Source organism: Arachis hypogaea, chromosome 11 (genome assembly GCF_003086295.3).
Source record: "Arachis hypogaea cultivar Tifrunner chromosome 11, arahy.Tifrunner.gnm2.J5K5, whole genome shotgun sequence".
NCBI lineage: Eukaryota > Viridiplantae > Streptophyta > Magnoliopsida > Fabales > Fabaceae > Arachis > Arachis hypogaea.
In genome coordinates, this window is record NC_092046.1 from 9,398,596 (window position 1) to 9,501,545 (window position 102,950).

At 34.7% G+C, this 102,950-nt stretch overlaps 8 protein-coding genes and 1 long non-coding RNA gene across 15 annotated transcripts; 3 read left to right on the top strand and 6 right to left on the bottom strand.

Annotated features, from left to right (window-relative positions):
- The first annotated feature begins 21,703 nt into the window (after positions 1-21,703).
- Positions 21,704-29,562, top strand: LOC112720176 (vacuolar cation/proton exchanger 3). Of its 2 annotated transcripts, none has more exons than XM_025771023.3 (12): positions 21,704-22,201; positions 22,309-22,665; positions 22,747-22,814; positions 22,891-22,919; positions 23,283-23,479; positions 23,583-23,795; positions 25,832-25,963; positions 26,668-26,784; positions 26,860-26,913; positions 27,226-27,342; positions 28,218-28,311; positions 28,954-29,562. In XM_025771023.3, exons 2-12 carry the CDS (start codon positions 22,315-22,317, stop codon positions 28,962-28,964), a joined length of 1,383 nt encoding a protein of 460 aa, XP_025626808.1. In that variant the 5' UTR covers positions 21,704-22,201; positions 22,309-22,314; the 3' UTR covers positions 28,965-29,562. The 2 variants fall into 2 exon arrangements, with proteins under 2 accessions (XP_025626808.1, XP_025626809.1); XM_025771024.3 differs by having other exon boundaries at positions 21,710-22,201; positions 22,313-22,665.
- An 87-nt stretch (positions 29,563-29,649) lies between these two features.
- Positions 29,650-35,170, bottom strand: LOC112720177 (ribulose bisphosphate carboxylase/oxygenase activase, chloroplastic). 2 transcript variants are annotated; one of them, XR_003162070.3, is made up of 11 exons: positions 34,655-35,170; positions 33,949-33,958; positions 33,514-33,576; positions 33,025-33,138; positions 32,767-32,828; positions 32,272-32,326; positions 31,958-32,159; positions 31,631-31,759; positions 31,479-31,534; positions 30,537-30,629; positions 29,650-30,026 (listed from the first exon to the last, which is right to left on the bottom strand). XR_003162070.3 is itself a non-coding variant. In XM_025771025.3 (11 exons), the coding sequence occupies exons 1-11, from the start codon at positions 35,072-35,074 to the stop codon at positions 29,919-29,921; spliced, it is 1,290 nt and encodes a 429-aa protein (XP_025626810.1). In that variant the 5' UTR covers positions 35,075-35,166; the 3' UTR covers positions 29,650-29,918. The 2 variants fall into 2 exon arrangements, 1 of the variants encoding a protein (XP_025626810.1); XM_025771025.3 differs by having other exon boundaries at positions 31,653-31,759; positions 34,655-35,166.
- Positions 35,171-38,822: 3,652 nt separating this feature from the next.
- Positions 38,823-40,369, top strand: LOC140176486 (uncharacterized). Its single transcript, XM_072208029.1, has 2 exons — positions 38,823-39,775; positions 39,866-40,369. Exons 1-2 carry the CDS (start codon positions 38,926-38,928, stop codon positions 39,907-39,909), a joined length of 894 nt encoding a protein of 297 aa, XP_072064130.1. The 5' UTR covers positions 38,823-38,925; the 3' UTR covers positions 39,910-40,369.
- A 9,912-nt stretch (positions 40,370-50,281) lies between these two features.
- On the bottom strand, positions 50,282-55,441 carry LOC140176015 (uncharacterized). Its single transcript, XM_072205857.1, has 5 exons — positions 53,819-55,441; positions 52,995-53,752; positions 51,976-52,886; positions 51,743-51,855; positions 50,282-50,962 (listed from the first exon to the last, which is right to left on the bottom strand). The coding sequence occupies exons 1-5, from the start codon at positions 55,439-55,441 to the stop codon at positions 50,282-50,284; spliced, it is 4,086 nt and encodes a 1,361-aa protein (XP_072061958.1).
- Positions 55,442-56,130: 689 nt separating this feature from the next.
- On the bottom strand, positions 56,131-60,390 carry LOC112720178 (pectinesterase). Its single transcript, XM_025771026.3, has 2 exons — positions 59,967-60,390; positions 56,131-57,037 (listed from the first exon to the last, which is right to left on the bottom strand). The coding sequence occupies exons 1-2, from the start codon at positions 60,271-60,273 to the stop codon at positions 56,349-56,351; spliced, it is 996 nt and encodes a 331-aa protein (XP_025626811.1). The 5' UTR covers positions 60,274-60,390; the 3' UTR covers positions 56,131-56,348.
- A 2,220-nt stretch (positions 60,391-62,610) lies between these two features.
- LOC112720180 (uncharacterized) lies at positions 62,611-63,837 on the bottom strand. The gene is made up of 2 exons (XR_003162071.2): positions 63,416-63,837; positions 62,611-62,833 (listed from the first exon to the last, which is right to left on the bottom strand). It is a non-coding gene; the product is annotated as an uncharacterized lncRNA (long non-coding RNA).
- A 2,214-nt stretch (positions 63,838-66,051) lies between these two features.
- LOC140173020 (uncharacterized) lies at positions 66,052-74,620 on the bottom strand. Its single transcript, XM_072205858.1, has 9 exons — positions 74,042-74,620; positions 73,143-73,289; positions 72,468-72,626; positions 71,512-72,249; positions 70,475-70,909; positions 69,732-69,842; positions 69,108-69,164; positions 68,058-68,888; positions 66,052-66,066 (listed from the first exon to the last, which is right to left on the bottom strand). Exons 1-9 carry the CDS (start codon positions 74,618-74,620, stop codon positions 66,052-66,054), a joined length of 3,072 nt encoding a protein of 1,023 aa, XP_072061959.1.
- Positions 66,430-97,639, bottom strand: LOC112720181 (disease resistance protein At4g27190). Of its 5 annotated transcripts, XM_072206448.1 has the most exons (15): positions 96,995-97,639; positions 96,739-96,894; positions 91,121-91,185; positions 90,910-91,001; positions 84,426-84,564; positions 78,913-78,995; positions 76,037-78,813; positions 74,955-75,209; positions 74,042-74,759; positions 72,468-73,289; positions 71,512-72,249; positions 70,079-70,909; positions 69,108-69,842; positions 68,058-68,888; positions 67,079-67,699 (listed from the first exon to the last, which is right to left on the bottom strand). In XM_072206448.1, the coding sequence occupies exons 7-9, from the start codon at positions 78,785-78,787 to the stop codon at positions 74,688-74,690; spliced, it is 3,078 nt and encodes a 1,025-aa protein (XP_072062549.1). In that variant the 5' UTR covers positions 78,788-78,813; positions 78,913-78,995; positions 84,426-84,564; positions 90,910-91,001; positions 91,121-91,185; positions 96,739-96,894; positions 96,995-97,639; the 3' UTR covers positions 67,079-67,699; positions 68,058-68,888; positions 69,108-69,842; positions 70,079-70,909; positions 71,512-72,249; positions 72,468-73,289; positions 74,042-74,687. The 5 variants fall into 5 exon arrangements, with proteins under 5 accessions (XP_029145940.2, XP_072062548.1, XP_072062549.1 ...); XM_029290107.2 differs by lacking the exons at positions 90,910-91,001; positions 91,121-91,185; positions 96,739-96,894; positions 96,995-97,639 and adding exons at positions 85,033-85,112; positions 85,187-85,518 and having other exon boundaries at positions 66,430-67,154; positions 67,585-67,699; XM_072206447.1 differs by lacking the exons at positions 90,910-91,001; positions 91,121-91,185; positions 96,739-96,894; positions 96,995-97,639 and adding exons at positions 85,033-85,112; positions 85,187-85,518 and having other exon boundaries at positions 66,430-67,154; positions 67,435-67,699.
- On the top strand, positions 80,718-81,119 carry LOC140176016 (serine/arginine-rich splicing factor SC35-like). Its single transcript, XM_072205859.1, has one exon. The coding sequence runs from the start codon at positions 80,718-80,720 to the stop codon at positions 81,117-81,119; it is 402 nt and encodes a 133-aa protein (XP_072061960.1).
- Positions 97,640-102,950: the final 5,311 nt, after the last annotated feature.

The window sequence follows — 102,950 nt, forward strand, 5'->3', positions numbered from 1 at the left end:
CTAAAAAAGTATATATTGTGGATCGACAATTAAATATCTTAATTTTTATGCATGCATGACAGTATTGGTAGTCTTGGAAAAGAAAAAAGAGAAATAGAGGTGAAAGGTGCCAATGTTAGGAATTGCAAACTTGTTAAGACAAAGAATGGCCTAAGACTCAAAGCATGACCAGGTCACAAATTTCCTGGTGCAGCTTCAGATGTATTTTTTGGTAATATCACCATGGAAGATGTTAAGAATACTATCATCATTGACCAAGAGTATTTGTACCCTAAACATTGCACAAAACAGGTTAATTGGTTTAATTTTGCATAATATTTTTCTTCTCTTTCAATTTTGAAAGATTTATACTAAATATACTCATTTTACAAAGAAAAAGCCTTCGGAGCCAAGCCAACATCTATCGCAGGCAACTTTAATATAAAGAAAAAATAATTTGAAACTCTTAAAAATAAGAATATTTAAAACTCAACTAAAAGGAAATATCCAGAAACCAAATTCAAGAAAAAGTGAAAAACTCATCTTTAATAGGTTTTGTACTAAATTTGTTTGACAGTTTATTATAATGTTTGATGAAATTGACTGTTATAACATTAGTTTTCTACCGTTATTCTGTTATGACAAATCATATCAACTCATTCCTTATCTACTATAGGATTGACTTTAATAAGGTTTATATTTTATTTAAAGATTAATATATATATGAATTAGCATATTGTTACAACAAACATTTTTTCTTGTATCATAGCATAGTTTAATCTGTATTATGTGTGTATATGTGTGTGTGCAGCCATCACTTGTAAAAATAAAGAATGTGCACTTTACAAATATAATGGGAACTACAATTTCAGTCTTCACTTGAGACATAAACATAAAATATTTGTGTTTGTGTATAGTGTTTGGAAATAATAGACATGACACTAGTGTAGTGTCTAATATTATGTTTGGTTGTAAAACACAAGAACACTACATAACTAAAAATGACTATTTTATCTCATAAATTAAATTAAAAATTAATTAATATTTGAAAAAAAAAACTGAAATGAGAACCCTTCTCTTCAGCGTTTCTCTTCACTTATACCTACCCCAAAAAACTTCCTTCTCCTTAGTTGCTCTCCTCCTTTGTGGATGGCCATCGGCCACCTTAGAGAGAATGGTGATGAGCTTTTGCACCAGAGTGGGAGCTTCCACGACATATGCATAGACGACTTTGTCATCGGATAATATGGATGATGTGAGGGTTATGATGAGGAAGAGCATGGATGACCTTGGCATTGTCATCTGGTTGTGGAAGGTAGACGTCTTCATCTTGCACGCCGGCCGCATCTACCCTAAACCCTCTACTCTATCTCCGTATCTAGTGCTTGTTTCCTCGTGTGGCTCTGTCTCTGTTTTTGTTTGTCGCAAATTTCTCTTCTCTGCTGTGCATGTCTTCAGTTTTCATGGAGGCCAGGTATAATGTCCTTCTTCCCATCAATTTTTTGCTCTTTCAAGTTTCAATTGAGAATCAGTTGAGGAAAGTTGCTTAACTTTTTTGGTTATGTCGAGAAAATCAAGAATTGGTGACATTGAATGAATGTTGATTGTGTTATATGTATGTATGGATGTATTTCTTATATGTGAAAAAGATGATTTCCTTCAAAGAAAGGAATAACGTTGTAATTTCATTTCTTTGAGAGTTAATTATGAAGTTTCCTTGTTAAAAGACACTATCAAAATGGGGGTGAAGAGGCGTAGGATGTTTGGACTTGGGACCATTGGAGTGCTTTGGTAGTTTAGACTTGAGCTTTTATCCCTTCCCTACCCCCTTCCCATTTTTCATACAATGCAATTAAATTCCAATTGAGTTTGTTATGTTATTGTATCAAAGAATTGAATTCTAGTACTCCAATTGAAGTTTGAACATTAGTTGAGTAATTGGAGTTGACCTCTGTTTAGTACAGTTCTCATATTTTAAACACATTGTCCAATTGCTCAAGGAAAAGAATCAAACTTTAGTTGAGTAATTGGAGTTAACATTTGCTTGGTACTGTATAATATACATGAGATGCGAATTTGGTGCAGGCCATTTTACCTCTAAGAGGTAAGATTTTGAATATTGAAAGGAGGGATGAAGCTACAATGTACAAAAATGATATTATCCAATTTCTAATTCTTGGCCTTGGAGTAAAGGTTAAAACTTGTCTTGTTTCATTCATTCATTATTGAATTTGGACAACTTGTGAGCCAAAGTTTTTATTGTTATATCAAATTTCTGCCATTTCAGATTAACATGACTCCAATAATACATAAGAAGCAAACATAAGGAGCAAGCTTGGAAGAAGCAAATAATAAAGCTACAAGTTGTGAGGACAAAGTGCTAGTATTTGTTGATGGCTCTTGGGATATCATAGAGCCCATATACTAGCACTTTTTCCTCACAACTTGTAACTTTATTATTTGCTTCTTCCAAGCTTGCTCCTTATGTTTGCTCCTTATGTATTCTTGGAGTCATGCTCATCTAAAATGGCAGAAATTTGATATAATAATAAAATACTTTGACTCACAAGTTGTCCAAATTCAATAATGAATGAATGAAACTAGACAAGTTTTAACCTTTACTCCAAGGCCAAGAATTAGAAATTGGATAATGTCATTTTTGTACATTGTAGCTTCATCCCTCCTTTCAATATTCAGAATCTTACCTCTTAGAGGTAAAATGGCCTGCACCAAATTCGCATCTCATGTATATTATACAGTACCAAGCAAATGTCAACTCCAATTACTCAACTAAAGTTTGATTCTTTTCCTTGAGCAATTGGACAACGTGTTTAAAATATGAGAACTGTACTAAACAGAGGTCAACTCCAATTACTCAACTAATGTTCAAACTTCAATTGGAGTACTAGAATTCAATTCTTTGATTCAATAACATAACAAACTCAATTGGAATTTAATTGCATTGTATAAAAATGGGGGGTGGAGGAGGGATAAAAGCTCAAGTCTAAACTACCAAAGCACTCCAATGGTCCCAAGTCCAAACATCCTACACCTATTCACCCCATTTTGATAGTGTCTTTTAACAAGGAAAATTCATAAATAACTCAAAGGAATGAAATTACAATGTTATTCCTTTCTTTGAAGGAAATCATCTTTTTCACATACAAGACATACATCCATACATACATATATGTTTAGCAATCTAACACAATCAACATTCATTCAATGTCACCAATTCTTGATTTTCTCAGTATAACAAAAAAAGTTAAGCAACTTTCCTCAACTGATTCTCAATTGAAACTTGAAAGAGCAAGAAATTGATGGGAAAAATGACATTATACCTGGCCTCCATGGAAACTAAAGACATGCATAGCGGAGAAGAGGAATTCGCGACAAACAAAAACAGGGCCAAAGCCACACGAGGAAACAAGCACTAGATACGGAGATGGAGTAGAGGGTTTAGGGTAGATGCGGCTGGCGTGCAAGATGAAGACGTCTACCTTCCACAACCAGATGACAATGCCAGGGTCATCCATGCTCTTCCTCATCATAACCCTCACATCATCCATATTATCCGATGACAGATTCGTACATGCATGTGTCGTGGAAGCTCCCACTCTGGTGCAGAAGCTCATCACCATTCTCTCTAAGGTGGCCGATGGCCATCCACGAAGGAGGAGAGCAACTAAGGAGAAGGAAGTTTTTTGGGGTAGGGATAAGTGACGAGAAACTCTAAAAAGAAGGGTTCTCATTTTAGGTTTTTTTTCTTTCAAATATTAAATACTTTTTAATTTAATTTATGAGGATAAAATAGTCATTTTTAGTTATGTAGTATTCTTGTGTTTTGCAACCAAATATAATATTAGACATTACACTAGTGTCATGTCTATTATTTCCAAACATTATACACAAACACAAATATTTTATGTTTATATCTCAAGTGTATATGTCTTAATGTCTATGTCTCAATACATACACAAACCAAATGGAGCCTAAACAAACGCTTACATAGTAAACTTGAAGTGCAACAAATTGAACCCATGTGAAGGCATTATACTTCATGACATTAAATTCCAATTTGGAAATACGCTTAAAAGATTGTTATCCCAACATTTGAACTCATCATGTATTAGGGATGGCGAAAAAACCCGAATTCGCGGAGATCCGCGGGAAAAATCTGCAACGGAAAGCAAAATCGGGACCTGCGAAATTTCCACAAGGACGGGGGCAGGAATTGAGGAACCCGCTCCATGGGGACCGGCTAAATCTCTTCTAGTAAATTACTAAAATATCCTTTATACACACACACACACACACACACACACACACACACACACACACAAGTTAATGTGAAACCCTAAATCCCTATATGTTTGATTTTTTTTATTTAGAAATAAATTAATGATGTGCATAATATCTAAATTTACACCAACTAATTATTCAAATTTGTATTATTATAGGAAGGGAGTACTATCACCGAGCTATGATCATCGATCAAGAGTTGTTAATGTTTCTATTTCGTTTTATTTTAATTTGTATCTGGAAGATTTTGAGTTTATATTATTATGTTAAATGTGTTTGAATTGTCTTTAATTTGGTACATTTTAATTGAATTGTATGAAATTTTATTGTGGTTTTATTTTTTTTATTTTTAAAATTTAATATCCACATATACCTGCGGGTATTTGCCTTTCCCGTGGGAGAATAAATAGGGACCCGTGACGGAGATGAAGTGGGGACAGAAGACAATTTCCTAAATGAGGACAGAAAAGCAGGGGGAAGGACTCCACCCCCCATGGATACTCATTGCCATCCCTATCATGTATCAATGTTCAACCTACCTTTAATTTGAAGGAATTCAATTCCCACCACCTTACCTAAAAATACCACTTATGCCAACAATGTCAATGCCAACAAAGATACAATTACCAACAATGCAAATTGTAAAAGAGCTTAGTTGGGAAAATGGATGGCATGATCTCAAATATTTTGTGAAACATGTATTATTGTATGCCATACATCTTATGAGTTACGATGCTGTGTTGGGTGCAAATTTTTTTATAAAGCTATTGTTTGTGAACAACTTAGTTATAATCCCACACATCACAATATAATAAATGCCCAAATTGATCCTAAAAAATTATATGTTAGACACTTTGATCTTAACATATTTTTGTTTTTTATAAGGCTTTGAGAATTATTTTCATCGGATAGATTGCACTACAAGAAAAATGCTAAGTACTGTCGGAATTACCGTCAGATTTAGCGTCGACTTATACGGCGGATTTACCGTCGGATTTTCCGACGGAAAGGAGGAGAAATTTGTTGCCATAAAAGGTTACCATCGGAAAAGATTTTTCCCGCTAAAGGCGATGGTAATTATTGGCGCGAAAATATAAATCAACGACGCCAATGTTATCATCGATTTTTAGGGGGTATATTCCGCCGGTATAACTATTTAATGAAATGCGTCATTTTGGTGATTCATCGTCGGAAAAATCCGATGGTAAAATTGGGTTAAAATTTAAACGCAAAACTCTTCCCGCTCACTTATCCAAACGCTCTCTCTCTATTCTCTCTCTTCTCGTCTTCTCTCTCCATCGCCGTCAAATCGTCACCGTCGCCACTGCCGGGAGCTTGTCGAGACCTCGTCGTCATCGTCGCTACCGCCTAGAGTACCCACTGAAGCCACTGCTACATGTCATCGTCGATTCTGCTGTTGTTGAAGTCCCTGTCGCATCCTCCGCCGTGGGTGCGGTTCACGTCACTGTCACTGCTGCCTCTGTCACCACCACATTAAAGAGACCCTGCAGCCACTATCATCGGGTTTATTGTTGGTATGGTTATTTTATTTTTACATATTAATTTGTGACTTTAGCATTTTGTTAGGGTTTAGGTTAACTCAGTGGTTAAATTTGTTTAATAAAGTGTGTGATTAGGATTTGTTATGTTAATTTAATGGATGTAAAAATCAAATAATGTTAGAGTAGGTTAAGTATGGTGAGATTAAGAGTGCTTGAGTTGTTGGAAGATTTTAATTAATTGGAATAATGAGTTTTATTTATTCTTTCAAATTAGTTTCTGATTTAATTTCAGCTTATGAATTTAATACGTTGTCCTTTTTATTAGGACGGTGCTATTTTCTCTGAGATCAGTTGGAGTTTGCTTTTTTTTTTTTGTATATGCAGTAATATTTTAGGTGGGTTTTCTATCTCTGAATATAATAAATTGTTTAAATTTTATGTTTGACTTACTTTTCTTAGGATAGAGTTTTAAGACGGAAGTGGAAAAAGATCGCATAGTGGCGCCTTCTCGAAACCCTTGTTTGCTGGAAAATTGTGGAGTTATGAGGGGTTGCGCACTAGAACAGTTAGGATTTGATGTTTTATTGAATGCGTGTATGTTGTAATTTATGCCTGCAGCTGTTTTTTCTGTGAAAACTGTTATATTTTATTTGATGGATGTCTCTGAATTAAGGAGAATTTTTGCCGAATTAATGTTTAAATTGTGTAAAATATGTTTGGTTTGTCAGAAAATGATATTTATATTTGGCGAAAGATTCTAATTATAGGGTACACTCTGCCAACTTTTCTAAAAAATTTAATAATTTGTGTTATTCATTGAATTCTAGGGTGTGTATTTTAATATGATTCTAAGTCACCGTCTATGAATGTATGAGAGGGATAACAGTGGCCGGGGGTTTAAAACCTGAATTTTTTGAGGGGGTTGATGCGTTTGTCGCGCATGTCTTTAGCACAAAAGCGTTTAGATCTGAAGGAGCTTAGGTGTCCGTGTCAAACGTGTCAGCTGATTAAGTGGTTAGGATCTGCAGACATAACGTTTCACCTCTACCATAACGGGTTCATGGATGGGTATTGGATGTGGACGGAACACGGAAAAGTGGACAAGTAGGTAGTTAACCGGTTTGCCTCTAATTTGAATAGGTCCAATTGCCAATCAACGAGGGTTCGGGTGGTGAGAGATCTAAACATGGAAGAAATAACTTGAAAGGCTAACTGATGGGTGGAAAAATGTCGGTTAAGAATTTCTAATAAAAACAGCATTGTCAGTACAGTCTTAACCGACGAAATTTCCACTATCAATTTAATTTGTGTCACAATTAAAATTAAATAATTGGGAGTAGAATTCCCAGATCGTTTCCCAAAGAGTTGACACAAGGTGCAATTTATTGGTTAGGAATTTTCTGAGTAATTTTTGAGGTGGAGAACGGAAAAATAAATAGCGAGAAATTAAAGCAACGAACAATAGCAAGAGATGTTATGTATTTGAAATAAGAGATCTTGGTTAGGAGAGTTAATTGGAATTTCTATCCTTGTTGTCTTTCCCCAAGTGCAATAGTAAAGGTTTATTGCTTCCACTCAGTTATCCTTTTGCAGTTACAAAGGAAGGTTAAGTGGGTAGCACTAACTCTGATTCACAAGTTCTAGTCACTTCTTAGGGAAGGACTAAAGTCAGTAAAAATTGAGTTAGCCAGCAATTCTCAATTACATATTACACTTGAGTATTACAACTCAAGGGTTTCCAATTAATCAACTCCTAAGCCAAGTTGGGAGCTCTACTCCATTAACATGAATGCCATTTTCACAGACATATAAAAGGAGTAGATAGGAGACATGGTAATTAAAATAAATTAATAAAATCAAATTTGGCACTGATAATTAATTAAAAGAAATTAAACAAGTAATAGAATTAAATATAAAAGTAAATCATTGCATTAATAGAGTTCAAAATTAACAATATCCAAATATGAACACATGGCAACTAAATAGAAAAGAGTAATTGAGTTATTAGAAAAGCAAACTATAGAGATGACGACTTCAATCGAAGGTAGTAGCAGCTCTCTCAATATCCAATCCAAAGCAAAACTAAGAACGCTAAGAACCCTAGGAGAAGAAGTGTTTCTCTCTCCAAAAATCCAAACTAAAAACTAAAACTAAGTGAAAATTGAAAGTCTCTTCAGTCTCAGCTTGCCCCCTGCCTCTAGTCTGTATTTTTGGGCCGAAAACTGGGTCCAAATCAACCCAGAAATCGCCCCCAGCGAGCTCTGATAAGTGCAGCATGTGACGCTCTGTCATGCGTACGCATCATTGGACTTCTGTGCTTGTCACGCGTACACGTCGCTGTATGATGCGCCAATTCACGCGCACGCGTCAGCCATGCGTGCGCGTCGCTCCTCGCTTCTCAGCTCCTTAGTTTCTTGTGTTCCTTCCACTTTAACATGATTCATCTTCATCCTTTAAGCCATTCATGCCCTGTAAACCTGAAAATACTTAACAAACACATCACGGCATCGAATGGTAATAAATGAGAACTAAAAATTAACAATTTAAAGGCCTAGGAAGCAAGTTTTCAATCATAACACAAAATTAGAAAGGAAATGAAAAATATGCAATTTCAATGAATAAGTGTGAGATTAGTTGACACAAACTCACTCAATTTAGTCCAAAATATATCATAAAATAGTGGTGCATCACTAACCAAGAGAGATACAATAAGATTGAGGGCACCGTGAAGAACAAAATTCGGATTGAGGGCAGTATCTGTGAAGCATTCCTACCTTTAAAAACATCCACATTTTGCTCATTCTATTTTCAGCCTCATGTTGAGTCACGTAGAACAAAGGTTGTAAAGAACGATGAGAGTGAAGAATCCTCGTCAACTGGAACAACATACCCAATCTTTGCTCTGGAAGGAGCTACAATGGGTGTGGGCAGTGACTATTGATTAGAGTAGAAGGAAATCGATGCCGCACATCTGCATATGTTGCTTAACTGTGACCAAATTTTACCTACTTTATGTGAATTTTTAAGTCTTCGTAAATATTGCAATCAATAAGATACTAACTTCTTAATCTAATCAAAACTTCTTTATCCTATTCTATCATATAGGTTATTTCAAGAGGCAAATCCTAATACCTCATTGAACAATTTTTTACGTTGGTTTAGAAAATATGTCAGCGTGCATCTAACTGACACAACAGCTTCGGTACTAGTTGCACTTAGTTGGGGCCTAATGAATAAAGGCACCAGCTACCTGATATACAATGTTAATGAATATCAATTCCATTCTTTATAGTGGTCAATTGGAAAGAAAACAGATAATACTGGAGTTTGGATTCGTGGAAATTTAGACGGTGGTCATTTTGATTGGTTTAGTGTGTTGCACAACATAATTTAATTAGAGTATTTTTGTCGCACTACGTACAAGGTATGCGTGTATAAATATGAATAGTATGATCTAAGTTCGCAACAAAGAACACTAAAGCACAAGAATTACAATTAACATTGAAGTTAATGTAACCAAAAAATATAGGCACTACGATCTTTTTATTCTACCTCAAAATGCACGACAGGTATACTATTTGCCTTATCCGGGTTCATGCAAGTCTAGTTGGGTGGTTGTGGTCAAGACAAAGCTAAGAGGCCGCATCAAGTCTGATGATAGGACAGAGGATCAGGAAGCTTATTAGATTGATGACCTAACTCCTTCAAAAACGGTGGTTGATACCGGTGAGCTGATCACCCTTAGGTCTGCTGTTATGAATGATGACATCATTAACCTTGGAATAGATGCCGACGCACTTCCACCATAAGGCGACGATCTTAAAGAAGAAGACGAGGTCGATGGCGACGAAGTCGATGGCGACGAAGAAGAGGAAGACGAGTTCGATGATCAGGAAAACACCTTAGAAAAGGAGGATGGTAAACCAGAGGAAGAAGATGATGAATCTGAATAGGGTTAATGTAAACATAGTTCTGTGATATGTATTTCTTTACCAAAGTTTGCGAAGAATGTAATATAGTTAGCATTGTTTCAGATATTTCAATTACCTTCATTCTATATTTTTAATTTGTATGTTTTATATTTCACATCAGGTTTAAAGCACTGTTTCAATTATTAATTATCAGGGTACATTATAGATGGACGGGGAAAGATTATTAAAAAAAATAAAAAAGACTACCATCGGAATAATCCGATGGTAACAGCCTAGTCAATTTTTTTAAAAAACATTTTCATCGGTATTATCATCGAATTAATCCGTCAGTAAGATGGCGCGGAGACATATGCTATGGTGCCAACATTACCGTCGAAGAATTTTCGATGGTAACGTCCAACAGATTCCATTTTCTTGCTAACTATATTTCGTCGCTAAATCCAACGAAAATTACCATCGGAGGAAAAAAATCCAACGGTAAACATTTACCAACGATGTTTATACCGTCTAATTTCTTTCGACAGTAAATCCGATAACTTAATTACTCTCAAATTTTATTCGTTTTTCTGACGAAAAATCCAATGATATTTAATATTTTTTGTTGTTGTGTTGATCCTTCTGTTGTTTTAAAAGATGAGTAAATTGTTTTAAGAGTGTATTTTTTTAAACACTTAATTATCTTATAATAAAATTTGATTAAAAGTTACAAAGAGACTAATCTATTCGACAAAAGTAATTTTCAAAATTATCTAAATAATACAAATATGTTGAGGACTAAATTGTGTGTTTTGAAATTATTTAAGGATCACTTTTGGCTATTTACTCCATTAAAATATACTCTTTTAGTATTTTTTAGGGCAAGTTACTTAAATAAATTTATTGAACTCCAAATATTGAACTCCAAATTTACCAAATTATAATTTTCTAAAACAACAGACGTATTTACAATTTTTTTTATATTTATGTAAACGCTGTAGCGGTTTTTAACTTGCACGTGATTCGCGATAGAATAGTACAGATTATGTAAAAAAATGTGTAATTGCTGCTGGATATAGCGGTTTATGAGGAAATAATGCGTAGCATAATCCCTGGCACCCTGTAGCGGATTATATATACGTGAATTATTTGTATATTATTGTTATCTAAATCTTTCGAATATGTCAATGTGCAATTGTTAGTAGGGTCTTAAATTAATTTGTTATTAAAAAAAATTTAAAAATATGAAATTTAATAATTAGACATGTATCAATATTTTTTGGCAAGATTAAAGATAGTTATAATATAATTAACATTTGACTGCTGAAATAATAATATAATTATTTATCAAATAAAAAAAAATCATTAACTAAGAATCGAAGGTGGTGTTGTATGGTGGTGCATTATTTTACTTTTTTTTATTTTTTATTTATGGCTAATTATATGGAGCTTATGAATTGATGTCTAATTTTTGTCTAACTTATTTTTTATAGCAAATTTTAAAAATTTATTTATTTTTATTCTTTTAAATTAAATATTAATTTTTTATTTTTTAGCAAATTAGACACCATTTTTAAGCACAACAGGTCAATAGCAATCACCTTTATTTACTTGAAAAAATAGAGAGTATAATATTCTTTTATTCTAAACAATAATAAGAGTACAATATTTAATTTTTTGTTTTAAAAAAATTTAATTCATTTTTAAAAATTATCTTTGGAAATATGTTATTTTAAAATTTAATTTATCTAAATAATTTATTCTTATAAAAAATTATTGTGGTAAAATTTAAAAATTTTATTTTTATTCTAGAAACAACAATAAATATGTATAAAAAACATATTTAAAATTATTTTCATTATCTTTTGAGAATTCTTAAGGAAAGAATTAATTTTTATGTTATGTGAAGATAAAAAAAGATTACAACTATAATCAATTATAGATAGTCGTGTAAAAAAATGAATAAGTTTAATTGAATGATACATAATCTGTTACAGGGTACAGAGATTATGTTATCTATTGTTTTCTCATAAATTGTTGTACCCGATTTTTTACGTAATTTGTGCAATTTAAACGGACTAGTGAATTAACTACTGGACTCAATTTGGTTATTTTGTTAGTAACTTTACAATATACATAAGTAATATGCATGTAGAATCCAAGCAAAACAAATTATCATAAATCTCTTTTCTCCCGTGTTTTTTTGTTTTGTTTAGATTTTGACTTAGGTCTTGCAAATAAAGTACTCTGAAGTCTGAAAAATAAAAATGTGGTACATTTTTGTCAACATGGTAAACAATTTTGTTTTAGAAAAAAAAAAAAAAAGGTGTTGTGCTAGACGAATGATTAGCTTGCGGGATAATGGAGATATTCATATGATCCATCAATCTCAGTTCGTGGGCCTTAAAAGATTGGAAGTGAACGGATTGCTTATAAAAGTTTACAATTTTAGGACCAAATAAAAAAATTTCACAATTTTTGGTTTTCAAAAAAAAAAAAAAAACCTTAGAAAGAATATAATTTGGTAGATAGATAAATTACTAAAAATATATTCGAATTATTTTAGCACCAATAAAAATGTAGTTTAATTATTCTGCTGATCCTTATAGTTTCGTAAAATTTTTAATTAGGTCCCTATACTTTTTTTTTCTTTTAATTGAGTCCTTGTACTAAATTTTTTTTAATTGTGTCCCTAAACTTTTTTTTCCTTTTATTTAGGTCCCTGTACCAATTTTTTTTTTTAGTTAGATCCTTATAAAATTAAGCCAATTACTACTAAGAGGGACTTAATTGAAAAAAAAATTTGGTACAAGGACCCAATTAAAAAGAAAAAAAGTATAGGGACCTAATTGAAAATTTCACGAAACTATAGAGACCAACAGAATAATTAAACCTAAAAATGTTTCTAAATTTGGTTATGAATTAAAATATCCTCAAATAGTTTAAAAACATGTAAAAAATACTCAACTGTAAAGTTTCTATTATTGGGTTAACCACCAATTATACCCCCAGATTTTGTAAACGCTGACAATAATGCCCCTCACTTTTATTATCGACAAAAATATCGTTGGATAATTTAAAAATGTGCATCAAATGCCCGTCTGGCAAGTGATGCTTTCTCCGTTGACGGAAGTGTGTGATGTGGCAAACGGAAAAGCTTGTGTGGCAAAAGGAAAGCTTACCTGGACCCATTCCCAAATTTCCCAATTATAATAACCCTAATTCCCAATTGCAAAATGAGAATGTGATGCATCTGAAGAGCCGTTTAACCATGGATGCAGCAGGTATGAAGTGAAGGTCTGCGTCAATGGTAGAAGGCGGCAACGATAGGTGCGAAGACTCTGGTATGAAGCATTACGACGGTACGTGTCGCTGTTCTCTTGCTGTTGTTGCTCTGAGATCGAAGACGAATGCTAACCCAGGGAGGTGGTTCTTTCGGTGTCCACTATGGAAGGTAAGCATGACTGGGTTTTGCCCTCTAATGGGTTTTGCCCTTTAATATGTGTTTCGCACGTTATGATTGATTTGTTCTTCATGGATTTTCAATTTTTGTTCTTGACAGAATAAAAACCAGGATTGCAAATATTTTCAATGGATTGATGAATTGGAAGAGCAAGACATGGTTGAAGAGGAGGAATGTTCTTGGAACAACAAACCCAGGCTATCTTCAGGTGGAAAACTCAAACAGAAGAGCACTAGGAAGCTGTCCGAATCAGTGCAGTATGAGGACATTGACCCCATGGTGCTACCTGTTCTTACAAAAGAATTGAAGGAGAAATTGAGGAGGATTGAAATTCTTCTAATCATGATGTGCATTGGGGTTGCAATTGGTGTCTTCATCAATTTTTTTGCTCTGTTTAAGAACTGAGTTTGACTAATATTAAATAGTGGATGAAGAGTAAATGTGCATAATTAGTGTGTATTTTGATAACTGTGAATGTGCCAAATTTGGTTGAAATAGGGAATCATAACTCTTGTATTGTGTTTTCATGGAACCTGATGTGTATTAAGAGTGTACCAAATTATTGGACTATAAATTTGATGAGAACCTGATATGTGTTGTGTTTTGCAAAGTGCAGTAAAACCAAATAGAATACTTGTAGTACAAACTTGGTAATTAACATTTATATGTACTACTAAATCTGATCACATTGACCATAACAGGTTACATAACATTTATAGCAATCCCCAAAAAGTAAATAAACTGTTCTTGTAATTCAAGCATAACCTGTGATCAAGTGACAATAACTCTGAACACAACTTAAACAAGACAACAGAGTTCAATAACTCTGAAAACAAAAAGTACTAAATAGAGTCAAACACAACTTAGTTCAATAACTCTGAAAACAACTTAAACAAGTCAGCCAAAAAGCTCATTAACACTCAAAATAAAGGTTTCCTAAATCAGTTCTACAATGTCAACAGACCATAAAACAACACATTCATCATGGCTTCTTCTTTGGTTTTTGTGAAGGCTTTGAAGATGCAGGTGTGGGCATAAACTCCATGAATCTCTTTGTGGTAGCCTTGCTTGCTGCATTCATTGTTTGGTGAGAAACCAATGAGGGAGCACTGGAGCTAGAATTTGGCACATCCACTTGGGCTGAAGTATTGGGCTTCACAGGAATATTGGGCCTTCCAGCCACATTGGGCCTGACCTGTGGTGGTCTAAAAGGTACATTGGGCCTCATTGAGGTAGCCCTTGGAGTTGGAGCAGCAGCCACACCGGGCCTGACCTGTGGTGGCCTAATTGGATCATGTGCTAGTGCAGTAGTGCATGGTGGCCTCATAATGGGGATCTTTGCCCTAGCACTAGATGCACCCCTCCTCACGAGTCTTGGAGCAGCAGCTACAGCAGCAGCAACCTTTGGTGGAACTGACTTGTTGATAGCAATGGTTGAATCAGATGCTGCTGCAGGGTTTGATTCCAACCCTTGGGCTTGCTACAAAATCAAAACACAAATTCCAGAAGTCTGTGTATGTTGCAGAAAAAACAAGTACAAATGTGTAACTATGAAGCTAACCTCATTATCAGTTTGAGATTGGGGGTGCCCTTGTGTAACTTGTTGTTCATCTGCTGCCTCAAGAGTCTCCTCATAGTACATTTCTTGCTCTCTATCTGATAGATCAGCAGCATCTTCTTGTTCATTTGCTGCTCCTGATGCAGTTTCGGCTGCTTGACTAGTTTGTCCCCTAAGACTTTTTTTCTTTTCTTCACATGTCCTTGCATTGTGTCCTTGCTGCAGCATATACAACAGGTTAGTAGACATTTAGAATACAAATGTAACAAGTCTTCAATACACTGATTTAGATTACAAAACCAATGGGTTAATATCAAGTGAGGTGTTTACTTTTTTGCACCAATTACAAGTTGTTTGACCATACTTTCGCGGCATTTTGTATTGGCTATTACCCTGACGCTCAGATTCATGTCGTGCCCTCTTTTTTGTAGGTCTTCCGATTGGTCTTTTGTATGGAGGAGGTAGACAAAGATAACCTTCATAGTCAACCCAATACTCTTCACTGGGTACAGAGTTAATGTGGAACTTATATGCCCTATTGTAGTGCTCCATACACAACCAGTGATGCACATAGTCTTCAGGCCGGTGATTCTTCCTTTGGATAGCAGCCACTCCATGACAACAGGGCAATCCAGTCAGTTGCCACTTTCTGCAGGTACATGTTCTTTCTAGAGTGTTAACAATAACCCTGTGTCCATGTCTCCTCACCTCAAATATGTTATGCTCATCGTCCCCAACCCACTGGGCCTCCCAGTAATTACCCTCTTTTTTCTCCTTTTCCAACCTACTCATCTGAATAGGTGCCAGCTTTCCTGTGTATGATGATAAAGCATCTTTGTGCTGTGCCATAACCCTCATAATGTAGAACCTCATCTCTTCTAGCATTGTTAGGATACTTTTTCCCCTCATGCCCACTATTGTTGCATTAAATGATTCAGCATTGTTGTTGGTAACATTATCCACTTTAGGCCATTCAGAAAATCTTGATTTCGACCATGATGATTGTTGGCCATCTCCATTGCCCTATACATCATTCGCTCACCAACACGTATGTCATATTCTACCTTGAACCACTCTTCTGCTTCCCTTTGTATCAAATTAGGAGAAATTCTAAGCTTGTTAACTAATTCTCCAGCCACCCATTTATAGGTTACTGATCTAGATTTATTGCTCCTTGGACATGTGTGCTCATCAACTAGCGTCTTGATTTGAAAACTTGGTGGGAAATTTCTCCTTGAACAGTACACCTCCCACGGACAATCTTGATTATAACAAATAACTCTGCATCTTAAAGGCTCCACCTTTAAAAAGAACACTTCCCTCCCCATTTGGATGTTAAACTTCTTAACAGCATCCTTGAACTCTTGCATCGTTGCAAACTCCATGCCCAGCTCGAGTTTAACTTGGCCAAAGCGTGCTTCAGGATTGTGTTGTGGAAATACCGGAACCTCGTTTTCATCATCTGATTCAGGTAAACTGTGAAGATCCTCAGATTCATACTGGAACTCATTTTCCCCACCCTTATCAACTCCATTAGCATTACCCTCATGTACAGGCACAATCACTGTTGGGGCCTCATTGTCCCTGGGAGGAATAATTTTCTGACCTGATGGTTGTGGCCTTGAGTGTCTCTTCCTTCTCCCTGATTGTCTTAAATTACTGTCTCCCTCCTCATTATGATTCTCTTCTACAATAACATAAAATAAAATAATTCGTTGTTAACAACATCACAGTTTAGTATTTTTATGAAACCTAAATTGCATAATTTTTTAAATGAAATTACCTTCTACTGCAGGTTCAACATGTGGATTCACATGTTCATTTGACACATTCTGCGCAGATTCTGCTTCTCCTCTAGCTTCTTCAACTGGTGGTTCCCCTACTACTTTGGTGGTTCTCGATGGTGGTGGCCTTGCATGTTTCTTTCTAATTCTCTTTCTACCATATCTACCGACATCCTCGGTGGTTGAGTCACCAACTACTGCTGCTTGGCTCTCCCAATTTTGCTCCTCATTGGTTTCATGTGCAGCATTGGTCTTAACACTATTGTTGTTTTCATCATGCACCTCAGAATCAACATTATCCTTGTCTTGACCCACTTCTCCATTACCATTGTACTGATCTTCCATCACCTCATCTTCTCCCTGCCTATCTTCATCACGATACACACCCTCATCGTCTACCTCTACAACTTCTACCTCATCATCAGATACATCGACTTCATCTACATACTCAGGATTTTCTAGAACAGGATGCTCAAAATACAAGTGAACCCTGTTACCATTTTTCATAGCAGCATCACATATACTAACAACATCAGCATCCCTCTTAAGCGGCCTTAAACCATTTGATAAGTCAAAACCAGGCTCCAACCAATGAACGTCCTTAAACCCTGTGTAACCTAAATCGAGAAACAACCCTTCTACCAGAAATAAGTTACAAGTATCCACACATACCCTGTCAATGTTGCTAACAGTACCCCCAGAATATTGCATTCCACCCTTTTGATTGCTTTCTAACCTACCCATGTGGTGCATCACAAATGTTATGAGTACTGACATCTGAAATTTCAAACAGAAAAAAATACACATTTTAATACTAGTACAGCACCAATCAACTACTAAAATTGTTCATCCAAAACAGAAAAAAAAAACATGACTAAACCCTAAACAATTGCAATACAGCAACCAACGCATGCATCAAGTGGCAAAACTTTAAAGCCCGGAAATCCAAATTGTCACCTACTTAGTTGTCATTTTTTTCCCATCAAAGACCATATAGCCACAGCAACATGAACGAAGACAAAGTTTCTAATGGCAAAGAGGCAAAGAGGCAAAGATATTACATGTACCTTGTCAGATGAACAATCACCAACATGCAACAATGTCCCTCCAAACCAGCGTTGCGGCGACGATAGACTGACGATCGTCTTGGACGGTGACTTGAAGAGGAGAATATGGAGAGTCTACTATGACTCCAGTGTTAACTCTTTTACTCTTTTTGACCCTCTTTCACAGTGTTAAATCTTTTAACTTCTTAATACATTAGTTGAAATTAGGTTATTAATTGGAAATTAGGGTTATTATAATTGGGAAATTTGGGAATGGGTCCAGGTAAGTTTTCCTTTTGCCACACAAGCTTTTCCGTTTGCCACATCATACACTTCCGTCAACGGAGAAAGCATCACTTGCCGGACGGGCATTTGGTGCACATTTTTAAATTATCTAACGATATTTCTGTCGATAATAAAAGTGAGGGGCATTATTGTCAGAATTTACAAAATCCGAGGGTATAATTGGTGGTTAACCCTTCTGTTATTAAAAAAATGTGACATGATTCACTTGCAAATGTCAAGGTCTCATTTGTCACATAAAAAACTCCGTTTGCTGCATCGTTTTTTTTTTTTGTTAACGTAGAGTGCTTTAGTTCACATATATATATTTTTGTCATATTTTAAAATGATTTAACATTATTTTTGTCAATAACAAAATTTAAAGGCACTTTTACCAGAAAAAAATAATTCCAATGAATTTTTTTTATCTTGGTAGATAATATATTTTTTGGGCAACAATTTAACTTTAAACCTTCGCCATAAGCGTAGAATTCAATCCTTTCATGTCAACCTCCAAAATTAATTTTCTTAGAAGAAACATCAATCTTTGATGAGTTGATGATAAGACTAAAAATAGCGTAATAATGCGTCAATTTCTTTATATGCATGGATGATAAACATGCTCAGTGCAAGCTTTCCATTTGTATCAATACATTATTTGTACTAAAGTATTAGTTGTTTTTATCAAAATCAGAAATTCAAATAGACAAATATGCACAGCACGACACTATAGGTAGATTATGAGGGTGAATGAATTCTCTCCATTTTTTCTTTAAATGAGTTTGTGGTTTGTCAATTGCAATTTTAACATCCCTTCAAAAAAAAAAGAGAAATTTCTTTAATAGACTAAAACTCATATGAAACAATCAATGCATATAAAATAGTCAACCAAATTAGTATACATTAAAAATAAACTACTACATACATATATTAAAAAATATATGAATATAAAAATATATAAAATACATAATAATTAAATTTTAAGATTGTATTTAATTTTGAGGATAGAATAAAATAAAACATTAAAAATAAGATATACAAAATACAGATATAAAATTAATATTTTTATATTTTATTTTATGATAAACTGAATATAAATAAAACTAATAATAAATTGTATCTCTGTATTTTTTTTTATAAGAAAGACATAAAATATACAAATAGCCTATATTTTACCTAACAAACACAATTTTGTGTTTTTCTATTTATGTCTTACTATCTCGTCTTTGTAAACAAATATAGTTTAATATTCAATAATTAATATATTAATTATTCAAAAAATTATTTAATTTTTTTAAACAAAAATAACATCAATTTCATTGAGGGTATGTTATTAATATAGATTCATTGCTAAAAACAACAATAATAATAATAATAATACTTTTTCCTCAACAATAACCAATTCAAATTATTAAAATGATATTTTATTTTGGAAAGGCAAGAAAAGAACGTATTTTTATTTATTGCATAGAGAAAAGAATAAATAGGTCCCTGACCTTTTGTTTCGTAGACATTTTTGTTCCTGACCATTGAAAAATACTTTTAAGTCTTTGGCCTTCACAAAAAATAGACGGATCAGTCCCTCCGTCCAAATGCCTCCGTCAGACCCAGCAGAAAAGTCTGACGTAGCTCCCGTAATGCTTGTCACGCGTACGCGTCGCCTAGCAGACTTTCCTCTCACGTGTACGCGTACGCGTCGCCATGAATTCAGCAAATCCTTATTTCTTAATGAATTCTCCACTTTGCATGCTTTTTTTTTCCATTTCTTTTAAGCCATTCTTACCTTCAAAACTTTAAATCACTCAAAAAAACATATCTCGAATGGGAGAAAAGTAAATTAAATTTAGCTCTAACCCCATTACAACCATTGAAAAGACCTCTTGATATGTGTATCCATACATTGAATATATGTTGATTGGTAGAAGAAGAGTAAGTCTTAGAAAGCAATATTAGTAGAGAATTGAGAGAATCGACCCTCAAACACTAGAGAGATTAGAGTGCAAACACTTCCGATGAGAGTTCGATGCTTAATCCCTTGTTCCTTATTTTCACGAGCTTTCTTCTTACAAGTATATTTATATTTCATTTTGAGATTTGAATTAGTGGAATTCATAAATCATCATACTATCTTAACCCTACTTGTTCATATATGTTCTTGGAAAATGATTCATTTTTAACCAAGTAGGTAGACGCATTTTACATATTAGTTGATGAACCACAAGAGTTTAGCATGAGGACATGCTAATGTTTAAGTGTGAAAAAGTTGATGAACCACAATTTTATGGTTTTTATTGTATTGAATTTAGTGGATTTTATCAACTTTTTCCACATTTATTTACTAAAATAGTATGGTTTTGTGAATTTTTCCTAAGTGTGCTTAATGATCGAAAACATGCTTTCTAGGCTATTAAATTGCTAGATTTAATTTATTTTTCTCCCATTCGATGCCTTGATATGTTTGTTTGAGTGATTTAAAATTTTGAAGGCAAGAATGACTTGAAAGAAATAGAAAAAAAAGCATGCAAAGTGGAGAATTTATAAAGAAATGAGAATTTGCTGAATTCATGGCAACGAGTACGCATGACCCATGCGTATGCATGAGAAGGAAGTCTGTCAGGCGACGCGTACGCGTGTATTATGGGAGCCACGTCAGACTTTTACGTTGGATCTGACGGAGACATTTAGATGGAGAAATTGATCTATTCAAATTTTATGAAGGTCAAGAACTTAAAAGCATTTTTCAATAGTCAAAGATAAGAATTTTTGCAGGCAAAAGATTAGAGACCTATTTACCTTTTTTCCTATTGTATATTATGACCTCTGGAATGACACGGTAATAAACAAATTTAGCAAAAGACATGCTGCGAGCTAGGGGTGCACAGACCCGGCCCGGCCCGAAGGCCCGGTCCGGTCCCGAACACTTTAGGGGCTAATTTGGTGTGATTTCATCGGGTTTAGGGCCGGGTAAGGGTCTAAAAAATAGACCCGGTCATTATTTCGGGTCGGGTCCGGGTCATAGCTCGGGTCACCCGAAGTCGGCCCGGTGGCCCGGTCATCATACACAATTAATATTTTGTGTTATTAGTGATGGATAATGACTATTCTTATGTGAAATTTAAGTATTATAAACCTTAATATTTTGTGTTATTAGTCATTATAAGACTATAAGTTAATGTTTTATGTTTAGAATGCATAAGACTTTAGACTAATACATAATATTGCATTATTTATATTGATTTAAATATTTGGTATTATTAGACAATATTAGTATTGATTGTGGTTTTGCTTTAGTATTGATTGTGGTTATGCTTTTATTTTAAAGAAGGGTTGGTTCTTATTATATTTTTCTAAGTAAATTTTACCATGTTAAATAATAGTTGGATTCTTAGAAATTTGGATATTTTTACATGCTAGCTTACAAGAAGGTATCAACGTAATGTAATGTTAACGGCCCGGTTTTCACCCGATTTTTACTCGGTATAATTGTGGCCCGAAAGTGTATTAGTTTCATCGGGTTTAGGGTCGGATTCGGGTCTAATAAATAAATCCGATATATATTTCGAATCGGATCTGAGTCACATCAAATCCGGCTTCACCCGGTCCATGTGCACCCTACTGCGAGCCAGCGAGCGGTATGCAAATTAGATAGATTTAGACATTAGACATTTAGTTGTGGGGATGGGATATTAATTAAATTGAAAAGACAAATGCGGAAAGAAGGAAGATGTAAAGTACTCGCGTGAGAGATGTGTTTTGGTAATTTAGCATTACAAATTTATCATCTACATCCACATGTATTGTATTAAATCCAAATGAATTAATAATAATAATATAGTGCATTAATTATAGGATTATAGATATACGAGGGGATCGAAAAAAAGATGAAGTAAGAACAAAGAAAGAGGTTTGGTAGCTTCGAAGAAGCTTCCTAGTCGTGACTCTCCATTCGCCAACTCGCCGGCCATCGAACGCCAAGCCAAGCCACAACAACAATAGTGGCAAAGAAATTTCAAACAAAACAATTACCCAAAATTAACCACTAGTATCTATCAAGCAAATAAAATCTACTCTCTTTCTCTTTATTTTCCTTTTCTTTTCTCCTCCTCCTCCACTTCTTCCTCTTCCATTTCTTCTTCTAGTCCCCTCCTCCCCAAAATCGCAACACATAATAATAATAATAATAAATAAATAAATACAAATATTTTCTTGCTCCCCTTTGAGTGAGCTGTATCTGCTACAACAGTCCACTGCCCTTCCTCCCTCCCTTGCCGCGGTGTGGGCTCCACCGACACCGATTCGACTTCGCCGGAGCTGGATCTTTAGCTGGCGCTGCTAGCTGCTATATATCTTCAATCGGTTATACTCACACAAGTGGAAGTAATTTGCAATTCGCACTTTCTTGCTGCTTCTTTTTCATTTTGTTTTTGGATCTACGATGTTGGTTGGAACAGGCAGGTTTATTTAACTTTCCAACTTTGATGCAGATAGGTATGCGGATGGGGTCTCCAGATTTCGACGAAGAAGAGGAGATTCCGTTGAAGGAGGAAACTTCCTTTACCTCTTCTTCGTCTTCGCCGACGAAAGGAGGACTAACTCATCACAGTCACGGTCACAGTCATGGTAATAATCACAATCACAGTAATCGCAACAGTCATGCTTTCAGTTTCGAGACCACCACGGCGGCCGTGCTCTCTCCAGATTTACCCAAATCTTCTGTATTCAGGCTTTTGCGGATCACACGAATCAGGAGTCTTTATGTAGTCTTAATCAAAGCCAAGATCAACCTACTCCTCCCCTTTGGTCCGCTTGCCATTGCCCTCCATTACCTCACCGGAAAACATGTATGCTTAATTTCCTTCCTTTTTCGTTACACTCTTTATATTCCATTGCCATTCACATCAATTTTTGTAATCTCTTAATAGGGATGGGTGTTCTTCTTCAGCTTGTTGGGTATTGCTCCTTTGGCAGAACGTTTGGGTTATGTTACTGAGTACGTTTCTTCCTTTGATCTTGTATTACCTTACTATAACTATAACTAACGCTCGCGCCTATTTACTCTTACGTAGGCAACTTGCATTCTACACGGGACCAACAGGTATATTACTTCAAATCTTTTCCTTTGTTCCATTCCGAAATATTTATTATTTTGAAAAATTGGTACATCAACCATTCGATGTATCAAAATGCATCCAGTTATGAATGTACCAGATATTTTGGAATTGAGGGAGTATAATCTAAGGCTGAATATTGTAGATCAATTTAATCGGGAGATGGTTTTGGTCAATAACTATGTTGTACATATTTTGTTTAATAAATCTCTGCATTTTTTTCTTTTCTCATTTGTCCTGTTCTAGTTATTGCTTCATTTGTTGATAAAAAAATGTTATTGCTTAATTCCTTTATTTTTATTTTTTTTTTGTGTGTCAATTGAACTGAATTTTTGTTGGTGCGTGTGCAGTTGGGGGTCTGCTCAATGCCACATTTGGCAATGCAACCGAAATGATTATATCAATCTTTGCATTGAAAAACGACATGATTAGGGTTGTTCAACAATCGTTACTCGGCTCAATCTTGTCGAATATGCTCCTAGTTCTTGGATGTGCATTCTTTACCGGTGGGATTGTCCACTACAAAAAGGTGCAGGTTTTCAATAAGGTACATATCGTCTGACTGAAATTATTGCTTGCAGCAATTGTTTCTTTGTGTTTGTGTCCTCCTGATGTCACAGAGTTCACGTTGTAGTTGGCCTTTGGAACAGGCCGCTGCTGTTGTCAATTCCGGGTTGCTGTTGATGGCTGTGATGGGCATACTTTTCCCGGCGGTGCTTCACTTTACTCATTCGGAGGTTCACCTTGGGAAGTCGGTGTTATCTCTATCAAGATTTAGCAGCTGTGTAATGCTAGTCGCGTATGCGAGCTACCTTTTTTTTCAACTTAAGAGCCAGCCCAATCTTTATAGTCCTGTGGATGAGGTATGTTCTTTTGTGGCCGGTTTAGTTTTTCTTTTTTGTTTCTTTGTATCTCTTGGTTAGTGGTTATAGAAACAGCCACTGATGTAATTATCAGGTTAAGCTGCGTATATTATGCCCTTTGGGTTTATCCTTTTCCCGTACCCTGCGTTAACGCGGGATACTTGTGCACCGGGATGCCCTCTTAGGTTAGTGGTGTATGATTATTCATTATTTTGTCATCCCTTAAGTTTCCTCCGCATAGCGAACATTAGATGTTTGAATCTCTGATATCTCACATTTTTGGAGGAGATGAATGGATTTTTACTGTGTGTGTTAACTAGCACCTAGCGGTGCTGGATCCAGGGCCCTCCCACCTCTCCCCTTCCTCTCCTTCTCTCTCTAATCTCGGTCTCTATACAAGATTTAGTTTGACAGTATATTGTTTTCATTGATTATGTTTAGTTTATCTAACATATATGTTTTTCTTATCTACAGTTTTTAGATAAACAAGAAATTAGATAGACAAAAATCCTTTATATAGAGCAATGCTAACTTTTTAGCAACCTTCACTCTTTTTGTTGGACTCAAATGTTGCTTCAATTTGTTTATTTTTTAATCATGTTAATGAAGATATCCATTGTAGTACTTCAATCCATTGTACTAAATAAATTTCTCTCTCCTAGTAATTGCTAACTTTATTAATTATTTTTTCAAATACTAATTCCATTATAAAAAGTTATTATGTTAGTTTTTTCCCCATAAAAAACTGAAAACACTTAAAGGAATGTGTGTTTCTAAAATTAGATTATTATATTATTATTTTTTCAATTTTGTTTTCTGTAAGTGGATTATTATCATTTTAACTTTTTATAAAAATATATTTGTAGAAAAATCTAAATTTGTCTAGATACTAGTAATATAAGATTTTGGTATATAATTTTTACTAAGCAGTTAAATAAATAATATATGATATAATTAAATAATTTAATTTCACCACAAATAATTAATAGGAGAGAGAAATATCCATAACCCTATATATCAATATCATCAATTCATCATCATCATCATTAACATGGAGAGAAGATGAAAGGGATATTATAGTAAAACAAAATGAGTGAGTGGTGCAAATGTTCACCCAATGAGGTTAAGATTAGCATTTCTCATACCTCATATATGTGCAAATACAATTAGTTCCATTCGAATTTATATACCTATACATAAAGAGGACTGGAGAGAAGATTGGAGTATGCTTTATTTTTCTTTAATAAAACAAAAGAATTTAGCCACTCCTACTTTTGATGAACCCAAGATGATAGATTAAAGAAGTTGTCATCTTGACTAATCTCACATTTTGATTACTATTCCACACATTAACGATAAACTATATTTTTATTCTAATTTTTTTTTAATGTTCACATTATTTAACGTAACCAAGAATTGGTGGTATATGACTATTTTTTAATTGAAAAAATGCCACCATTCTACCAGCAATGTACAAGTGTAGCAATGCTACATGACCAACAAATTTATCATTTTTGGCCAATATTTGGCCAATTCTAAACTCTAAATACGAAATTCTAAACCCTAAACTCTAAATCTTAAATCCTAATAGTATAAAAATAAGGTGTTGGCTCAAAGTGTTTGCTAATATTAATAAAAAATGTTGTCCCCTTTGTCACAGAGGATTAGATATAGACAATAATGGTTCTGGTCTCTTTCATAAAATCACGTTTATCACTTAAGATGTGCATAGTTGAGTTATCTAGCTTTGCGTGTTGGTTGATTTCAGTGTAACTGTGTAAGCGGATTATTTCTTTTGCAGCATTCATTATAAGAAAAACCATTCTTTCTCTGCTTTCTTTGTTTTTTCATTTTTTGCGCAGGGGATTAATTGTTGCTTTTAGGTGATTAGAATTTTATATTTTGACATTAGAAAGAAAATAAGTGAATGTGGTTATAAAGTTTTCCTGTATGTTCAATGGCCCTTTTGCTGTTTTACACGTTTTTCTTGCATAAAATTGACCCTTCTATGTCTAATCTCCATAATTTGTGATTAGGAAGGAGTTAGTGGTGAAAATTCAGATGAGGAGGAAGAACTTGAATTAACTCAAGCGGAAGCAATAGTCTGGCTTGCTATCTTGACGGCATGGGTATCTTTATTGTCCGGGTACCTTGTAGACGCCATAGAGGTATAGCTTTAAAATCTTCTCGAATTTCTTGTCATTATGCTTCAGCTATCCATATACCCTTGAAGCTTCTTTTCTCTTCTAATGTTGAAATGGGATCTTTATAGTTTCTTCTTAATTTATATTTCATTTTATTCTTTAATGTTGAAATTCAGATGATACAGCATATCCTTGTTCTTAACCTTGTCAATGCAACTCTTGGTTTAACCTGAATCGAATTATTAAATTCCTGGTGATAATATGAACAGGTAGAAGGAGGTTTATTTTTCTCATCAATAAGTCTTTATATAATCATGATATAAAACGGAGACTTTATGCTCTTATTTATAAAGACAAAAGTTCAAAGTTGGGATAAGGTCACTATTTGTAGGGCCTAGTTTCAATTGTATCTGGGAAATTACTTTTACATAGCAATGCAAGTGAAGATACCCTGATTCGTTTTTAAACATAGGTCAAGTGCAAATGTAGTACATGACCAGCACCACATCACTGAACAATGAACACCAGAATTTATAACAAGAATGATTTGAAAACATAACGGGAATTGAAACAGACACCGAGTTTGAAGTAGAAGAAAAATTGACTTGATTCTCTGAAGAACAGTGTCCTACCTGTGTTTGTTGACAAATAAATAACTTCGGTTTGTTCTTGTCCACAACCATTGCATCATCAATTGTGTTTGATATATCGTCTTTTGTCTCTTTCAGGGAGCATCTGAGTCATTAAATATGTCGATGGCATTTATCAGTGTCATCTTGCTCCCAATTGTTGGCAATGCTGCAGAACATGCAAGTGCTATCATGTTTGCCATGAAGGACAAACTTGTAAGTGGCTTTTGGAGCCCCTACTCTTTATCTGAGGGTACTGTTTAATTGCTAATGTATTCAATCTCTCTGCAGGATATCACCATTGGAGTTGCTGTTGGATCATCTACACAGATATCTATGTTTGTGGTATGGCCCTGTACTTTTAAAAAATGTGTATTTATTTATTCTTTTATAAACCAAAGATAGTAAAGTTAGGAGTTACTCTTGGTTCAAGAAGGTATTTAGGGGAGGGATATGGGAGTCGAAGCTCAAATGAGTCATCCTGGAGACTAACCACTAAGTTGTGGCTCAGACACGGTCCTGTTATTAAATGGCTCAGACTAACCTAGATTACTTCATCTCATAGGAACATGTTTTTTCAGTTATTAACATTTTCCCAACATGCATGATCATCATAGGAGAAAAGGTTGATGATTCTTATTCTCTTAAAAATTGTAGATCCCATTCTGTGTGGTTGTTGGATGGTGTATGGGAAAAGAAATGGACTTGAATTTTCAACTGTTCGAGACTGCCACTCTTTTTATCACGGTGCTGGTAGTTGCATTTATGATGCAGGTATGCACCTCCTTATTTTCCCTTATGAATTGTGCTGTTTTGTTTCCGTATTTTATAGCCATCAATAATTGGAGATTAATTTTCTCGTGTTGTTTAGTTATGACAGGATTCAGTGTCTAAATTACTGAAGTTGAGTGAAAAACCAATATGCCTGGATAGAGATAGATTGGTTTTGGGAAAATTCTGAACCAATTCAATAATTTGTTATTTGTATATAGAAAATTACGAAATTGGAAATCTTCTTAAGTGATAATGTTTGTAAGGGATGGGATGACCTCTTTTGGATCATTTAGTGAGACCACAAATGCTAATGCGCTCTAGAAAAAGTAAATGACAATTAACTTTCTATTAAAGTTAAAAAGAGAGAAACAAAAAATAAATCACCCTAAATCCTATACTCTAAACTCTAAATCATAAATATGAACCATTGATATAAAATATAATGAATAGAGAGCTAATATTTGTTTAATTAGCAAGGAGTACAACACTCCTTAGTAAGAACGTTTAAGGATTCCTCATTTTAGAGAATCCAAATCCAAAATATACATATGAAGCTTCTGACATAATTGTTCCATGGTAAACCTAAATCAAGAATTAGTCAACACCACAAAAGTAATACCTAAAAAAATCTATGTTGTTTTGTGCAACGGAATTTCACAACCGCTTTGACATTTTTGTTTTGTGCCCTGTAACTAAATAAAACAAGAACAAGTTTAATTGCATAAATCATAACTATTTTGTTAGTAAATTGTGGAACATCAACAAATTGCCCTTGGAGTATGAACTGAGGTTTCAGTATGTGGTGCACTGCAAGTGTCTCTATTATTCATATTTTATGCAAATAATTCATATTTTACTACTTTTACCTTTTGCAGGAAGGAACCTCAAACTATTTTAAAGGCTTAATGCTTATATTATGCTATCTTATTGTCGCTGCCAGTTTCTTCGTACATGTAGACCCTAAAACTGGTGAGTTTACTGAAAGATATATTCATAATTCATAGTAGTTAGTTATATAATGGAGCTGAAAGCTTGTACAAGCTCTACTTTGTTGCTACTGCCAAGTTGGCACTATTGTTTCTTCCTCGTCTATCAACTAACTGTCAAGTTTTAAGCAAAGAAAATGATCGGAAAGTATTTTGCAAAATTGGTGTTGATTCTCATTTTTGTCCTTGATAGGTACAAAGTGGGTTATTTTTGGTTTCCGGAGGTTTTGATAGGTCAAAACAGTCTTCGAAGGTAACAAATGTGATTGAAATGAGTCCTAGTGTTTAGAATTCAACACACATTTGTTACCTACGGTATTATTTTGACCTATCAAAACTTACACCAACGTGTATTAACCCATAATCTTTTGCATTATTCTCTCCGTTTCAAAACAATTGTTGTTTTGGATTCATTGAAAAACTAATGTATTTACACAATCCCATTATCTAGATACATTTATTTTTCAGTGAACTTAAAATGTGAAAGCGACAGTTATTTTTAAAATGAGTTGCATTGAACAAGGGTATAATTGCTAAAACAATAAAATTCCGAACACAATTATTTATAGAAGCGAAAAAAAATCTTAATGTTGCTTCTGAGGTTTTGTTGTGGAATCTGTTACAGGTGATGACTAGATACCATAACGATGGACAAGTGTGTAGGGACTACAGTCCACGTTATCTTTGTTTTCCACTTCCTTAACACGCAGCAATGTATTCAAATGGGTTCTGAAGCTTCATTCATTCACCATCACCATGGCGTGGGGAAAAAGAATAACTTTAGTGACGGCGATCATTGTTGTCCTGAGCTGAAAATTTTTCAGCCGTGTATTATATTGATTTTGAAAAAGATGGATTACTGTACTGGTTTTTTTTTTCCCTTTTAATGTCCCCCATATCTGTCATTCATTTACCAGGGAAAAGAAAAAAAAAATTCTTCAAACTAGTGTAGTCTCGTTTTTGCTTGGTTGCTCACGGTATTTCTAAGTCCAACATGTCAAAGACTAATTCGTTGCGGATCTGAACTCTATTAAGAGTCTGCTGCTGGCTAATAAGTTACTGCATGTACAAAGCAGAATTCAAACTCTCGATACTTGTTTAAGTGGACAAGTGAATTGACCACTTGACTAATTCAAGTTGGTTGTGTAGTCTTGTTTAATCACGATGAAAATTATGAATTGTTTAATCACGATGAAAATTATGAATTACAGCAGAATATTTAATCATTTTACAACATGTTTGGTATTAGTAATCCAAGATGGCTAGTTAAATCATTAAATAAAAAAAAATGTTTCTTGAAGAACTTGAAATACATACTGTGTTTTTCTCCCAAAAAGAAATAGTTACTTATTTATTTACCAAAGATAGGTAACCAGGAGAGAAAGTCAGAAGATGAACAGATTTCATCCATCTCTTTATATAAACTAAACATTTATCATTGTTATACTAGTTACAAAAACAGAATTTGGTAGAGATAAATACACTGATCAGATCAGAGTTATTATCATTGCAACTTCAGAAGGGTTTCAGACAGATCCATTCATAATTCTTGATGAGTTGCACTGTTGCACCACATCGGCATCCTCTATATTATTCTTGTATATTCTTCATGTATTCCTTTGAAAGTTTAGTTTCCATTATTAACTGTTGTTCTTTGATCAGAGAATAACCTGAATCAACTAAAGCCTCCATTGTTTGCTATTCCATCCAAATACCAAAAACCTGTCAGTTTCCCTTTGCATTCGTTTGCATTAAGCAAAACAATGTCTAGAGAGAGGAATATAATGCTAAGTATTCAAGCAGATAACTCCTGTATGACTCCAAAAACATTATCCACTTTTTTCCCTTTTTGAAGAATAATATTGTCTATGTGGAACTCTATTTAACAAACGATAGGAATAGCAAGGAGATGTTGTCAGTGAAAGAATTGATCTCACTTAACTGAGTAATAAAAGAGATAGTCACAAAAAAGAAAAAAAAAAGAAAAAAAGAGTAATAGCAAGAGATACAATATTATATATAAAATCATTAGATCCCAGAAAATCCATTAACCTACTTCATTTTGGCTATATTTTATCATTTTTAACAGAAAAATGAACACAGTCAATATTTCATCAAATGCTTATCTGATAAAAGAAAACAAATATCCATCAGCCTTAAAAGCATAAGCACGACATTTCATGAGGTTCAAGGGTCTTATTAATTTACCTCTGGAGGAATAAATACAGGAAGACTCTGGTCCTTTTTTCTCTTGAGAAATTTCTTTCCAAAATTTTCAATGCCTCCAATATCTTCAATCCACTACAATTCCACCACAAATATGTGTCTGTAAATTAATAGTGATTTTGTGGGGACAAAGAAAAAAGAACCAAGGAGGAGGAGGAAAGTGAAAAGAGCATGGACATCTCTAATTTACTGCTATTTGCTGCATATGAGCTTAGGATTCATAAACACAAGGTTTATGACCAAAATGGTCAGGACTCTAATAGTTGGTACTCCCAGTGTTCAGTTCACAACTAAAGTTCAATCCAAGGTTATATGGACATAGCATTGTCATGTACTCATGTTTTTAGATGAAAATATTTCAATAAAGGGTTCCATTGTTTAGAAGCTGTCTCCAGACACATAGAAACAATGAGACAAAGAAAATAGATTCTTGTACTCGTTGTTTCTGTATTTGCATCCTGTTAATACAAACATTGAACTCCTCTTTGGATGGAGGAACTAGTATCAAACCAGCAAAGTCTGAGAGACTTGATGATGACTTGATGATGCCTTTAAGCAACATGGAACTTAAAATAAAAAGTAGATGTGAGATGCTAAATAGTTATGCATTCACACAAGTTAAGGGTTCTAAATTCAGATCTTTATCCATATTCGTAACACAGATTGGGGAACCAAGGATTGTTTAACTCATCATAAGTTACCAAAAGGAGGGAACTGACAAATTTTGCTGTATTAATTTTGTCAATGTAGGAAACTTCAACTAATCATTTGTTTCATTGCATCTAAAGCCTATACCACTAACATTTAATGGAATAATAAAGAGGATAGTGGGATGAGACTTCGTTCGTTGTAGTAAAGGAGAAAGGTAATTGAATTTTTAGATGGAAAGTCAGTATCTTAATACAAATTTGGGAATCTGAATACCTTTAAAATAGATCTGTCATATGTACGTGATCTTAAAGCTCCATAGAAGTCCAATGCTGTCAATTACCATATCGTTTGAAAAAAAACAATGTCAAAGTGAGTTATCAGAAATGGAGTTGTCAACAGAAATGTCAAAACGTTTTAGGACCTACATGAGATGCAGATAAATTTCACCTTGATTAGGAAATGTGTTCACAATCTTTATTACTTCATCCTTAGGTATGCCATCTTTTTCGTACATTCTATGAACGATATTCACAATATCTTCATGGTTAGGTTGCCTGTTCCACATTCACATAGAACATCTTAGGGAGCATTACATGGTTAAAATATGTAGCTTTAACAATCATGTCAAACATCAAAATATCTACCAGGAAAACCAATATAAAACTTAATACTAACCCTCAAAAATCAGAACTTTAATGAAATTCATGAATGATAAGTACAATAACCCTAGAATACGAAGGATGAAAACTTACCAATAAAACTTATCCATCCTGCCATCACGTATCAGTGGAGCATAAATAGTTGAAAAATCATTCCCTGTCACAATGATTGGAATTCTGTTGGTGACGTCCGATTCTCGCCAATCTTGGCCAATACTTACTCTTGTAGGATTGTCTGATAGATTCATAAGTGTCCCAACAACGATTTGATTATTGACTGTCATTTGAGTATTCCCTGTATGAAAACAAGAAAATTATGTTCACTAGCTAACAATTCTGCCAAACAACTGCAACACTATGGAAACCAACAAAGTGTAATGAACAAAAATGAAAGAATATTATATTACCAAATCTACCAAGGCCAGCATCAATATCGTTGATCATCAAGCAGCTCATTTTTCCCTGTATCAGGCACAAACACAATAGTAGATTGCATTAGCAGATTAAAGAATTGCAACAACTTTTTTCTTACTTCATAGTGCAGCTAGAGCTGAGGTAAAACTGGAATAAACAATTTAAGACTATTTTAGCCAAATTAGCAAAACATTGGACTGGACATATCAGACTTCAGTGAGTCATGTTCAGCTTCCTTTCTTTGTTATTTACATTCAATTGATTGTGCATAACATCAGCATATGTTAAACATGAAGGCTTAATGCAACAATTCCACATTACCTCGGAAGATACAATCATAGCGTTCAACTTCTTTTGAAAGAAAATAGAACATTATCTTTCCAATGCCAAATGTTCCATAATCGATCACATAAAGTATAAAGTATAATTTATAAAGAAAAATTTATCATAAAAAACCAAGACATACTGAAAACTTTAAAACTCCTAACTTGATTCTGGACCACTTGAGATGCTGTTCTATAGCGTTCACGAATCAGCTTTCCTGGCTCTCCTGTTAAGAAAAGTAGGATGGTGAATTCAAGGAAACTGTACATGTATATGTATTCATAATTATACATATTCTACGAAAGGTAAGAAATAATGAAAAATAAATATTATCTAGAATTTTCAGGTAGTTCTTCAAATATGTAGTGTTTGGAATAAGAAATTATTAATGAATGAAAAACTGTGTAAAAGAAACAACTTACCAGCTCTCTCTGATTCTAGTTCCCCAGCAGACATAATTACAGGTTCAATTCCCATGGCCTGAAATATAAGTTCTGTTTGGAATGATTTCCCTTGCCCTTTTCCTCCCCAGATACCTGAAAGAATGTGAAAAAAAATGCAGGTGAATTTAAAATAGGATGAGGAAATAACTCTCTTGTATACATATGTTTTACCTTTTCACCCTGATTCAGTTTGAGTTGAGTAGTGTGAACTAATACTAGACTAAATAATCAAGCTAGGGAATATCAATATCGCATTCCCAAGAAAAGGAAGTTTTTCTTTTTTAAGGAAAAGATAATAATCTTTGTTCCAAATTATCTGCCAGTTTAAAATTTGGTACCTTCACTAGCAGCACAAACTGACTACAAATCCCGAAAAAGAAACTGTGTAGCCAATATTATTTTACTTTATTTCGCATTTTACATAAATTAACAGGAAGATTGATTTGTATTTTTTAGTTTGTTATATACCTAAAATCAAAGGAACTTTAGTATTGAGGAGATGAGCAAGGTAGTTCTTCACAATGTGACATACTGCACACATAGGAAAAACAAATGTTACAATAATGTCCATCTTTGGGTACAATTATCACTTCAAAATTAGAAAAATTTAATAGTGGAGGAGCAATCATCATAAAGTCATAAACACTTGAGTTATTGCAAGCAACTAAGTGTAAATTTCCTTTAAACAAAATATACACTTATCTCACGGATTCCAGTATGGAGAAGAGCATATTCATATAAATCATAATAGTAATAGTACTATTGAGTATTGACTATTTTCAAGTCTGAATCACTTGTAGAAAAGAGAAAAATAAATGAAGGTGTACCAATCTGTCTTATATTGCTTCAAAATGAATGAGTAATTAGAGTTTGTTGATGAAGACCCAGTTTCAGAGAACTTACCAACTTTGTCCTGTCAAAAGAAAGTCAAGAGAACCTGAAAAAATTAAATACCATCCAATATATAAAAAAGGAAACCAATCAACGATGAAGTGAAAGGATGACAATTTGGCTCGTCTAAGGTTAGTATTTATACTAAAAGATACCGTAGCTGATTTAATATGTATATATCATTTTTTATCCATTATTTTATCTACTACTAAGGGGGCATGGTATGTACTCATGAGAATATGAACAAGAGAAATCTTAAAGGCTTCGTTGGTTGGTTTTTCCATTTTCAATGTTTTAATTTTGCGAACACTAAGTGAAAACATAAATGAAATATTGAAAATGAAAAGGCCAATGCAAATCATATTCGATGTTTCTATCTTTTCTTTCATTTTTTTTCCCTCATAGCAGAAAATAATAAAAATGAAACGAAAAAAAGAAAGTCAAATTCGAATTCCAAATTTCCAAAACAACCATGCTCCGTGATCATAAAATATCAAACATCGAATCAGTCATTCGTACAAACTTCATGTTAAAATACAGAATATACATTGAAAATGAGTTAAAAATATTTATAAACAAATACATTTGGTGAAGTACATGATCTCTAAAGCAAGGTTCTAAAAATAGAACTTGACATTGAATTCAGAGATCTAGAGTGAATCTTCGTTTTAGAGGATCTTTACTGAAAATGGAAAATGGCGGTTAGTTGGTTAGTTACCATGAAGAGAGGAGCAATGTAATAATCGCCCTGAAGGTACTGAAAGGACCTGGTGACCTTTTGGCGATAATCAAAGACAATGTCAGAGTCCTTGCCGAGAAAATCGCCGACGAAGAGGGAGTCGATGACGCCGGCACGTTGGCCGACGGCGATGTTCATGTTATCGGCCTCTTTGCCGAGCCTGTAAAGATAGTCTCTGCCTTGTGCGTCTTTTGCTTCCCACGAAGACTGCTCAGACAGCCTCTTCTTCTTGTTGTTGTTCTCCTCCTTCTCACTGCCATCACTGCAGCACCGCACACACAGTTTTGCTCCCACTCTCAAGAAAGGTAACCGCTTCTTCTCGATGCGCATGCTTGTATGGGCCGCACACCATCCTGATGGAATAGCAGCCATTGCACATGCACATAATTGGAGACTCATTCATTTCATTCTGCACAAAAAGTTTTTCAATGCCACGTGGCATCCCTCCTCGATCTTATCCCTATCCACTGGTTACTATTTGCCTGCCCCTCCACTGAGATTGGTAAAGTTTCTGAAGAAGAGAGTTGTGCTTCTTAAAAGCTCAAACTCTTTTCTCTATGTTTAGTAAATAAAAAAAATTGTGTGTTTATATTTGTAATTTTTAAAAGATTAGAATACTTTTAAAAATATAGAATTTTTTAAAATTATATTTTTTAAAATTTAAAAGTCTAAATATAATTTCATATGTTAATTAATTTTTAAATTTAATACTCACATTTATATTTATTATAATACTTCTAAATTTTAAAACTATTTTACCAAATATAATTAGGGGTGTCCGCGGATCGGATCGGATCGGATATGGCCGAAAATTCGATCCGATCCGCACAATTTTCATCGGATCGGATCGGATATGATATCCGCACTTTTTAGTGTCGGATCCGATCCGCACATTTGCAGATCGGATCGGATATATCCGCATAATTAAACCTTCTCTTTTTAATCATATTTTTATGTAAAAAAATTCGATAAAAATATTTCTTTCGTACTTTTAAACTTATTTATTCCTAAAATACTTTTAATCAAACTCTCTCTAAATAACAAAAATAAAATCATACAATATATGAATAATAATTACTAACTAAAACATATAAACAAGTAAATATAATATCAAACATATATATTTATTTATTTATTAATTATTATAGTGCGGATCTGCGGATTCGCGGATGTAGAGCAGATATCCGCGATCCGATCCGCAAAAGATGCGGATTGGATCCGATCAATTTGCGGATCGGATCGTATCCGCAATTTTCGGATCGGATGCGGATATTTACTGCGGATCTGCGGATACGATCCGATCCATGGACACCCCTAAATATAATTGTTGTTGTTTATATTTATTCAAAGTTATTTTTAATTTGATTTACCAAATATAAATATTACAATTCTTAAAAGATAATTTTTTAAAAATTAATTTTTATAAGTTAATTTTAAGAAGTAAAAATTTTACCAAACTATCAAATTCTTATGAAATCAACTTGCTAAACTACTCTAAAAACTTACGCGCATATCCTTGGAAGCATGTTTAATTGATAATTGAAAATTATTAAATAATTTATCAAATTTAATTAAATTATTATTTTATAATTATTAATTATTAATTTTATATAATTTTTATTTTAAGGTAAACTATTCTTTTGGTCCCCTACATTTGGGGTGAATTCTGTTTTAGTTTTCAACGTTTAAACTGTTCTATTTAAATCCATAAAAGTTTTGAATTGCATCAATCAGGTCCTTCCGTTAAGTGGGTGTCAAATTATTGACGCCGTGTCCGACGTGGCAAGGGATAGGTGACAGTGGTTAATAGACGTGTAAGCCTTCCCGCCTTTGGACATAACGCATGCTGCTTATCCTGACTCTTCTTCTTCTTCTTCTTGTGAAGCACGAAACGCAAACGAAAAGCCACAAACCCTATCGCTCGTCACTGAAGGCTTGCGATTCGCAGCCAGAGAAGTGACATTGTCGTTCAGTAACGTTAAAGGTCCACAGCAGCAATGAGTTTGAAACCCTTGCTTTCCGGAAGAAGATCGTATCAGGTATTCTGTTATCAAATCTTCTGAACCCATTTGTTTTTCATCTTAATGCATGTTGATATGTAATGATGTATGTTGATGTGTGATTGTTTTGTTTTATAGTTTCATATTCATTTCTTGTTCTGTTTTGGAAGCTTTTATTTTGCCCTAGTGATTTTATTTATGCATTTCTGTTGTTGTTGATCAATGTGAGAATTTTATGAAGTGTATTGTGTATGTGTAACAGATTGTTCGAAAAATGAGTTATTTTAGTGTCAAGATACACCATGGGGGAAGTTTGGATTTGATGGTGAACCTTTACAGTATGTGGGGGTGAGACTTCAATAGTGGACTACTGTGATGAAGATAGGTGGAGTAGGTTCGAGGCTATGGAGATAGTGCTCGAACAGGGATATGTGGTAGAGAACATCGCTGCAATGTGGTATAAGTCTCTGAAAGATGAAACAGATGTAAGGTTGAGGATGCTTCACACAGACAAGGATGCCATGGACATGGCTAGAATTGGAAAAAGGGACAACATGGTGGAGCTTTTTGTTGTTCACAAAGATGCTGCTACTACTAGGAAAGGCTGCACTATTGAGAAAGTTGAACATATAGATGGTGGTGAGGCTGCTACACCCACTGCAGACACTGTTGGGCCTGGTCTAATTGTGTTGCACAAGGCCCAATCATTTGCTCAGGCCAAGGTGGGTAAGAAGCCCAAGGTGGTGACAAAAGTCCAGAATGATGTGTTGGAGGATGGTGATGAAGAGAGGTCAGAGAGGTCAGATTTTTCAGGTGATGATGAATCTGAGGATGATGACTACCGGCCAGGAAATGATGATGAGGGGGACAATGATAAACAATGGAGTGAAAATAGCTCTGGAGATACTAATCTGGAGGTTGCATTTGATGACAGTGATGATGATCGGAATGGTGATGGGGGTTTGTATGATGTTGAAGTCACAACTACAAAAGATCCCCCAAAGGCTGAAACAGAGTGTTCCAACTGAGAGAGAACAAGGAGAGCACAGTGGCAGTGTTAATAAGGGTAAGGAGCAAGTGGTGGCTGCTGGATTAAGGGATGAGGATGATGGGTATGAGAGTGAGGGGTTGTGGGATGTCCCTGTAAGTGATGATAAAGGGGATCCCTTGTTGAGGAGGTACCCGTTGTATAAGAGTTTGAAGAATATGAAGGAGTATAAATGGGAGGTTGGGACAATGTACGTAGATAGGAATGTTTTTAAGGAATGTGTAACGAGCTATGCTGTGCACAGTGGCAGAGGAATATGGTTCTCAAAGTGTGATAGCTATAGGTGCAAAGCTGTTTGCAAAGAAGGTTGCAAGTGGTTTGCTTACTGCCATAAGATGAAGAGAGAGGATACATAGCAACTGACCAGCTGTTACAAAAAACACACATGCTCTAAGGCAACCAAGATTGGTATAATGAGTTCTCAGTGGCTAAGTAAGGCTTTTATGAAGAAGATCTGTGAAAATCCGAAAATCAAGTTGAGAAGTTTGATAAAGAAGGCTCATAGCAAGTGGAATGTGGATCTTACAATGACCAAAGCTGCCAGAGTGAAGCAGCAAGCCCTGGATGAAATTAATGGTACTTACGGAGAGTAATATAGGAGGATTCATGACTATGCTGCGGAGTTACTGAAGTCTAATCCGGGTTCCACTGTTCAGATACAAGTGGAGAGACCTCTTGAATTTCAGCTAGAGACACCAACTCTTGGTACGGACATGAGACCACGATTTCAGAGGATCTATATCTGCTTGGATGCTTGTAAACGGAGTTTCATGGTGTGCAGACCCATGATCGGCCTTGATGGATGCTTCATCAAGGCTCCATATGGGGGTCAACTTCTAACAGCCATTGGATGGGACCCCAATGATCAGATTCTGCCAATTGCCTATGCTATTGTTGAAGCAGAGACGAAAGACTCATGGAGATGGTTTTTGTTGAATCTGTGTGATGATTTGGGAGTTGATAAGATCAGATGGTGTACATTCATGAGCGACCAACAAAAGGTAACTCTCAACCTAAACTTGTATAATTAATTCTGTCTTTAATTCATGTTGTGCTATTATTGACTGGTGATGTTTTTAAATTCTGCTTCAAAGGGATTGATCCCAACCTTTGATGAGTTGCTGCCTGGCATAGACCACAGGTTTTGTGTCAGGCACTTATATAGCAACTTCAGAAAAAGGTTCCCAGGTGTTCAGCTAAAGATGATGATGTGGAAGGCTGCAAAGGCAACATATGTCCAGGACTGGGAGAGGAGGATGAAGGAGATTCAGCAGGTTGATCAAGGAGCTTATAATCATCTCATGGAGATCCCTGCCAAGTATTGGAGCAAGTCCAGGTTTAATTATTTTCCTAGAGTTGATACACTTGTAAACAACATGTGTGAGTGTTTTAACTCTGTTATTGTAGAGGCTAGAGAGAAATCCATTGTGTCTATGCTAGAAGATATTAGGGTTTATCTAATGAATAGGTGGTCTGATAACAGACAAAATATAGTTACATATGCCGGAGAAATTTTGCCAAAAATAAACAAGAAAATTGAAAGAGAGTTTGATAAGGGAGGGGAGTGGTTGGCCATATATGCTGGTAGGGACAAGTATGAAGTGTCTAGCAGTCAGGGTAATAGAGCCAAGTTTGTTGTGGACTTAAACTTACATGAGTGCTCCTGTAGAAAGTTTCAACTAACAGGTTACCCTTGTGAGCATGCCATGAGTTGCATTAGAAAAATGTGTCTAGATGTTAAGAACTATGTGAACAAGTGTTATAGGAAAGAGACCTACGTGGACTGCTATCAACATGTAATCTACCCACTGAATGGACCAAATCTCTGGTCCCGGACTGAGAATGATGATGTGCTGCCACCAGTGTTTAGGAAACCAATAGGGCTCCCAAAACTGAGCAGGAACAAGACTAGTGATGAGCCACGCAACAATGGATCACTGTCTAAGTTATCCAGGACTGGACAACAACAAAAATGTTCATATTGTTTTGCACTTGGTCACAACAAAAGAACCTGCCCTAGAAAACGTAAGATGGAGGCCTCAGCAAAAAAAGGTAAAGTTGTTGTTGTCAATTTGATTACAATTCCTTACATGTGAATGTTGATACTGTCCAATTAACCCAATTTGTTGTTACTGTTTATAGCAGAATGCAACTCCACAAGCCAAGAAAGGTGCTGGCATAACTAGGACTCCAAAATCCAGTAAGATCCCAGCCAAGACAACAACACAACCAGCAACAAGACTTCAGCCAAAGAGGAAGAGCAATACACAAGTTGGAGGGAGCCATGAGTCACAGACATCCTCCAAGAGAGCTAGATGCAGCAGCAGCGCCAGTCAACCACAGCCATCAACAGCAACAGTCACTAGCCCATCAAGGAGGACCCTGAGGTTCATGGCAAAAACACCACCTAGGCCTGGAAGGCATTGGGATGAAGAACATAGTAGATTTTAGTGTTTACCATCTGTTTTGTAATGAATCTGTCAATGACCAAACGCTAATGTCCCTGTGATACTTTAAACACCCTACTTTAAGACTACTAGTTTCATGCTGATCTCTTTTGTGTTGTTACCTTTTTATGGTTATATTTAAGGCTTGTTTGGATATTGTTATGGTTAAGAGAAGCTACTTTAAGACTTCTCCGTTATCTAATGATTTACATGAATTTTCAGCAGCAAAGTTATGTGAATTGGCAAATTAAGCCTTGTATTTATTAGTAGATCAAACTAAAATAAACTTGTTCAGAGCCAAATAATGTATGTCAAAATACAGGAACTCATTGCTATTCATTTCACTCAAAAACCTTACAATGTTTACAGCAACTGCCTTTACACATACAGCCTCCAAAAAATTTCAACTAACACATCACTGTTATCACTCTAACTGTATGTCAATTTTTTCAATCCTTAAATAATTGACATTCCCTACAAACTGGGGACAACAACAGAAAAGCAAACAAAACAAAATGCTAACCCCCTAAATCTCAATTAAGTCGATCATATAGCAGCAGCCCAGCCATTGTCCATCCAAGAATTCCAACAGCAAGTGCCAATGCAAATTTCCTTTCAGCTTTCTGCAGTTCTTGTTTCAACGAGCTCGCTTTGTTCTTCAGTCTTTGAATTTGTGGATCTTGTCCTTCAGGCTCTGCCCAAGCAAAATAATCGCATCCATCTCCTATCTGTTCTCAACCAAACCAACACGAACACACCAAACACTTCAGATCCTCCAAACACTAACACCCAATGTTATTTTCAAACAAGAGACAAAAAAGAGGATACTCACCTGATAGTTGACGCAGCCCCAGAATCTTCTTCCTGGGTTCTCCGCTATAGATGACGTCCGCAATACCGGTCTCTCTCCACAGAAGCACGTCCTCCTTCTCCCACGACTCTTGGTGCTGTTACGCGAACCTTGGGAGGTTGACTGCCATTCTCAGCAGACGAAGAACATCAACTTTGAGGATTAGGGTTTACTTATTAGACCGGATTTCATTTCTTTTTTTTTTTCGTGCTTCCAATTCCAACTGTTAACTATAGCCAAACTACCAAATTTGTCACGTCGGACACGGCGTTAATAATTTGACACCCACTTAACGGAAGGACCTGATTGATGCAATTCAAAATTTTTTTAAATTTAAATAGAACAGTTTAAACGTTGGGGACTAAAACAGAATTCAACCCAAACGTAGGGGACCAAAATAATAGTTTATCCTTTATTTTATTAACAAATTTGAGAAATAATAAAAATAATCTTTTTTGTTATTATATAAATTATTAAATAAAAAATTGTAGATATTGCCAACAAAGTGACTACTTTATAAAAATGTTAAAATATATTTAAAAAAATCCATAAAAAGATATAAAAATTCTCCCCATTAATTATTGTTTAAAGAAATACATTATTCTCAGGGTAAATTATTTAAATAAAATAAATGGCAATTAAAATTATTTATATATAACTTTCACGTAAAAGTTACTCATATACAATTTCTTTTTATAATTTTATGTAAATTATTACAAGATAGATGTAGTGATTTAAAAAATAACAGAAATAACTATAGGCTAGTGCGATTTTTATATAGAGCACGTGAATTATCAGAAATCGCTGGAGGAGGTAAAGCAAACATAAACTGCTAGAAGTAGCAGCGGTTTATATTAATTTGTTCTCTAAGTTGATCGCTGCACTCTGTAGTAGATTATACACATATTTATAAAAGATATATGGGTAATAAGTATCTTTTCTTTTATGTTAAACCTACTACTTTAAATAAAAATAAAATAAAATAAAAGTTCTAATTTAATCTACAAAATAAATTATTTTATTTCTATATTATTTATTTAGTTTGTACTTTTTTCTTTAATTTTTTTAAATTTAATTGTTAGGATTACTTTTTTTAATCTATAAAAAAGATAAAAAATTTACTGATAGCATTGTGATATTAATAGCAGTGTGACTCTACAGCTGCGGTTATATATTTAACTTAATCATAAATAAGCTCAAAAATAAAGAATTAACATATTTTATTTTGTCAAATATTATTTTTTTTTACATCTTAATATAAAAAATAAAAAATAAAGAAATATCGTATAAACTTTTTAAATGGTTTTATTTTGATATAGCAATTAAATCAATATTTTTTATTTTTATTTTTTTTATATTAAGATGTAAAAAAATGTAATACTTAACAAAATAAAATATGTTAATTCTTTAATTTGGAGTTTATTCAGAATTTTAAATATGTAACTCCAGCGGCAGGGTCACACTGCTATTAATATCACAATGCTATTAGTAAAATTCTTATCTTCTTTATGGATTAAAAAAATTAATCGTAATAAATAAATTTAAAAAAATTAAAAAAATACAAACTAAATAAATAATATAGAAATAAAATAATTTATTTTTCATATTAAATTAGAATTTTATTTTATTTTTATTTAAAGTAGTAGGTTCATTATAAAAAAATTTAATAAAACAACTTAATTTTAATTCATGTCACAAATTAATTAAGTTAAGTTAGTCTAATTGTTAGTTCATTAGTCCGTATTAGAGATTTAAATTTCGTCTTGTGCGTAGCAATAGATTAGTCATAGCGATGGATTAGTTCTTGGCCTAACCGAACAAAGGATATATACGGTGAAAAACCAAAACAAATTCTATATACCCAACATAAAAGAGAAGACACTTGTTACCCACATATCCTTTATAAATCTGTGTATAATCCGCTGCAGGATGCAAAGATTACTTTGGAAAACATATTAACATAAACTGCTGCTGCCTCCAGCTCCAGTGGTTTATGCTTGCTTCACCTCCTTCAGAAACTGCTACATCTTATAGCGGATAATTCACAATTCACGTGCTGTATGAAAACCATGCTAGCTTACAGTGATTTCTATTTTTTTTTATAAACTACTACACAATGTTCTGAAAATCGGTTCGAACCGACCGGTCGAACCGGGAACCGTTAGCAAACACGGTTCGGACAGAAGACAAAACCGTCAAATTCAAAAACCGTAGTTGGACCGTCGAACCGGCCGGGAATCGGTCGGTCGAACCGAACCGTGACCCGGCCGGTTTTTTAATTTTGCCAAAAAACGCACGCATTTTGATTTTGCCAAAAGGTGAACCCTAGCACTCTTTCACGCACACACCCACAGTGCAGAGAGCCACTCTCGAGCCTCCCCTCCAGCCCTCCACTCTTACCTCTCGCTTTCACCACGTCCAGTCTCCACCGCGAGCTTCCAGCGCAACCTCCGTCCAGCCACCGCCTCCGTCGCAAGGTCCTTGGAAGTCACTCACCGTCGCAAGTTCCTTTCAGCTAACTTTCCGTTCGCGCAGCCAACTTTCCTTTCAGCCGTCGAAATCGCAGCCACCGCCAGCGCCAGTTGCCGTCGCGCAGTCTTCTCGCCGGCGCCAGCTCTATTCAACCCTTCCACCCCAACCATTGTCCCTGTCGCCGCCAGCTCTGCACTCTTCCCTGTCTTCCACTAACCCTAGGTATAAATTTTATTTTTTGTAATAATAATTGTTGAAGTATTGATTTATTGTTGGTTCTAAACCTTGCTGTTGATTGCTTGAAACATGATTTATTGTTGAAGCATTGATTAATTGTTGGTTCTAAAGTCTAAACCTAGCTGTTGATTGCTTGAAGCATGATTAATTGTTGAAGCTGATTACTTGAAGCATGATTAAATGATTAATTGTTGAAGCTGATTGCTTGAAGCATGATTAATTGTTGAAGCATTGATTAATTTTTGGTTCTAAAGTCTAAACCTTGCTGTTAATTGCTTGAAGCATGATTAATTGTTGAAGCATTGATAATTGATTAGTTGTTGGGTGCTAAACCTTAATAATTAACATTTTTGCTTAATTAGATCCTTATATATGCACACACGCAAGCTAAGATTGAAGTATTTATAGTTTTCTGTATCTGTGTGTGCAGGGTTGCTTGCAATTATCCACACGAGAACATAACATTCAAGATAGATGAGAGTAGTAGCAACCCTAATTACTTGGCATTTGTGATTTGGTATCAACAGGGAATTAGAGATATAACTGCTATCCAGCTTTGTAAGGTATACTATATATATACACATTCTCCTACTTCTAAATTATTCTGCTGAATCAAGCAATTATTGTCAAGAGTAGTTGAAATTTGAGTCTTCAACATCTTACACTAATGCTACTATCCTATATAATGAAATAGTGGTTATTGTTGTAACTCAAAAAATTATTTTTCATCATATATATTGCATTGGAATCACTAAATAGACACTCTCACAAAAACCATTACTGAAAATTCTTTATTATGTTATATATATGTATGTAAGAATTAAGTTCCTAGTATATAACTAATATGTATAAAACATTATTGAACAATTAGTTAGTAATATTTAAAAATGTTGGTTAAAAATGTTGTATTAGACTATTAAACTAAAGGCATTAAACTGTTGACTAAAAGTGTTAGCTAATATGAATTAAAATTGTTGACTCCTAGACTTTTTTCATTGTGGATGGTACTAGCAGCTAGTATTATTGATCATACATATAACTATTATGCAGACTGAGAATTTTGAGTGCAAGCTGCTAGATCGAAGCCATGGTGCAGTGTGGAGTAGCACCTGCGGCATTGATGGCATTGATTAGTTGATTAGTGTTCATGAGAGCATGCATGTTCAATAACCATTATAGAGTTTCCATATCACCTGCGTATTTGTTGTCTGCATATGTTGTAATATGAAATGAAATTTTGGCAAGAGACAACTTCTTTGGATGTCTGGTGCCATTGATTTATATGGCTCTGTTTGGTGATGTCCGTTTTAGATGCATGAACAGGAACCTTGGATGGTATTTTTTCGCAGAATGTATTTATATTTTTTTTATTTTATTATAAAACGGTTTTTTCGGTTCAACCACGGTCGAACTGGTTGAACCTATAAACCAGTAAACTAGCAGTTAGAGCGGTTCGATGACCGGTTCGGTTTTCAGAACCTTGCTACTACACTCTAGCCATTTACATAAAATTATAAAAAAAAAGTGTATATGAATAATTTTCATGTAAAAATTATATATAGATAATTTTAATTGTCATTTATTTTATTTAAATAATGGGTAAAGTATATTTTTTGTCCCTAAAGTTTGGCAAAAGTTTTAAAAATACCTCTAAGTTTTATTTTGTTTTAATTTTGTCCCAAAAATTTTTTATTTGCATCAAATATACTCTCAACGGCTAAATTTTCATAAAATTTAAGACCAATCTAACAATCGTGCATGAAAATTATGCTTGATTTGCTTGTGTTGAGGGTTGTTCTTATGAAATTGTTGTTAAATAGGTCTTAAATTTTTTGAAAAATTAATAGTCAGAGATACATTTGATACAAATCGAAAACTTTTAGAACAAAATTAAAATAAAATAAAACTTAGAATATTTTTAAAATTTTTATCAAATTTCAGGAATAAAAAGTATACTTTACCTTTAAATAATTTATTCTTATTCTTAGTTCCAATTTAATTCACATAGATTTATTATTACTAATTTATCTACACGTCCAAATCAGATCAACCTTCAAAAGATGGGATTATAGTTTCGTAAAAGAAAAATGCTACTTATAAGATTATATTAGTAAACAACTATACTTGAGTACTTGACAATAATTATATTAGAAATAACAAAAATCAATACTTTTGGAATTAGGAGGTGTTCTGAAGTTTAGTTAAAATTGATTTGTTTTGGGTTTGAACGTGAAGGTCGAATGTTTTTGGGTGGTTTGTCTGACATCTTCTGTTGTTATAGTGTCGCCATCCGACGTCTTGATGAAAGTAAAGGGTAGTATTTGTAAGAGATTCCGATTCTTAAGTTAGCAAAAGTTTTAGACAGATTTTTACTAGATTGGATTCGAAGTATATCTAAGAGTGTCAGGATATTTATAACCGTAGGTGTAGGGTCAATAACCACTTTTTAGAGTAATTTCACTTTTAACAATGGATAATCGTTCCGTTTTGTTAGAGAAATTATTGTGATTTCCTTTTTAAATGAGTAGAAAAGATTGTAGAGATTAATTACTGATTCGAGTAAGTAAAGTTTGTATAACATTGTCGCTCCCTGTTGTGATAAGAAAGAATTGAATGCCCATTTATAAAATTGGGTGGCTAATCTTTCCTATACTAAAGGAATAGCTTTTCAAGGCCAGTTTAAAATTAACGAAGGTTGAAATCAAAAGCTTCTCATTTGTATAAATAATAGAAGTAACGATTGAAACAATACAACAACAACAATAAGAATATTAAATATTCTTCACTCTTTCTCTTTCTCTTTTATACTATCTCTTATATTCTTTACTACAATATTACTAAATATATCTATTAATATAGTAATTCTAATGAACATTACTACTTGAACTATCTAATTATATTTTCATATTTTATATTTGTTACATTTTCCTTATTTATTTATTTAGTTATTTTACAACACTCCCAACCTTTATGAAGTCACGTAGGTATTGATCCAGCCAATATTTGTTGGTTGGACTTTTCTTGTTTTAAGCCAGGTTAAGTAGTGAGTCGGTGTATGAAGAGAAGTATCTTTCTCACTTAAGTACTTTTGCCATGATTGTTCAATGTTAATGTATTATAGATGCGCATAGCATCTCTATTTTATAAAATATATAAACATCTTGTTCGGTAAGTCGGTTACCGGACGGTTCGAGTCAGGACCCGGGGTGAAGGAAAGGGCTCGTCTGGTCACGGTCTTCCAGTCCGGGCTGGGGAGATCCCGAGCACGTCGTGTGAGAGAAGAGAGGAGGTGCCACCTGCAAAGACACTCCGACGCTCTTGTCAGAATATGTGCAGGCGAAATGAGGGTGGTGTAGGGATGTGACGTACCTCGGGGGAAGAGCCATTCTTCCCCTTATATACATGTCAGTCCTGGGCCCCTCTGGAGGTCAGGCCCATATTTTCAGGGACGCTGTCCCATAGCTGTGTGTGAGCTATATGGGACGCGTGTCAGGGTCGGTTGAAGGACGCGTAGCCGGGCCGGGTGGAGCTCGGGTCGGGTTGACCCGCAGGAGTTCTGGGCTGGGCCGTAACAGTGCCCCCGACGCACCAGTGATGGTCGCGAGGACGATCGGTGGCGCGTGATTTCCTTACTCGTGCGTTGTCGTCGAGTCGGCTGACTGTGGGAGAGACGCGTCTCTGGTGCGCGTGTCTCTTGGTCTGCTGAGGCATTCGTTCGTCGCTTCGTTCTTCGCGCTGAGCATTAAATGCTCGTAATGATTTGAAAAAACCCCGTGCGCAAAGACCATTTTGCCCTTGCCTTCTTTCGCGCTTATCATGGTGGTTTTTAAACAGTTTTCTTTTCTCTTCCTCCCACTTTGCTATTTTCATCTTCTTTTCTCCCTGATATCCAAAGATTTTCTATTCGAGCCAACTTGTGCCTCTCTTTTACACTCCAGTTTCGTACTCCATTTCAGGTAATTTCTTGAGCCTTCTCCCCCTATGTTTATATTATGCCTCACTGTTGCGGTAGTTATTGTTTGTATGTTTTGGTTTACTTTTGCTGAATGGCCTTCCATTGGTGGGGTAGACGAACTAGGGGAGGGGTACCATTCCTGGGTAGGTTTTAAGTGATTTGTGTGATAGGTGTAGTTTTTAACTGTTCTTGGCCATGATCTAAGTTTGAAAAGGCGTAGTTTCTGGGTTTCTATGGACTCCCGACCTCATAGTCTAACGGAGTGGTACCCCGATGTAGGTATGCCTCGCATCGTTTCCCGGTCTTCAGGAACTGGCGTGGCCTACGACCCGTACGCCTGGGTGACCGACGATATAAGGAGCTCACCCAACCAGATGGACTTGGAGGAGTTGACCGAGTTCCGGCAAGCCGGCTACTTGTGTGGGGGGACTGACGAAGAGGCCAACTACGAGGCCATTGTCCCTGCCCCCCATGAGCGTATTTATGAGCTCAACTTTCACTCCCCTCGTGTCTCCGATTGGATCTGGTTTTACAAGTCCATGTTCACACAAATCGGCGTTTGGATACCGTTCTCCGAGTTTCAAATGGCGCTGCTGAACCGGATATCCGTCCCCCCGTCTCAGCTTCATCCGAACAGCTGGGCTTCGATCCGCTGCTTCGAAATGGTCTGCGAGTACTTGGAGCTGCCGGTGTCGGTGGACGTTTTCCTCTTCTATTTCAACCTTACCAACCCCTCCAAACAGGGGAAGGCTAGAAAAGGGTTTCTTTCTTTCCGTTCTGCCCAGGGTAGGAGAATTTTTGACCTTTTTGAGGACTCCTACCATGGTTTTAAAGATAAGTACTTCAAGGTTCATCCCGTCAAAGGTCGTCACCCCTTTTGGTTGTCGTTAGAGGGGGAGCGCCTTATCCAGACTTATTGGAGTTTTGGTGCGGGGTCGAATCCTTTCATCAAGGTGACGTACAAGAGGTTGTCGGCTGTAGATAAGCAAATAGCTGACGTACTTTTTGCCATTTTTGAAAAGAACCCCGTGAACCCACATCTTCTTATGGGTGAACGGGAGGCCGCCAGGAGCTATATTCGTGAGTTGTCTTCTTTGTTTGCCTATGCTTCTTTATCGTTGTTTTTCTTTTTCCGATCTAACGACTAACGTGCCTGTTTTTCGTTGCAGTGGAAATGTCTGCCACCGTGACCGGTCTTGAGAATCTGATGAAGACCTTTTTTGAAGCAAGTGACGACGAGAATGCCGAAGAGAGGGATGTCGGTAAGTCGGGGGGTCCTTCAGGGGAGAAGGAGAATCAGGCTGTGCCTTCTCCCCAGGATACCGACGTGTCGGGGAAACAGGCTGCAGGGGGCCAGGCTTCCCCTACCCGTGAGGAAGGGTCCGCTGAAGGACACGCGACTCTCACCCCCCAGCCGGATAGTGACGTGGAGCTTATCCATACTCCCAAGAAGCGAAAGATGTCTTCCAGTCCGGAAGGGGCCCTTACCATAATGGAAAGGAACTTTGATGCTACCAAATTTATTGACTCCCAACTGATACCCGGGACAGAGGAGCATTTTCACGAGACCGAACTGTCCGGGCAGGCGAGGTGGATGTATCGCACCTTGCTTCGTGGGGCCGTGATAGCTCGGAAGGCTGAATTCGAGTTATCGGGGATGGAGGCGCTCCGGAGGAAGCTTGAGTCCTCTGTTAAGGCGAACAATGACTTCAAGGCTCAAGTTGAACTCCTCCGGGGTCAGCTGTCCGAGATGGGGGGAAAGCTTAGCGCTGCTGAGGAGAAGTCGTCGTTTGTTGCGGAGAGGTTGAAGGCGTCCAATGAGACCGTGGCCCGGCTTCTTGAGCGCGAGATGACATTGGAGGGTCAGCTGAACGCCGCTCAGGGTCGGGTTGTCGCCTTGGAAAAAGAGCGGGAGCAGGCCGTCTCGGAGGCGAAAACCGCTAAAGCTGAAGCCGCTAAGCTTAAGAAGAAGCTTAAGGTGACCAAGGAGCAAGGGAAGAATGCCATCTCGATGACCGAAGATGCCCTGAAGGCTCAGCTGAGGATCGCAGCTCCTGATTTCGACACGTCGTCAATTGGCGTTTTCAAGATTATCCAGGACGGAAAGATTGTTGACATGCCGAGGAAGTGAGGTCTTGTAACTTAGGATATTTTGTAACGCGTTTGCTGAACAACTTATTGCTCGTTTTTTGTTTTGACTCTTTATAAGTTATACTTATTTGGTCGTTTGGCCGGGTTGCCGTTTATTGTATTTGTTGTCGTTATTTCTCTTTGGGGGCTCGCGCCCGTTTTCCCGTTTTATGATTGTTATGGCTTGGATCGCCGTGGTCGTGTTGTCGTCGCAGTTGGCTTTGGCCGTCACGAAGATGGCCCCCGGGGTGATCAGTCCCGGTATGCTGTTTTAAGGCGCGCTCGTGTGAGGCGCACGTAGGGAAGAGGTAGACAAGTACGAGAAATTTTGACAAGTATGAGTTAATCGTTAGCTAAGCAAATTAATTAATATGGTGAATTTTTGACAAGATAAAAAGGTAGATTGTCGTGCAAATAAAGCAGGTATTTACTATTTCTTTAGGTTCTCAAGTCGGCGAATCGTCTGGTCATGGGTAGAACCTTTTTAGGCTACCCGCATTCCATGTTCTGGGCACTTCCTTGCCGTCGAGTCTTTCGAGCTTGTAAGCACCTTTGCCGAGTACCTCCCTTACCCTGTAGGGACCTTCCCAATTTACCGCCAGCTTGCCTTCCCCTGGGGTCGGGACGCCGATGTCGTTGCGTCGCAGGACGAGGTCCCTTTCCTCGAAATCTCGTTTGAGGACTTTTGCGTTGTAACGCAGAGCTATTCTTTGTTTCAGCGCCGTTTCTGTTAGGTGAGCCATCTCCCTTGTTTCCTCAATCAGGTCCTTTTCGACCGCTTCGCTCATGCCCGTGAGTAGCAGTCGGGGGCTCGGTTCGCCGATTTCGACTGGTATAACCGCATCGACCCCGTATGTTAGGCGAAAGGGAGTTTCCCCCGTGGCGCTTTGCTCGGTTGTCCGGTAAGACCATAGAACGGAGGAGAGTTCGTCAGCCCAGCTTCCTTTCTTGTTGTCTAGGCGCTTCTTTAGACCAAGAAGGACGACTTTGTTTGCGGCCTCTACCTGCCCGTTTGTTTGGGGATGTTCTACCGAGGAGAACTTTTGCTTTATCCCTAGGCCAGAGAGGAACTCCATGAACTTCTTGTCTGTGAACTGGGTCCCGTTGTCTGAGATAATGACTTCCGGGATACCGAAACGGGTTATCACCTGCTTCCACATGAACTTCCGACAGTTGGAGGACGATATCGTAGCCAGCGGTTCAGCCTCCACCCATTTGGTGTAGTAGTCGATGGCGACAATGAGGTATTTGACTTGTCCTGGGCCGACCGGGAAAGGCCCCAGGAGGTCGACTCCCCATTGTGCGAAAGGTCGAGTAGTCGTCAGAGAATTTAGCTCGGAGGCCGGTGCCTTGTGGAAGTTGGCATTTTGTTAACACTTTATGCATCTTTTGACAAATTCTTTTGAGTCTTTCATCATTGTTGGCCAATAGTATCCTGCTCGGATGAGCTTCCTTGCTAGGGCTTTGCCCCCGATGTGGTGTCCACAACACCCCTCATGGACTTCTCTAAGCACGTAGTCCGTCTGGTCGGGGTGCAAACACTTCAACAGGGGCTGGCTGAGTCCCTTTTTGAATAGTTGTCCCTGTATAATTGCGTATCTGGCCGCCTCCCTTCTTAAGGCTTTGGCTGTCTTCTCATCTTCGGGCAACTTGCCGAGTTCCAGGAAGTTGGTGATGGGGTCTAGCCATGAGAGGCTTGACTTCGTCAAATGGAGGGCGACCGTTGGTTCCTTCACCATGCCTTGGATGAGGGACCGGTTACCCGATCCTGGCTTTGTGCTTGCCAGCTTAGACAGGAGGTCCGCCCGTGTGTTCCTTTCTCTTGGGACGTGTTGGACGATGACCTCCTGGAACTGACTCGTTATTTCTCTAACCTTTTCCAAGTATTTTTGCAGGAGGGGGTCCCGGGCTTGGTAGCTTCCGTTTACCTGTGAGGTGACAACTTGTGAGTCGCTGCATACTTCGACCTTTGTCGCTCCGACTTCCCGGGCTAATGTTAGTCCGCCCAAGAGAGCTTCATATTCTGCTTGGTTGTTCGACACTGGAAACTCGAACTTAGTCGATTGTTCATAGATGACCCCTGCTGGGCTTTCTAGGATGACCCCTGCTCCCCCGGACGTTTGGTTGGAGGCCCCGTCAACGTGGAGCCTCCACCGTGTGCCCGTTTCCTCGGGAGGGTCCCCCGTCACTTCAACCAGAAAGTCTGCCATTGCCTGAGCTTTGATCGCGTGTCGGGGTTCATATTGTAGGTCGTATTGGGAGAGCTCGATGGCCCAGGTCATCATCCTACCGGCCAAGTCAGGCTTTTGCAGTACTTGGCGAATCGCCTGGTCCGTCCTTACGACTATACGATGGCTTTGGAAGTATTGTCTTAACCTTCGGGAGGAGACTAGGAGCGCCAGCGCCAGTTTTTCCAACTTGCTGTATTTCAGTTCTGGTCCTTGGAGGACCCTGCTAACGAAATAAACGGGTTGTTGGGTCTTTTCCCCTTCTCTGACGAGCACCGTGGCCATTGCTTCCTCGGTTACCGATAGGTAGAGATAGAGCGGTTCTCCGGCCCTGGGTTTTCTGAGAACTGGTGGTGCCGCTAAAATCTGCTTGAAGTGGTTGAATGCCTCCTCGCATGCTGGGGTCCATTCGAACGTCATTCCTTTTTTCATTAGATTGAAGAAAGGTAGGGCTCTTGCTGCTGACGCGCCGAGGAATCGGGATAAAGCCGTTAACCTCCCGGCAAGTCGTTGGACGTCTTTGATACAGCCCGGACTCTTCATCTGGAGAACTGCCTGACACTTCTCGGGGTTGGCTTCCACCCCTCTTTGAGTAATCATGAATCCCAAGAACTTACCGGCCTCCATGGCAAACGCGCACTTGAGCGGATTAAGCCTCATGCCGTGTTGCCGGAGGGACGAAAAAACACCATCAAGGTCGCTAAGGAGGTCGTTGGGTCGTGTAGTCTTCGCGAGTATGTCATCCATGTAGACTTCTACTGTCTTGCCTATGAGTTCACTGAATATCTTGTTCATCAGCCTTTGGTATGTGGCCCCAGCGTTTTTCAAACCGAAAGGCATCACCCTGTAACAATAGATTCCTCCTGGTGTTATGAACGCCGTTTTTTCTTCGTCAGGTCGGTGCATCGGTATCTGGTTGTATCCTGAGTAGGCATCCATGAAGCTCGGGTACCGGTACCCCGCCGCTGCGTCAACGGGTGCGTCAATGTTAGGTAGAGGGTAGCAATCCTTGGGACACGCCTTGTTGAGGTCAGAGTAGTCTACGCACATTCTCCACCTCCCATTGTGCTTTTTGACCAGGACCACGTTTGACAGCCAAGTTGAGTAGTCCAGTTCTCGGATGAATCCTGCTTCTAGAAGGCTGGCCGTTTGCTTGGCTACTTCTTCTGCTCTTTCTTGCGACATTTTTCTCCTCCTCTGGGCCACTGGCTTGGTTCCCGCCTTGACGGCCAGATGATGCGATATGAGCTGGGGGTCTATCCCGGGCATATCGGCAGGCGTCCAGGCAAAGAGGTCGGCATTAGCCCTGATCATTTCCATCAATTGCTCCTTCATTTCGTGGGGGAGGTTCCTGTTTATGAATGTGAATTTATCGTCCTCTTCGCCGACCCTGAACTTTTCCAAGTCCCCTTCTGGTTCTGGTCTAGGTTTGTCGTCTATTCTGGCGTCTAGGTCAGCCAGGAAGACTCCAGACGCTTCTTTGGATTTTTTCCTGAGAGAGAGGCTGGCGTGGTCGCAAGCGACTGCCGTTTCCAAGTCGCCTTTGATGGATCCTACGGATCCGTCATCAGTGACAAACTTTATCACCAGCAGCTTAGTGCTAATGGCGGCCCCCAGGTCGTTAATGGTTTTTCTCCCCAGGATGATGTTATAAGCCGTGGAGTCTCGTAATATTACGAAGTCCGCCATGACTGTTCGTCGCTTTTGCCCCTGTCCCACAGAGGTCGGGAGTGAGATGATTCCGTCCGGCTTGATGAAGTGGTCCCCCAACCCTACCACACCGTGCTGGTGGGTCGTCAGGTCGGCGTCCCTTAGTCCCAGGGCATCGAAAACGTTTCGAAACATGATGTTTGAGTCTGCCCTCGTATCTACCAGGATTCGTTTGACGAGGACCGTCCCGACCCTGGCCGTGATGACCATGGGCGGACTTTCCGGTGCCTCGTCAAACCATTGGTCCTCTGAGCCGAAGGAGATGGGTGGGATACCTCGGAAACTTCTGCCTGTCGAGGTGGAGACCGCTAGGACCTTAGCGTCTTTTTTCTGTGCTGACTTTGACCTTGGGGCGGTATTCCTGGCCGTTACCACGTTTACCACCGTAAGGCCGTGGTCGTCACCCTCTGGTTCCTGCCGTCGCCTTGTTGGCCGGGATCTATCTTCGCTATCGTGGTCCCGGTTACGTCTCCTTGGTTCTCGTATAAGGTGGGAGAAGTCGGCAAGTTTCCCATCCCTGATAGCTTGCTCCAGGGCGTCTTTTAGGTCGAAGCAGTCTTGGGTCTTGTGTCCGTAACCCTTGTGGTACTCGCAGTAGAGGTTCTTGTTTCCTCCCGTCCTGTCCTTCAGAGGTCGGGGCTTTGACAGTATCCCCTTTTCCGCTATCTGTTGGTAAACTTCGGTGATTGGTGCTGTGAGGGGGGTATAATTGGTGAACTTCCCAACTCGGGGAAACGGTTTGGGTGTTTTACCCGGACCGCCGTCCCTGGCGTGTTCCTTTGGTCTTTCTTTGCCTTCATAGTGCCGGGCTTGGTTGTAGGCGGGCTGCCGCTTATTGGCAGCCACGACCCGGCTGACTTCTTCGTCATTGATGTATTCTTTGGCCACGCACTGGATCTCTTGCATTGTCCAAACGGGCTTTGTGGTAAGGTGTTTCCTAAAGTCCTCATTCGAGAGCCCGTTCGTCAAGCATAGACTTGCCACCGAGTCCGTTAGACCGTCAATTTCCAAGCACTCGTCATTGAAACGGTCCAGGTATTTCCCGGTCGGCTCTCCAGGTCTCTGTGTCACCCCTAGCAAATTGATTGGGTGTTTGGCTTTGACAATCCTAGTCGTGAATTGAGCCAAGAAGGCGTGGCTGATGTCGGAGAATTGAGTCACCGAGCCCTGCGGGAGGTTGTTGAACCACCGTATCGCCGGGCCCGCCAGGGTGACCGGGAAGGCGCGACATCTGACCTCGTCTCCTACCTCTTCCAGGTTCATTCTGGCCTCAAAGGCCGTCAAGTGTTCCAGGGGATCTTGTGTTCCATCATACTTCATGTCTGTTGGCTTGTCGAAGTATTTCGGCAGCTGGACCTCGAGTACGGAACGGTGGAAAGGGGTCGCTCCTATTATTACTGGTCCCTGGGTAGTTCTCCCCGGCTCGTCATTCTCCCGACGGCCGTCCTCTTCGCCTCTGTTCGACGCACGCCGTCTCTCGTGTCGGGCGTAAATGATGGGGTCTCGACTTCTTCTTCTGGCTCGTCTCCGTCCCCCCGTGCTCTCCGACTCGTATTGGGGGCTGGGTGAGCGCCTCGAGCGGCTCCTTGAACGGGAACGGGTGGGGCTTCGCTCCGGGGTGCGTTGGTCGCGTTCTCTTTCGGCTAGCCGGCGTTCTAAGTCTTGCATCCTATGGCGCAACTCTTGCATTATCCTGGCGTGGTTGTCGCCAGTTCCTCCGAAGGGGCGTCTTTCGTGAGTCTGCGTCGCATCCCTCGGAGGCGACTTCTGCTGTTGTCAGGTTTCTGTCGAAACGGCGCCTCCCCCAAGCACGGGAGGCGCGGCAGCGCGCCTCCCTGCCGGTCCCAGTCTGGACTAGTACGAAGTCCATAGACGATCCCCACAGACGGCGCCAATGTTCGGTAAGTCGGTTACCGGACGGTTCGGGTCAGGACCCGGGGTGAAGGAAAGGGCTCGTCTGGTCACGGTCTTCCAGTCCGGGCTGGGGAGATCCCGAGCACGTCGTGTGAGAGAAGAGGGGGGGTGCCACCTGCAAAGACACTCCGACGCTCTTGTCAGAATATGTGCAGGCGAAATGAGGGTGGTGTAGGGATGTGACTTACCTCGGGGGAAGAGCCATTCTTCCCCTTATATACATGTCAGTCCTGGGCCCCTCTGGAGGTCAGGCCCATATTTTCAGGGACGCTGTCCCATAGCTGTGTGTGAGCTGTATGGGACGCGTGTCAGGGTCGGTTGAAGGGCGCGTAGCCGGGCCGGGTGGAGCTCGGGTCGGGTTGACCCGCAGGAATTCTGGGCTGGGCCGTAACACATCTTAAATGGAGTTCAGAATCATAGCGAATTAATCTTTGATCTATCATACCGGAAAATATCGTGAAATATATATAAACAAAATCATTTTAATTGTTTGGCTTTTTGTCGAACACACAATAAAATCCAACACATTACAATTGATCTGTTGAATTGAAAGGGTAAGTAGCAAACACTAATATTACAGTTGAGAAGATAATTAAGCACAAATAATTAAAGGCAGATACAAAACGAGAAAGAAAGAACAGAAAAGCGGGTAAAAAAAAAACAGAATTAACTAACTAACTAACTAGAATCCATTGTCATAAGGAACACCAGTGGATGGAATCCAAGAGTCAGCATCCAAGAGATTGGAAGCAGTGAAACGTTGTGCTTCAGCTGGTCGATGAAGCACTCTAACACCAGGCCACTTCACTCTCCCGTCCGTACCAGCCCCAGGCCCAACATTCCCATACTCCACATACGTAACCCTATCAGTGGGCTGCCCCGGCATCTCTTCCCAGCCCGCGGGCCCAACAATAGAGTCAATAAAGCACTGCAGTATAGCCACCGTTGAGTACGGCCTCCATGGGCGGCCCAAAGTCGCATGCATCTCCGACTTAGCATGCGAAATGGAATCTTCTGGAGACATCGTGAAGTTGCATCTCTGGAAAGTGAAGGCGGAGTTATTGTCATTTGGATCGTCACGTGACTGAGCGGTGAATGTCACGTGATCACGGTATCTGGCGTAGAGCATGCAGTCCTGGAAGACGGCGGCGGCGGCGCCGTAGATGAAGTCGACGGTGCCGTAGATGTCGCAGTTCTTGTAGAACTGCCGGCCGGAAACTGCCCATAGAGTGTCCTGGTAACCGTCGATGGAACATCGGTAGAAGACGGTGTTGTTTGCTTCGTTGCGTACGGCTACTGCTCCGCTTGCTTTTAGACCCGCTGAGTTCACAAATGCTATGCTTTCCGCCATGAACCCTTCTCCATGAATATCTGATCATAGTTACATACGCCAACTCAATCATTTTTCTCTTAAGATTTTAGTGCAAAGAAAATTTGGCTAATGGTTAAAAAAGTTATTTGTTCACTTAACATTTTTTTATAAAATAATATATTCAAATATAAGTTTAATTTTAATGCATAATGTAAAATGTTTTATTCAATATTATAATTACGTTTGTTTTTTTGATGACTACATACGTGTTCAACGTGAAAGATAATTATTTTTGTGCGTTATGTTGATGCACTGTGTTAGTGTAAAATAGTTTTATACGTCTAATTACGTCAATAAAAATAACTATCGTTTACATTGTTCACATGAATGGTCGTTAAAAAGTTAGATATAATTGTACCATAATATAAAATGTTTTACACTCTCAATCCATCAAAATTAGACTCATATTTATGTTATACAAAATTTATATATATAAAATGACAAAACCAATATACATATAAATGATTGGATTTTATATAATTAGTATAAGAATTAGTTATATGTTAACTAAAAATCTGTTAATTACGATTCTATAAATACATAATAAAATGTGTTTTTCTTCTTTTTGTCAAGAAAGAAGAGTAAACTCCAAAAGGTGATTGGTTACTAGATGATTGATTTTTATTTAATATAGAAATTTGATTAAAAACTTTTAAAAAATAAAAAATTAATAAAATTATAGAAATCAATAAAATAATTTATTTAAAATTATGTAAACATTTTATATTTGAGAATTCAGGACTAAAACGGGTTTCAATTTTTTGTTTTTTAATTTCTTTTCATTTTTTAACATTATTAGTTAAAGTCTTCAAATCTGTTTTTTTTTAAGATAAAAGAATGTGTTTATTATAGACATAAAGTTTTACGAATTTAATTTTGATGTACTGTACATATAAAATAATATTATACGATGTATTTAATTACATAATGTCACATCATTCAAAATAATTATTATTTTTATTATAACATCAATAATCATTCAAAAAAATAAATACAATTACATGACTGTATAACAAATTTTACACTATCAATATATATCAAAATTAAACTCAAACTTTTACATAATGGAAACTATACTACTTTAAAGTCTATTAACCATGATGATGGCACTATATATAGATCACTGTAGAAGTATAGTTACTATATAAGTAGATCGATCAATAATTCAGCAACTAGCAAGTTGGCAACCAATATCTGATAAGACGAAGTAGGTTACAATTATTTGTGTGGTAGGTTCTCAACTACCCAAATTTAAAATACAAAAAAGAAAAGGTTATCGTTGTTAGGTTAATTCCTTAGTCTAAGGGTAGTTGTTAAGTTGGGGTTGCATGCACTTGTTTTCTATACCTTTAAGTTTGGAGTCAGTAATCTAAGACTAATATACTCGTATGAATAGCTTATCAACTTTTGTGTATATAGATAGATTAGATTGCAATATAAATGTCAATTGATAGATTCTAATAGGACTATAATACAGTAATTATGATAATTATATAAGTATTATTAAAATTAAATTATAATTTTTTATATTTTAAAAAATAGTAAAATATATAAACATATTAAAATGATCATCTCAATATTCTTTAAACTTTTGGTAGGCGGGTATAACATCCCTCCAAATTACCCTTAGCATTTATACCTCCATTAGACCTACATTATCTTTTTATTGTTACCAAAAAATTAAGGCTTTAAAAACTCAAGATTAAAAGAAGAGGAATTGAATTACTTATTATCACAAAACCCTAAAAATCAAACTAGGCCTTACAGACACACCTTATCCTCGTTCTAGTATGCGTATACGCCGGTGGTTAATTACAGTAGTTATAATATTTCAAAAAATATTATTAAAATTTTAACAAGTAGTATTTATACATTAAAATAAACTATTAAAATGAATCATCAATATATTTGTATTTAAATATATATATATATTATTTAATTTATTTTTAATATATATTTATATTTAATATATATTTTATATTAATAATTGATTTTATTGACTAATTTTAATATACATTTAGTATAATTATATTTAAATTAAGGTAACGTTTTTTATTATTTAGCAATGCCTTTAAAAAAATATTACTAAAAAAAGTATTATCAAACTATTAAAAAATATTTTTAATTTTAACAATACTTATATAATTATTATAATTACTAAACATATATACATACTAGAATTTACGATATATTTTTTACTCTCTGAGTGCCATTTTTTTCATGCAAAAATGTTTAATGCATTGATTGCATTCAGATTCTCTTCTAGGTCACTCTCTCTACTAGTATGAGTTCGTCCGTGTATAAGAATCTAAAAATACTGTGTATATTGTATATTAAAAATTAGACATTATTTATATATAAATACATATATTTTATAATTTAATTTATATATATATATATATATATATATATAATATATATATATATATATATATACCAAAAATCAAATACTAAGAACTTCAATAGGGGATTTTATATATTTGCATAATCCTAAGTGACAGAACGCACATCAATTTGTACCACAAAGTTCAAATTGAATATTCACGTACAGTTATATTCATATGAAATTGATAACTAAAAATTATTAAATGATAATTTAGTCAAATTTATTAAATTATTTAATAATTTTTAAATATCAACTTCACACAAAAATAGTTATATGTAAATTTTCACTGTCTTATTTACATATTGATTTTTTAGGTGGATCATCACATATGCCCCACTATATTAAAATATTACAAATAGCAAGCAAAGAGTTGAAGAAGAAGAAGGAAGGAAACAATGTAGTATCATAATTAGTAGTTACCCTTTCATGCATGTTTGATTTGGATTTCAAGTCTTCATTCTAATCTCTTCTATCATCAAATAATTGTTGAAGGGGATATGATGGGAGCAAATAAACAAATAAAATAAAATGAAAATACATACCTATGGTGGAACCTTGGTAAGCAACTAATTTAGTGTGGCGAGGACCATCTCCAACAAGCTTAATATTGGTCTTGTCATGATGAATAACAACATACTCTTCATAAGTACCAGCTCGAACATGAATGGTGTAAACACTTTGACTCAACTTTGGAGCATTCTTAATTGCTTCACTCACACTTTTGTAATCTCCGTTCCCATCTTTCGATACGATTACACTGCCATCGGAATAACACACTAAACAAACTGAAAGAAACATCGCCACCACCACAACTACTATTTCCCTATTACTCTTGCCTACTGACTCCATCCAACTCTACACTTTTTTTTTTTTAAATATAATTTGTTTTCTCCTACCTATGCCTCTGATCTTGAATGTGTCCCTTATATATACCTGCTGCTTCGATAAAAGCAAAGTAAAGCCACGTTGACTTGTGAAACTCCAATTGATGTGTTTGCTTTGATATAATCATATAAAAAAAAATTAACAAACTGAGTTAATTAAACACCTCAAGTTATTATTAATTAGGTTGTGTTTGTTTTTTGGACTTAAAAGATTGAAACTAAAAAATTGAGATTGAAAGACTAGCATTGAGTATTATATTTGGTGATTAAAACTAAAATTTCAATCTCTTCCATATCTCTAGACAGTGAAAAAAGACTGAAATTGCTAGGAATAAAAATTGAAATTATAATAATATTTTTTTAAAAAATATTTTCATTGATTACTTAACTTTTTAAATTTTATATCTATTCCTAAGTTTCCATATTTATTTTAAACTAAATATGATATAAAAATATAATTTAATCTAATATATTTTATATCAAATGCAATACAAAAAATTAATTTAGTTTCTTTTTCTCAATCTCTATCTCTTCGTCTTTGTTTTTAAATCTCAATTTCTCTACCAAATATTCACAACTTACATAATGACGTTACATATACATTTATTTATTTTTTAAATTATTTAAAAAATATTAATTATTTTTTTTTATATAAAGGTTACTCAAACAAGCTACCCAAAAAATTGTATATAATTAAGATTTAGGATTTACACCCTAAACCTTAAATCCAATTCACTAGTTCACGGTCAATTTTTTGGTTCTTCAGTTCATCGGTTCTTAGATAAAAATGGTTTTGCTTAAAGACCAAACTTAATTAAACTCTAGTTCTTGGTTAAATCAGTTTGATCGACCAATTCTGTAAGTTTTCAAAAGAATGGTTTTATGTTTAAGGTGAATTTTTCTATCTTTTATTGGTTCTCATTATTTTTTCTTCCGGGGGAGGGGGGAGGCGGTTGAGACGTAGCACTTTATTAATTTCTTAAAATATTTGACAAATTAATTACTTTTTATGTTTTATTTACTTTAAAATATGTATATGACTACATTTTTTTTAAAAAAATGAAAATAAGTTATATATTACATGTTATGGAATTAATTAGTTAAATTCATCTTACTCTTTTTGATGATGTCACATTAGCACTTCTAAATATATAACAACATATGAGAATCATCTTTAAGAAAAATTTTTTTTACCTCTTATTATTATTAATTAAATACAATATATATATATATATAAAAGAGATTAATTACTTAAATCAATCTCTAAAAATTTTAAAAACAGATATTTTAGTTCTCCAAAAAAATTAATACACAGTTCAATTTTAATGTTTTTTTTGTTAAGCATAACAATTTTCTATTCATAAAAAAATAAAATAAAATAAAATAATAATAATTATTATTAATTATACAATAATATTGTACCATAATTTTTTGTATTTTTGGGCAAAAATATGATAAATTTATTCATCAACCTTTAATAGTTACCGTCATTATATCCAAGTTTAACCATAAAACTTTGTTGCAAGTTGTTTATTTTGAACCGCCAATTATAGCTATAAATAGATAGTGCATTTATTCTTGTATATTATCTTTTCTAATGAATAAAAATTTTCTGAGTTATTAGAAATTCTCTTTTACTTTGTGAGTGTGTTATTGGTGAATTTAAGAGACAAAAAATTATAATATTATTTATGTGAGTGACAAATCTTGAAACAATAAATTATAAGAATTATACTCAAATAGAGAATTGCTTCCAGCAAGTAGTCCATGACTTGCCCCAGTAACCATGTATTCTATGATGTATCTGTCATATGGAATTCACCCTTTAGCTTCATGTTCAACTCCTCAAGGTGTCACATCTCAAGGGTGTCTTTTTTACTAAGTTTGTAAATCACACTATTATTGTAATTTGTAGTTATTAAGCTGTGGATAGTTGTTTACATATTACTTTTTATTCTTCAACCAATTCAAAGGTTATATAAATGACTTTTGTAATAGTTTCATAATGAAATAAAAAATGTTGGATTATTATGAACATTGATATAAATTTGAATTTTATTATCAAACATGTCCAGCAATTCATGTCTCTTTGGATTTTAAAGTTATTTGAGTATGATTGTTAGGGATGACAACGGGTCTTCATGGGGCGGGGGATGACAACGGGTCTCTATGGGGCGGGGACATGCCCCCCGCGAGGACCCCGTATCCGCCGGGGACCTGGGTCTTCGCGGATATCCACGGATTTTTATAAAAAATAATAAAAATTGAAAAAAATAAAAAAATAAACAAAGATAATCCTCGATTGTCCTTACTAACCAAATTTCCATGGTATTTAAAGATTTAAATAACAATAACCAACAATCATCAACATTTAAACATATCTATAAACAACCAAATATTCCATAAAACAATCAAATATATCCATAAACAGCCAAACAAAGTTCATCACATTAATATAATTCTAAATTCTCCTTTCATCATGTGCGTAATAATAGTACCACGGTAGAATTCGATTTACTTGAATCCTACATTGAAAAGAAAACAATTTAAAGTTAAAATAGTATAATAACTCAACAATAAGTTAATAATGTAAAAATAAAAATCATAAACAAGAAAAATCTCATAATCAGATTCAGCATAATCATAAACACAAAAGCTTCAAAATCAAAATAAGCAAGTAAAATTTCATAATCAGAATTAGCATAATCATAATCACAAATGATTCAAAATGAAAATAAAAATTTCATAATCAGAATCAGCATAATCAATCAGCAGAATCATAAACACAAATGCTTCATAATCAAAAACAGAAATGCTTCAAAATGAAAATAAAAATTTCATAATTAGAATCAGCTTAATCAATCAGCATAATCATAAACACAAATGGTTCAAAATTAAAATAAACAAGGAAAATTTCATAACCAGAATCAGCATAATCATAAACACAAATTCTTCAAAATCAACATAAAAAATTCATAACCAGAATTAGCATAATCATAACACACAAATGCTTCAAAATCAAAATAAACAAGAACAATTTTATAATCAAAATCAGACAAATGCTTCAAAATCAAATAAATAATGAAAATTAGAGTTCTCTGACTTACCCGAAGAGAAGAGGAAACGGCCGGCGAAGAGGCGATTGCCGGCGAAGACGCGACGACCGGTGAAGAGGCGACGAACTGCGAAGGCGTCGACTGACAAACTCACGACAACGAGAAGACGCGACGAGAGAGTGAGAGGTGGCGGTGATGCAACGAGAGACTTCCTGTTGGCTGTTGCCGTGTGCGTGACGTGACGATGACGGGTAGCCTGACTGCGTGAGAGACTGAGAGGTGGCGGTAAGGGACTGAGGGAGTGGGATGTAGCGGTGAAGGACTGAGACCGTGCCGTTCAGCCGCCGTTCAGCGTGTCTGAGAGGACAGGGGCCAGGGGGAGGCTCGAGAGGATGAGGGACTTCAGGGTTTGTGAATTACCGAATTGTGAGTGTAAGTGGGTAACGGCTAGGGTTTTCACTCTCCCTCATAACATATATATATATATATATATATATATATATATATATATATATATATATATTAAGGATATTTTAGTCTTTTCACATATGCGGGGATTAAACGGGTCTCTACGGGACGGGAATCTCTATTCCGGCCTCCGCCCCCGCCCCGTTTATTATACGGGCCCCGTCTCCGTCCCCACGGATAAAAAAATTCTCCTCGTATCCGTCTCCCGACGGGTAATTTCCCGCAGATATCCATCCTGCCAGAGTTTTTGCCATCCCTAATGATTGTCAATGCAAAATTAAAATCTTATGACAAAAATTAAAAAAGAAAAAACAAATGTGCACTAATTATCATTATTATTTGTTGTAACCAAATATATATTTATTATTATTCAGTTTTAAGTTAATACAAAACTGAAGGAAGGAATGACTCTTGCAATTTTTTTTTTGATGAAACATTTTGTTTTTTTTCATTTTCATGCCTTGAGGAAAAGGGTGTTGGAATAAATTAATTTCAATGACCCAGATTATCTATATTGAATCACCAAAAATATATCATAATGCGGAAACGGACCTTTACTCATAGAAATCAGAAATTGACAGAAGGATTTAGATATTGTGGTTCTTTCGATCTTTCTCAACCAAAATCTTCTGTATCCCTAGGGCTGAATTGTAACTCTTCTGATGGGGAAAGAGCGACAAAGGCGGTTTTGATATATTGGAGACTGAAACCTGGAGGCACTATTTATATGAGTATGGCACCCATTAAATCCTAAAACCCAAATAAAATAGTATCTAAAGTTCAAAAGATAATATATCTAAAATTCAAAAGATAATTACCTAAAGAATAAAAGATAATATCTGGTTTTATTCTCATTTAATTCCAAATCAAAAATAATAATGACTTATTCAATTTAGCATTTATAACAATAAATGAGATCACCATTATATAAGTCATTTAATTTGAAATAACATAATTTGTGATTATAATTAATATATGTATTGCCCACAAACAAATTAAAAAATTAAAATAATTTCCTAACAAAGGAAAGTATCGGTTCAGTATTTTATACTTTCACTTGTTTGGTTGATTAACTAGCTCACTTAGCTCTTTCTCGTTGTTTTGGTATTCTGTCTTAAAAATGTTTAAGTATAATTAGAATTAATTAGCATTAATTATAATTATTTAATATATTTGTATATTTTTATAGGATATTAGATTTTTATTGTTTTGATTTTTTTTAATATCTATATATAGTCTTGGATATTGTATTATTTTCAACTCACTTAATAATACACCATGAGTGATATTTCGCTTCAATATGTTTAGTGCGAGAATACAAAATTGAATTTTTTGAAATGTTAATAACATTCATGTTGCACATAAGGAGAATATTTTTAGCTTTAATTTTATAATCAATTAATTGAGTTTTCAATCATAAGAACCTGGGAGCAGTAGAGGGATGTTGTTATATATTTGACCTTAGCTATTAAAAGAGCAACAATAACTTGATTCTTGCTACACCAAGCATTGAGAGATTTGCCTAGGAAGCTTAATAAAATAGATTATGCATTACACTAAAATAAGGATACTATTTTCATTTTATCTCTTCCCGTAGTAGCAGAACAGAATGAAAATGGAAGTTGCAAAGTTTAAGGATGAAGAAGAATAACATTACAATATATTCTGGTTCAACCACAAAATGCAATGTGACCTACGTTCAGTTTCCACCATAATAATGATAGAATTTCTACTACAATCAATAAGGATTACAAACATTAATTTCAAGAGACTCACACTCTTCTAACTCACCTAAGTTACCCAAGTTTAGTAATACCTAAATGCTGACCCAACTTAGTTAAGGAGAACTAAATGTACTCTAATTTCAGAATACTTTCTAAATCAAACACTCGAACAAAAGATTAAATAACTTTTGTGTGCATTACTCTCTTTGTCTTTCAATGTAAGCTTGAATTTAGACAAAAAATAAATAAATAAAACAGACTCAAAAATAAGGAAACAAAGGCAGTGAAGCTATGATCAGATTTTGCTCAAAAATGGTTGCCTTCTTTGGATGAGTTTTTCTTTTATAGAGTTTGATATCTCTAGTAGTGTTGGAATAATTTTCTTTTTGATCAAGCTAGCCATTTGCACATTCAAAGATTGTAGTCTTGGCATTGAAGAGGAAATCATTCATTTTTTAACTTGAATCATGAATTGTTAATTATGATCCTTCATTGTCAATCCATCAATGCCTACAATATTCATAAGAAAATAAGTTATAATAGAAAATTAGCAATTATATTTATCATTAGAAGATAATTAATCAGTATTTGACTCAACACATTCAAAGACTTATTAGTTATTTGCATCTTTAAATATTATTTTTGTTAGTGGTATAATTTTCGAATACCATTTGAAGGTTCAGAAGGCTTAGAGAAGGAGGTTGAATCTATGACTTTTTTTAACTTTCAATTATTAAGCCTTAAAGATGAATCTTTAAACCTGATTTCTGTTAATCTGCGCAGCGGATAAATCAGGAGAGAATTTTGCTTTGTCTCGTAAAAACCAGAAAACAGAACTAAAACAGAGAAAAAGAAGAAGATGACACAGCCATATATCCTGGTTCAGTTGTCTTGTGCAATACAACCTACAAGTATTACATACACTATAATCCAAGTATTACATACACTAATTTTCACCACAACATTGGTGAAATTTTCACTATAATCCAAGTATTACATACACTAATTTCCTAAGACTCAACTCAATCCTATCTGGGCACACAAACTTCAACATAAACTTGACTTGCCTATGTTAATACCTAGACTTACCACACTAAGTGCTTATCCAAGTTAGCAAGGAATACCTCTCAGATATATGTCACAAGACAGAAAATACAACCAATAGAAATTTGAAAAAGTGTATCTCTCGGCCTTTTTCATTCTATGGCTTTTTCTAAATGCTTCTCTTTCTTTCCTTTTACCTCACAAAGAAAACTAAGAAAGATATACACTGAAACTGAAATACAAAACAGTAATACATGAAAGAGATTGATGAATCACAGCTTTAACTCTATGCACTAAACCCAGCATCTGAACTCAACTTTGTTCTTTATCTTAGCGGAGTGCTCTCTTTAGTGTAGGTGCAATGCTTCCAAAACTTCAAACTCAAGAGTGAGGTTTCTTTCTTCTCTCAATTCGGGTTCTCTCTCCTCTCTTTTCAAAACAGATTCCAATTTTCCTTTTGTACCTTAGTTTGAGCCACGGTTGGGATTCCTCTTGAGTCAACTTCTTGGATTTTGAGCTTTGATCAATCACCCCCTCTTTTCTTCAATCAACCCCTAAATTAGAGATTTCAAATTTGAATTATTTGCTTGACTGAGGGAAACAGAGCAGCAGAGATGATATTCCTCAGTGATAATCCCAAATCCAAACCCTTAAAAATGTGTTTTGGTCCCAAGTAACAACTTGAGTCTTTGATTCACAGTAGAGATAATCAGAACTTAATTTCTCCATTTATCCCAAATTGGTATTACAGAGAGTAGGAGAAGAAATGAAGAAATCAACTTGCATGCAAAAAGAAATAAATTTATCTTTAACTTCTGACTTAGCTTAACATGCCTTTAATTAGCGTGATTGGACTTTGCTTTCTTTGTTAACCTTTCTCTTTCTTTCTTCTCTGGTATATAAACTTTGACTGTGAAGCTCTCTTTCTCTTTCTCTCGTGTTTACTCGAAGAAGAACAATGCTGAGACTCAGCTTTGGAGTTACCTTTCTCTTTGGGATGCAATGGGCTTGGTTGGTGAATCACTTTTCATTCAGCCTACCTGATTTCTTTGTTTCAATTTGTTGGGCTACTGCAAACTTTGCTTTTGGGCCTGCATTACTAAATAAAGCAATCAAAACCGATTGGGTGTTTAACCCAATAATTCAATATTTGTCATCATCATTAAACTAATTTTATTCTTAACTCAACACCATTTTAGTAGTTTACTTGTTCTATATGTTAGTCATCATCATCATGATCTGTAGCCTTTCTGCTTACCGTTTAATTAGAGTGATGCAAAAGAAATAAATAAAAAGCAAAATAAGAATTAAGGGTATACAGTTGGCATACTTCATGATCCTTTAAGAATTTTAACTTTAAGAAAAAAGAAAACTAATTTCTTACTCCACAATAATTTTTAAAATTATAGCCAAAAATAAATAAATTTAATGGTATAGCTTTAAAATTTATTGCATACCTGAATTTCTTTGAATAATTGTTCAATAGTAGTGTTAAGATCATCTTTCCACCGCTTTCTTTTATTTTCCACTTCAACTTCCCTCAAAAATGGTGCTATAATGGATCCTGGTGAAAAAATCTCCATTTGAGGGCATTCTTCAACAACGAACTCTATCAAAGATGGGAATATGAGTGCATGTTTTCCATAGCAAAAACTTCTCAAACTATTCAGAATAGAGAGTTTTAAGTATTCCAAGTTCTCAAATATGATATTTTCCTCTGCTTCTTCTTCTTCATCAACATTCACAACATCCTTTATCATCTCACAATTGATCACGAAGAGCCTTTCTAGTTGCACTAAACTTTTAGCAATGGATGATGTTATCAAATGAGTCATCCCTTTGCAGTTTTCAACAGACAACTCTTTCAAATTTTGGAATGACACTGAATATGAAACGACGTTTACCATACTAGGACAAGTATCAATGATTAAACTCTCAAGATTTCGAGGGACAAGTTGATCAGATAGAAAGTCTTCATGCCAAATATGTTTGAGATGTTCCATATCATTAAGATACAATTCCTTCACTTGTTGAGCAATTGTTGTATTGCAATGAGCTGTTTCTTCAACAGGAAACAATGTTTGCACAGAACTTGTTCTTACTTGAAGATTCACTACATTAGGAAATATTTCAAGCAAATCATTCCAACAAGTAAGTTGTGTGTCATGAACGCATTCCATACGAAGAAATTTTACTTTCGGAAATTTAACTTCTTCCATATGGCCATTGATTATCATCATTGCATCCTTGCCATTTAGTGCTAATTCTTCCAATAAGTTGCAGCTTAGCTGAAATACCAAATATCCAAATAAAAAAAAATATATATCTTATTTGAAGTACAAATTTCAATTCAACAAAACCATTTATTGTCCTAGTTAGTTTTATTTTATTATTATTTTTTTGAAAGTATAGTGTTTTTGTCTTATTTTGTTTTAGTTAATACAGAGAATAGGTAATACAAAGTCACATAATAAAACATAGCAACTATAATATAATTAAGGCATTACCTTTTCAATAGAAAAGAGTGCTTGAGGAATAGGGGGGATTTCTTTTGTCTGATGAGGCTGTTGGAGAATTGAATTGTTGAAGGTAAACATTTGCAGTGCTTCACATTGAGATACATTTAATGTCTTTAATGAAGGGCACTCTAAGGTAAATTTTCCAAAACAGAAACTCTTGAGATTTTCCAGATGTCTAAATCTCAAATAACTCAAGTGAGGAAAGCTAAAGGTGATTTGAGTTGTTTCTTCCTTCCTTGCAACAATTTCTTCAACTCCACAAGAATATATATTCAACTTTTCAATATATGGGAGATCAAGACATACTGACAATGGAAATAAATAGATCAAACTTTTGCACTCAACAACTTCCACTGTGCACAAGTTTTCAAAACTAACAATTTCGTATGGGTGTGCATTCCATATGTGCTTTAACTTTGGTAAGCTAGACAAGGTTAATTTTTTCAATTTGCTAGCTTGTTTCACCATTGCTCCATTAGACTTCATTTCTTTCACATCAAACAATGTTACTAATGAATCACAATTCCATACTTCCAGTTCTTCTAATTTATGTAGAACTTGTAATGTGTTTGACGTAAAAAGAACGTCTAGCAAAAATTCACATTTTTGTACCACTAGAGATTTCAAATTGCCAAATAAATTATGATATTCTTTGCCATACCAAAAGTCTCTCAACTCTGGATAATCAGACAAGGTCAAATGTGTGAATCTACAAAATGATATCTGTTCAATAAAATTTGAAAATATCAGGAGATAGAAAAAAGAATATAACAAGAAGTGCTCCACCTTTGTTGTGTTGAGCTTTGCTTTCAAAAAAAAAAAAAAAAAAAAAAAAAAAGAATATAACAAGAAGAAAAATATGGTCAAACAACATTTAAGCATGCATGTGTGTAGATTTTGTTGCTATAATTTCTCTTTAACTAATAGACAATGATAGATATAGCAGAAATTTAACAAACCTTATCCATAAACATTTTGTTTATTGTTCTATTCAAGTCTGCCTCCCAATAATTTTGTTCATTATTTTCTTCTATTTGAACTTCCTGAAGATCTGGTGTGCTTGTGTTTCCCGTAGAGAAAATTTCCATTTGAGGACATTCTTTCACAAATACATTCTCCAACAATGGAAATAGAAGGGAGCATTGGCATGAGCAAAACCTATGCAACCTTGGTAGAGACACAAGTTCTAGTGTCTCCAAGCTGCAGAATGAAATTTCTTTGTCTTTCTCATTTTATTTTGCATTCACTATATCTTCTAGTAAATTGCACGATTCAACCGTCATTGTTGTGAGGTTGACAAGACTTTTGGCTGTTGAGCATGTCATCAAATTGGTCATTCTATTACAGTTTGCTACCTCCAAATGTGTCAAGTAAGTAAAGGTAACAGAAGAAGGCACCAAGTTTATCAGACTAGAACACTGATCAACATCTATCTTTTCAAGATGTTGAAGAATGGGGTCAATGTGAAATCCTTCTTTACATATATGATGAAGGTCATGTAGCTGATATAGAGTAAGGTTCCTTAGCTGTGTGCTAATTGTGACTTGTCCGTCCTCACTAGCAACTCTCTGATCATGAAATATCTCTATAAAAGAACTCCATTCAACAATTAGTGATTCCAAACTCTCTGCTTTTTCAAAAAACCAATATGGAAATGTGGCGCCTTCATTTTCAAATGTGGTCACTCTCAGACGTTCAAGTTTGTTGTATTGGTCCTCTGAATACATGCTTTGCAATATAACATCAATATCATTATTGTTCACTGTCAAAGCATTCAAATTTGGAAGTACCTGTTAAATAAAAACCAATACAAGTTATTACCCAAATAATATTAGAAATATATAGAAATCTATATTCCATTAATTATCATGCGAATATAAATAACAAAAAATAAAAATATCACAAATTATCCAACATCAAATATAGTTTTCGTAAAAAAGTTTTCAAAATACATTTTTTTTTTAATTTAATTTTGTACATGAGGCATTTATAAGGCATTTTATTTTTCTTTGATGTTACATAACGTCTACATTATTATGCGTAATCAGTTATGTATTATACACACGTTTTATTCGAAAAAAAAAATTATATCGATTAATAGAATAATTTAACCTATATTAAATTACGAAGTCTAGATTTTCCTTCATGCATTATTAGTAACAAAAGCTATTCAGCATGTATAAAAATAAAAATAAAAATATTTCCAATCATCCAATTTGAAAATATTGTTTGAGAGCTATACTACTGTCAAAGAGAAAAATCTTTGTGCAGCATCGCAAGAGTTTCTAGAAGAATCAGTTTAATTTCTAAAAAAATTAATGTTGATGCTAAGAAAAAGTTTTCAACTTGTGAAAGAAAAAGAAAGCTAAGATGAAATATTAATTGTCCATACCTCTTCAACTGTGAAAAGAGGTTGATGCACAGGGATAGAGATCTTCTCATCCGTAGTTCTTTCTTGGCAACTGAGATATGTAGTCTGAAATAGCCTCAATTTTGGACAGTCGAACACATTTAAATCTTTTAAAGATTCACATTGAATAGAATAAATGCAAGAAAAGAATGTCCTCAGTTTAGACATATTTCTTAGCCACAGTTTCCTTAAATGAGGAAACACAAATTTAATCATCTCCCTTGGCTCTCTTTTACTATCAACTATCTCTTCAATTCCACATCTTAATACTTCAAGGTCTTCAAGTTGGACCATATTTGTAGCCACAGAGAGTGGAAAGAGACTTTTTAAGCTTGGACAATCCACAACAGAGACATCACATAGATTTTGAAAGCTCAAAGTTGTACTAGGATCTTCCTTCCAAATATGCATCAAATTTGGAAGACTACCAAGAGTTAACTTTTTCAAAAGAGAATATTTCCTTGGCTTAGTTTCTTCAGAAAATGTTGAGTTCACAATATGAAATACAGCTACCAGAGAATGACAGTCTCTTACATCTAATTCTTCCAAATTCACAAGCATGTCTATTAAATTCGGATAAAAGAGCACATCTGATAAAAAGTCACACTTGTGAACCACTACCTTCTTCAAATTGTTGAATATATTATTCTGAAGTTGGCCATACCATAACTCTTTTAGCTCGGGATGTTCTGATAGATTCAAATTCTTGAGACTACGTACCTGTATATATTTGATAGTTTGTAAATTTATAATTCTGTGAACAAACATTAATCATATTTTTATTTTCATTTTGGCAAAAAATGGATAAATAATATAATAGATAGTCTTAAATTTTATTTTCAAGTTTAAAGTCACAAGTATTATACAGCAGCACTAGCCATCTGGCATCCAATTTAGTAAAACAAAGCAAATCCAGCGATTAGTGAAATAAAACATACCTTATCATCAAACATGTTTTTGATGGTGTCATTCAAGTTTTTCCTCCAATAAAATTCTTTATTATTCTCTGCTATTAACACTTTTCGAAGCTTTGGTGTGCTTATTGTGTTCCCCTCAGAGAAGTACTTCATGCGATCACATGCCGTAACTACTACATCCTCCAATAATGGAAACTTTAGGAAGCACTTTTGAGAGCAAAACCTACCGAGTCTTGGTAAACAATCCAACACCAAAGTTTCCAGACAGAAAAATGAAATGTCATTTGTTATCTCTTCTCCCTCTTTTGATATTATTTCCTCAAGTGAATCACATTGTTTTACCTTCATTTCTGTGAGCTTGGTTAGACTTCTTGCTGTAGGAGGTGAAAGTAAGTTTATCATGCTATTGCAATTTACTACCTCAAGGAAGGTCAAATAGGAAAAGGTAACAGAGGAAGGAACTAGGTTTATCAAACTTGAACACTCATCAAGAAATAAATATTCAAGTAGCTGAAGAACTGGGTCAATTTCCAATCCTTCTTCACATATATGTTGAAGATTTGGTAGCTGATTCAGTGATAACTTTTGGATCTTTGTACAATTTTTTTCATTTGGAAGTCTTTTATCTTGAAATATCTTCTTAAAGGAACTCAACTCAATGAGTAGCCACTTCAACGAGCTTATATTCTGCAGAACCTGATCGGGAAAAGTAGAAACTTCCTTCTCGTACCTAGACAGACTAAGAAATGATATATTGTTGAAGAGAGAACGTATGTTTTGGGATTGGAATAAATTGTCAGCATCCGCTTCGTCTATTCTCAAGTGCTCCAAGTTCGGTATTACCTTAAACATATATAAAATATAATTTACAAAAAGTGACTACAAATAAATAAATGTGAATCTAATGTTGAATAATTATAAAATGTTAATCATTCTCGTAATTTCCTACCATACTTTTCATTTTTCTTCTGGAATTTGGCATAGTGCTACAATACTTTCCTCAATTCTATCCAAACTTGCTAATACTATCTAACCATTAGAGATCACCAATCACCAATCCAGTTATTCAAATAATTAATTGCATATATAAATAGTTTAATTTCTAATATTCTCTCTTAACTTTTTGTAACTTAACTAGATATGTTTCATATTTTTCACATAATCAAATTCTCTTTTTAAGTTAATTAATCTTTTATACCTATAAAATGTATGTTCAATTTCTTTTATTTTATTCTTATAAAATCTTTTTATTTCAATAAAATTAAAAAAATTGTCTAACTTAGTACAATGACATACGTCAATATTTAACTTGCTATGTCATCATTTAAAAAAAATCTTGATGGCAAGAACAAGAATAACAATTTTTAAATTTTAATACACTAAAACATATAAAAAATAATATTTTTATAAGGACTAAAACAAAACAAAAGTATGAACCTTATATTGACAAAAAACTAATATTAAATTTCAAAATTAACACGAACTCTGATACTCATCTTTGAGAATGTTATTTTGGAAATGAATATATATAGACATACATATGCATTTGCACTTTGATGCAAATTGGTGTCTGTATTAATATAAATAATTTATACCTCTTCAGCTACCAAATGTTGCTGTGTTGAAATAATGTATTCTTCGTCTGGAAGTTGTTGATGGCAACTTGTAGAAAGAGTTCTGTACAAATTCAATTTCACACATCCTGAAATATCTAATATCCTCAAAGATGGACATGTCAATGTGTGATTTCCTGCATAGAATCCTTTCAGTTTATCTAAGTTCCAAAGCACCAAAGTACTTAGATGGCTAAACTCAAAGAAAATAGTTGAGCACGTGGGTTCTTCCTTTAATGCAACAATTTCCATCAAACTTCCACACCATTTAATTCTAAGTTCTTTAAGATGTGAGCAACTCGTGGCTATTGAACATGGAATTACCGATTCCAAGTTTATACAGCTCATCACATTTATTTCCTCTAAATTACCAAAATTAAGAGCTCTTTCAGGATCCTTGTTCCATGTTTGTTTTAGTTTTGGCAATCTTTCTAGAGTAATTTTTTTCAGTTGTGTTTGCTCTAGACCACTGTTTTCATCGGAACTCAGTTGAAATATCTCTTCCACCAAATCACAGTCAGCAACCATTAATGTTTCTAGACCATTATATGCTTTCTCCATCGAAGAAGGAAAAATTACTCTAATTTTCTCACAATTTTTTACTTGTAATGTCTTCACTTTAGAAAATTCACTGTGCCATATTTTCTTCAAACTCTTCATGTCCTTCAAGATAATTGTTTGCAATTTGGAGAATCCAACCCTATGATTCAAACATTTCAAAACCATATTTAACTTCTATTATTAAACTATTAATAAAGAAGAAGCAATGAAAAAAAGATATTAGTGAAGAATATAATCAATATATGATGTAAATTTCTATTTGATACATACTATTTGAACAATGATCCTATTTTTTTTCAAACCAATAGAGTTACTATATATTTAGTTATCGTACCTCTTTTAGTGTGACAATATTGTTGTCCCTGTCTTCTGTAGCTATTATCTCCTCCATTAGATGGCATTCACTTATTTCAAGCTCTATGAGGTTTGAAAAACTCTCCACCATAGTAGATGAGAATAAATACTTTAAACCATCACAATTTTCAACAATCAGATTTCTCAATTTATAAAAAGAGTGTCGATTATCTTTCCAAATTTTGTTCAAATTAAGTGAGCTCAATTTGAGAGTGTCCAAATTAGGAAATGAAACCTACGTAGAATATAAAAATGTTAACCAATGCTTGAAGAAACATTATGTACGGGTTATTTAATAAACTAACAATTGAAAGGAAATCCAAATAAATATAATAAAAGTAGCTAAGAAATAACTAAAACAACTAAATGAAATGTGATGTAAATAAATTTCTAATAATTACAGTAGCAGATAAATTAGAATTTTCTATGATCATTAAAAATATTATATAAATAAATTTCTAATAATTACAGTATAAGATAAATAAGAATTTTCTATGATCATTAAAAATATTATTTTACAATAGCATTATTATCATTCTACATAAAAGTGCTCAATAGTATTCATGACGACCAATAATTATCTTTCTATAATTGTTAAATGTTTTAAGGTATTCACACACATACACACACACAGGTGAAATGTATTTTCAATTTGATTGAATTGTATACTTAGTTATAAACTTATAATGAATTTGGTTCTTGACTCGATATTTTGTTGACATTTGAATTAACTTAATATACTATTCAGAAATATAAATGATAAACAAATTAATATAAGTATATATTAGTTTGTAAAGTATAACAACAAAGTAAAACTGTCTTCCAATACCCTTTAGAACATGCCACTACTTAATACTAATTTTATTACATATGTTATTTGTGTTTAGTCATAATTATTCAGATCTACCGATACCTTTTATGAAAAAAAAAACAATAAAATAAAAAATCCCTACTTATGAACGAAAAGAAATAAAGAATCATCTTAGGACTTATGTGTATGCGTGTAAAGATTTAAACTTTTATTATATGCATTAGAACAAGTATAGAAGCTAAAACACTTACTTGATTGTTGAAAAGGGGTACAGGAAATGACGTTGACTGATTAGAAAAGCTTTCAAGCTCATCCAAATGTTGTAAAGTCAGAGAATGGAGCCTTGGAAACTGAATGGTTTCACCAGTTTCGCCATTCATCGCAATTGCATCACCATCGTCAAACACTACTTCTTTCATAAGATTGCATTGAGAAACTTCGAGCTCTGAAAGATGAGACATGCCTTTAAGCATGGAAACAGAGATAAGGTATTTCACTTTATTACAATTTTCAACTTTGATGGCTTGGAGCTTGGCAAAGGAATTAATTGCAAGTGGCCCATGACAAATTTTCTCCATCTTACTGAGATTCTGAATCACCAGTTTTTCCAAGTTTTGAAATGGTGTTGGAATACGAGTTCTCTCTGTAAAATCAATGATGTGCTTAATTATGGCATTATTTTGGACATGGAGGTGCTTCAGTTGAGGAAACCCATCTCCATTCAATTGATAGAGTAGATTCCGAATGCCTCCAACTTCATCCAAATACAAATTTTCAGCTCTTCTAATCAATCCTTTGATCCCATGCTCCAAGTGAATATTGGTGCCAAGCTTGAGCTTCAATGTTTTCAATGTGGGATCTTCAATATCAGCCCATTCCCAGATGTCTCCAATAACAATTTTGAACCTTTCTAATTTATCAAATATCAAGTCTCTTGGCAACATCCGTGCCTCTTGTATTTGTAACTCTAGAGCTGTTAGGTTTGACAATTGTCGAAGTTCATCGAGGCTGGCATTTTCATTTTGATCGTATGGATTCTCAACCGCCCACTTAATGGAGGTATTGCCCATGTATAACTCCTCCAATTTGATCAAGCTTGATATGATGCCTGGTGGGATGATTTCAATTCCAGAATGACTCAAATCAAGCATTTTTAAACGAGTCAATTTCCCTATTTCTCTTGAAAGTTTCATCATGGATGACTTCCAGAGACTGAGTATTTCTAAATTTTTTAAAGCTCCTACTGCATCAATATTTCCCAGAATACATTGATCCAAACACAAAGTTTTAAGATTAGTTAAGAAAAGAAAAGAAGTGGGCAGTGAAGCTAAGTTCAAGCCTGTTAAATCTAAAACTTCAAGGATTTTTGTTCCCTCAAAAAAGGAATTAGGGACTTCTAGAGATAGATCAAATTTACACAAATAGAGAAATTTTAGATTGTGATTATCTAACTTTTCAGGAAGCTCGCGGAAACCACCTTGGAACAAAATGATTTGGGAGCACTCGCTAAGAATATCCATTGGTGGAAATTCTTTCAAATCATCTCTGTATTTAGCTAATATGTGATGATCTCTAAGGGCTATGGAAATAGCTACTTCACGAACAACATCATGCATTTTGACCGTTGTTGTGCTTGTGCCATCTTCTACTAACAAACAGGATGCCTTTAATGCACTTATCATGTTGTGAAGTCTATCTCTGGCACCTTCCATTGTATTTGTATTGCTGAATATACCTAGACCCATTCCATATTTGAATAGGTAATCAATTGTAATATATTCACCAATTGTTGCACAGAGCAAGAAAAGAGCTTTCATTTCATAGCCTCTTAGCCTTTTATAACTTAACTCCAAAGCTGAGTAAGTTATCTCCTGCAATTGTTCATCCCCAAACTTTTCTAATTGGTTCAATGTATCTTTCCACACATGAATGTTTTGATCTCTCAATGACTTCGCTGTAGTAACTATGAGAATAGGCAATCCTCCACACCTTTTTGCCAATCGGAATGCAACTCCATGCTTGTCTGGTTCTCTGTCTAAATTATCAGCTTCAGATTTGAACAAGCTCCATGATTCTTCTTCATTTAAAACGTCTAGTCTAAAATGCTCTTTCTTGACCCCCATCTGCCGTAGCAAATCTAAATTTCTAGAAGTCATCAATATTTTGCAACCACTATGTTCTTCCTCAGAGGGAATGCCTACTTTTTTCAACTCAAAGGCTTCATAAATATTATCCAATATGAGAAGGATAGTTTTCTCCCGTTTGATTCTCTCCCGTAGGAGATTTAATCTAACACCAATAGTTTGCGCTTCAAAAGAACGAAGACCCAACTTAGCAGCTATCTTCTCTTGAACTGTTTTGATGTCTAGGGTTTTGTATATGGTGACCACTGAATCAAACATGTTTTCCTTCTCTGCTATTCGAGCAACTTCATCAACGAGAGTAGTCTTACCCACACCACCAAACCCGTAGACTCCAACCATGCTTACTTTGCGGTCTCTTAGAGCATGCATGACATTATCCTGAATAGATTTTCTTGACTCAAAGTTTTTACTACTACTTGGAATAGAGGTTGAGGCTATATCAGGTTCAAGAACATAAGCTACTTCGGGAAAGTTCCATTCCCCATGTACATCCGCAACATTTTTGGCAACTTTTGTGGCTTTTCTACTTAACTGATGGCGTGCCACCACATTAGGAAATGGCCACCTGGAACACCCAACCTTTGCATGACCAGGATCATTTTGAAGCTGATTTGCCTTCCCAATGGCTTCATCCGCGTCGTCCAACCATTTCAGCACACGACCTTCAATTTTTTTCAAATCCCTTCTTTCGTTCTGAACACGATGCTTGGTTTCATCTCTTTTACCTTCAAGATCAGTAACACGGTCACTCAACTCCTTAAAATTGGCTTTGTAGAATATTACATAACTGAATTGCCTTCCAATGGCACCCACAGTATAGTCTGCCACTTTTCCGGCAAGAGAAATTAGAATTTCCATTGACTGTTTTGATTCAAGAGCTGAGACTACAAACAAAAGTCGAAAAATTTTGAATGAGGAAAAGAGTTCAAGGAAACATTCTAAAAAGGATAATACAAATGCTAAATGCTCAGTAGTTATAGTACCTTTTCCTTCGAGTTAGACTGGGCGAATAAGAAGACAAATCGATATGCTTGAAAGATCAAATACCTTGGGACGCAACCTTTCTCTGTTACATAGATGTTAAATGCTCATTGGTCATTACTCGTTTCAATTTGGAGACAATATATACGGTCATGATTCATGATAAGGGTTGCACCCACAAAAATTAAGCAATTTAAGGAGAAAGGATTATAGTGTGTTTGGTTTGTTTCGGGATTTTTATTTTCTTTTCTTTTCTTACTTTTAGCTTTTACCTTTTTTTTTTACAAAATTTTGATAATCGAAAATACTAAGACTAAAAATAGAAAACAAAAATAAAAACTACGTGCATCCTTAGTTTAGGAGTAGTAATTAGTAACTAGTAACGGGTAACCAGTAAGTAAGCGAAACAGGCAATATTGATGACTCTTGATGGGAAATTAAAAAGTTTAGTTTTCAAGGAAATTGGCGGAACCGAGCCAAGGTTTAGTGTGAACTTGGTCTATGTTGTAAATAAGTCTAGGCATGTTATTTTTTATAGGTTTTTTTTCAGACTCAAGTTTGACCTGTTTAAAATTTCAACAAGTCCATGAGTCTATTTAAAAAGTTTGTTTCGTGAATTATAACTCAAAACAATCAACTTAAAAATTCTAAATTGACATTAAATACATTCTATAATTTATAATTCATAATTTGTAAAGTATAATTTATTTATATATTAATCGTTAGTTACATACCATAATCATACTTACGATTCATAAACTTTTTCTTTGAACGAAAAAACTACAATCTTAACTAATCTTAACCATTGATTCTTTTTAGTTTTATTTTGTATTTAATATAAATGAATAGTTGAAACTTGAAAGTCTAAACTAACAATCATTTACTTTTAAAAAAACTATTTTAACAAAACCGGCCTAACGAATAATAAAATGAACCGAGATTAAAACGAGCCGAGCCATGAGCCTCCATCGGGTAGCCCAACCCACTTCTACCCCTACTCCCAGTTTTGGATTAAGATTCTCTAAAGAAAGAGAGTTGGTAAAATGATAAATATATGTTAATTACTCTTAAATTAAGATAATAGAGTTCACATATGATGAGAATTACAAATTCGATGGTGATTAACCTCCTCACTTTACCACTTTATCAATTTATTCACTCTAAGAGATTTGAATTCTCCAGTTTTATCAATGTATTTTATTCATGTCCAAGAAAAGTATATTTTACTTCTTGATCATAGATAGCTACTTGATATTGAGTTCTGTTTTGAGTCAATCACGTACAGTTTGTAAATCAGAGTATTTTTCATAGTTAGTTTTTAGTTAAAATTTATTTTGGATCTTATAAAATATCATATCAGTATTTGTGAACCAAAATAACAACCACCCTATCAAAACTCAATCAATGAGTTACACTTTCCTTGTTAATATCTAGCAATTTCATCTACTCATATTGTATCAATGTATCTTCTTCTCTACTTTCATCTGAAGCATCTTTGAAAGACTTTATTAAAGTGATGATGGAAAATTAAAGAACTATTGATGATGAGGTTGGCTTTTAGCTAGGTAAGGTTGCTATATACTTCTCAAGTCTAAATATCTTTTCAGATGGAGGCAGTTGAGACAAGAAGTGATAATAACCTCAATGTGGTAGAGCCGACTGTCAGTTAGGGATAAGAGAGAGAGAGTGGGAGAGAGAAAACCAGAGAGTTGGAAAGGAAAAACCGAAAAGTCAATGGCAAGTAGTGCCGAGGAAAAAACCTATATTCCATTGGGCATTGGCAGCCTAACCTATTGTCCGCACACCAATGAATAGGAACCAACATGAAATACAACCTAGGAAACAGGGAAAAGAAGTATGGAGGCAGATGGGAGCACAGAAGAGTCTGGTAACTGTGTTTGCTGACAACTTACCACGCAACTCCACTGTAAGTTGGATCTGGAAGGTTTTTGGAAGGGCTAGGGTGGTTGTGGATGTGTTCATTCCTAACAAAGCTAGAGAAAGGAATCAGCTAAAATTCGCATTTGTTAGGTATGTATCAAGAACGAAAGCCTTGAATGTGATACAACATCTTGATGGTTGGATAATGTGGGGGTGCAAGTTAAGACTGACAGAAGCAAAATACATAAGAGGGATTGGGGATAAAATTAATGAAGGAAGAGTAGCAATGGATCCAAACATAAGGACAATTGAAGAGATGAAGATATGAACAAAGGATGGGGCAACAATGGCAGCAAAGTAATATCATGCAAGGATCTGCTTATGGAGGGCAAACTGTAAGTCGGTATTGTAAAATGTGAAGGAAAAATGCTTTCCAAGCATTTGGAAACTCCAAGCTTGAACTACAGAGGGTAGATACAATGGTAGAAATGATGAGTAGAACTTTAATTGTAGAAGCTTTGAGCGTTCTTCAATTTGAGGAAATAGAAACAACAGTGATGAAGGACCGGCATACAATTATTGAAGTGAAGATGTTGGGCTCTATGAAGGTGTTCATGATTTTCGATTGTAAAGAGAGTACGGAAGAAGCGACAAGGTCTCCATTTCTCTTAAACCACTTCATTGATGTTAGAAGGTGGTCAGTGGGGGAGGTGAAACCAACAAGAAGATTATGGATTGAACTTTTTGGGTTACCAATCCATGCTTGGTGTAGAGGTAACATGTTGAAGGTGGCGGAAGTGTGGGTGCGCTGGTGCGACTGGAAGAGGATAAGGAGGGGCACTTTAATTCGTTTAAGGCATTATTGGATTCATATTACTCTCCTACTGTCCAAGCTTTGCTAATAGTCAAGGTGGATGATGAAGAATTTGAGAGTTTTGCTAAAGAGGTTGGGGCAAGATAACACATATTTGAATCTAAAAAAGAGCAATGAGAAATATGATAAGTATAACAAAGAAGATGGAATTCAACAACTACATCATGATGAGAATATGGACAACAATAGCGTGGTTGAGGTGGAAAGTATTGGAAAGCAAGAGGGTGGAGAAGATGATGTGGGAGCGGTTGCGGTGGAGGTAGTGGGATAGAGGGTGGAGACAGATGGTGATGAGGTAGTGGAAGAGTCATGGGTTTTGGAAACTCAAACAATGCATGGAGGAAAGGGGAGGGCTGATATGGATGGGACCCAACAAAAAAGTCAAAAATTAAAGGACAATTGGAGAGTGACTTGATTAGTTCCTCCAAAACGACTACGTACAATATGACCAAGTCTCTGAAAAATTTATTAAAAAAGCTAAAATGAGAAAAGATTTGAGGCCCAATAAATGTGGAGTGCAAAAAAGTAGTGCATGGGGAGAAGGAATGATAATGGATTAAGGTATGAAGGAAGCTCACCACATATACACAATTATCATCTGAGAGCGTGGCTATTCCTCCAGCAGGCTTTGAAAATAAGGCTAGAGAAAAAGGTGGGGCAAATAACGTTAAGTCTTAAAGAAGTGGAAGGGGCTAAAAGTGAAAAAGAAGAATTAACTAAAAACAAGAGAGTAAAGAAGACAAAAGCAAGAAGGATGAAAGCTAGAGGAATGGGAAGAATGCTAGCAAAATCGACAGATTCTATTTGGATCCGGAGTGGATTCAAAGGCTACTTAGGCTAAAAGTAAGAGCGTTGAAATGCTCTAAATTTGACCGTGTGCCGATCATATTGGAGGAGGATTCGAAGGATAGGGGACATAAACCATTTAGGTCCCTAGATGTATGGTTTACTCACTCGCAATTTAAGATGATGTTTAACCAAGAGTGGAGGAAAGTAGAGGGTAGAACCGTGGCAGAAAAATGAAACATGAAGAGACCGATCAAAGTGTGGAACAAGAAAAAGTTTGGTAATATAAAAACAAAGATACAATGCTTTGAGGATGAAAATGAGAAGACAGAGAAAGAGATTGAAGACAGTGTAAGAGAAGAAGAGAACTTCATTAGAAAGGAGGTACTAAAGAATCAAGTTGATGTGTTGTACAAACGAAAAGCTAAATATTGGAAACAACATTCGAGGGATAAGTTCATAAAGGATGTAGACAAAAATACTAAGTACTTCCATGTGAAGTCTACAATTAGACAAAGAAAGAGTAGGATAGAAGAGATTTAGGAGAGTGGGAGGATGGTGAAGAGCCGAACAGAATAAAGCAGATAGCTAGAAAATACTTTAAAGACCTATACACTCAGAAGTCATTGCCTGAGGTGCTGATCCAGGATGATATGTTAATGAAAATTGATGTAGCTTAGGCAGCAAGAATAGAAGCTATACCGTCTGATGAGGAAATAAAAGTGACAGTGTGATCATGCAAATCAACTAAAGCACCGAAACCAGATGGATATAACTTGAGATTTATAAAGATATGGGAGACCATCGGAGGGGAGTTCACAGAGATGGTAAGAAACTTCTTCATAGAAGGGAGAATACCGAGGGAAGTGAATACCGCATGGGTGGTGTCAGCGGAGAAACCGGGCGGAGGGAGAGAGATTAAGGATCTGAGGCCGATTAGCATGGTCGGGAGGGTATATAAAGTCATATCAAAAGTGTTGGTAGGAAACATGAGACCGCTTATGAGAGGGTTGGTCGGTGAAGAGTAAACTATGTTTATTCAGAAGCGGCAGATCTTCGATGGAGCCTTAATAGTTTGTGAGATTATTTTATGACTTCAGGAAGGCATACGACTCGGTAAGATGGAAGTTTGTTGATCATGTTTTAGAGAGGATGGGATTTGGTAGGATGTGGAGAAGGTGGATACAGGGCTTATTTGAGACAGCAACCATGTTAGTTATGATAAATGGTTCCCCTACTAAGCCATTTGCCATGGAATATGAGCCATGTGTGTTTTACCCGTACAACATAAATGTATATGAGCCTAATTCTTGAAAAAAAAAAATTGTGTGCACATAGTTACAAGAGATTTCTCAATTTAGATCAGATGTCCATTGGTCAGACCATAAAAGTTGGTCTCGGTGTGGATACGTACATCGCCTTCATACTATCGAAGGAGAAAGTGATTTTTTATTAGCGTACCCAAGTATTTAGATCTGATTCATATATTATTCTTAAAATAAAATTTTAAACACAAAATAGATCTTTAGAATTATATTCTTTTCTTATGTTGTGTGTTATGAACTCATGGTAATTCTTCAATATATATATATAATATACTTAGTAAAATAATTAATAATATTGTATAATATTTAAATTTTATTTTATTATGTATATGATGATAGTTATATAAATTTTAAAATTTAATTTTATTTGTTAAAAAAAATTATAAAGACGAATAGAGACGGGATAAATATTTAAAGTGTTGGTTAGGATCAAGATTCTGAAAACCAAACCGGTCATCAAACCGTTCTAACTACTGATTTAGTGATTTATTGGTTTAACTGGTTCGACCATGGTTCAACCGGAAAAATCGTTTTATAATAAAATAATAAAAAAATATAAATAAACTTCCTAAAACATAAACCAATAGTATCATCTCATTTAAATACAAACTATAAATATCCCTAGAGAGAAGATAAAATACAGGCATACCTGTCCTGTTGAAACAATGACAGGATTCTTCATCAATTCAAGAGAAACAGGACATCGAAAATCATCAAGATAACAGGCGTCTGATGATTCCTTTCATTTGCGACTCGTTTGCTGGATTTTGAAGAATGGCCCTTTCCTCCTACAGTATCATACATAAATAGATTTTCAATTTGAACATAATTTTTTATCTTCTTCAATAGCATGGACATCTTCTAAACTGAGCAAGAACTAGCTCAACCTTGATTCATAGGTAGAATTAAACAACATGAGCAAATAGTGGCATTGATTGATTTGAGTAATGAGTAAGATCACTATGATGCAAATATACACAAACCTGCTCTTTAACTTCATCGTTTTTGTGCATTAATATAATACCATATATGATGATATTATTTTAATCAGAAGGCTCTCAAACCTTTATTTTAATGTGTTACTAATTATTATTATTTTATATAGTCTAAGCTTCACACCTCCTCAGTTTCGAAGAACTTAGTCATAATTTGGTCCCTCTCAAGAATTTGCAAAAGATTAAACCTCTCTCTGAAAATTGATGGATTATTTGGGAAAAAAAATAAATTGAATTAAAGGGGAGATTAGAATAACAAACCATGAAAATCTTACTGCAATCAGCAGCGAAGGTGAGGAAATCCTTGGCGGCTTGAAGAGTGTCCCTTAAGTGAAGCGTGGCTTTGAAAGTGTTGCGAGGGATAAGAGCACGATTCAAGTCTCAACAACAATTATAGTTTAAAAAAAATTAATACCTAGAACTAGATGCTAGAGCAGAGCAGGTCAGCAGCAAGAAGGGGAGACGGGGATAGGGCATGACCAAAGGACTGACGCGGTGGAACAGAGTTGGCGCCGGCGGGACAATGGCTGCGCGACGGAGGCAGGAGACGAGGTCGGCTATGGTGGTTTCGAAGCTCAAGCATGGCTGCATGATGGAGGGGAACCACGTTGCGACGGTGGCGGTGGCTTGCCGGTGGCTGGACGAAAGTGAGGGAGGAGCTCAATGACGATGAGAGGAAGGGTGATGACCTGATGGGAGTGCTGCGCGTGTTTGCCGTTTTGGAGAGTTAGGGTTGGGACGTTGGGTAATTCCTCAACCCAAACGGTGGCGTTTTGGTGAAATTCAGAAAATTGGTCGGGTTGCGGTTTGGTTTGACCGGCCGGTTGACGGGTCAATGACGATTTTTTAATTCTCAGATTTTAACATCTGTCCGAACCGCTTTTTCTATCGATTCACATTTTGACTGGTTTGACCAGTCGGTTCGAATCGGTTTTCAAAACTTTAGTTAGGATTCAACTTTTTTATTATCCACAAATAGAAGTAAAACGATAGGGTTCGAGTCTCTTATCTTTGATAAAAAAAAAAAAAAAAAAAAAGAAGTAAAACGAATTCTATAAAAATTATTGTAAAATAGAACAAAATCAGGATGGATAAAATCCGTCCTTATTCACCCCATTATCACCCCTAATTGCAGAAAATACATGGAAGGAAGACATTCGAAATATCGGGCATCTCAAACAATGAATTGCTACTCGGAGCCATTAAAGCCTATTTGACGAAGCATCTCCTTTTTTTTTTTTGGTTGTCCACAGTATCTCCCAACTCGACAGGACAAGGATTAATTCGCAGATCAAAGTTTCATTTAAGGGTCTGTCGCTGATCAATGGATTGCTGCATGCACAAGACAGAATTCGAACCCCCGACACTTGCTTAAGCGAACGAGTGAGCTGATCACTCGACTAACCCAAGTTGGTTGACTAAGCATCTCCTTACTTAATGTGATGAGTGGTTTCCATTTTTTTTTGGGTAAAAAGTAGGGGCATAAGCCCAAAAGGAAAAAACACAAAAAAAAGATCAATTAAACAGTATTGGATTTGGATAATATAGTCTGTAGTCCGATCCATATTATGATCATTGTTCTTATGTTTGAACTAAGTTCACCTAACCTGGAGTTTGTCCCAAAAAAAAAAAAAAAAACTAAGTTCACCTTGTGTTGCATTAGGGACATTTTTCATAGTGATTTGGAGAGAGAAGGTCTAGACTCTAGACATCCAGCATCAATTAAGCCAACTAATTTAAAAATTAATCCGTAATTAAAAAAAATAAACATTAAAAATATTCGAAATTTAAATAAAAATTATTTTTAAAATTAAAATAAAATAAAACTAATTTAAAATAAAAAAAATTAAAATTTAAAATTTAGTATTTATATTTTAGAATTTAAAATTTAAAATTTATTATATAGAATTTAGAATATAAGTTCGCTTGGCAGGTGATGATGATGGGTGGCTAATAGTAGCAAGTGAAATTGTGGTGTTAGGAGAAAAGAGAAAAAGTGAGAAGGATAATAAAATAATAATTTAAAAAGAGTAAATTATTAAAATATTAATTAAAAGTTTACATTACTAAAAGAAAATTCTAAAAATATTAACGAGAAATAAATTTTTGAAAAATTAAAAAATATGACAAAAAAATTAGATATGAATATATATTCTTAAAAAAATTTTAGAAATTAGATTTTAATATAAATTTTTATAATCATTATTAGAAAAATAAGATTTTTTATTCTTAAAATTTGATAATTTTATGTCAAATGATCTTTTAAAAAATTTATTGTAAATAACCAATTTTTTTGAAAAATAAAAAAAAAAATCTAGATATCAAATTTTGTTTCGAATTTTTTTTGTACACCTTCTAAGTATTTATTCAAATGTTACCCAAAAATTCGGATAAAAAATAAGTCGTTTCATAAATGCAAAAAAAATTTTTGTTACTTACAAAAAATATAACATTTATTGACTATTTTTATTATATTTTTAAATCATTCAAAAAATATTTTGTCATTAATATCTTTTAAAAAGAAATTTATAATTGACTACATTTTTTTATTTCCAAATTAATAGTTAACCTTTTAAAAAAATAGCAAACGTGTGGATTTGTTTGGTTGTTGCTGTTATTGGTTGTAGTTGGCTGAATTTTTGTTGACTCTCTAGTGCACTTATTTGAGAGTGGTGATGGTAATGGTGATAGCGATAATAATGGAGGTAGTTGGGGAGAATGGTGGTAGAGTTTGAAATTAGGGAAGTAGTGATATAGAATAAAATTAGAAATTAGAATTAGGTTATATTAGATGTTAATTTTAAAATTTTATTTAATTTTTAAAATTTTAATAAATTTGCCTGCAAAAATGTATTTTTCATAAGTATAATTTTAATTTTTGTCTTTTATGATGCAAATATTAGTGTCCGCATCTTTTATAATAAAAAATAACTATTTATTAGTACTTAAACAGAACCGTCTTGTTCCAAACTTTGTGGTAACCAAAATCGACTGAAAATCGTTGAACCCGATCGAAATCGACTAGTTTGTAACTAAGTCATTTCGAGATAAAAATAAAAAAATAAAAAAAAAAAAGAGGAAAAGCCTAATGTAGTAAGAACAGATTTTATTATCATTTCTTGGTTTATCACATTCTCACCTTCACCCGCTTCTCTCTCTCCTAATGTTCAGCAGCTTCTCCCTTTGAGTTTGATGTCATCTTGGTTGTTCTAGTCGTTGAGTCCTCCCATCGCGCTTTTGACGTCATCGTCTTTGTCATTGTTGCTTCATTGCCTCATTTCTAGTCTCACTGGTCCCTTTCTTTTTTTTTGGACAAATGTTACTACTCTCCGTCTTCTTCTTGTGTGTTTTGAAATATTGCTTGAGTTGGTTTAGACGTTTAATCATTAATTTGTTCTTGTTATTTCCTGATGTTGGATTTAGTTTGTTATTATTATTGTAAATTCACTAAACTGTAATGGTTAATATTGTGGTCATTAATTGAATTAATTGTTAATTGAGTTATTATTTTATTTAATTTTACTATTTTGTTTTTTGTTTGTGTATTTGCATAAAATTACAGGAATTTCAATTGGTGTTGTACTCTTAATTTGTGTACTTTTAATAGGGTCATTTTACTATGCATATGTTGCATTGATTATGGTGACTATAGTGTTTTAAAAATATTGCTAAAATTAAAATATTTTTTAATTATTTAACAATGCTTTTAAAAAATATTATTAAAAGAAGTAATGAAGTATTATCAAAATATATAAAAAAAAGAGTGACTTTAATTTAACAATACTTATATAGTAAGGATCGCCATTATAGATACAGACGTACCAAAATTAATCTTTTTAATATTTATATTTTTGTGTATCTATTTGTAGTTTTATATATTATTATTTTATACTAATTCAGTTATTTTAAATAAATTATTATTGAACTAAGTAGCTAGGATAATAGGTTTCACTTTTAAAATTTGATTTTGGTTGTTTTAAGAATAAGGACTCTTTCGTATGGAGGAATTTTTGTAAGGCTTGAAAAATGTTGAAGGATAGATTTACTTAGTGTATTGGAGATTTAAACCAAAATTTTTAGTTTTTTAGCTGGAGGAGAGAAGGGCAGCTATTTAATGAGATTATGTTTATATTTTTTATTTGAATCTCCGGATACAGGATATCTGGTCGGTTGGTAAGTAACATTTGGATACTCTTTATTCTCCTTTATCTCAAAATATAAAGGATAATATTCATTCTTACAATCCAGATGTACAAGTAGGTCCAGAAGTGAGTTAGTATTGGTTTGGGTCTGCTGTCAAAGTCTATGACTCACGCAATGGTTATTTGTGGTTGTGTAAGCAACTGTTTGGTTGGGAGGAGCGAAAGAATTGGCTTTGATTTTAGCGTCAGCTTGTTCCGGAAAAGCGTAAGTTTTTGGCTTGGGTGTGTCTTAAGGAGGCTCTTCCTACTGCAAGTTTTCGTTTCAGAAGAGGTACGTTGTCATCGAATAGGTGGCCAAGATGTCTTTTTAGCCAGGAATCGATTTTACATTGTATTCGAAATTGTCCAAAAGCTTAACTTGTATGACATAGGTTGGATATTTCTTGTCATCATCTGGATTTGAAAAACTGATTCTTGTATCATAGCAGAGAGCATCCGATCAGGTTCTTTTCGGGACTTTGGTGGATATGGCGAGTAAGGAATAATGACATCTTTAATCATCATGAGACTTGGCCTCAAAAAAAAATGATTTGTCTGGCATTAGCTTCAGAAACGAAGCTTATGAATACTTTTGAATTACAACGTATGTCCCTTCCCTCTATTCTAAATGGTTTTTAGAACCCTCATCCATTGGTACTTTTAATATTAATTGTGATGTTAGTTATCTTAGTTCGGGTGATAGTGTTGGTTTTGCTTGCGTTATTAGAGATTGTAATGGAAGTTGACAAAGGAGATGTTTGAGAATGATTGTGAGTAATAGTATTTTTCAAGGAGAATTGTTTACTATTTGTGAGACGGATTGTGTGAAAGTATTTAATCTTGTTACTAATCACCAAGATGGTTTTGGGTTTATTGATTCGTTGGTGCTCAAAATAAGGGATATTATGCATTAAAATTGGCGTGTTGACTTTCGTTTGATTATGATAGATCCAAATACGGTGGTAAATACTATAGCAAAAATGGTGATGAGATTACAACTTTATCATATAGAACTTTTTTTTTAGAAAAAGTTTAAAAATAATCTTAAAAGAAACTATCCTTCTATCTAAACAGTTTTTTTATTTTTTATTTTTTATTTTTATTTAATTTATTTAAATCACCCAAAAAAAATTTTAAAACTTGATGAGCACACTTAAAATTCAATTCCTGTTGTTACGAGAGAAGTGAAAATAACAATTTACAACTTCAGATAAAATGCTTACAAGTTCTTGTTATTTTAGACAAAAAGTATCATCATAATTCATAAAAGTTAATGATATACTTTGAACAAATTTACTTAAAGATATATTTTAGAGGGTATTTATAAATTTGATTAATTAATATTATTAATATTATTATTAATATTATTATTAATATAAATAAATAATTATTAATTGTTTAGTATTATTTAGTTGAAAGGACATATTTTTTTAAGAATTGTGTATGTTTAAATTATTGTGTTTATTGGCTAAAGAGACACAATTCTTTAAGAATTTTGTGTATGTTTAAAATATTATATCTATTGACAATAAAAAAGACACAATCATTTGTGTACGTAACTAATTATAATTGTTACGTGCAATCTATATAAATAAGTCTTTATTCACTATTTCAAAAACACAATTACTAAGTGTATATTTTACTTAATTATTAAGAGATTTTTCTTGTTTAATAGAGTTGAGATTTCTTATTATTGCTAACAAATTTTTAAATTTTATTATATTCTAAAAGAGTATTATCATCAACCCTATAACAACTAAATATAAGAATAAATATCTCTCTAACAAAATGATTTAATCATATCTTAAAATTAAAATACAATTAAAATTTTGTTATCTTCCCATCTTCATATAATCAATATATTTAACACAACATAATAAATATCAGATAAGTACATTATAAAACGATATAGTGATGATGATTCAAGGTAAACATACAGATGATAAAAACCCATTACCTTCTCTTTTGGTAATTGGTATTGTGACCAGGAAACTAAGACGAACCAGAGTATTTAAAAGATTGAATAATCCAAGACTTGCTTTTTCCTCTCTGTTCCATCAAAAGAATCAATATAAGAATACCAAAAAAATTACGAGGTGGAGTATTTATTTAAATCTATTTCAATAATAGAAAAAAAATAGATATAGATAAATACATAATTAACTTACAGGTATTTCAACACAAAGTTCTCTAGCGATATAGATAAAAGGAGTCAAAACTAGAAGCCAATAATCTGCAATCAAAAGGGAAAAAAATTAAACATTTTTGGTGATTACATATAAATTTTAATACATATATATTTGCTATCTACTAGTAACGGATAAATCACGTACTGCAGGTGCCTGAAAACTTTAACAAAATTTAATAGTTTATGAAACATAAATGTTAATAATATTTATATTCAAATAAAATATCGAAAATTAAACCGATAAAGATTAGAAATTTAAATTTGGAGTTTAGTTCAGATTTATAAAAAGATTATGTTTTTAGTTTGATAGACTTATGATTTTAAAAAGAAAGATAAACAATTTCTTAAAATTTATTAAAATTATTCTTTAATCATTGATATAATGATATTTAAAAAACCATTACCATAGTTTTTAAAAGAAAAAAAATGTTCCATAATATATGAGCCTCTAACGAGGCGTAGGAGTTCAAAATTAGGATTTTTCATAGTGAACAACACAATCAAAAAGTTTGTAGTTATACCCTGTTTATTTCACAGGTTGCCATTAACTTGACTTTGATGTCATACCCTAAATTCCCAAATTATTTTTCAAATACATATTGTCTAAATTTTGTTTAGTCTCATTATTACATTGTTTTATTATCATTATATGTATTTTAAACTTTGAACAAATCCTAAGTTTGAGCTCGTATGCCTCTTTAGGACAATTTAGTTCAAGTTCATGGATTAATATAACCTAATTTAATTGCAACGATAACATATTTGATCGAATTTGAACAAATCATATTATGACAAGTAATATTAAACTATGGATAAATCATGTCAATGACATGTGACAGATTGATAGTATTATTCGCATTAATATGTTACGTGTCATTCATTAATACACTATCATTTTATTACACATTCTCAAAATATGTGGTAACATATGTCACTATCTGTTATGTTATTACGTAATTAACAAGAAGAATAAACTACCAAAAACGTCATTAATTTTTTAAAATGCATACAAAAGTACCTTTCACTTTTTATTATGTTTAATATATATTTTCAAAAAGTGTTTTAGAGATTGCCTTTTGATTTGGCTTTTTATAAACATGATAGAAAAAAAAAAGACATTTTTATTCTAAAAATTAGATAAATTTACAATAAATAATTTTTTTGCAATTTTTATTGTTAGTGAAACGCTGTATTTTGATAAGCGCAATGCAATATCGACAGATTTATCCATCAGTAAATCTGCCAGTATATTTGCCATAAATTCAAAACGCATACCATCTTCCCTCATTTTCGAAACACTCTCTCTCTCTCTAAAAATTTCTCCTTTCCCTCTCTCTTCCCTAAACAACCTCCGACAATTCTCTCCACCAGCGCCAACCACCATCAACAGTCTCCAAAGAACGTTGTGTCGTCGCCGTTTGTGTCGCTACCGCCACTGCTTCTCCTTATATTTGGTTTGTGAGAAAATAAAAATTATATTTGGTACAGGAATCTAATTATAGAAGAAATTCTACCGAAATTTCTAAAAAAATTTAAGGTTAACCTAAGTATAGTTTAACTAGCTTGTTATATGTTTAAATTTTAATTAGTAAGATTATATAATTACAATGCACGCTAGTCTTAGTTATATCTTATGTATTCTTTTTTATTAAATTTTAATTAGATTATGATAAAATTACATTGTTTCGGGTAGACATGACGATAGATAGAGGTGTCCCAAGCTGGCCTCGTAGTCGGGGTAGAAGGATGGCAACTATCGGCACCCATGGGACTTCTCAATCATCTCCCTCTACCTCGGCTACTCCTGGGTCATCACAGACACTGGTGCATAGGTTCATCCCTTTATCATGGTCTCTAACCCTAATTACGTGGGACTTATTGTACCACCCCTACCTCCCTGAAGTCATCCTGCTTCTTCACCAAAGTGGACTCCTCCACATCCTCTACCCGTTCAGCAGCCCACTACTTCGATGACACCACCTCCAGTGACAGACGCCTGATAAAGGGTTTAGGCATCACTAAATCACAAATAGGGACAACAGGGCATTGGCTAAGTCGTCCAAGTATACTGGCAAGCCAGAGAACTTTCATGAAAACAAAGCCTAAGATGATATGTAACTTATTTTAGTATGTTAAGTTCGTTTTCTCTTTGAGATATAATGTAATTATCACTTGATTTAACGTGTTGTTTCAATGTGAGGTCTAAGTTGTTGGATCGTGAGGCAACAATGACAAAGACTTTCAAGTATACTCACAGCTTGAAGGAGAATAAGGAGAGATTTGTCGATCAGCGGTCTGCGAATTATTATGTGACTAAACGTCGCGGTTGAAATCATAACATATATTCGTTTTCAAGTAATTGTTGTCTTAATCATTTTTGCATATAATGTGACACATAGGAATCCTGCATGTAGAACTTGGATAACGCGACCTAACAATCACAGCAGAGTAGAGATAACGTCAACAACTCCTTTGCTTCCGTCATCGATTCGGATGCGGTGCTGCGCGAGATCGCATCTGAGCCGTACAAGAATCGTATCTACAGGTTGATGTCGTTCTTCACCAGCAACCGCTGCACTTCCACCTTGAGGACTTCATCCGCGTCAGCCACCAGTCCTGTCGATCTTAAAGACGTCGATTTTCAGGAGCAAGTTCACAACCTCACCCAGAGTCTTCAAGACCAGGATCACCAGCTGCATATGTCTGAGGAGAGGTATAACGAGATTCTTGCAAGTATGGTAGCGAGGGATGCTCATGATGCAAAGACAAAGTCCTTAAGACAAGAGCTCAAGTAAGAGTTGCAGCAGATTCAACAAATATAGCGACAGATGACAGTGTACTATGAGTAGATGTGCGTTGGTGGCAATAGCACGGTTGGAAAGGGCTCCTTGTCCTCTGCACAGGAGGTAGGACAGGCACCACCGCTACCACCTAGACTGCCGCCTCAACAAGACCAGAGGATGACGATAACTATCAGGACCCGTAGTAATTAAAGTTTTGTTTTGCTTTATTTGACTGTATCTTATTTCTTTAAGTTTTTATTCTATAACTTGATATTTCAAATTACATATAGCTAACTATTTTCATTAAAAATACTATTTGATTTTCAACAAGTTCAAAAAAATTTCAATTTACCTTTAGATTTACCGTCGATTAATCCGCGGGTAAATTTTATTTGAACAAATATAAAATAATGTTTTATCGTTGGATTTATCAAGGAATAAATGTGACGATAATCCGGTGCGAAATCATAACTTGTGGCACCAAAATTACTAGAAAAAAATTATCCAACGGTAACCACCAATTTTTCGCCACCCATTTGATGGAATTTGCCGCTAATTCCGCAGAAAATGACCGGATTACAAGATCTAACTTTTTGTAATTTTTCTGGTAAATTCGATAGTTTTCGACAAATTTCTTGTAGTGTAAGTTGTTAGAGAAATATATTTTTCAATAAAAAAATATTCTTTTTTATTGTGTTTAGCAAAGTTTTAGTAGTAAAAGTAAAAATATTAGAAAAATAAAAAATATTTATTTTTAAAAACTACAATTTTCATGTTTTTTTAAAAATCTTTTTTACTAAAAAAATATGTTTTTAATCTAATAAATAAATAAATAAAATATTTTTATATTATTATATCTAAACATAATTATTAAATAAAAAAATATTTTTACATAAAACATTTAAATATAAAATTATTTTTACTTTTTTAAAAAAATTTTTAAACAAATATAATTTTAAAAAAAATCTGTTTGTGGAAACTCAACCAAACAAAGACCGGTGGAAAAACGAAAAATACTTGTAGGATTAACCAGGGACAAATTCAAAAACTTAATAGAAGGGGAGCCAAAAATTAAAATATCGTATAATTAAATATAATATTATATATTTAGTAATATATATAATTATGATTAATATTTTTTAATTAAAAAATATAATTAAGTACTTGTTATATAAAAAATTATCTTAGTTTTTATAATTTTTTTATTTTGAATTTGATAAAATATAAAAATTATCTATTTTTTAATTAATTTATTTTATTGAGTATTATTATGGCAGCAAGTTATATTTTTATACTTTATATCATAAAAAATATGTTATAAAATAATATAAATAAATTGTTATAACTTTGTTATATGCATTTAAAATATATTGATGGATAAAATATAATCGTTTTAATAAATTTATTTAATATGTTATAATTTTAATATCATGAAATAAATAAATAAATTTTAAAATAATTTATTTTTATATATGTATTATAATATATAAAATTTTTTAACATCTAATTAGATGTTGATGTTATTATAAATATTAAAGTATTTTTATACGATAATAAATGTGAAAATTAAGAGAAAAAATATTTAAAAAGAAAAAAAAATTTAAATATTTAAAAATTTAAAAATTTATTTAATCAAAAAATAATTGACAATAATATTTTTCTTACATTAATTATGGATTGTTATTTGCTTTTGAATTTAATTATTTATTCTATTTTTTAAATAAAAAATAACATTATATAATATATAATAATTTTATATACTTAAAATTGTTAACTTTTTGTTTATAAAAGTTGGAAGACTAAGGCCTATACTTATCGCCTTTGGATCCATCCCTGTGACTAACGTAATTAATTAAAAATAAAAAACTAATATGAACTACGATTAAAATTTAAGGACTGTATTTACTCTAAAACGTTTTGCTAAAAAAATTGAAAAGACACTCTAACAAGGAATTCAATAAAGAATGTTTGGAAAATCTTAAGATTCAAACCAAAATACATTGCCAAAGTGAAAATAATCGGCAGCACCACCTTTTCAAATCCCAACTTGCATAAATATCAGTAACAATCAATTAACTAACTAAACTAACCAACTTAATGTGTCACCCATTTGTTGTTTGTATATATAGGGTGACAATATATACTCTACCCGAAATGTGTCACCCATTTGTTGTTGTATATATAGGGTGACAATATATACTCTACCCGTAGATACTTAATCCGGATCAACCTGTTCGAGTAGGATTGTTTACCTTATCTATTGCGGATAGGGTAGGGTAGGGTGCAAATTTGCCTGCGGGTAGGATAGGGTACAGGTTTAGGGTATACTCTATCCTATCCTATCCGTATCCTTAATATATTATATAATATATATGTAAAAGTTATGTATTTTGTGAAGAAAGTGAGTCTTATACTCACAATCTTCTTCTTATAAAAACTTAAAATAATCACTAAGCTAGTTGATGATCATATTATTTGTAATTTTATGTTGGATTTTCTTAAGATTTTATTGTTTTTAATTTTAATTTGAACTTAATTTTTTATTTTCTATTTTATTAATATGTATAAAATTTAGAATTGTTGAATTTTATATTTATTTAATTTTTTTTTTGTTTCTGCGGGTAAAATAGGGTTTAGAACTTTATAGTGTGAGTAGGATTAGGGTTGAGAGATTCTCAATCCGCGAATAGAATAGGGTTAAGAGCTTAGGATAGAGTCTAAACTCTATCCTACCCTACTCATTGCTAGCCCTAGTTGTATATCAACTAAAATTAAAAAACATAAAATACGAAGGGAAAGACAAATTTTATCTTACAGTGTATGAGTACAGAAAGTTCACTTGTTACGTTGTTGGCTTCCGCAATGGATGGATCTTCAACCAATAAAGCGATAGCCTGCAATCCAAGATCAAATAAAACGACAGTTCGTTTTTGTTTTCGGTTTTCTCTTTTCCACTTTTTCAAATTTATACCTGAAATAGAAATAGAAATCAACAAATTGATGGCAAACAGGTAATAAATAATTTGAAAGTTCAAATACTTGCTCTTCTTTGCGAAGAAATGTGTGCATACCTTGGCACGATGATAAAAGCTATTAACTGATTGGCAGGAAGAAATTTTCGTCCTTTCTGAGGTAACACTAAGCCAGAAGGCAAATAATATGCAATTTCTTCTCTCTTTTTTTGTTCGTCAGTTAAAAAGTGGGGGGATGTGAGAAAGAAACTCTTTGACTTTTGTTTTTTTTTTTTTTTGAAAATTGAAAGGAAGAAAAGAAAAAGAACAAAGAAATCTGAAAGCAAACTCAACGCAGATGACTAGAATGAAAGCAATTCGAAGAAACACCTTTTCAAAATTTCAAATTATTTTTTTTCTTTTTTGTTTTTTGTTTTTTGTTTTTTTTTTTTTTGTGTTATAAGCTGAATAACAGACAAAATCTAAAGCGCAACAGAGAAAGAAAAACGAAAATATGAACGACCAAAAACCAAATCTAAATGGCAAACAATTTTCTTTCCCCCTCTTTTGGTGGAGTTGAGTGAGGTGGAAAACACAACGTATCTCTTCACCCCAAAAGACACAACGTATCTGAAAGTGAAAGGGAAGTAGTGTGGAGTCTGGAGTGAAAGCAAAAGCAAAAAGAGTACGCACACAGAATGACAAAGAGCAGCTCAATGATCAACAATCTCTCAAATGGTTCTCAACTTTCAAATGAGTAATGGTATCTATTAGCCTCTACTTTAAATTTCAATTTATACTTTTTTTTGGTGACTAATTTCAATTTATACTTAAAACACGTAAAACATGTTCTATGTAAAAATATTTGTAAATTGATAATGATAGCATTTATACGTTAGATGTTTCGTGGACTTTTTTTTTCAACTCCACTAAGAAGACAATTAGGAATCTAAACAGTGTGAACAATAAACCGTAAATTTAGTTCAATACATATAAAAAATAAAAAATATTTTACAAATTATTTAAATAAAAAAATTCACTTAATTATTCTAAAAAAATAATTATTTAAAATCCTAATTTACCAAAATATTTCACTTCAATACCCTTTTTTTTTCAACGGACTACCACCTCACTTTCATCAATAATCATTCCATTTCACTGTCGCTGCTTGGCTTGCCACATGTCGCCACTGGCATTGCTCACTCCTAGTAAAAATTACCATCTACTTAAGGATAAAAATAACCATCTACATACCTAATGAATTGAACATCCAACATATTTTAATTATATATAACTAAACCCAATCCAATTAAAATAATCATCCACATAAGAATTAAAATAACTATCCGCATACCTACTAAAATGACCATCCTAAACTGGCCATTGAAGTAGAAGAAAGAGATAAATGAACAGAAGAAGCAACCATGATCAAACTCCCTTAGTCGCGCATGTCCCTGTATGTTGATCGGATCCGTCGCGGACGGTGACGCTGGGACGGTGATCGCACTAGGCTGCGGGAGAGGCTGCACAGCCGGCGGCAGGTGGGCAGCGCGAAGAAGGATGTCCGAGGCTATTGCGGCGTGATAGGACATTCACGGAGAGGCTGGGCAGCGGGGGTAACAATGTTGACGTCCGTACCATATGTATCATGAGTGACACATGAAGGTGGTGCAAAAGATCCTCCTTCCCTAAATGAACATTCCATATCGGCTTCCCAACAATTTTCTTGACTCAATCAATTCTCTATTCACTAGCCTTCTGCAGCGAGAGAACGTGGTCGCAAAACACAAACGGCTGCAGCAGCACTAGACTCGTGAACAGGAGTGGCGGCGGGGAGAACATGGTCATGATGACAGTGAGAACAAGAATTGAAGATTATTGAAAGAATAGAAATAATTGTACGTAGTGTGAATGCATTTAAATACTAATTCTAATTTTTTAAATTTTAAAATTTGAAATTAAATAATTAATTAATTATTTAATTTTTAATTTTAATTTTTAATTCATTATTCACAATTGTTATTGTTTTTCCATACTTTCTCTTTTTTTTTATTGTATATATAACATTATTCAATAAATATGACACCAAATATACTTAAAAGTCAACTTACTTTTAATAAATCAATCCACAAACCTTTAATATGATACATGGGATAATATTTATTTAGGGTAAACTATCAAAATTGTTCCGAATTATTTTAGTGCAAATAAAAAATGTCTTATTTTTATTATTGACAATAATGCTTTTTATAAATTTAAAAATGTGTCAATAATACACAACTGTAAAGAGAGATGTCCAATGTTAACAGAAAAAAAAGATGATATAACAAACAGAGCATCTTATGTGGTATATTAGTCTGTTACATATGCATAAATATTGGATGTCCAGCAAAACTCTACTGTGTCTTTATGTTAGACCGTCTAGACGTCCAATATTTATGCATACGTCTTATTGATGTAAAATATTTGGAGTTTTCAAAACGATCCTTACATTTGACCCGGTGGAGAATATGAAAGTAGCATTACATTCATCATTTTTGTTGGTCTATTTTGGGGAGGTAAAGAGGTGGTATGATCATGAAGTTATAAAAATATTATTCGTATACTAAAATCAGCTACCAATATATTTATATATAAATACATGTGTGGTTTAATTTATTTTCAATGTGTATTTGTATTTCAACATGTATTTTATACTGATAACTGATTTTAGTATATACATAGCATAGTCGTGAAGTTAATAGAATAAGAAAGATGTAGGTGGAGATCTTTGGTATGCCCCTTCATGGGTGGAATAAAAAAATACTTTCAGAGAATAGCTGTAGTTTAGGAGATTGTTTTAAAGTTAGATAGAAAGTCAATCTTAGAAAATAATTTCAACTCGGTCAGAGTTATAGTTGACATAATATGGATGCCACTTATTCTCAATATGGTCTATTAGTGATAAATGGAAAAAAGTTTAATATCTTTGTAAAAGAAATATGCTTTGAGTAGGAATTCACAACTTTCAGCAAAAATTCTAAGAAAGAGAAGCAAACAATAGACGAGATAAAGAGTCAAATGCAAGGTCAGGAGAAAGAATTTTTCCATAGGCTGGGAGCAATATCTGAAGATCAATTGGTAGTGCATCATGATGTAGAAGTATCTGATAAAAAGGGTAAGTTCCTAGACATACACCATATGGAAAATTCAATGTACATGAAGGATTCAAACTCAACAAAGTACTTTCTGGATGATAAAAATACAGAAAAAGTCATTGAAAGAAACTCAATTGGGTTTTTAATATGGACCAATTAAGAAAACTGTAGTGAACAGTAAAATTAATAGCAAGGAGTCCGATGATGAGAAAGAAAATGTATCAATCTTTGACTTTTTATTTTCACCAGATTTTGAAGAGGCTACTAAAAAAAGTATAGTTCAACCTAATCTATGAAAGAAAAGAGACCAACACAAGTGAAGATGAGAAGTATTAGGAAGTGTGATGTGAAGGAGAAAAAAGAGAGTCAATTAGTAAGACTAAAAGATAGAAAAGTAAGAATATATAATAAGAATGGAGAGCTGTTGAAAAAACAGGGTCCAATCAAAAGTGGATTCATAAGGAAAAAAGGACACAAAGGGGAGAAGAGTGAAATAGGATATCAGAGAAGAAACTAAAAAGAAAAAAATGAGACAGATATAGAGGAAGGGATTCCCAATGAAAGAGAAGATGATGAGTTCAGAAGTGAAGCTCCTCCTTAAACTTAGAAAATAGGATTGCAACTCAATCTGACTTGAAGCAATGATGAAGCTGTGGTGGATTACATTAGGCAGAATATGAGTAATCATAAGGACCAGAAGAAAGAAGAAAATGATTATAGAATTAGGAATCAGAATTTTGTTATAAGGGTTGAGTGAGAGGAGTTCAAAAAATAAGAAGGGTGGTGTTACATAGGTAACCTGAGATAGGTGGGTTGGGCTCGAAGGATTGGCCCAAGCGTCAAAAGAAGGTGGTCTCCGACTTGGTTCGTGTCTGGAAGTCGCCGTCTGATTTGTATGTGTGAAAGAATAGGGGGTGGTACCTGCAAAGACACTCTGATGCCTAAGTCAGCAAGGGGTTAATAAGCATGTTTAGAGAGTATTGGAACTTAGAGATACCTGAAGGGTGTCAGTGTATTTATAGTGGTGATCCAATAACCACCGTTGGAGTAGTTCCACTTTTCAAGGTGGATAACCGTCCCTTTATCTTAGGGTAGTTGAGATATGACTCATGGAAGTAGGATGACAGATTTTAGGGACAGTTACTTATTTGAATATAAGTGTTATCTGCCAGCTATCCATCGAACCTGACTTCTTTGGGAAGGATTCTGTGTCGAATCCGACCTCTTTTGAGGAGGTCAGTGGGTAACGAAGGCCAATCTTTGGATTGGACATTTTGGTTTATTTGGACCTGAACCATAGTGTTGAGTTAGGGTATGAACAGGTGGTATTAGTCTTAGCTTTATTAGTGTCTTTGATATGAAGTCTTGTTGGTATTTTGTTTGTTTAATATCACTATATATTCTGATTTTTCTAATAGCGAGTCCATAGGGACTCTGAGTTTGGCTTTGTTTGCTAAGACAATATTTCGCTTTTGTTTTTGTAGGTAAAGTATTTCATGGAGCTCTCACAAAAAAGTTTCATCAAATGGATTTGTCTAAAATATTTAAAATTTGTCCTATCTCACTTTTCTATATTTATAGATTGGGAATAAAATACTTAACAATTTTTTATGAGCCTCTTTTTCATGGTTGAGGTTAAACAGAAAAAAGAAAAAAATCTTTTAACTCAAAAGAATACCACCCTTTGCATTAAGCCACTAAGATTAGTGTGTTCTCATTATTCAATAACAGAAATAGGTAGAGAAAGATAATAAAAAATTGTTAATGGTCATTAGGCTGCAATTCAGTTGAAACTTGAAACTTCTTCCGAAGAACTCCATTGGTGGTCTTTTGTTTCAGTTAGGAAAATTTTCTTGCCAATGGGAACACTATGGCAACCAAAATGGATCTTCGGGACAGATTCAAGGTTCAAAAGATGATTTTAGTCATTGTTGTAAAACAAGATCAATAAATGTTGCTATAAAAAGATTGCTTTTTAGTTCAAAGTTATTACTACTGTGACATAATTATTGTGAATCTGATTGATATAACTAAATAACAAAATATTACTTTATAAATACTGAATTAATATTCATAGATGATTAAACTTGAGTCTAATTTTTAAATTGTGCATAGTGTAGATAAAATAGAGTACGATGAGGATTGCAACCATGAAGAAGAAGGATTGAGTTTAAGTATGAAAGGTTACAAGATGCTTACTGCCTTAATTGTGATATTATTGGACATGAAAAAAAGAATTGCATAAACCTAACAGCAATGTTGTGTAATGAACCGGACAAGCCAAAGTATGAACTGGGGTTGAGAGTAAAACATGTTAGAACTTTGGTCAGCCACCATGAAGAAATGAAGGAAGGAAAAGGAGAAAGGGGAGCTGCTAGACAAGATGACCAAGCGCGTGCAGAACAAACGTGCCCCACTGAGAGTGAAAGGAGGGCTGAAAGTAGAGATGGCCGGAGGGTCCAATGGATAAAAGGAAAAGTTGGATAAGAAGTGACATCAAAGAGAAGAGGAGTAGGCATAGGCGGCGTATGAGGTGGAGATTTGGAAATTGGAGGTGATGGAACAGATTACCCAGCCACACAAGAATGAGGTTCATAGAGAAAATGAGTCACAATCACTGAAAAAATCAGAAAATTTGCATTGAGCTTCACGAAAGGAAACGAGGAAGATATAATAAATAAGAAAGGAGGTGTGAACAATCTAGAAAGAACTGAAAATTGGGCCAACAAGAAGCTAAGTGGGCCTATGTCCAACCAAGAGCCCAACATCAGCCAATATTTGCAAGGAGGAGCTAATAAAAGTAAAAGGCCAATAGATGTTAGTGGACCTCCAAATACAAATACCAGCATGAGTAAGGACCCAATCTTAAGAATAAATGGGCTGGAGTTGGACGAGAAAAAGAACATGGACAATAAGCAACCTCACGGGCCAACTAGAAC

What these genes read in the sequence shown, in the direction of transcription:
- LOC112720176 (XM_025771023.3), top strand. Translation starts at nt 22,315, where the DNA reads ATGCGGATGGGGTCTCCAGATTTCGACGAAGAAGAGGAGATTCCGTTG. An exon ending in AGGTGCAGGTTTTCAATAAG is followed by an intron (nt 23,480 to 23,582) that starts GTACATATCGTC and finishes CCTTTGGAACAG; the next exon opens with GCCGCTGCTGTTGTCAATTC. An exon ending in TTTATAGTCCTGTGGATGAG is followed by an intron (nt 23,796 to 25,831) that starts GTATGTTCTTTT and finishes ATTTGTGATTAG; the next exon opens with GAAGGAGTTAGTGGTGAAAA.
- LOC112720177 (XM_025771025.3), bottom strand. Translation starts at nt 35,074, where the DNA reads ATGAGTCTCCAATTATGTGCATGTGCAATGGCTGCTATTCCATCAGGA. An exon ending in CTCAAGTGGTCCAGAATCAA is followed by an intron (nt 32,327 to 32,766) that starts GTTAGGAGTTTT and finishes TGCCTGATACAG; the next exon opens with GGAAAAATGAGCTGCTTGAT. An exon ending in ATGACAGATCTATTTTAAAG is followed by an intron (nt 30,630 to 31,478) that starts GTATTCAGATTC and finishes GTGGAATTGTAG; the next exon opens with TGGATTGAAGATATTGGAGG.
- LOC140176486 (XM_072208029.1), top strand. Translation starts at nt 38,926, where the DNA reads ATGATGATGTGGAAGGCTGCAAAGGCAACATATGTCCAGGACTGGGAG. An exon ending in GGAGGCCTCAGCAAAAAAAG is followed by an intron (nt 39,776 to 39,865) that starts GTAAAGTTGTTG and finishes TACTGTTTATAG; the next exon opens with CAGAATGCAACTCCACAAGC.
- LOC140176015 (XM_072205857.1), bottom strand. Translation starts at nt 55,441, where the DNA reads ATGCAAGAGTTGCGCCATAGGATGCAAGACTTAGAACGCCGGCTAGCC. An exon ending in CGACCCACCAGCACGGTGTG is followed by an intron (nt 53,753 to 53,818) that starts GTAGGGTTGGGG and finishes TCTGTGGGACAG; the next exon opens with GGGCAAAAGCGACGAACAGT. An exon ending in CACAAGTTGTCACCTCACAG is followed by an intron (nt 50,963 to 51,742) that starts GTAAACGGAAGC and finishes ATGTGGAAGCAG; the next exon opens with GTGATAACCCGTTTCGGTAT.
- LOC112720178 (XM_025771026.3), bottom strand. Translation starts at nt 60,273, where the DNA reads ATGGAGTCAGTAGGCAAGAGTAATAGGGAAATAGTAGTTGTGGTGGTG. An exon ending in TTACCAAGGTTCCACCATAG is followed by an intron (nt 57,038 to 59,966) that starts GTATGTATTTTC and finishes AACTATGATCAG; the next exon opens with ATATTCATGGAGAAGGGTTC.
- LOC140173020 (XM_072205858.1), bottom strand. Translation starts at nt 74,620, where the DNA reads ATGGAGAAAGCATATAATGGTCTAGAAACATTAATGGTTGCTGACTGT. An exon ending in AACATTTGGTAGCTGAAGAG is followed by an intron (nt 73,290 to 74,041) that starts GTATAAATTATT and finishes TATATGTTTAAG; the next exon opens with GTAATACCGAACTTGGAGCA. An exon ending in TTTCTACTTTTCCCGATCAG is followed by an intron (nt 72,627 to 73,142) that starts GTTCTGCAGAAT and finishes CCATTATTGGAG; the next exon opens with GATGTAGTAGTTACGGCATG.
- LOC112720181 (XM_029290107.2), bottom strand. Translation starts at nt 78,787, where the DNA reads ATGGAAATTCTAATTTCTCTTGCCGGAAAAGTGGCAGACTATACTGTG. An exon ending in TACCCCTTTTCAACAATCAA is followed by an intron (nt 75,210 to 76,036) that starts GTAAGTGTTTTA and finishes TATTCTACGTAG; the next exon opens with GTTTCATTTCCTAATTTGGA. An exon ending in ATATTGTCACACTAAAAGAG is followed by an intron (nt 74,760 to 74,954) that starts GTACGATAACTA and finishes TTTGAATCATAG; the next exon opens with GGTTGGATTCTCCAAATTGC.
- LOC140176016 (XM_072205859.1), top strand. Translation starts at nt 80,718, where the DNA reads ATGAATAGGAACCAACATGAAATACAACCTAGGAAACAGGGAAAAGAA.